At 46.5% G+C, this 144179-nt stretch overlaps 1 protein-coding gene and 1 long non-coding RNA gene across 2 annotated transcripts; one reads left to right on the plus strand and one right to left on the minus strand.

Moving 5' to 3' along the window:
• The first annotated feature begins 46618 nt into the window (after positions 1–46618).
• PNOC (prepronociceptin) lies at positions 46619–65403 on the plus strand. The gene is made up of 2 exons (XM_067569932.1): positions 46619–46744; positions 64837–65403. Exons 1-2 carry the CDS (start codon positions 46619–46621, stop codon positions 65401–65403), a joined length of 693 nt encoding a protein of 230 aa, XP_067426033.1.
• LOC137167685 (uncharacterized) lies at positions 54891–116559 on the minus strand. The gene is made up of 3 exons (XR_010924167.1): positions 116303–116559; positions 68222–68645; positions 54891–55032 (listed from the first exon to the last, which is right to left on the minus strand). It is a non-coding gene; the product is annotated as an uncharacterized lncRNA (long non-coding RNA).
• Between the last annotated feature and the right edge of the window lie 27620 nt (positions 116560–144179).

Genomic DNA, 144179 nt, shown 5'->3' on the forward strand with positions numbered 1-144179 from the left:
ACAGTCAGCTGGCTTAAACAGGAGAGGAGGCTGGCGGCAGAGTGTGCTTCGGGGGCATCCTGGAAAATTCAACTCACACTCTGCTCCCTTCTGACACGACCTGGCTTTGATGACCTCCAGCACATGTTTCCTAGGAGCTCTGTCCCTGCACCCAAGGTAGGAGCAGAGTGGGAAGGTTTTACTCCACCTTTGCCTCCCCACGTCAGTCCAGGCCCAGCGCTGCTCTGCTTCCCATGGTACTCCATGAGGAGCAGAGAATGGCTGCAGTGCAGCAGCACCCTGGTGATGACCCTCTCCTTCTCCCATCCCACTCCTGGCTTGCTCCTGACATACTTCTGCCCTGCTGTCCCTCCCCCCCGCCCCGCGCACAGCATGTTCCTTGCGCTGGGGGCTGGGAGGGGGCCTGTTATTGGGCTCTTCGATAGCTCTATGCTGGTGGGGGAACCCCCTTAACGCAGGAGGCCTCCAAGAGGCCTGCCTATTTTCCAAAGCTTGGGAGCTGGGCTGATGTTTTGGGGGATGCTGGACAAGTAGATGTGGGAGATGAATTATGTTCTTGTGCGTTCTGGGTATTGGGAAATGGGAAAGTGGTCCATTGCTTTACAAGATTGTACAGAATCCTAGCGCTAGGGAGAGGGGCTTTTTAAAAGGAAAGAAAGAAAGAAAGAAAGAAAGGGCTCTACTAGGGTGACTTTAAATAGCATTAGGCTGTGCTGGCCCTCTTAGGATATATCTACACTGCAGATAGGCACCTGTAGCTGGCCTGCGCCAGCTGACTCAGGCTCATGGGGCTTGGGCTAAGGGGCTGTCCGATTGCAGTGTAGATGTTCAGGCTCAGGCTGCAGCCTGAGCTCTGGGACCCTCCCACCTCACAGGGTCCTAGAGCCTGGGCCCCAGCTGAAACCCGAATATCTACACCACAGTTAAACAGCCCCTTAGCCCGAGCCCCATGAGCCACCAGCCGCAGGTTTTTAACTGCAGCATAGACATACCCTTCATGTATACTGCTGCTCTCCACTGTGCTGAAATGTGCTCTATGCTTCCCAACCCTGCAGTGGCTCTTTTACCTGTATCTGTGAGGATGGTACCTGGAGGGAAAGCTTCATTCCAGGGCATTCTTTAAGAGACTGTTTAGTATTGATCAGGCAGTGCATTCCACTTAATCTCAGCGTCACAGCAGGGTAGCTACAACTGATCACAATCTCAAAGAAAAGCGGATTGCTAATTATCTTTCTCTCCAGGAATGCCTGAGAAAGCCGGTCAATAGCAGGCCATTTTGCAGTGATCAGCACGGGAAATGTAATCAATTGAAGACAAATGGCATCACGACATAGAGGGGATGATAACAATCCTGGAGGGGGGGCCGAGCAACCCTCAGATTTCAGTAGCTTCACTGAGAGTTAGAGACGCTCTGGATTTAGCATGCCCAAGCCCAGAGAGCAAAAGGGGTGTGTGTGTAAGAGAGAGAGAAACTTTCTGTTAAAACCAAAATCATTCTTCCCCTAGACCTGCTGTAGGATGAGTTGACACAGAGGGTGTTAGAGACAGGCGACCAGGCCTTTCACACAGAGGCTGCAGGGTGGGATTGGCTGTAAGAACCTAGGGGCCTAGAACCCGGGACTGTGTGGTCTGAGGCAGATGTTGCTTCCTTGTCACCACCAGGACCTGGGCATGGCTGCTACCAAGAAGTACTGAGAGGCTAAGCCCTGCAGGAGGCACCGCCCTAAATGGCATGTGCAATAGCCTCCATTATACCCCTGATTGGCAGCCACTCTCCATATAAACCAAGACGCCAGTTCTGGGTGCAGTCTGAGCCACCTGCCTGGATCCCAGATTCTCGACCTTGGTTTACTATCTTTGGCTTAGGACTACGGTTGACCCTGGTTCAAGACCCTGGCCCGGCCTGACCCTGATTCTCACCTCGTGCTTTCAGCGTGGTAATGGACTCTGACTCTGCTGTCTAACTCGGCCTGACCCCAGCCTGATCTTTCACGCTTCAGCCCCAACACTGAGCAGTTCGTCTCATGCCCACAGGCCACCCTTAGCCCAGTCCTGTCGGTGGCTGAAATCCTTCCCCAGCCTATCCAGCAAGCATCCGTGCCACACACAATCTCCCTCCCCATCACCAGTGGCACGAATTGGCTGGCTTAGAAGATGGGGCTTTCCTGATCATCCTCAGAGGAGACCCCCTTATGGCACTGCCCCCACTTTTCTTGAGAACGAGCAGGCCTATCTCAGGGGCCTACCTCCAGGACAGGGTTCATAGCTGAGAATCCCAAATGAGGCCAGGCACCATCCTCTGACCTGGACCACAGCGCTTAACTCCCTTTGAGGCGCGGGGGTTAGGTCATTACCCTATCCTCGGCATTTCCTACCGGCTAGCTAAGACGGCTCCCCGCTCGGTGCACTGGCTTCTGTGAATCCCATTCTCTGGTGCCTAACTCTCCCTAAGGAGCATCTGGTCTCCTAACATAAGGCTGAGGAGCCCCTGAGGCAGCCACGTACCTAAAGTTAGATGCTGTGACGTTGAGCCTACATCCCCTTTGTGGATCTAGCCCTAAGTGGCACTTGCCCAATAACACACAGAGTCTGTGATAAAGCAAGACATTTAACCCAGACCTCTCAATTCCCAGGCTAGTGCCCTAACCAGTGAACCAGCCTTCTGACTGTTGCGGCTGCCTATGCTGTACCATTTCTGAGGCTAAATACCGGACTGCAGTCCCCAGGGCTGGCAGTCAGGTTCCCTTCACTAGCGCTACATTCAGGGAGGGAAGAACAGAGATGTTGTTCTCTCAGAAAAGCTCAGGTTGCTGTGTGAAGTGTAATAATGGAACACATGGCTCCAAAGCGGCTGAGTCCCAGATGTGTGAGGCTGCTCTTTGAAATGTGTGAGACAGAGCCAATGCCAGGAGAGACGCAACACCAAACAGCCAGGCAGGGAATCACCACTGCATTAACACGTGAAACCCTCAGTCTCATAATTCAGCTGTGAGAATAAACCCCCAGGATAGGAGAGAGGAGGGGTGAATTCTATCCTTATTCGGAGTAGTGTTCCGTCCCTTTTAATGAGGTACGGCCAAAAGCGCTGAGCTAGCATTTTCCATGGCAATTAACCACCCCTACACATTAACTAGCCAGTTAGAATTTTTAAAATGATGTTCCATGTGACATTATAGAAGCTGCACTGGTTTCTGGCCTGTGTTCATGATCTCCACCGCAATGCTCAGTTCATAGGGGCTGATGCAGCTTAGTGGGTTTTAGGCCTGATGTATGAAAGGCTGGGCTGACTGGAAACAAAGCCAGGTCTGTCCCTGTTAGTGCACAATGCTGCCCCATTAGAACATAAATTTGCATAGGCCATTGTCTTCTCTGCAGAGGATGTGAGGGAGGTTCCCAGACCTGAGCCATTCTTTTTAGGTGACTAATCTGAGGAACCATGTCAGATTGAAGTGTCAACAGAGGAAGTTTTGGAATAAATTAATAAATTATACAGTTGTGAGTCACCAGGACCAAATGGTACTCACCCAAGAGTTCTGAAGGAATTCAAATATGAAACTGCAGAACTACTAAGTGTGGTATGTAACCTATCATTTAAAACAGCTTCTGTACCAGATGACTGGAGGATATATAATGTAACACCAATCCAGAGGTGATCCTGGCAGTTACAGGCCGGTAAGCCTAACCTCAGTACCAAGCAAATTAGTTGAAACTACTGTGTAGTAAAGAACAGAATTATCAGATGTATAGATGAACACAAATGTTGGGGGAAAGTCAACACAACTTGTGTAACGGAAAATCATGCCTCATCAATCTATTAGAATTCTTTAAGAATGTCAACAAACATGTGGACAAGGGTGATCTAATGGATATAGTGTACTTGGACTTTCAGAAAGCCTTTCACAAGGTCCTTCACCAAAGGCTCGTAAGCAAAAAAACCAGTCATAGGATAGAAGGGAAGGTCCTCTCATGGATCAGTAACTGGTTAAAAGACAGGAAACAAAGAGTAGAAATAGTCAGTTTTCAGAATGGAGTGAAGTAAATAGTGGTGTCCCCCAAGGATCTGTACAGGGACCTGTGCTGGTCAACATGTTCATAAATGATATGGAAAAAGGAATAAACAGTGAGGTGGCAAAATTTGCAGACAATACAAAATTACTCAAGATAGTTAAATTCAAAGCAGACTGCGAAGAGTTAAAAGGAATATCACTAAACTGGGAGACTAGGCAACCAAATGGCAGATGAAATTCAATGTTGATAAATGCAACATAATGCACATTGGAAAACATAATTCCAACTATACACACAAAACGATGAGATCTAAATTAGCTGTTACCACTCAAGAAAGAGATCTTGGAGTCACTGTGGATAGTTCTCTAAAAACATCCACTCAATGTGCAGCAGCTGTCAAAAAAAAATGTTAGGAACCGTTAGGAAAGGGATTGATAATAAGACAGTAAATATCATACTTCCACTAAATTTCCATGGTATGCCCACACTTTGAATACCATGTGCAGTTCTGGTCACACCATCTCAAAAAAAAAAAGTCATATTAGAATTGAAAAAGGTACAGAGAAGGGCAACAAAACTGACAGGGTATGGAACAGCTTGCGTATGAGAAGAGCTTAAAAAGACTGGGACTTTTCAGCTTGGAAAAGATATGACAAGGGGAATATGACAGAGGTCTACAAAACCATGACCAGTGTGGAGAAAGTGAATAAGGAAGTGTTATTTACTCCTTCACATAACACAAGAACTAGGGGTCAGCTGATGAAATTAATAGGCAGCAGATTTAAAACAAACAAACAAACAAAAAAAAGGAAGTATTTCTTCACACAATGCACAGTCAACACATGGAACTCATTGCCAAGGGATGCTGTAAAGGCCAAAACTATAACAGGGTTCAAAAAAGATTTAGATAAGTTCATGGAACACAGACCCAGAAATGGCTATTAGCCATGATATTCAGAGATGCAACCCAATGCTCTGGGTGTCCCTAGCCTCTGGTTCCAGAAGTTGGGGGTGGAGGGCCAGGGATGGATCACTCAATAATTGCCTGTTCTGTTCATTCCCTCTGAAGCACCTGGCATTGGCCACTGTCAGAAGAGAGGATTCTGGGCTAGATGGACCATTCATCTGACCCGGTATGGCCGTTCTCATGCTTTGGCGAATCACTTAGTGTTGCTCTTTGAGCACAGTGAGAGGGAAGGCCCAAAATATGAGGGAGAGTGAGAAAGGTATATCCTCAAAATAGCAGGAATGGTAAAAAGTGTCTCCTAAAAGAGCGATAAGGGAAAACATGCCTGACCCTGAGAGAAAGGAGAGAAACAGCATCGCGCTACAGAGCAGCCTGTCGCCAGATCAGGAACAGATGGTGATGACAAACGGACCCAGGGGATCACACCCCAAACACAGTAAGTGACCTTGTCATAGCTGCCTTTGACACATACCGGAAGGGAATGGGGTTTTATTCTGCATTGGCAATGATCGTCATGCCAATATAGTCTCATTGAATTGATAGGGGCACTCTCCCGCTGGGGATGCCGCCTTTCAGATGACAGCTAAACCCAAGGTCATGACTAGCTGCAGTCATCAGCAATCCCACTGCACTTTTAGCCAGCGTCAGGGTGTTAACCTCAGCCCCTAGCCAAATTCAGGGTCAGTCAGAAATGTTATTCTCTGCTTCCCCCCCACTGAAAAGTGCTGTGTGGCATCACCGTATGGTGTTAAGCAGTTACTGTGTTCAACGCCGACTGTTACTGTATTTCATTGGCAGGTGAGTGACCTCACTATGGAACATGGCCCTGGCTGGGATGATTTAGTTGGGGTTGGTCCTGCTTTGAGCAGAGGATTGGACTAGATGACCTTCTGAGGTCCCTTCCATCCCTAATCTTCTATGATTCTATAAGTCTAGGGATGAAATTCACCGTTGTGCAGAGGGCTGGCACAAGGTCTAGACTCAGCTTAAGTCCCACTTTGGCACTGGCATGGTGCATGGCCCTTGTGCTGACTCTCGGCATAGGCATAAATTTCACTCCGTTCTTCAAAGGCCTTTGGGATGAAAGGCACTTTAAAAATATGAGCTATTATTATTCTGCGTCATCGTAGCACCTAGACGCCCTGTCACGGACCAGGCTCCCATTGTGCGAGGTGCTGTGCAAATGCAGAACAAAGGCACAGTCCAAAACACTTGCTTAGCAGATGTGATGGTATCTCCCCCCTAATGGCTGGCTCTGCAACTATAACAGTGTGCTGCTCCACGCAGCTAGAAAGGCAGTAGAGGTGCAGAGGTCATAGGGTCCGTCCCAGCGGACAAGCGTGCTGCCTGTCCGTACATGGGCACGCTTCAGATGCTGCTATTATTAGAGCACAGGGACATATCTCCCTTGTGTACTTTCTGCCAATGACCCTGCCTCCCTGCCCTGAGTCTGTGATTCAGACAGCACACTCTCATCACTGTTCTGAATCCATTTCCAGTCACTGTATGAGCCCAGCTGCATGAATTTTCGCTTGGCCATGGCCTGTTAAGTGCATTAGCCCAGGCGAGGTGAAGCAGCAGCTGTGGCCCCAGCCAGAGAAGAAAGGAACTGAAGCCAACAGAGGCCTAGACCTAGTTATTAAAATCCTCATTTAGATGGATGAGATTGCAGAGTCGCTGAGCTCAGGCATATGATTATGAAGCTTTCTCAGGAGATGAGGGCACAGCGTTGGGGCTGTCGATTGAGTCTCAGGCCATTTAAAGGGCTTGAATGTGACTTTGAAAGGAGGGAATCTGTACACGAGACAGAATGCGAAGTGCATGCTGGAAAACATGTCAACATTATTTGGAGCCTTGTATGAGTTACAGTCATAGTCCTCGTCCATCCCGTTGCCAGGGCCGGAGTCTTTCTCCTCTAACGTTGAGCTCACCACCATGTTATGAGTCTGTGGTTGTAGCCAAGTCTGAGAAATGATGGAGGAAGGATTCTTAAAGCAGAACTGAATGATCCCATGCTCTGGTAGAAAGTGGGTGTGACTCCAGGCAGTCGATGGAGCCTCACCCAAGGTAAATATTGCCCACTGTGCCTGTCAGCGCACCACACAGGCATTGGCATTCAATTCCATCTCCTGAGCTAGGCAGGGTTGGGCCAGGGGAGTTCCTGAATGGAAGGAAATCAGATGAAAGATGAATTCAAACTGGAACAGGTGCAGAGAAGGGCTACTAGGATGATCTGCAGAATGGAAAACCTGCTTCATGAGTGGAGACTCAAAGAGCTTGGCTTGTTTAGCCTAGCCAAAAGAAGGCTGCGGGGAGAAATGATTGCTCTCTATAAATATATCAGAGGGATAAATACCAGGGAAGGAGAGGAATTATTTAAGTTCAGCACCAATGTGGGCACAAGGACTAATGGATATAAACTGGCCATCAGGAAGTTTAGACTTGCAATTAGACACAAGTTTCTAACCATCAGAGGAGTGAAGTTCTGGAACAGCCTTCCAAGGGGAGCAGTGGAGGCAAAAAACCCTACCTGGCTTCAAAACTGAGCTTGATAAATGTATGGAGGGGATGGTATGATGGGACAGCCTAGTTTGGCAATTGACTGATCTTAGATTACTGGTGGTAGATATGCCAATGGCCTGTGACGGGATGTTAGATGGGGGGGGGGAGGGGTTCTGAGTTACTACAGAGAATTCTTTCTGGGTGTTTGGCTGGTGAGTCTTGCGCACATGCTCAGGGTTTAACTGATCACCATATTTAGGGTCAGGAAGGAATTTTCCCCCAGGGCAGATTGGCAAAGGCTCTGGTTTTTTTCACCTTCCTCTGTAGCCTGGGGCATGGGTCACTTGCTGGTGGATCCTCTGTACCTTAAAGTCTGTAAACCATGATTTGAGGACTTTAATAACTCTGCCCTAGGTCAGGGGTCTATTACAGGAGTGGGTGGGTGAGGTTCTGAGGCCTGTGTTGTGCAGGAGGTCAGACTAGAGGATCATATTGGTCCCTTCTGACCTTACTGTCTATGAGTCTGTGCTATAGGAGGTAATGCTGGCAAGTGAGGAGTTGGTGCTTTCACTCAAAGCGCAGTCCTGATCCCAACAGGCTGTTTGAAATTGCAGAGCTTTCTATCAGGTGAGATGTAAAACCAAAGTCCTGAGTTCCTTGTGTTAAAAGGCCCTACAGTACGTTGCACAAGGGCGGGAGCGTTAACCCTGATCAAATTCCAGCAGGGGGTAGTGGCTTAGTGAGTTACATTAGTATCTCCAGTGGTGGATTGTCTCAGTGACTGCGGGCCCGGATGCCGTCCCTGAAATTCTGAGCCAATTCGCCATTGTCCTGCATCTTGTGCAGTCATTTACACCAGTGCAAAGTGGGCGAAACATGCTGCCCTTGGGATACGGTAGCATTTCCCACTCGCTTCACACCAGTGTACACGACTGCCCAGCAAATCAAGCCTTTTCTTAGGCTTATTGATATCAACGCTGATAAGAACGAAGCAAATTCAGCTCTGGTGCAACTCCAGTTGATTTTGGTGCAGTTGCACATCTTTACACTGGGTCTGGACTTGGCCTTATGAGTCTAGCATACTGACCCTCAGCAAGTGAGGTCACGAGAGCAAAACTGCAGGAATCAGGAATTAGCTTGTGCACTGGGCCGGGCTAATCTAAAGAAGTGTTTGGACCAGCTTCATAATGCATGTCCCCTTTAAAGAAGATGCTGTCTTGGGTACAGTGGAAAGAGGAGACTCAGATTATGTTATTATTAGCTGGCATAAATGTGATCTGTGATCTCTTGTCAGATATGCAATACCGTAAGTGTCTGTTGTGGTACCTGATAGAGTCTTATGAAAGTGTCACTCAGTGGAAGGCTGCCGGGGGATTTCATTATCGGTCTCACAGCAGTTGGTGGTGAAATTTAATACCCTCATTCTCTAGCTTTGACTAAAAGTGTTAAGTGGCTTTTGCTGTCACTTTCTGATTCCTGCGTCTAGGTGAAAACAACGAGAGTTCTGTGGCACTTTAAAGACTAACAAATTTAATTTTTGTAGGCATAAGCTTTCGAAAGCTTTTGTTAGTCTTTAAAGTGCCACAGAACTCTAGTTGTTTTTGCTGTATACAGACTAACACGGCTACCCCCTCTGAAACCGTGTCGAGGTGATAGATGGCAAGGGACAAGGGACTGGAAGACAAGCACATATGGGGGAAGAGAACGCTACCACCACCTGCTGGTTTTAGTGGGGTCCCTCACTTCCATCCTTGTTTCTTTGCATTCTTCCTTCACATCCGGGCATAGACTTGACATTCTGAGAGGCAACACAGTAGCCGACTCAAAGTATTTACAAGAGAAACTTGCAAATGGAACAGACATGAACCATAAAACTTCAAGGAAATCTGGCTAGTGGTTAGATCAGGGAACTTCAAGGCTCGCCTCCTGCGGGCTAATTCTGACATTACTTATGCCTTATATCTATGTAGTTACTCCTGATTTACACCAGTCTAAGAGAAAAAGGGTCAGGGCACTTTTCTCTGACACTGACTTGCTATGTGACTGGGAAGAATTCACTTAACCAGTTGGTGCCTCAGTTTACCCATTGGTATAATGGGGATGCTGCCTCTCAAGAATGATGTCAGACGCAGTTAATTAATATTTCTAAGACACTCTGGGCTAGATTCACAAAAGGATTTAGGCACCCAGCTGCCACTTTAGGTGCCTAAATCCCAGAATCAGGCCTCATTGGGATTTACAGAGCCCCCGCTCAGCTGCCACTTAACACTGTAGGCACCTACACTCACTCAATGCCTAAATTTTTGCAATAAAAGATTCCTCAGTGCCTATGTTTCGGCCTATGTGCATGCACACTGCATCCCCACGCCAGGTGCCCAGACACCCGAACCCCAGAGCAATGCACAAACCAGGAGATGGGGCCTGAGCTACTAAGTGTGCTCCAGCTCTTTGCCTACCAGATCAGATCCCTATTGACAAGCTTACACAACAGGGGTGGAGGGAAGGTCTTCCCCTGTAACTTTTAGCTCAGTGGTTAGGTTATTCACCTGGGATGTGGGAGACCCCCCTTCAAATGCCCCCTCTGCCTGAGTGGAGAAAGGATTGAAACAGGGAACTGCCACCTTGCAGATGACTGCTCTGACCACTCTACTATGGGGCAGTTTGATCTGGGGCTGCCTCAGTCTCTCCTGTTGAAGCTGCACCACTGTGAATAAACAATGACAGAATCACTGGACCAAAGAGAGAGCGCATGAGCATCTATAACAACAACTCTATCGCCTGGTGGTTGGAGTCCCACCTCCCGAGTGAGTAAACCCAGGATCCAGTTCCCCTGCTCCAATTCATTGTTAAATAAATTTATCCACAGTGTCACAGCTGCAACAGCAGAGACTGAGGGAATCCCTACATCAGAATACCCCATAGCCTAGTTGGGCAACAAAAATGATTAGGGATATGGAACAGCTTCCATATGAGGAGAGATTACAAAGATTGGCACTCTTCAGCTTAGAAAAGAATGACCAAGGGGGGATACGATGGACCCCAATAAAATTATGCATGGGATGGTGAAAGTAAATAGGGAAGTGTTATTTACCCCTCCATGTAACACAAGAACCTGGGGTCACTCAACTAAATTAATAGGCAGCAGGTTTAAAACAAACAAAGGGTAGTATTCCTTCACACAACACAGTCAACCTGTGGAACTCATTGCCTGGAGATTTTGTGAACGCCAAAAGCATAACTAGGTTCAAAAAAGAATTAAATAACTGCATGGAGGATAGGTCCATCAATGGCTATTAGCCAAGGTGGTCAGGGATGCAACCCCATGCTCTGGCTGTCTCTAAACCTCCGAATGCCAGATGGCGATATCAGATGACAGGCAATGGGTCATGCGATATTGCCCTGTTCTGTTTATTCCTCTCAAACATCTGGCATTGGCCAGGGTCAGAAGACAGGACAATGGGCTGGATGGACCATTGGTCTGACCCAGTATGGCTGTTTTTATGTTCTTGTAGATTCTTAGAGCACTCACCTGAGAAGTGGCAGATCCCTGTTCAAATCTCTTCTCCCCCTCAGGTTGAGGGGGTACTTGAACTGGAGATCTCCTACATCCCAAGTGAGTGCCCTAATGGCTGGGCTAAAAGTCACAATGAAGGGCCTCCCCATTTTGTTCAATGTTTTCATTAATGATCGGGATGATTGGGTGGATTGCACCTTTAGCAAGGTCATGGATGACACTAAGCTGGGGGGAGTGGTAGATACGCTGGAGGGTAGAGATAGGATACTGAGTGACCTAGACAAACTGGAGGATTGGGCCAAAACAATCTCATGAGGTTCAGCAAGGACAAATGCTGAGTCCCGCATGCAGGATGGAAGAATCCCAAGCCCTGCTACAGACTGGGGACCGACTGGCTAGGCAGCAGTTCTGCGGAAGAGGACCTGGGGGATTACAGTGGACAAGAAACGGGAATGAGGGTACCGTGTGCTCTTGTTGCCAAGAAGGCTAACGGCATATTGGGCTGAATTAGTAGGAGCATTGCCAGCAGATCGAAGGAAGTGATTATTCCCCTCTATTCGGCACTCCTGAGGTCTCATTTGGAGTATTGTGTCCAGTTTTGGGGTCCCCACTACAGGAAAGATGTGGACAAATTGGAGAGAGTCCAGCGGAGGGCAAGGAAAATGATTAGGGGGCTGGAGCACATGACTTGTGAAGAGAGGCTGAGGGAACTAGGCTTATTTAGTCTGCAGAAGAGAAGAATGAGGGGGGATTTGATAGCAGCCTTTAACTACCTGAAGGGGATTCCAGGGAGGATGGAGCTAGGCTGGTCTCAGTGGTGGCAGGTGACAGAACAAGGAGCAGTGGTCTCAAGTTGCAGTGGGGGAGGTCTAGGTTGGACATTAGGAAAAACTTTTTCACTAGGAGGGTGGTGAAGCACTGGAATGGGTTCCCTGGGGAGGTGGTGGAATCTCCATCCTTAGAGGTTTTTAAGGCCCTTAGAGGTTTGACAAAGCCCTGGCTGGGATGATTTTGTTGGGGTTGGTCCTGCTTTGAGCAGGGGGTTGGACTAGATGACCTCCTGAGGTCCCTTCCAACCCTCATTTTCTATGATTCTATGATTCAAGCCAGACATAGCATCTTTTTGCTCTGTGTTTGCACAGCACCCAGCAAAATGGGGTCCTGGTCCATGAATGGTGCTCCTAGGTGCTACCACAATGCAAACAAATGACAACAGAGTCTGTGCAACCTTCCTAACTCACCACTTTACCTCTGTACTTCAGTCATTACCTGCAGCCCCTTGAACTAATCTCGTAGCGGGTCCCCACAAAAATGCTCCTCCATCCAGAACTGCTGGACTCCCTGCTCTGCCCTGCTGGGACCCCAACACAGAGTGCACCACAATGCAGACCTGCAGCCAGCCTACTGTTCCACTCCTGGCTCCTCATAGGGTACGTCTACACAGCCTGTAGAAACAAGCCCCCCAGTGCAGGTCGACAGACGTGGGCTTGCAGGGCGCACAACAGCACTCTAGAAATAGCTGCACAGACCGTGCTTTGATGTTGCAGCTCCGGCTCTGACACCCACTCCCTCCCTAGGCTTCATAACCTAACCTCCAGCCCAAGCTGCAGTGTCTACCTGGCTGTTTTTACAGTGGGAGTCCCACAAGCCTGGAGCTGTCGACCCGAGCTGGGAGGCTTGCTTCCATAGGTTGTGTAGATGTACCCAGAAAGCCCTGCCAATTCATCTCACTCCTGATTTGCAGCACACTCTGCTATTCTAGTCCTTACCGCTCCTAGTGGGGGTACCATTCCTGGCCAATTACATTTAATCTTGGAGAGGTATCGTAACATGGACAGGTATCCAAAGGGGGCTAGAAGGACGACCAGCAAACTCATTTCATTTATTATTTTCTACCATCATTTGAAACCAATCCAACCGCGGCGCCCAGCCTCTTTGTACTGCATCACTTTTAAAGGTTGCTGTAATTGTGTTGTTTCACAGCTGTGCTGCATTATGAAATTACTGGCCAAGGTTTTAACTGAGAAGCTCAATGAGTGTCACATGGTATGACAAAGAAAATTAGCTAGCAGTAATGTGAGAAGGGGAACGCTGAAGGGTTAAAAATATAAGTGTAAATGTTTTGCAGCTATTCTGCTTGTGAAGCCTACAAACTTTATTGGCTTAGGCTCCCATCTAATCATCAGATCTGCACGGGTGAATCCTTGCCACCACACAAAGACCCACTGGGTGTCACACCAGGACCTGCCTGTGCAGATATTATAGTAAGAATAGAGCCTTTAACAGTACAGCTTGTAAATTCTTTACTATGCACCTGGTCACCAGGGGAGCTTGTAAAAAGTTGCTTGAACCAACCAGTGCACAATTAAATTGACTGCTCACAGATATGCACAGCATCTATGTTTAAGTGCATACCTGATGCACAGCATCTATATTTAAGTGCATCCTGCAGGCAAGGATGTTTTTCTACTTCCCGTGCAACTTTCAAACGTTGGTATCTTTGTTTAAATCAAAGTTAATCTATTTTCATGCCAAGCAAGACAATGGAGCACTGCATCCTGACCAAGTTAGGTTTCAGATGCCAGCTTCTTTTTCACCATTTCATGTTTCCACAACAGAGACCAAGCATGGGAAATTTCAGCCTGAAAGGGAATGACTCAAAGTTACAAGCACATGAAAACAAAGGAGGTTAGAATGGAAACTGTTCTGCAGCCCTAACTCTAGTGATTGCTATAGGATACAATGTATCATATGTGAAATCTGCATTTGGTGTGTGCTTTATCGTCTCCATTTCTTTCTTAAACTCAGACATTTATACCCTTACAGCACCAGCCAGGCTAGCTTGGTATTGACGAGTTTAATTGACTAGTAAGAGGTCATTTGTGAAAGGACCCGTGATCTCCAGAAATATCGAAGATTGCTTCTTCTCATTGCACCGTTTCAATGCTAATAAGTGGCTGCAGCACCAGCTGAGTGACAGCTAAATGAGCGCAATTGTTCTTTCAGTAAAACTATAATTTGTAATAAGATGAGAGGAAAATCTTCACCGACTCAGAAGGTGCCCACCGCAAACTTCTGCCAGGAGTTCTATCTCCGAATGAACAGCAGTATTCTCATGGTGTTGGTGTTGTCACCTCACGCTGATTTTACTTTCTCTGGAACATATTAAGCACCCACATTGCAATCAAATACACCTGTGTCTGGGAGAGGTCACCGGGGATATGACTGTATATCACTGTTATGCTGAAGGCTGCCATCAGAGAAGTCTTGGATCCAAAGAAAATCACAGCACATGTTAAAGCCAATGGAGCTGCCAAACACACTCAGGCTCAATGGAAGCTGCAGTCAAGCCCTTTTATGTGGTAAAGACAGCTGCAGACAATAGTGGTGACCACTCATGGCAATCGGTGGCATGACAGGGAAGAGCTAACCCAGGTAGAATAACAGGGGCTTCCCTTGTTACAAACACAGGAGCTAAGAGGTTGGTTGCAGGTGGTGTGTGTTGGAGGCAGGAAAGCCATCAGGAGAAGTTGTGAGCATAACCCTGTGAGGAAGCAGAGAGACAGCTTCTTGAGCACAGAGTTCGCTGCAGTGGCAGATATGGGGATTCCTGAGCAAGGAATTTGCCTGCTGTTTGTTTCTACTGTGTTCAGGGAAACAGAACTTGGTGTTCATTTTTTATAAATATACCATTGCACCAGGAACATACCCGACTCCTGTCACCGATTTCTCAATCAAATGGAAACAGCCCTGTAAGGTACAAATTTTGCTATCCTCTTGGACCCTCCTCATTATTTTTATAACATGGTAGCCCCTGGGAAACCTAGTCAAGGATCAGCAACCTATTCTGCTAGGCCCTGTACAAGCAAGTAACAAAGACAGCCCCTGTTCCAGAGAGTTTACAGGCTAAGGGTAGGAGAAGGGGGGTTGAGAGACCTGGATTCAGGTGGGAGATGTACACAAGAGCCCAGGTAGAAGGGATAACATGCTCTGGGTATGTGTGGGGGCGCCAGGGGGTTTGGTGCCTGGTAGTTGATTGTTTCAGTAGAATGTAATGATTTTGTGAAGGAAAACCCCCACTAAACTATTTTCTAAAATGCAGGAGAATAGGCTGGGGCGGGGAGTGGAGTTCAGCATTTTCCACGAGAAGGGGCTCTAGCCTCTCTATTTCATTTGTTGCTTTTACCTCAATACAGAGATTTTCCATCCCGCTTAAGACTAAATGGTGGGTTGTATAGGAAAAAGGAGGAGGACTCCAGAGATGTATCTTCCCTTATGCAGGCTACATACAGACACATTTTCTCTTAGCTGGCTACAGACTGTCTCAGACATAAGACTTTTCAGACACAAGTTGTTATCTTATCCTCACTCTCTTCCACATGGTATGTCCCATCACCCAAAGCCAATACTACGCTGCATCCTTCCATGACCTCCAGACCCATCATGACAACCAACAGAACTGGCAAGTCCCCACTCCTGTTTTGTGCTATTTATCCCACTGGGTTCATAGGAGCTTTGGTGATGGAAGCTGAATCAGAGTTTCTCCTCTGGCTGCACAGGCCCTCTCCCAGCCAGCACCCCCACTTTCTGGGCTGCACTGTCACCCTTCAAGCCTCCTAATGACATGGAGGCTGAGACTATTTTGCATTGCTGCAGGCTCCCATCACAGCTAATGTCCTAGAATCGAGGCTCTGCTCCTGGCTTAGGGGGTTGAAACAGCTCCGTGTGTCCCTTTCTGAATCACTGCCCATTTCCAATCCCATGGATCAGGCTGATACATGCTGCATGGCCCTTTCGTTACAGCTCTCTCCCACAGTTCAGAGCTCATGGTCTCAGCATTTGCTTCGCTTTCCGCATGCTGTTCCATGGCGAAGGGGACGTCTCTCCATTTCAATTTCCCCTCTGCTTGGTTAATGACACAGCCAGGCTTCCATGGCTCTCCTGTATGATTTCCACCCTCTGCCCTCGATTTCAAAGTTGTGATCATCATGGAGCTTATGTTTTGCTAAGAATCAGTCAGTCTCCCTCTCTCTCTCTCTTTTTTTTTTTTTTTTTGCAGGAATCTATAGCAATCTGACTCGGAGCGTTTGTGTTTTAATTGCCTTTCACCATTACCTCTCAGAGCATCTGCTTCTCTCTCCTCCAGAGGAGGTCGGTTCCCAGGCAACCCAAAGCATCCTCAGCATGGTTCAATAATTTGTTTTGAATAAGTCCAGCTAATCTCCTAGGGCAAACGGAGGGGCATCCAGGCCCCAGTTACCTTTGCATGGACTTGAGTTAGATGTTTCAGTTAAGACTCATCAATATCAGAGGCAGGGGAGGTAACAAACAAAAACCAATCTGCTAAAGCTCTGCTCCTGCAAGTCCTTGCAGGTTGCTCAGCAGGGTGTGCAAAATTGTGGCACTCCAGCAAAAGTGCAAGTGGAGGCTACAATGTGGGTGCAGTCGTCATGCTATGCACTAGATTTGCAGCTGTCTGCAGTCACAGACCCTGCATGGCCACATACTTACTAGAGTTCGGTACAAAAAGGGGTTGGGTACCGGTGACAATATGTGGGTATATGCATCCATCATGCAAATGAGGTACAAGCTAAGTGATTTAGCTATCATACACTGCTCGCTAGGTCTGTACACTATCAGATTTCCACACTGTGCCCCTGCAGCAAATGGCGAAATTCTCATTGACTTCAGTGACACAGGACCAGAGAGAGTGAGAGAAAATCAAAGCCAACTGCAGTCTTCCGAGTGACATGCCAGAGACACACATGCTAGTGAGATACTGCAAGAAAAACATACCATGACACTGACCCTGTGACTAACTGGGATGCAGCAAATTAAAGGATGGCCTCATGTCTACAGCACAGCACCAGGAGCCAGGAGGTCTGGCATTGATGCATATTTCCACCACTCACTTTCTGCCACCTTGGGCAAACACTCGTAGAGTTATGTGTGGATATAAAATTTGTATCTGCATCCAATCTCCAGAAATGGTCCATGGATATAAAGCAGATATCCACAGATTTGTGGGGCTCTAGATATAAAATTTGGATCCGCAATCATCTGCGGTCCGCAAAAATGGTCCGCAGATATAAAGTGGATATCCGCAGATTTGCAGGGCTTTCAATACTTGGTTTATCTGCAGCTTGGTTTCTGTAAGATGGGGATGAGTCACTACAGCCCCACCTCTCAGGGCTGTTGAGGCTTAGTTCACTAGTGCATACAATGCACTTTGGAAGAGCTCCAAGTAGAAGAGTAAGATGATGCAGCTTGGGCTGGGATACCCATGCCAGCTTTAAACTTGCTAGCATGCCTACAAATAGTCGTGAAGATGAGGTGACATGGACCCCATCAGAGGTTAGCAAAAAAAGTACACACTCAGGGTCCTTGGTACCCTTGTATGGCCTGTGCTGAAGCCTGCACCATCACGTCTTCATTGCGATTTTTAGCCATGCTAACTAGATTAAAGCTAGCATGCGTATGCCAAGCTGTGCAGCAATCATACCTGAAGTTGCAGGGTAGACATACCTATAGAATCTGTTGCCTTCTGAAATCTCCAAGCTTGGAGCGACTCTGAAGAGAAATCAGGAAATCTACCAGTCACATTTTGCCTTGGTTACCTTCAAAGGCTCTGAGGTTTAATTTTAAAATAAGTTTTGTAGGTTCCATTTCTATCACTCCAAAGCGTCATCCACTTTTCCTGGTCAATGGGGTACCATGGCAAAGCCATATCCCTCAGCCAAATCACTGTATCACTTCCGCAATGTTTCTGATTCCTAGGAATGAGCGTAGGGCTAGGGACTCAACCTTGGATTCTCCAGATCAAATGGTAACATACTGCACTTCCAGACTGCATTGTAAAAGCCCTGTACGTTCACGAAAACAATGAACATCCTGCAGAAGGTCTGGCAAAAATCTGGCTCCTAAATATTGCCACTCAAAATAACTCAGCATTTCAATTTCTTCCCCAGCAACTCTGGATTGAAGAAATCCAATTTCTGCCTTCTGAGTTGGGTCACGTGTGGAGCCATGAGAATGTGTCACTAACCAATGCAAGGGATTTGTCCAGCTCTTTTGTCTGCTTTCTGAATGCAGAGCAACGCAAAGAGACAACGAAGTCAAATGATTTTCTTTATTTTTAAGAGTTTGCTGACCATTTTTGAGCCTCAAAAAGAGAGGTGGCATTTGGGTCAGCCCTTATTGCATCTGATCATGTCCATCCCTCTCTAGGCACCCACTGCACTTAGTTGAGAAACACACATAAAACACGAGACAGATTCCTCCGCGGTATGATGGGAGAACCATGCACAGCCGCCATCGCTCACAGACAAAACCTAGGTCATTTCCCAGCACTGGCCTTAAGAAATCTTATAAGGCTGCCTCTCAGAAGTGGCCCCCGTAGTGTAATGGTAAGTTAAGCAGGAGACGTTTCCTTCCCCATAAGACAGGTTGGCAGCTTCATCTTCCTGTGCAAGTTAAAAAATATAGTTCGGTCACTGGAAAGCTCAAGACTCGTCAGAAGTTCTGTGCAACAAGGGGCTCCTGTCAGGGCTAGAGGTAATAAAAGGGGCTGGATCCTTCCTGAGAGATTTTGGATGACAAACAGTGTCAGCTAAGGAAAAGGAAGGGAAACCCATAACACAGCAGCCACAAACCCCAAACTATCTCATTTATTCCCAGCCTGGGGCTTCAGGGTTGGCGGCATTCTGGGTGCCGCTTTCCAGGGTACTACTTCTCTCCTTGCTTGGCTAGGGCAGATTTGATGGGGGAATGAACTTTTTACCATCACAGGGTAGAATCTGAGCCTCCTGCAGCTGTCACTGCTCAGAGTTTCTTCATCAGACCCTTTGCTACTGACTGTGTGGTTGTGTCTTCACCTCCCAGTGCTACTTGCTGTTCTGTGTTCTCTTTGTGTTATGCAGATGTTAACAGGCCGCTGCAGACACGGCCAAGTGTCATCCAGCGGACCAAATTCCTCACTCAGCTACGCCACTGCAGCCTGTCACAGGGCCTTACCCAAGTGCTGGACCCGGCCGCTGCCTCAGTTTCCCCTGTTGGGGCTTCTCAAAAATTGCACCCAGACTCTTATGAGTCAATCACCACCACTTCTTAGGGGGATCTCTGTGATGCTCTAAGATTGAAATATGACCATGTATACCATTGTTGCTACCATGTTATACAATTGCAACAAATCTTATACAAAGCATGTCATGTAACACATCGAAGGAAAAGTTAAAAGCTATCAAATAGGATTATCCTGTTTATATTCATGTATCATCTTAGTATCTAAAGTTATGAATATTCACAATCTACCTGTATGTCAAATGTGTCAGTTCCTGGGGTAACACTCACCAGGTAAAATCTACATTGCAGCTTTGAATTGATGGCCCATCAAAGGCAATTGACTTTCACAGTGGGCCATAGAAGAAACTCATTCCACCCAGACGGTTCTTCCTGCAGATAGCTTAGCCTCCAAGTGGCCAACGGCTTGCTGCTGAGAGTCAGCAAGCCATGTGAGGGCATGTGACTTGCTCATGTGACCCTGGACTCCGTCTCGTGCCTGTACTTTTCCACAAACTGTGCTGTGGACTTTGTTTGGGACAGTTAAATTCCATCCTCATGGGCGAGGGTATAAAAACCCCTCGTAACAATCTCAATTTTGTCTTCTTTTCGTGCTTCAATTCTTTGGACTGGTTTTCTAACAAGGAAACTCTAAACAAGGACTGATGAACCCCAAATTGTGTGGGTAATTTCCATAGAGACTTTTGCAAACTAGCAGTTTATTCCATCACTGCTTCAAACCTGATATAGGAACTTTGCAATCACTTGTATGTCTGATTTCCTTAACCATTTTAACTCCACTCTTCTTTTCTCTTATGAATAAACCTTTAGATTTTAGTAAAGGATTGGCAGGAATGTGATTTTTGGGTGAGATCGGAGTTCTATATTGACCAGGTTATGTGGCTGAGCTCTTGGGATCAGAAAGAACCCTTTGTTTGAAGAAACTGGTTTTCAATAACCACTCATCATAAAGTCTAGTGTCTCAGTGGTGAAATAAAGGCTGGAATGCCTAAGGAGACTGCATTTTTGTGGTGAGACAGAAGTTTATTTTTGTTACTGGCTTGGTGTATCTAATGATGGAATAACCACCACTGTGGGGTGTCTGCCCCTATTTCTCAGCAGTTTGTCCTGAATCTGGTATTCTCAGCTGTGACCCACGGAGGCACAGTGACACCACCCCTTCTTGGGGGTGCGAGCAGGGCCCCCACATGGGGTGGAGGGGAGGGGTACATTTTACCAGGGCCTGGAGGCCCTAGGAGGTCCAGCTCAGGCTGCAACCCCCATGGGTATGTGTGTGGGAGGGGGCCCACGTTACAAGTTTATACTGGGCCCGAAAAAGTTCTGCTCGGGCCCTGGGTGGGAGAGAGGGAGATCTTTTATTAAAGCAACATCCTGGTTCGAATGTCAGCTGAAATCAAAACAAGCCTTTTCCCCACTCCACATTTTCCTCAGCCCCTGGGTTGGGCTCAACACTTCTTTCTGAAAACCCAGGTCCTACTGCCGGGTGTTTCCTCCAGCCTCCTTTTATGGCTCCAGACCCTCACTGCAGGTAGCTCCAGCTTTTCATCTGGCTGGAATAAAGGTTCTGGATCCCCACGGGTCTCTCTCCTCTGTTACTCTGGCTTCAGCTCCCAGCATTCTCGCCCCTATCTAAATCCTTCTGAGCAGGGGAGCTCTGCTAGGCCCACCCACAACCTGGGTTTCTCTACAGCAATCGCCCTAAGGTCTCTCTGAGACCCTGTCTCTTTCTTTGATGGAGCAAGCTCCCTCTTATAGGCCACCTCCATGTGATGCCTGGCCACTGGATCCAACCACCAGTCCAAACTCATTGCCTGGGATTGGGTACCAAGGTACAGATGCAGCTGAGCACATCTCTCTTAAAGGGCCAGCTCACCCTTACACAGAGACCAGTCAGTGAAGTTGCACCAGTTTCACTGTAAGTAGAATTTGACCCCCTGTCCAATCAGTTCTTGAAACGTTAATGTAAAAATCACCATCTCTAATAGGAACTGCTGTATTTTAACAGGTTATTCTGACCACATGCAGAGTCTAGGAGCAAGATTTATACAAACGATATTCATAGAGGAAAATCATTCTGGATAGACTAGAGAGGAGCAAACGATTGCAAGGAACGCTGCCCTGGAAATCTGAATGTCAATAAGCGGCAGACGGAGTTAATAGAATGAACTAACGTTCCAGATCAAGATATTCTTCCTTGGAAGGCACCTGGTCTTGTGTGTATTTTAAATTCCTCTGGTTTACACACCTACAAGACCAACAGTTCCAGCTGGAGCCTTAAGAACGGAACAACTTCATATATTTCACTTCATCAACTTCCTGCCCTTGCAGGGGCCTCGGACATCGGTGCACTTCAGTTCTTCCTGTTCTCTGCATAATAGCTTAGCTTAGCCACCCCGGAGCTGTAATACTTTGATCTAATTCTAATCGTTGGGTTCGTGTGCAGGTTCTGTGTGGTGCTGGTGGGCTGTCATGTACAGGAGGTCAGATGAGATTATCTGGGGGTCTCGGGTCAAACCAATGGTGCATCTAATCCAGTACCCTGTCTTCTGGCAGTAGCCAGTGCCAATGCTTCAGGGGGAATGAACAAAATAGGGCAATTTTGAGTGATCATCCCGTCCTGACATCCAGTCCAAGCTTCTGGCAGTTGCAGGTTTAGGCACATCTGCAGCATGGGGTTGTGTCCCTGACCATCTTGGCTAATAGACATTCAAGGACCTATCCTCTGTGAACTTATCTAATTCGTTTTTGAACACAGTTATACTTTTGGCCTTCACAACATCTCATGGCAACGAGTTCCACAGATTGACTGTGCATTGTGTGTTTGTTTTAAACCTCCTCCCTATTAATTTCATCAGGTGACCCCTAGTTTTTGTGTTATGTGAAGGGGTAAATAACACTTCCCTGTTCACCTTCTCCACACCTGTCATGACTTTCTAGACCTCTAGCATATCCACGCTTAGTTGTTTCTTTTCTAAGATGAACACTGCAAGTCTTTTTAATCTCTCCTTGTATGGAAGCTGTTTCATACTGTAGTCATTTTTGTTGCCATTTTCTGTACTTTTTCCAATTCTGATATTTATTTTTGAGATAGGGTGACCAGAACTGCATGCAGTATTCAAGGTGTGGGTGTACAATAGATTTATATTGTGGCATATGATATTTTCTGTATTATCTATCCCTTTCCTAATTGTTCCCAACATTCAGCTAGCTTTTTTGACTGCCACTGCACATTGAGTGGATGTTTTCAGAGAACCATCCACGATGACTCCAAGATCTCTTTCTTCAGTGGGAACAGCTAATTTAGACCCCATCCCTTTATATGTACAGTTGGGATTATATTTTCCAATGTGCGTTACTTTGCACTTATCAACACTGAATTTCATCTGCCATTTTCTTGCCCAGTCACTCAGTTTTGTGAGATCCCTTTAACTCTTTGCAGTCTGCTTTGGACTTAACTATCTTGAGTAATTTTGTATTGTCTGCAAACTTTACCAACTCACCGTTCACCCCCTTTTCCAGGTCACTGATTCTTTGATACTCTTAAACCAACTCAGGACACAGCATTGCCTCAGGTTGTTCCAATATCCACCTTCAAAAATTTCCAGTATTGAGAATTTTCAGTCTCTAGATTCTTCCAGCTCTCAGATCCTCCAGTCCTCCCTAGCACCAAACCCCACATCCTCTAAATAAAAAGGATGTGCATCATGTGGTTTTAATTAGCTGCTGACAACCCACTTTCATGTCCTCTCTCAGTTCATGCTGAGTTTCTTTCACCATTGAATGGCACAGAAAGCGCTCTCTATGTTACACAAACGTTTAAGCTGAACAAGATAAACAATGAAAACAAACCTTATAAAAATGATGTCAGATCACTCATATAACAGCCTTAAACCATTGTAATAGGCTCCTAATAAAACCACCTCAATGAGCGGCAGTGGCTGTGTCAGCAGGAGAAGTTATTTAGGGAGGAGCACCCTGACCCTCACTCTTAAGAGGCAATCTGTTACAAGTCTCCACAGAGAAGAATAAAGAAGAGATTACAACTGAAGCAGCCATTGTTTATGTTCTTTCTTTCTCTCTTTTTGTCATTGTTAATAATTGTGATTTTTTTTTGCTGGTCTCTCTTGTGCTTGTTCTTGGGCCTAGCAAAGAATCCCATGTGGCCAAAATAGCAGGAGTCACACCCCTGACATGGCATTAAGAGAGTTACTGAGATCTGGCCTCCTATTCCTTGGTTTTTTAGACTATACATTTAAGTAATTTGGGGGATAAAAAAACTTGGCATTCAACAACTTGAAACACCCGTTCCTACTCCACAGTCACCAACTGGTGTCGACAGGTGCACAGTACAGCAAAGCATCCAGACCTACCAGAGTTACACCATTACAGTACAGTCTTGGAGGGGTCTTGATAGATAGTCCTAATAAGATGCCATTAGCACACTGAGATTTGAACTGTCATTATAATCATAGTTTTTAAAAATATCCCTCTCCTATAGTCTTGCTTTAATAGATTAGCAGTGAAAAGGTTACCATTGTCATGCTTTAAAAAAACATTAATAAGCAATTACTTTTTTCATAGCTAGAGCAAATCCTAGCTTTCAGAGACTGAGGGAGGCAGCTTTCCAAGGACCTCTTTGTAAAACCTGGTGCAATGTACATGCCGGGGTGGGAATGAGGAAGGATGTTGGGGATAAGGCCAAGTGTTGCAGCCCCTAACCAGTTGTGAAGGCTTTCATAACTTAGACAGGTCTACAGAGATTTCTAAATTGTGCTGGGGGTCCTGAAGCAGCCCAGGATCAGGAGGGGGCAAAGGTGGCTTAAAACGACCTCAGCCCCCCACTTCACCTTAGGCTTCAAGTTCTGGGTTTCACCTTTGGGGTCATAGCACAGAACCTCACTCAATTATTTCAGTGGGACCATTCATGGGACAAGGCGCTACTCAACATGACTAAAGGCTGGTCTACACTAGAAAGTGAGAGATGTAGTTAAGCCAACCTAAGCCCCAGTGTAGACAGCACCAGGTCAATGGAAGAATTCTTCCTTTGGTCTAGCTACTGCTTTCAGGGAGGTGGATTTACTACAGCGATGGAAGAACTCCTCCCGTCGCTGCATGAAGTGTTCATACTGAAGTGCTACAGTGGCACAGCTGCAGCTGTGTTGGTGTAGCATTTCTAGTGTAGACATAGCCTAAGAGTGGCAGAATCTGACCCCAATGAGAAACCAATGAAGCCTGGGAAATAAATGTACTAGGCCTTGTCTACACTACAGGGAGTTGTCGACAAAAGCTGACTTTTGTTGACAACCAGTGGAGGTGTACACACTACAATGTTCCTTCCGCTGACAAAACTCTCCTGTTTTGCCGACAAAATAAAACCATCTCGATGAGAGGCACAGAGCTTTTTGTGGAAAAGTTAGATCGACAAAATGTCAGTGTAGACACTCTGCTTGGTTATGTCGCTGTGCGTGGACTCCAGGAGTTGTCCCATACTGCCCATCCTGACTGCTCTGGTCAGCAGTTTGAACTCCACTGCCCTGCACCCAGCTACACAGACATCGGCCCCTCCCGCCTTTAGAGGCCTGGGAATTTTTGAAATTCCACTTCCTCTTTGCTTGGCATGGAGAGCTCACATCACATCTTCCCAGTTGACCGAACGCTCTCCCGCTTGGAGCACACCTGAGTTAGATCTGTTGGCTCTGCGGGGAGATGAGGCTGTGCAGTTTGGTTTAGTTGGGATTGGTCCTGCTGTGAGTAGAGGGTTGGACTAGATGACCTCCTGAGGTCCCTTCCAACCCTAATATTCTATGATTCAGTCCCAGCTCCACTCCAGCTGTAGGAACTTTGATACCTACGGTCAGAGTTCTCATAGCATGTTCGATAAAGGCTACGAACAAGACACACATCAGTGCTGTGTGAAGACAAAGGAGCTGAGGCAGGCGTACCAGAAGGGAAGAGAGTCAAACCGTCGCTCTGGTGCTGCGCCTGAGACCTGCTGCTTCTATACGGAACTGGACGCCATCCTTGGCGGGGACCCCACCTCCCCCGCCAAGAGCCCCGTGGATACTTCGGGGGGCTGGAGACTGTGGACAGCAGAATCAACCTGGACACTGAAGTGGTGGATGAGGAGGTCAAGTTGGAGGATGAGATGGGACAAACAATAGGGTCATCCAAAAACACAGCAAGCCAGGACCTCTTCTCCACCCAGGAAGGTTTGAGTCCCAGTACTCCATCTCTGGGGTTCACGATGCAGGAGACGGGAGCCCCGATAAGAGATTTTGAGTGGATGCTGCTCGGTTATCTGAGGTAAAGCTGTCCTTTGATTTGTTATATGCTAGAAGTGGGTGAAGGGATAAAAACGTACAAGACTAGTTGTGTTTGTGTGTGCTTCATATTCCTCTGTGCAGCTAAGCAGTGCAGTGGAACCAAGTGTTAACACACATCGAGATTTCACAGGAATCCCCCAGAGAGATCTCTAGGAAATTTTCCTGGAGGTAACTCACCAATCCTCTGTCAAAGGTTCCTTGGCAGAGCTGCTTTGTTCCTTCCCCCTTTGTAGGAAACTTTTCTGTGCCAATCGGCAATCACTTGTGCAGGAACAAAAGCAGCACACAGGCGAGCAGCATAAGAACCTAGTCTGATGTCGCACACATGCAGGAGATGCACCCTTGCATCCTTGCTTACCCTCAGGAGTGAGATATCAGTTCGAATGACCCCGGCCTGTGGAAAATGGTGGAAGAATTTACAATTTTGTCCCTAGTTACTTGCAGTGATCCCCTTAGAAAACCGCCAAGATCCCTTTCCCCATCTTAAGTGCACCAGCCTCCCTCCTACCTCAGGCCAAATGTTTAGGGCATTCACCAAGTTGTGTGCTTGCCAAGGGACAGTGGGAAAGAGGTGTATTTTACTATAATGATTCGATGCTGTGAGTGCACAAACAATCATGCTTCTGTTTATTCTTTCTTGTGTTTCTGCAGATATGGCCTTCAGGGGAACCCCCTACACACTGGGGAGTGCCTCCCCCAGATAAGGACGCGACCAAGGAGGAGCAAGGAGAACATATTTTGAGAGGTGCTCCAACCCTCAGATACCAAACAATAAGAACAAAGGGTGTGGAGAGAGACTATATATGAAAATCATAAAATAGATAGGCAGGAGAGCCAGGACCAAATTTTAGCAGGCCAGGAGCGGATGATAAAAGTGATGGAGGAACAAACGAAGATGCTGAAGTCTCTAATTGCGCTGCAGGCAGAATACATGCGTGCTCGCTCCCTAACCCCCCTCTCCCCGCTGCACATACAGAACTGCTTTCCATGCCCTCCCCAAACTCCTCCCACACATTCCTTGCATCTTCCCGGCCCCTCGCAGTACCCCATTCACTCCACCCCTTCAGACAGCTGCCAAAATGAGAGCTGCAGTTACACACAGCTATGAGAGCGTCCATCAGGAGAGTACGCTTCAGTGTTATCTCCCTTTCAACCAAGTGTTTTCTCTGTGTTGTTTATTGGTATTTAATAAAAAAACCTCTCTGAAAGATAATCAATCTTTATTTGTCTCCTACACACGGTGGTTGCTAATGGAGTTAATACACCGTGGCAATTGGAATATTTGCAGACTGCAAACACAGTCAGGAATCAAATCATCAACATTTTCATGCAAGGCGGCAAGTTAACCAAGCATGGCAGAGTGCTGCATAGAAAGATCCATCGCTGGTGCTCATTGTCAGAATGGTGCCTCAGTGCCTCCCTGATTCAAACGGCCCCCAGTTGTGCCCCTTTAATAGCCCTGGTATCTGGCTGCTCAAAATCAGTCACCAAGTGATCCACCCCTGGACTCCAGCCTGTGGGAAACTTTTTGCCCTTGGCTTCACAAATATTATGGAGCACACGGCAGGCTGCTGTGACCATGGGAATATTTCCCTCATTTAGGTCTAACCTGCTGTAAAGGAAGCACCAGTGAGCTTTTAATCTGCCAAATGCATATTCAACTGTCATTCTACATCTGCTCAGCCTATTGTTGAAGTGCTCCTCGCTGCTGTCCAGATTTCCTATGCAAGACTTCATGAGCCATGGAAGCAAGGGCTACACTGGGTCTCCCAGGATCACTAAAGGCATTTTAACATCCCCCACTGGAATCTTCTGGTCTGGAAAGAATGTCCCTGTTTGCATTTTTCTGTACAGGCTGGTGTTCCTGAAGATGCGTGTGTCATGTGCCTTCCCTGATTAACCCGCGCTGATGTAAGTGAAATGACCACGGTGATCCACAAGCGCCTGCAAAACCACAAAGAAATACCCCTTTCTATTGATGTATTCCGCCGCAAGAAGGTCCAGGGCAAAAATTGGGATATGCATGCCATCTATCACCCTGCCACAGTTAGAGAATCCCATTGCCGCAAAGCCATCCACTATTTCATGCACATTTCAAAGAGTTACAGTCCTTCGTAGCAAGATGCGATTAATGGCCCTGCACACGTGCGTTAATGGGCTCTTCAATCTAGCAGAGAAAGGTATCACATGATCCAAGGACTGGAAGTTGAAGCTAGACAAATTCAGACCGGAAATGAGGCATACATTGTAATTAACCATTGGAACAATTTACCAGGGGCTGTGGTGGATTCTCCCTCACTGACAATTTTTAAACCCAGAGTGGATGTTTTTGTAGAAGCTCTGCTCTAGGAATTATTATGGGGAAGTTCTCTGACCTGGGCTATACAGGGGGTCAGACGAGACCATCCCAATGGTCCCTTCTGGCCTTGGAATCTCTGAATGGCCATCATAACAGAGGATCTGAGTTCAAGGGCCAAAAGGGGTGCAAAGGCAGACTGCTTAAGCAGGGGAAGGAAAGAAGGAGCACTTCGCACTGATCCCCATCCCGTGGATGCACGAAGTAACAAGAATTGACTCAGAAGGAAGCAGACTTTTGGTTCCTCTTTCCTGGAAGGAAGGTCACAGCATGGAGCCTTTTAAAGGGGAGGGGAGAGGAAGAAGGGGTAAAATGCTAAGATTTTCCAAACTCAAAGAGAGGCTTGGGGAAGCAGTGAACCCCCTGGAAAAAGGAGGCGCACAGAGCACTGGCTAGAGCCAGGCAAACTGCAGGCAAGGGCTGTGCAAGCTTCCCTCACACAGCAATGCCACTGCACCTCAATCCGAACCTGCAGCCCCCCTGCTATGTCAGTCCTGGATGCCCCAACCCCACCTCCCTGCACATGCACTTTTGCTGCAAGTCTGTCTGTTAAATCTTAATACAAAAGATTTGTTTGTGAGATATAACAAGGCAAAATCCAGTCATGTCACAGGAAAAGCAATGTGGAAGCAAAAAAGGTTTCACACAGACACACACATTTTTCTCGGGCTGATGTTCAGACCTTTCTGGGGCGTTGTTACAAGAAATTACACAGATAAAATCTCACCATCACTGAGCCGCTTGTTGTCTAATTTAAAACACTGAGCTGAGGAAGTCATTTCTCATCTCTCTGCTCCTCAGTTTGGGCCTGATTATGGTCCCGTTCTTGACACCTGCAGTTTTGCCATTGATTTCAGTAGGACCAAGGATTTGAGCCTTCCAGACCAGTTTGTTTAGTCTTCAGGAGAATCCTTTGCTGGTGTTGGGTTACTTGACAAGATTAATTCAGAAGGACCCATCCCTCCTTCCATAAAACCCCCCAAGCTGTCAGAACCATTGTACGTAGACAGAGTGGTCTGGTGGTTAGCTCGGGGCTAGGCAACAGCGCTCTTCGGTTCTCTTCCTGGCTCTGGGAGGGAATGTGTTCGGGTGGTTTGAGCAGGTCGCTAGAAGCATATTCCTAGATTTTATTCTTGACGCTACCACTGAGGTTAGCTGTGTGACCTCTTTGTGCCTCAATTTCCCTGCCTGTTATTGCCTGATCTATGGATTGTGTATTAATTATATTGATTGCTTAAGAATTCCCAGTTATCACGCTGAGGTTTGACAGGTCCTTGTCTCAAGATCAGGCTCTATGGGCTACACTGTAGAATGGGAATACTACTTCCCTACCTTACAGGAGTGTTATGTGGGTGAGCTAAGTCAGGGCTCAGGACTTCAGCCCTGCAGCTCCAGGCTTTAGCCCCGTGCGGGGCACCGGGGCTTGGGGCTCCAGGCTTCAGCTAGGTAATATTATTATAAAAGTGCTACTGCTCTAAGTCGGGGCCAGAGTACTTATGCTGCCAAAGGCGAGATCTAGTGCATACGTTTAAGGGGACACCCTGTACCCATCTGACTAAGACTGCAGACATCTGGCCATGGAGCTAAGTAGCATTTACTTAGTGGTGAGATTCACTCTACATTCCCCTCTTCTCAAGTTCAGCCCATTGCTCTGGCCCAAACCACACCCCTTCATCCCTGCTGTACTTGTCCCCAGACACATGTAGAAATCCCAGCCTGACCATCGGCACGGATGGCTGCACAGCGCCTGCAGACACACAGCCCAGCCAGAGCTCTTTGGATTTCATTGACCTTTGCTTGCGATATGCCCCAGCAGCCGCCTCCCTCCCTTGGTGCCATTAAACCTTCCACCGTAATTAAGAGGATCCTCCTCTCTCTGGCACTGAACAATTGATTCCCTCAGCTCTGAGGAGGAACTGATACCAATCGTATCCCCCTGAGAAGCAAATGATAGCAATCAGACAGATGAGCCATCCTCCACTTCCCTCCTCTCAGCCAGGAGAGAGCCAGTGCAACTGAGGCCTGACCTACACTACACAAACATAGGTCGACGGAAGCCGTCTTACGTCATCCTAATAACGTACAAGTCTACGCTATCCGATCCCTTCCGCCAACCTCAATCGCTTGTAATGTCAGCTTAATTACTCCACCTCCGCGAGACATGCAGCGCGCAAATCGATGTCGATCTGGGGTGTGCACTATTTTATTACACATGAGTAACTCGTTAATTAAGTCCAGGCTTGAGAATGCATGTTATGATTTTATTTTATATGTAACCATTTGTCTCCAATACTTCTACTTGCTATTGAATCTCTAGACTTTTTAAAATAAACTTATACTTGATTCCACCCTCAGTGCTGTGAGTTAAGCAGAAGGGTTATCTGACATAGAACAGGTGAGCTGAGAGGTGCTGTTTATTTGGAAGCAGCAAAACTGTGAATACTGGAATTACTCAGAGGGCCAGGTGGGAGTGACTCTGGTTACCTCCCAGGAAGTGTCACAGGGTGTGTAAGATTTTGTTAATAGAGAATAAGAACGGTCCTGTGGTTAGGGACCTTGCCTAGGACTCAGAAGAACCAGGTCCAGTTCAGTGCTCTGCCACAAACTCCGTGTGTGACCTTGGGCAAGTCACTTAGTCTCTCTCTGCATCACTTCCCCAGCTGTAGCATGGGGATAATAGCACTGCCTTTCCTCATAGGGGTGCTGTGAGGACACCTACATTAAAGAATGAGAGAAGCTCAGATGCTGCAGTAATGAGGGCCAGATAAATACCTAAGAATAATAGATGTTGAACTCTGTGTATAAGGAGCTACAGCAAATGCCTCCAGAGTGATCTGAAATAAATAGACCAGTGGTGCCAAAATCTTTCCTGTCCGGCCCTCACCCTTACCAGTAATGGAATCTGTCTGCGCACCCCCTCCATTACTACACAGTTGGCTCAGCAGAGGAGCTTGGGCTGAAGCTGGGGGAGAAGCTGGGGTTAGATGGGGAGCTGGTTTGGGGGCAGAGGGGAGCTGCAGCTGGGTGGCAGTCCCTCCCCACCCCCTATGGGGGCTGGCCCAGGCCCTGCCACACACCCCCTGAATGTTCCTTTGGGGCACACCCCACAGTTTGGGGAACCACTGAAATAGACTGCGATGCAGATAATCCTCCCCATAAGATTCTGAACTATTTTAAGAAGGTTAACGTTGGGGATGATGCTATTTGATAGTGACTCTCTACCCCCACGGTATGTGATCCTCCCTCTAGTTTGAGGTTCAGTAAGTACCTATTTAAATCATAATCGCTCCTATTTACTGCACCTTTCATCCGAAAGGAGCTCAACGTGCTTTCCAAACTTCCCACAAACAGTTCCTCGATCACCTCGTCAGCCTGTGATGCAGCCACCTCCAATACGGCGGTATGTGGCAGCTATTTCACAACAAAATAGCAACCCTTTTTAATAAAGGAACCACAGAAAAATCTTATTTCCGATGGAGCCTGCAGAGCGGCGGGTTGGGGAAAGCAGAATGAAAGTGCTGGAGTTGGAATTCAGCAGGGACATGGGACTAATGCTCCTGCTCTGGGCACCACTCCTACAGGGCCTCTGCTGGCCAGGAGTGGTTAGGTTCCTGTCTCATCCGACGCACCAGGTTGCCTTTCCTTGTCTAGCTCTTGCTGCTGTATGGGTTTTGTTTCCAGCACCATCACTCGGAGTGTTTCAGCCTGAGTGGCCAGTGACTCATGCTGATGCCTTTGCTCTCTGACTTTCAATTGTTTAGCACACACCGGTTCACAAGGCAGGGTGGCATACTTTCCAAAGGCCCTGTCTGGAGAGGATGCTCCCTGCCGTCTCTCATATCAGTGGTCAGCTGCCTTTGTATCTTCTTTGGGGAGAAAAGGATTTTAGTTGTGCCTCTGACACAGTGAATTGCTCAAATTCAGGTCTTGTTCAGAGCTGGGGCTCAAACTGAACTCACAGATCTGAAAACCTTCCCAGTATCAGAATGTCTAAATGCAACTTTGGGGCCTAAATTTTGAGGCTCAGAATCCATTCGGTGCTTTTGCACATGAAGTCGTGGCTGTCTGTTCGCAATCCATGGTGGTTATACTTGATTCAATAATCCAACGCAGGGATTTTCTGCAGGATACTGCAGGCTCTTATCAAGGTCAGCCAGAAAAACAAGAATCTGGTAACTGCTCCGAGGCCCCTTGTTAGCAGCTCAACACTTAGTGGCCCTCAGATGAGGGGCAAGGCCATGGGAGAGGCAAGGGGTGGCCACATCTCCCTTTAGAGCAAATCGGAGGCGGGGCCTCACACTCACTTGGTGCACTGCAGATGTAAGACCTGCACTTTTCCTCATGTGGCTAGTAGGCCCCATTCATTCACTCTCCCAGGAGGTCTGCACCATTCGGAGTGCTGCCACATGCTCACCTGTCCGCGTGGACACACCACCACATCAAACTTCAGAGATCTCCGAACTCCCGCTGCATTTCTACACGGCCACACTCCTGCCTATGCAGCTCCACTCCCTTCTCCTCCTCCACCAGAAGAGGCTGATCCTTTGCCTGCCGCTGTTCCAGCAGGATGAAATGGGGAACCAGACTCTCAGCCCTATTACTGAGCCCCATCGCTTCTCCGCTGTGGGCCAGTCCCCTTCACTGCACTGACTAGTACCACCTCTCTGCCTAATGTTCTCACTCACATTCACCCTCCTGCCCCCGGGGCGTCGTGTTTCAGCTGCTGTGATGACTCTACATTGTGAGAAAGCTTCATGAATGGCCTGTTATAGATATGACATGATGTTGCAGCAGGGTTGGGCATGGGCTAAGGGAGGTGGTGCTTGAGTCTTAGCGGACGGTGTGATGGGAGATCTTCAGAGAGCATCTAGAAGACGCAGGAAGTAGTGCTGGCAGTTCCATAGCTGGCACTCCTTCCTGAGTCAGTACTGAGCCAACAGCCCAGCAACTGGAGGGGTTGCTGTGCTGCAGGAGGCTTCATCTTTCAGAAGAGGTGGAAAACCCAGGGCCTGTCCATTTGGCATCTTTGATCTCCTGGTACTTTTCACATAAGAAGGTCCCCTAATCCCGATGTTCTGGCAAAATTCCAGCCCTGGTCTTTCTAAAATTCCCCTTTGTGCGTTCAGTGAGATGCAGAATTTTCCTTAGCACTTTGTCATATACTGTTGGGTAGGTTGACATATGCTTCTAAACAACTGCTGAATTCCATTCCAGAAGTGCCTGCATCTTTTTCCTACCTCACGGGGGGGGTCTTGTGAAGCTTAAATACATTTATAAAACAATTTGAGGTCCATGAATGAAAGGTGCCAGTAACTATATGAAGGCAAAGAATTAATAATACTCTCAAACTCTCTACAGTACCAAAAAAAAAAAAGAAGAAAAAAAAAATCACAAAGCTTTTATCTAGCATTGTTCATCCTTAGATCTCGAGGTGCTTTCAGTAAGCCCCCTTTCACGGGAAAGGGAAACTGAGGCACAGAGCAGTAAAGTGACTTGCCAAAGATCACCCAGCAGGTCAGTGGCAGAGCCAGACACAGAACTCCCGTCTCCTAGTCCAGCGTTCTCTCCACTTCAACACACAGCTTCCCTGTCTGGTTTTTTTTATATGCAATGATACAAGCACTGGAGGAAAGCAAGAGGAGCTGAACATTCACACCCCATCCTTCTGGCTTCAAGTGAAGTCCTTTGTGAGTGACGTGCAGGCCAGGGGCTCGGTACCTTCCCAACTTGAAACCCTTGGCTCTTGTCTGGGATGCCATGGCGCTGAGTGAGTTGCTTTGGGGTTCTGTGCTGCAGTTAGCTGGCAGCAGGAGGTCTGAGCCTTAGTTACTTAGTTAAGAGTGAGCAAATACCATGAGGCACTGCTTGTCCGCAGCAGGCTGGTGTCACGGTATGTACGTTAAAGGGTTCCGGCAAAGAGATTGCGAAGTGACACTGTTTCTGGAAAGGTTTTGGGGTGGGAGGGGGAGAATGCTAAGGGCACAGTGCTGCTCCCCAGCTGTGAGTCAGTGTGTCAGCCAGCCAGCATCCTGGGGGTGGGCTCATAGATGCACGTGGTGGTAGGCTGGGGCGGGAGATGCGTGGATGTGTGTATACTGTATATATACACACCACTGTGACAGAGACACTGTGGAAGAGTCACATATCAGAGGAAGCCTTGCTACTGACAACACACCCTCAGGTAGGCAATTGCTTGATAATACCAGCACTGCTTCTCTTTGTGTTGGTGGCTAACAGTGTGTGGGGAGCACAGGACCGCAAGGGCTCTCTCTCTGCATGCAGGTGCTTCACCAGATTGGACATCCTTTTAATATAAAGACAATGGGGGAGGCTTTTGGTTTTACTGAGATTTTTTCCCCCGGTCGAAGGGTTAAAATAAATATATTCTCTGAAAGGAGTTTTTCTGGCTGAACGGGACTGAAAAAATCAGACCTTGCTTAAGATGCTAGTTTGGGTGAATGGTTCAGAAAAAAAAAGTTTTGCCTTCACAATCCAGCTCTCTAAAAAATCTTTTTTGGACCTAATTACAAATGCAACAGGAGATGGAATTGCTCAGTGTATCGAGGCCACGGTGGAAAAACCTCATAATCTTCCCAGTAATGCGTCTATTGATTTCTCCCCTTCCTGTTATTTCCTGTTATTGATATTGATCAGACAGGTATAATTTACATTACTGCTCATTCTAGGCAATTATTTTGCAGGTGCCTGTTCCTGTGTTGAACAGAATGGGGTGGGTTTTTTTGTTTGTTATCTGTAGAAAAAAAATTGCTATGGGCTTTGTGCAGTTATTCACCGGAGAATTCCTTTGACCCAGGCTCACAATTCCCTCAGTCACTGCACCATTATTTTCCCCATTCAGTATTTCTACCTCATCTAATTTAAAGAAAGAACAAAAGAAATCACTAACTTTGGAACTTGACTGGAGGGTGTTCTCAAAGGCAGCTGAATTCAGAGCGGTGTCTTGTTCTTTTTGAAAACACACAGAAGGGTAAACAAAATATTCTTGCAGTCACCCAGACCGGACAAGGAGAGGAAGGAATTATTACGATTCCAACTGGGCTATGCTGGAAGGAGATAGGCAAGGTAACCTTTTCCCAACAATGCTCTGTCTCTAAATTGCATTTCTGAATCTATAGATTTCACATCTTTGTCTACACTTTCATTGTATCCTATAATTTGGCCAATTATGACCAATAGCACAATTTAGTGAATTAGCAAAAGGATGCACTTGCTTGTCTGCAAGCATCAAATAAACTAGAGGAATCTATAGCCAATAAAAGCCTTCACTGAAATCTCAGAAAAGGCAGAAATATTCTCGCAAAAGAGTGTGATGTCAATAATATTTGTCAACTGTTTTGAGACACTAAGTGTTAAATATTCTTATTGTTTTGTAAACATACATCTCTTAAAACAGCATTTTCTGGTTTTAGGACCAGATTCTTCCTTGCTTACAGGAAGGCTAATCATAATTTTATACCTAGCATTGGAAGAGAGATTGAGAGCAAAACTGCCAGTGTTTTAACTGTTGCCAGTGGGAGACACTGTTGGACAACGTTGTGGCTATTTGCTAAAATCAGCTGGCATCTGATAGCCAGGGTGTGTTCAGACCAGCACCTGATCCAAAGCCCATTGAAGACAATGGGAATCTTTCCAATTGGGCTTTCGCTCAGGCCCCACTATGGTGTGTGTGCGCATGAATGAATGAAAGAATGTTATGGCTGGATCAGCTCAATAAATGAAAACTTTAGAGCCATGGGTCTCAACCAGCCGTATGCATTCCCCTGGGGGTACACAGGGGTCTTCCAGGGGGTACATCAACTCATCTAGACATTTGCATAGTTTTACAACAAGCCACAGAAAAAGCATAAGTGAAGTCAGCGCAAACTAAAATTTCATACAGACCACAGTGACTTGTTTATGCTGCTCTATTTACTATATACTGAAATGTAAGTACAATGCTTATATTCCAGACTATTTATTTTATAATTATATGGTAAAAATGAGAAAGTAAGCAATTTTTCAGTTAATAGTGTGCTGTGACACAGGTATATTTATGTATATTTTTGTAAGCAAATAGTTTTTAAGTGAGGTGAAACTTGGGGGTACGCAAGACAAATCAGACTCCTGAAAGGGGTACAGTCATCCGGAAAGGTTGAGAACTACTGCTTTTGAGAATGCAGGGTACAATTCTTTGTCAGTCCCCAGTACGGAAACCACCCTTTTCATTACCGGCTAGCTCAGTAATAGTATGAATCAGTACCACTTCACTCACAGAGCAACGGCTCCATACGCACCAACAAAGCTACAGCAAACGGATTTTATTGTTACCGATCCTAACTTTTATGGCCATTGGATCTAGAGAAGGAACACTAGACCATCCATCCCATCCCCTCTCCGCCTGTGGGATGGTTCCCTACTAGACTGTGTGTGCAGCCTCATGTGTCAAGAAATGGGGCTTCTGTCACGTCCCTTAGGAGAGTGCTGAGCCGTCAGCTGGGGGGGAATTCATGATTCCCAGCCTGCTCTCACAAATGCTCAGTACAAAAGCGCAACGCCTTTTAAATTAATTTTCCCAAAGAGACAACTAGAGGGCAAAGACCCTGCCACTGGGTCTCTGCCTGGATAAAGTACACTAGTACAATAGTAAATACCTATGAGAGTAATTATTCCGTCTTTAGCATTGCCAAGCTCCAACATTATACTTCAAGCTGCAGATAAGCCTAACTCGTTCTGAGCTGAAGGGTTCCTGGCTGGCTTGGGTACAGTGGGTCACAGGAATAGGTTCAGTCTTGACTTCTTAAGTTGTTTCACAGCAGCATTACCAAATGGCAACACGTTTTGACCAACACCAGGTGCTTTTTGCAATGTTATCCCATGGGGAGAAATTTCTTCCTAGTATAAGAACATAAGAATGGCCTTACCGGGTCAGACCAATGGTCCATCTAGCCCAGCCTCCTGAAAGCGTCCAATGCCAGGTGTTTCAGAGGGAATGAATAGAACAGGTCATCATCACGTGATCCATCCTGTCAGCCATTCACAGCTTCTGGCAAAATAGTATCCTGCTACTAATCTGCCTGTGCTCTGATGTATGAGGACTGATGGGCCTCGTAGTTTTTTATTCTAACTGGCAGGTACTATTCTTAGTCATCTAAATGTCTAATCCATTTTTGGATCTTACTAACCTTATTTACCTCAACATTCAACATCCACAGTTACGGTAATCATACGCTGCTTTTAAAAAATAGCACATTCTTTTATACGTTTTCCTTCCCACTTGTGTTATATGGGAGAAGTGTACTAATGGATGTGTGTGACAGCTCTAGCACAGCCAGTACAACTGGCCTCTGTATTATTCTTTTTATATATATATATATATATATACACACACACATACACACACACACACATACATACACACACACACACACACCTCCAAGATACTCCTTTTTGGAACCAGAGATATGCTGGACTCCTAATATCTGATCTGGTAGGCTAGATTTCCATAGTGCTTTACAGCTTGGCTACTTCACAATAGAAATTGAGCACAACTAAGGTACATTGCGTGATGATCATTAAAAATACTTTGTGCATCCCTAGAACATTCCATGCAGGGATCCCAAAACACTTTACAAAAAATGAATGAATCTGAGCACACACAGCCCCCACCAGACAGGGGGAAAACTGAAGTATGCCAGAGATCACCCCAAAGCAGGAAGCCTTTAAAACCAGCCATTTCTCCGGGGCTCATAAAGAGGGGGGATAACTCAGTTTTGGCAGCTTAGCCATAGGTAAGGCTACGAGTCGGTCATGGAGGTCACAGATTCTGTGGTTTTGGGGGGCCAGTAGGACTCCAGGCTTCAGTCCCAGGCAGCGATGCTCCAGGCTTCTGTGATTTAAAGTTTATTGCCTGTGTCCTGTCCATGACTTTCAATAAAAATATCCATGACAAAATCTTAGCCTTAATGATAGGCTCTTAACCTGGGTTGCTTAGCAACGCTGATGAGTGTGAAGAATTTTGGGAGGTCAGTGGCTATGTAACTGCCCTGTATCTCGCTGCCTGCACCCGGGGCGGGGAGGGGAGAAATATCTACCATGTGGAGAGAGACTTCCCTTCCTGTCAGGTTGGAAGGAAGAGATGTCTTGGTTTTTTCCCCCCCTGGGAAGCTACATTAGTACCCCTCTATTCTAGGCAGGGATTTCTGCTGAGCAAGTATTTGTTCTGGGAAGAAAATCTTTCAGCTTCATTCATACTTTTGCTAATTCCATACATAAGGGTACATTCTCCTCTTGGCACCCTGTGCATGGAGATGAGCGTATTACCCCATAGTCATCACGAGTGTCTTACTCCACCATTTGTGTGACTGGGTGCAGAAGCTATCAGCATCTCTTTGGATTTCCTGCCTTCACACTTCCCAATGCATTCTTCCTCCCGCACTCCCTGCAGTTTATAAAGCCTCACAGTTGTGACCCTAGATTTCAAAAGAAGGAAGGGCTACAGGGCCTGGCCCTGTGTCACGGAGCATTCAGAAGACCAATTCAAATCCTTTTTTGTACCATGGTACCTTAAATACTAGTCCTATTGCAGAGGGCGGTCAGGAAGCCGATGATGCCCAGTGAGGGATATCTAGAGAGAAATTCTCCTTTGCTCACCACTAGACTTAGACTGACATATTTTTGGCTACATTTAATGTTACAAAATCCAAATTTGGTGCCAAGTCTATGGGTCTCACCTATGTCCAGCAGAAGGGTGGGGTGGGGTGGCAATAAGGAGCTGGCTATGGCTTCCCAATCCTGGGACGGTGCAAGTCCCACCAACCCTGGTGTAACTTAAGTCAACCTAAAGGCTGCTCTAAATTACGCTGGCTGGCTCTGGCCCCAAAGGCTGTCCACCAGCCAAGGATTGCCAGAGGGCTCTGGCCATGCCCCCTACACTAGGGACTGTGTAGGGTAGGAACTGGCGGTTATGCTGGCTCTACATTCACTAGTTGAGGAGTTGTAGCTGCTTCTTGACCATATCTCAGTCCTCTGTATCCTTCTTTACTTTATAATTTTTAAATTAAAATCCCCAAAGCCAGCTGAATTTGCCCTCTGAAGAAATGACTGTCTTTGAGGAGATCTCTGCCCTCTATCCTTGGGACTCCCCTCACTTTCTGACAGGGCTGATTTTGGGAGGTTCATGAGAGCAGGAAGGTTCGTAGCTGCTGTTCTTACCCCACCTCGTTGCTGATCTCCAGGGAGCTGTGAGCAATTGTGCCAGGATTGCACATTGCACCACGGTACAAATCAACTGCTTTGCTTATCGCTCTAACCAGAACATGTCTGTCCCAGCCAATTCTCTGTGGTGCATTTCATTCACCGGGTGATTATTGCTAGTGCCTGGAGAGACCTTGCTGATAAGATCTTTCAATTAGCAGGAAAGAAAAGACTGGATGGTAATCGGAGTGTCTCCCCCAGCCACTGTGTGAAAGGCAGTTGCAACATGCCTTTCTAGGGCACAGTGAACTTGAAACCTCTTTTGGGGACAAAAGGAGTGTGGTAAACTGCCTGGAGGGCCTGATCCTGATCCCGGTTACTCTGGTCTAAATCAGGAATAATTGTGTTGTAGGTACTTGGGTTACACTCTGTGAGTGAGGTCAGAATCAGGCCCAGTGGAGTTTTGCCCTTCGTAGAGATTGCTGAGCCAGGCCAGGACTTGGGGAGAACAAAGCCTTTGCCTGGTTAGTCCGGGAGCTAGAGAGAACTATAGGGTCTTGTCTGTGTCCAACAGCCCCCACAAAAGAATCCCCTTCATATTAATTACAGCCAATTCCTGCCTCTTCCCCATCCTGAGAAACAATGAACCACTGGCACGGGAGCAGGATTGAAGCCACGCTCTCTCATTGATGTCCGTGAGTGGAATGCAGCCCGTTCTGGGCTGAGACCAAAATGAATAAACTCAAGGGAGAGAAGAGGTCTTAAAAATTAGACACCAAAAAAGGCTCCTAAATGAATAACTATTGGTAGGGCATCGTTCCTTTATCCTAGCTTAATTCTAAGATAACCACTGTACATTTCAAGGACAGAAGATGCCATTAAGATAGCCTGGCCTGAATGGCCGGTGTAAGAGCATCGTAGCACTTCCTACCTCTTCAGCACTTTCCATTCAAGGATCTCTGGGTGCTGCCCAAAATGTAAGAGGTGAAAAATAAGCAAAGAGAAGAGAGGCCGGTGATCCCGCAGGCAGGGAGAGACCCTGGATAGTAACAGTTAGCACTTCTGTAGAGTTTTTCCCATCTCCAAGATGTTCTGTGCACTTCAGTAATTAATCCTCTCAACGCAGTGTGAGACAGGTCAGCCAATCAATACCCCCCATTTTACAGATGGGGAAACCGAGGCACAAAGGGGTGACAACTTGCACAAGGACACCCAGGGAATCAGTGGCAGCACTGGGTTAGGACACAGCTGTGCCTGGCCCACTATACCATGCTCAGCCTCTTAGGTCACTGCATACTGAGAGAGGAGATTAATCCAAATGACTTTTAGGCATGAGTTGAAAGGGTGATTGCCATTCCCAGCCCCTCTCCTAGAAGCTTTTGCCAATCCTCTGACTCATTCTGCAGTCCATCTTTAATGAGACTCAGCAAAGATTAAGGCCTAATTCCAAACCTTATCAGCTCTCTTCCTTGTACAGTGGGCAAACAAAGAGAAGCAATAAACAAGCTTTACTGAGATTAACTCTTCCATGCCCTCAGTTTACTCTATTCCAGCCAGAGAGAACCTGTGTGTGACCATGATACCAAAGTGCTATGAATCTGATTCCCCAGACTTTATGGAAATCTGGGTAACATTCTCACGCTGATGGTAACACTGAATTAAGGAAACTTTGTATGAGCCATTTATTTCCTTCATAGCATCACTTTCATACAGAAAAAAAAAGCCCAGCTTTCATTTCTTTACTGCCTTATGTGTTCCCTCTACTCAGTATGGTAAAAGAATCATGGTTTGAGGATCTCAAGGGCAGCTTTTTCATCTCTACATTTGCCATTATCACAAGCACCAGAGAACTTAACTAGAACAGACTAGATCAGATTGGAATCAGCTCGTTTGCCCCAAGTTAGAACTGACCCCGGCTCAAACTGAGCCTTTGATCAGAAGTTTGGACAAACTAGGTTTTTCATGGCACCACAACCTTGATTCTCTACTAATAGATGAATGTTCACTTCTATGGCTGTCCAATCCCCTAGCTTCAGCCTGTTTACACTCACCTTCCTTCCTCTGCCTCCCAAGTCCCCTTTTTCCTCACTCACTGGTCTCTGATCAACCAATGAAATGAGCATTTCCAATAGGACTAGAGTCACAGGACCACATTCAACACAAAGGCAACCTGGAATGAGTACGTGTAACATCCATAGATCTCTCTAAACCAAGTTCAGCAGTGACATACACAGAGGTGTACCCCGATGCCATGGCGATGGGTGGCAGTAGAAACCTCTCAGACAGATAAACTACATGTTAGTCCCGAATCTCAGAGCTGCTCCGGTTGCTTTGCCTGGTCCTGTACACAAGACGGCATGTTCATGCCCTGTACAGTGACTGTGCCTGTTTCCTCCTAGAACTGCTGGGAAAACACGTCATGGTCCCACACCATCCAGCAGAATTAGCCGGAGACATCGGGGCTGGCCATGCTGTACCACCCTAATGTGCAGCAGACGTCCAAGGAGCCACAATCCTTCTGCAGCTCCTTCTGGAGTAGTGCCAAGACCCCAGCTCAGGGCAGTGCTTACCAGGGATGCTTGGGTCCTAATGGATTCAGCATCCTGACACCCATCTGAGGAAGGTGAATGATCCCCATTTTGCAGATGGGATAAATGAGTCACAGAGGGCGAAGTGACTTTCCCAAGACCACGCAATGGCAGAGCTGGGAAATGATCCCAGGTCTGTTAATTTCACCACAGAACAATGGTTTGTTTCTCCCTTTTAGGTAGATAACTTAGTCCATCCTTCAGATGCCAGTATAAGTTGATTCCCTATGGTATATACTCCAGTGCGTTATCCCGCCTAGTTTTCCCTTTGGCCGACTTTTCCACAGTCTGCGTGCATATGTTCATGGATGAGCTTCAAACTGCAAAGGTACCGCCTGAGGTGAATGAGACAGCGCCAGATATGGGCACCCCCCCAACCTCAGATCTCTGCTAGGTGAGGCAGCTCTCACAGAGCTCTGATCGCTTATTTTCGGTAAATGGACGCAGCAGCAGGAAGGTAACGCTGTCCTGTGACCACCTTCCAACCCAATGACAGTATTGCTGCAGTAAACTGTCCCAAGGGAAATGATTATAAAGAGGCTTCACAAGGTAACATGCTACCCTTCAGTTTTGCAGGTGGACTCGTATAAAACTCCACGTAACTAAGCCCCTTTTAAATCCCTTCCAGTGAGGCACCAGGGGCCCAGTCCTATAAACTCTTTGCATTCGGAGCTCCCTTGACTTCAGTGAAAACTCTATGCATGAGGGAGTGATGGCCATTCTCTTGGCATGAGCTAGGCACCTGGATTCTCATCCCTGCCTGGAACGAGACAGCTGGCACAAAGGGGACAGAACCAGGAGGCCAGGATCAGGCCTTAAGTCTTAAAGTGCTTTGTCCTCCAGCCTTCTGTTTTACCACCTCCTCTCTCCCCTTAAAAATGTTTAGGGGGTTCAACTAGTTCCCGTTTCACACACAACCCAGCAACGACAAGATGAAGCAAAAAGAGATGTTTTGGTCCAAATCCTGGTCTTACTGAGGTCAACAGACCCAGTTCTGATCTCACACCAATTTGACACCAGCTGAACTCTACTGGCTTCGACCAGGTTTACACTTCGACCTCGATTTACAATGGTGTGAGCAAGGTCAGACTCAGGCCCAACTGGCATTGTGTCACTGACTTCAATTGCAACAGGATTTGGCCGTGGTTTATTAGCTCTGTATTAAACATCTCATTTGCGTGTTTGTCCAAAGGCAATTACAAGCTGAAGAGCAGACCGCATAATAAATGCTGCAATCACAAGCATTATACCTGATTGCTCATTGCAACAAGGAATTGGTAAAAAGCATACCCCAGTGCTTAGCTAACCTTGTCGCTTCCCAAATCATCCCAATTATATGGTATGTTTCCTCTTAGAATCTGTTCATCCCTCACTACTGTCACCAGAAAACGCCTTAAAAAAAACAAAACAATGCACAATGATTATCCAGGTGAATGGCAAATTCAGCTCTGAGCTGCTAATCCTTCGAAAAAAGCTGTTATCCTCATTGTGCAGAATGACACTTTGACAAATAAAACCAGTGTGGAGGGAATTATCTTTTTTTCACATAAAACGATCCATTATTTGTGTTTTTAAATGGCGACGTGCGCTAAGGTTAAAGACCTTGCTCAAGCTATTCACCTAGCAGTGTAAGATTGACAAATGAGCCTCCGGAAGAAGAGTCACATCTGCCTCTTCTAAGCTAAGTTTATTCACAGTGGGAAAAAATGGTTGTCTTAAGACACAGGTTACAAAAGCAGGGAATGAGACAAGCAGCCTCATTAAACGCTACAGGCATATCTCAGATCTGTTGTGGTATTTGTGCCTGTCCAATCCTTCAGCTGGCAGCCTGGGGCCAGTTCAGCCCCAGGTGTAGTTCAGGGAAGCCTTGGCTAGTCTAACCAACACCCAGATGGCTATGATCCCAAGAAACCATCTGCTTGCTGGAACACAGCGTCTTCTGGCTATGCCATCTTCCCCGAGAAGTGACTTGACATGCCCACTACGCTATGGGCTGCGGAAGGTGGTGATGTAGGAGTCAGTAAACCTGACGATGTCAGGGGAGAACTTCTTCATGCGGGGGGATTCCCCAGCTGGGGAGATCTGGCTGCTTTCTAACCTCTTTGCACCAGGGCCAAGGCCCAACAGGATCAGAGGGGGGGTCAGGATCGAACCTCACCATTCTTCTGTTCATCCCCATTTACGGATGTGTGAGTGAGTAGAATTTGCATCGCTCTACACATCACCTCTTGATCCGGTCCTCGGTCTCTGATCAGCAGGAGCTCGTGGTCCTCAGTGTATTGCCCAGGGAGGACAGTGCCAGGGAAAGGAGTGGCCCCTGCTGTCCCAGCTCATGTCCAGTTCACAGGGCAGACCCCCATTCATGGATTGTCACCACTGAGCATCATCTTACGGTGTCAGGGAAGGAAACAAAAGTCACACTGCAGGGAGGGGGCCTTCCAAAGCCTGCCAGCTTTGTGCCACGTGTGCAGAGATTGCTTGACACCGAGGACAGGAATGCGACGCACAAACAGAACATCCCATTAGACAAGAGACATAATGCACAACATCTGTCATGCTACTGAGCATTGTGGGAGTCATTGCTCCATGCAGCCAGAGATGCAGATCAGGGCTTTTCACACGACGCAGAGAGACTGGCACCCCCACTGTGTTCAATATAAATCACTCGCGTGACAGGCACCCTGCCTGCAACGCAGCGCAGCTCCTGGACACCGTTCATGAGTAATTGTGTCTCATGTCTCCTCTCTCGCTGTCATGCAGAGAAGAAAACCTGCTTCTTCTGTGTGCCAGGACCCAAGCCCTTGTTCGACTTCCCCCAGCCCAGCTCAAGAGGGAACTTTCAGATAGGTCAGACCTCTGCATACGTGTACTCGTACAGCCCCTAGCAGAGTGATTCCCAGATCTGTGACAGGGGCGCCTACATACTACCACAGTACAAACAACAACCAATAATATAGCTGGTGCTGGAATGTCAGTTGTTAGAACTTGGGGGGCTCTGGGAACAGACAGTGGGCCACCTACTCACTTTTGTTTAAGTTAGTATCTCATTATGAGATGTACCAAGTCTTCTTAACAAGGGGAGGAAGGATGGTTAAAAGGACGTGCCATTGGCAGGAGTCTTGGGTACCACTTCTTCAGCTCTGATTCCCTGCTGGACCTTGCTTGAGTCATTTCATCACTAATGTGCCTCAGTTTCCCCCTCTGTAACATGGCAAACAACCCGCGTCTCGCAGAAGTCTGAGTAATTGTTTCAGCTCTTCAGAGGAAAGGTCTTGAAAAGGGTATTGGTCCGTTAATTGGTTTTGGCACTTGTGGAGTTTGTAGTAAGACAGGAAACTAGGGTCTGAGGTACAAAGATCCTACAGGTTGAGCTCTGGAGCCAGCCAAAGCTGGGGAGAAGGCTTGGGGTGGGATTCATATTGTCAATGATAAGGGCAATGGAAGCACTTTGATAGAAGAGTAACGTGTATTCTAGTTGTGTTGGAGACAGAGAGAAAGACTTGGTAGACAGAGAAGCAAAGTGAATACAACAAACAAGCTGAAGCTGGGGAAGTGGATGGCCCTCAGGACTGGGAATGAAAAACAAACACCTTCACTTCTAGAGTAGCAGCTCACAAGGAAAGTGATCTCTGCCCAGCCTCTCCCAGACAGCATCCACATCCCACAAGCCACCTCCATAATTGGCTTTAAATCAGAAGCCTCGGTGGCAGGCTCAGCTCAGAAACTACAATGGGTCACAAAACCTGATTTCCTCTCTCACCCCCCATGTGATCACTCCAAGGTGGAGGTAAGCTTCAGTTCTGGATACATTTGTTGTCTAGACAAGTTCAATCTCCAGCAGCTGATCCTTCATCAGCATGGAATTAACTTTAAAAACATGTTTCAGTTACACTGAAGCTTAACTGACCTTGCTTTGGGTTTGAAGAGAGCCTCAAGGAAGGGCAGTCTCACCCCCGTGCAGCCCCGTTGATTTTAATGAGCTATCCCTGTAGGAGTGACAGCACAACATGGCCCATTATATCTCACTGATACGGAGTTTTCCTCCAGCACCATACCAAGCACAAAATTAATGTACCAGACAAGCACATCTATTACTGAAGACTGTGTGAATTGCATGAACATGTCTGACAGCAGAATTTGGTCCCAGATCTTTGACAATATCTTCCTTACATATGTCACTAAGAGCTGATGGAGTGTTATGAACAATGCTGTTTGTTATGGATTTAGCTGCTCTTTAAATTAGCAAATTGTTTGGATGCCAAACTTGATCGCCTATAAGTGTATTCATTACTCATGTTTGCGGAATAGTTTCGACAGATACATTTTTAAACCAGAGGTTCTTCATCCAGTTTGCTTTGGTTATTTGCACCTTTTGTTCCAGGATCTTAAAGTTCCTTAGAAACAATTAAGGCCATATCTACACTATCACTTATGTCAGCAAAATTTAAGTCACTCAGTGGTGTGAAACACACACCCTTGAGGGACAGCTTCGCTGACATACATGGTAATGTACACAGTGCCATGTCGGCGGGAGAGCTTCTCCCACTGACATAGCTACCACCGCTCAGGGAGGTGGTTTTATTATGTCAGCAGGAGAGGTTACAGCAGCGCAGCTGCATCAGTACAGTTGTGCCGCTGTAAGCTCGCTAGTGTAGACATGGCTGGAGTCTCACAACACCCCTGTGGAAAGACAGGATCCTCAATTTAATTATGGGAACCTGAGCTGGAGATGTTAAATGACTCACCCAAGGGTAACGCAGGGAATCAGTGGCAGATTTGGTAATAGACCAGTGGAGTCCTGACCATAAGTATTGTAAAATCATGGACAGCTTGGGGAAGCACTGACTGATGGCCAAAAGCAAATGCAGTATCTGTTTCCAAAATGAAAGAGTGATCCTGGCAGTTACTGTCCAGTCAGACCACATGCTCCTTGTTATTGTACTGGGAAAATAATCTGGTTTCTTAAAAGGTTTTGCAACTGTGGTGACCCAGCAATGGGAGAAGTTCTCTTTCTAATAGACTGGAGTGATCTCTTCATTGAGCTACTTGTCTTTATTTCTCTGTTCCCTAGGTCTTGCGACTGCCACCATGAGGGCTCTGCTGTGGGATCTCTTGCTGCTGTGCTTGTTTGCCCACGTGCTTGGTGACTGCCAGAGGGACTGTCTGAGCTGCAACAGACACTTGTACAACCACCAGGACAACTTCAATGTTCTCGTAAGTCAGTCAGCGTCACAGCCTCACTCACGCTCCAGTGACTGGCATGCAGATGTCCCCAGGTGCATCAGTAATGCTGCTCTGTCCTGATGTCGACAGCATTAGGAATAGATACCACAGGCCACATCAGGAGGTGGGGGGCAGCAGAGCTGGTAAAGTGCTTCACTGGGATAAAAGAGCTTTTCTATCCCTCCTTCGTTTTGTTTTAAATATACCAGGGTCATCTTGTATCCCATAGTGAGATCCCCACTGCACCCATCCAATCTGGAATCCTTTTTCCTTTGCATTAGCAGCCTGGGCAGCCCCACGCAAAGGATTCTCAGGAGCATTTGGAAGTAAGATCAGATCTGTCTATCACCTAGTGCTTCCAGGAACTGACCTGGGGACGCTTTGCAGGAGAGCTGTATTATAGCATATTGGGCTGCATTAGGAGGAGCATTGCCAGCAGGTCACGGGAAGTGATTATTTCCCTCTATTCAGCATTGGTGAGGCCGCATTTAGAGTATTGTGTCCAGTTTTGGGCCCCCCACTACAAAAAGGATGTAGACAAGTTGGAGAGAGTCCAGCGGAGGGCAACAAAAAAGATTAGGGGACTGGAGCACAAGACTTATGAGGAGAGGCTAAGGAAACTGGGCTTGTTTAGTCTGCAAAAGAGAAGAATGAGGGGGGATTTGATGGCAGCCTTTAACTACCTGAAAGGGGGTTCCAAGGAGGATGGGGCTAGACTGTTCTCGGTGGTGGCAGATGACAGAACAAGGAGCAATGGTCTCAAGTTGCAGTGGGGGAGGTCTAGGTTGGACATTAGGAAAAAGTTTTTCACTAGGAGGGTGGTGAAGCACTGGAATGGGTTACCTAGGGAGGTGGTGGAATCTCCATCCTTAGAGGTTTTTAAGCTGAGGTTTGACAAAGCCCTGGCTGGGATGATATAGCTGAAGTTAGTCCTACTTTGAGCAGGGGGTTGGACTAGATGACCTCTGAGGTCCCTTCCAACTCTAATATTCTATGATTCTATCTATGAACATGCCAGACACCCAACTTTATTTTTATGGCTGCAGATTAAGATGATCAATGACTAGAGGGACAGTCAAGTAAATACAAAGCATAGAAACAAGGGGCCTGATTCCGAGCTAGCTGGCCCTGGCATAAATCAGGAGTAATCCTATTGACATGAATGGAGTTACACCAATGTAAGGCTGGAAGGCATCGCATAAAGCTGGATTGTTCTGTGTGGGATCCATACGTTGGGCACAATGGATCTATTACACAGCACCATGTGTAGCTAATGGCATTATATACATGGCTAGCAATAGTAAAGGGCTGTGTTTTAGGAGCAGCATGTCATGAGTTCTCACACAGATGTCGCCTGTGTGCAGGTCAATTGTACACAGAGAGGTCTTATTTCCAGCCACAATCCTAGAATTTCCGAGATCAATTACACTAGAACACTTGCTTCTTGGACTCTCGACACTACAGCGATGTGTGCATTACAAATAACACAGAGAGACAGGCTTGCTGGGGCTGTGTGTGGACACACACGCGTGGGCCGTTTCAATCTGATGTGTTGAGGGCCCTCATGGTAATCAGAAAGCTGAGATCTTGGCATTGTCAGCTTCCAACCCCAAAACAATCTCTAGGCTCAAGCCTCTCCGAGATACAATCTGAGCCATTTCCTGATGTCACAAGATGTGGCGTTGTCCTGAGGACAAAAGAGTTTTTAAAAAAGGGTCAACCCTTGAGTCATCCCAGACAGAGACAAGACTGCTGGGAGTGATAGGGACTCTTTAATTACAACACCTGGATCGAACCAAACATTCCACGGCTACCCTCCTATTCTACCCATAAGGGAGAGTGGTCCTGTTTTTTTTTTTTTTTCTTCTTCACACCTCTCTCTCTCTCTCTCTCCCTCCCTCCCTCCCTCTCACAGCGTTTGTTAGGTACTGAGTCCTGACCAGTTTTACAGGCAAGAATGTGTTTGAAATACCTCCTCTTGCTCTATAAATTTCTGCTGAAGTTTATGACTCATGAGCGGTACTACACAATGAACCAGCAAAGGAGTGGAAAAGCCCAGCTCATAAAAAACAAGTCTCAGTAACTGCACCCAGGAGAAGGGCTCCTGCAGCTGGGTTCAAGGAGAGTAATGTAGCAGGATTTGATTCCCATTCGCTGCATGTTAAGCAATGGGAAGTGGCTGATACAATGCCCATCTGTGTGGGTCATGGTAGCTTCTACTACTTGGCTGTCCTCTGCAGAGGAAGAATTCTGAAGGATTTGTATTTACACTGGAGGAGGTGGATAAAAGGCATGTAGTCAACCTCCACCCCATCACAGGGTTTAGGTGGCAGAGCCGTGGGACTCTAATGCACTAGCTTTACCACATCTCTGACTTCAGACTGTCAGTCTGCTAGGAAATCTGCTGCCCTGGGAGTCCTGATGCACAAAGGATCACATTCAGGGCTGGCTTTAGCTACCTCCTGGTGTTAACTGATTGAAGTGTCAGAAAAAGGATTTACAAAGTTGGTAACACTAATCTGGACACATGATGCTAACAGATTAGGCTGAATGAATGCTGCCACTGAATTGCAGATCGGCTGTCCCAGGCTCCTAGCGATTAGTGCTCCTATCTGTACAACTGTTTTGATTCCATCCCAGTCTCCTGCTCTCTGTGTCAATGGCAGTAAGGGGCTGAGCAGGAAGCCTACTCAGCAGCTCCCATTGCTAAACAGCGACAACGCTGGGGGGTTGGGTTCTGAAGAGCCAATTAATTATTCAGATGGATTTTAGAGTGATATATCCTCTCTGCCTTCCCACTCCAAGCAAGGGATGGACAAAGGTTACAATAAACGAGGAACGGGGGCACACAACTAAAAGCAGAGGGAGAAATTTCCCTTTTCTACCAGGCTCCAGGGAGCAGAAGTCCCCACAGGTCCATCTCAGTTCCAGTTGGGTTTGGGTGAACTTTCCCATCCCCATTCTGTTTCTTTCATACAACCTAGAAGTGGAAGTACTAAATACGAAGAAAGTAGCTGTTCTTGCGTGATTTCCACCTTCAGCTGTGTAAACCCAAAATATCTGGATTGTTCTTCATTATTTGGAAGCCCCAATCACAAACCAGGACTTGTTGGCTAGGCGTGGCAGAAACCCAGAATAAAGAGATAGCGCCTGCTGCAAGGAGTTTACAATCTCAGTCGTGTAATCCCAACTTTTGGAGGCTCATCTGAACCTCTGATCCCTTTTGGAAGCTCAACCACTGCTATTGCAACTCACGACTTAGACAAAGGGTGTAGGCCACATGACAGTTTCATGCATGAACATTACTCTGAACAATGTTAAGACACAACCTCTCTTTTACATGTAAATCAGTGCACTGTCGACACAAAACAAAACAAGAAAAACAAAACACCCACTTTGGCTAGAATCCAGCCTGGGTTGGTAATGATCAAAAACAGCTTTACCCCCATTCCCAGCACCCAGATATCCCCAACATAATGGACAATAGCTGGTCCCCTTTCTCAGCATTCTCAACAGAGACCAACAACCGAAAGGTCCACGGAGGGTGCATGGCCATCTGATCGCTAGAGATGGTCTCTCTTGGGCAGGACTGAGGCATGGCGATGGAGGAAGCTAGTCCAACCGCTGCCCCTGCTGTAAATGTTCCAGGGATAACTAGAGGACTTCAGATCCCAGGGCTGTCAAGCGAGCACTAAGTGCATTCAGAATGGAAACTTTTAATTGGAAGGAATGAATCAGTATGTCAGACCTGACTCCCTACCCCCAACAGACATGAGCCTGGGGAGCTGGTGCGTAGCTTTATAATCTAGTCTATAGACACATTTTCAGAAACAATGCTAAGCTTTGCTAATCTCCTGAGTCGCGCCCAAGCCGGCTTGTCTCAACAGCTCATCCCTCTTGCCAGCTGTTCATCTCTCAGGACTCAGCCTTACGCGTACAAATGAAAACTGTCTTTGTTAAGACCAGTGAAGCTCACTGTGCCGACACAAGGCGACATTCTGATCTGATTCGACATGTAAACTGATTAATGAGCGTAACTTAGTTCTGAGCCTCTCCTGATGCAGATCACACATGTGGAGATGGGCAGAGCAGGATGGGAAAGAGGACATTTCTAGCCTCCCCTATCCTAGGAGGGAAATGAAGGGCTGAGAGGTGAGGAGTCATTAGAAGCTGTATTTGCTTACCACTTTCCGGATCAGGCCCTAGCTTCCCTAAGAAAGTGTGCATGTCTAAATCAGTGTCTTCTCATTCCCTGGTTATCACTGCTCCGATCTTTCTAGCCTGTGGTGCAGCAAAACAAGACTTGCCGTCAGCGCTTGATTAAAGAGCACACAGGCATGAGAGCCATTAAAGACTCTGGCCAGTACTTTTTCCACAGTTCATAATGCTTTCTTTTCCTCTCTATTGATCCTCTGACACAGCCTTGGTAGAAGCATTTCTTTCCCTATCGTTCCTTCCACTTGGCATGTATTGATTTCCCCTCCCCCTTTCTATTTCTTATCGAGCCCAAGCCAGTACATCACGGCAGTGTTTCAGTTGTGTTTGTTACGGTGACAGGTCCTGTGTCACTTGGGTACATTTCACAGGATGCATCTCCTGCACTGAATGCCCTGCAGGATCCATCATCCGGCAGCCAATGTGCCGGGTTTGCCCTGTAGGAGGCACCTTCTGCATCAGCAAACCTCCTAAAAATGTTCTACAGAAGTTAATTCCTATTGTGGGTCCTTCTAGGAACCCTCAGTGCACCCTTTAGCTGCAGGAGGGGAAGCAGCATGTCCCAATGGTTAGTGCACTACACTAGGACTCAAGAGACTTGCTCTCACATCCTGGCTCTACCATTACCTTGCCAAGTGACCTTGGGCAAATCCCTTCTCTGTGCCCACGTTTCCCCAACTGCAGAATGAGGATAATAATTCTTAGATAATCATCACCAGATGTTATGGTGATCAGCATAGTGTAACTGCCTAGCTACAGCCCACCAAGACATCAGCTGATCATGGTGCCTCCACATCACCCAGCCCAGTGATTTTGGAACCCAGCCTGGATCTTCCAAACTAATGAGGCTCCTTTCAAATCTTTGCATTAGGTTTATGCTCTGTAAGTGTAATTCTGGCCAATGCAGACCTGGAAATGCAGGGGGAGGTGGAGGAGATGATTGGGGTGGTGGGGAAAGCACTGCACTTCTCTGGGTATGTCTACCCTGCAAAGAAAAACCCATGACACCGAGTCTCAGAGCCCAGGTCAATTGACTTGGGCTGATGCTTCAGGGCTAAAAATAACTGTGTAGATATTCCGCTCTGGCTGGAGCCTGGGCTCTGAAATGGCATCACCAAGTGGGAAGGTTACAAAAAAAAAAAAACCTGGACAATGGAACAACAGATGATTCTTTCAGTCTATGCTTGTCTTTTAAAATGTGTGGATTTTACAGTTCTCTAAATGAAAGAATTATTATGTTTTATACCGGGACAGCAGCAACAGAGTATTTAATACCTCACAGCTTAGCAGATCCTCAGTCACAGCGCAGAGCAGACTCAACCCACATCTCCCAAACTCACACACAAGTCTCCCTCTCTAATTCCCCACCTTGAAGAAAGAGAGCTGACACATGGAAGGGGCTCAGATAATACAGTGATAAGTGCGGCCTAAGAACCTATATAGACTACAACAGACCAGTGTACCTGCAATAGGGTAAAACCTTGCACGCAGGAGTCAGGCTCAGTGCTTTGAGCAACTACATGAGCACTCAGCTCAGTCTGAATCGGCTGCTCAGGCTTCTGAAGACATCAAGTTTGCACAGGGCATGCTCAGAGGCTTAACATGGGTATTAGCACAGTCACTCCCCTCCAAAGCTCATATCAGTTGCATGCTCAGTCCTGTACTGGCAACTGATCCCTCTCCTTAGTAATGACCCACTGATGCCAATGGAGTTACTCCAGTTTGTCATGAAGTATTGTCAAATGGAGAATTTGGCTTACTTGCATTTGTAGCTCTTCACTGGTTGTTACTAATCCTATTGCTCAATCTACTAGAGCGGGGGTCCTTAATCTTTTCTGAATCACACCCCACCGTAGACATTGTTTTTAACTGAGAGCCACATCCCCTTTTACAATAGCAAAAAAGATACTGCTACCTTACCATGTACACCTTAGACAAGACACCCCAACTACCCTAACTCTGCCCCCAGAGAGATGCCAGCCTATCTTCTTCACATGTCGAGTCTTGAAATGGTCATTGCAGAACATTAGCTTTCTAACTTCTCACACATGGTTCTGGTATGTGCTGCTTGGGCACCATGGAAACCTTTTCCTTTTTCATACAAGTGCTCTTCCTTCATGATCTGACCAAAAACGTTTGCATACAGAGACACGCTAGCCATGTGTCTAACACTTGAAGAGCAGGCCATTTGATTCAGCAAGTTATGCTGAGCACCAGCTGCAACATACTAAGTATCCTCAGCACCTTGAGGGATCAGGCTCTTAATAAAGGGTGGGGAATGACTGCCTTCTGTGTCTAACTAGGAATTTGTCAAATGTTTTGGTGAGTACTGGATGTGACCTCACAGAAGGTTGTGAAGTAGCTCAGCTGCTATATGACTAGGATTGAGATAGTCTAGTTTTTTGTCACTGATAAATGAAACTCTGTTGTGGATGGATAAGGTGGTCTGAGCTCCCTACACTCAGGGCATAGGTGCAGGGGTACAGCTAAAGTAACTAGAGTGCCTAGTTTGACAAATGAGACCTTAATTCTGTGCCAGGTCTCAACACCACTAACTTAAATTTGGTCTTGCTCACTGCACTCCCCTAGAAAGTTTAACGCCCTTCCCGGTTGAGAACCTAGAGCACAACAGTCCCCCAGTTACAGTTACCTCCTCCTGTACACTCTACTCTCTAACCACGCACAGGACATGCAGTGCAAAGCACTCATCCCAGAAAGGAACTGGTTTCTATTCTATGCCAAGCCCTTGATTCACTCTGAGTGCATGTCTACACTTAAAATGCTGCATCAGCACAGCTGCATCGCTGTGGTGTTTTAATGAAGAGACTCTACACCGATGGGAGAAAGCTCTCTCCGCGGCGTAGTGAATCCACCCTCCTGAGAGGCAGTAGCTGTGTCGACAGAAGAAGCTCTCCCGCTGACATAGCGCTGTCTACATGGGGGGTGTGAAAAATCCACCTAGTTATACTGACCTAACCCCCACAGCGCCATAGTTATAAGTCGCTAGTGGAGACCAGACCTGAGCACGACTCTGGGCACCTCATGTTAACTCCCCTGAGATTCTCCCAAAGCAGCTGGATGATTAAGTTTATGAAAGAAATGAAAAAAAGGCAAACAGCTCCTGCTGGCTGACCTGATCTCTGAGATGGATCTTCAGAACCTCTACAGCTCTTAAATCCCCGCCCCTATTTCCCTATAAAGGAGAGCAGATAGCTCACACAGTTGATGCATCATTACGGTTAGTTTTGAATGCCCATCATTATCCCATGCTGCGCTCTCCCATGGTCTTTGTGCTTCAGCACTCTGACTAATCCCTGCCATAACAGGCTGCACCTTCAGGAGCCCTTCAAGGGCATCGCAGAAGGGATAGGACTTCTGTGAGCTCATTGCTGCCGCTATGCTTGGGAGCAGCAAAGTGATGGCCTCCCAGCGAGGGATCGGGCAGATGGTCACTTTCTGGCTCAGTAGCCCAGGCGATTACTAGGGATGATTGATGAATGAATGCACGCACGGGAAGAATCCGAGTTAGCAGCTGGCGTTGTCAGTGGGCCCCTGGGAGGCAGCTAAACTAACAGGCATTTGGAGTAGGAAGGTGGGAGGCAAATGAGTACAAAGGAATGGAAGTGGATGGAGGAGAACTAGAAGGTGATAAAGCAAGTCTGTTCCTCTGATCCTGTAGCTCACTTACCATGGTAACTGAAAAAGGACCAGCGACTTCAATGGGAACAGGATCTGAACCATAGCCTGCCCAGGACATTGCTCTCTCTTTCTGTATTAATAGCAATAATTTGCAAACCAGCTACTATCATCCCCTATTTCCACATGCTCAGCTTTCTTGCAAGTACCCAGCTCAGGCTAAGGTTCAAGACTCTGCTCAAAGGTCATTTTTTTCCATTTTGAAGTTAAAGCAAAGTCCCTTCAGTGCCTTTTTTATTTTGAAAAATGAATTTCCCATAGCTGATTCTAGCTGTTCAGTCTAGCTCACTCCAAGTCAGATCCATGGCTGGTGTACAGCAATGTAGCACCATTCATTGCCAAAGATCTACCACGATGGCTCTGAGAAACTAAAAACAAAGGGGTGTTAGAAACTGGGAGTAGGGAAGTGGATTTGGCATGCATCATTCATTGGGACAGTCCCAATCCTTATCTCCCACTCCCATTCCAACCCCTGGCAGCATCACTGTGTCTACCTTAATCAATAGGTGTCTGAGTGCCCTGGAAGGCAGCACCAAGAATCAGTTAAAGAGGGAGACGGAGACAAGAAAACCACTCCAATACAGCTCCACTGAACCTTCCTGAGGAAGCCATGTGTAGCATGTAATGTTCCTAATGTCTACACAGATCAGTGCCTAAATGGCTAGTGGAAACCCCTTTTCAAGTACGCTTGAGTGGCAACAAAGGAGTTTCATTATCTTTTATTGGAAATGAAGCATTAAAAATTGCACCTGCTCTCACTCTGAGAGAGAAGAGTCTGGGGGCAGCCGGGTGGGGGGAAGAAGAGACAGATATCAACCCCCCCCTACACACACACACACACACACACACACGCATCAGCTAAATCAATAGCATTCAGGACCTGTATTCCTGCTCACTGGCTTGGAAGTGAAGCTGCGGCACAGTCCTGGGAAGCACAGTTGATAGTGTCTTTTGGCTGATTTGCTAAACCCTGACAGTTAACATGATTTTTGTGGGGAAATGATGCTCTACCCGCTGTCCTCGGTGTGTGTGCTGAACGTTCAGGTTTAAAGAAAGTCCCCCCTGCAAAAGGCAGGGACAGGCTGCAGCTTTAGGCTCCAGTGGGATAACTTCATGTGGCCATAACATCTTGGGCTGTGAGCTGGCCAGACAGTATAAGCTAAGACAGGGGTTCTCAAACTGGGGGTCGGACCCATCAGGAGATCATGAGGTTATTGGGAGGGAGGGTGTCATGACAAACCTCAGCTATATAACCTCAGTTATCCCCAGGTGCTTACCGGTGAGGATAGCATGGCATGGGTGGGGTCATCACTTTTGTGGAGGGGATCATCACAGCCTGAAATATTTTTAAAGGAGCTCCCAGCAAATAAAAGTTTGAAGAACCCCTGGGCTAAGAGGTGCTAGCAAAGACCTCCACAGGAAATCTCTCTGCTATAGGAAGTGGAGATGCTGATGCTCTTTCCTTTGAGTCAGTGCTATGTTAATGCCTCTGCATGATAAGAGGCACTAAATAGCTAGCAGCTGACTTATGGATGAGTTACAGAACAAAGGTCAGGCCACTTGTCATTAAAAAAAAGTCCATCACAAAAGCAGGGGGCATTAAACTAGCTTCCCAGTGTGCAACTACATTCTGCCTACCTAAAATTCCCCCATAGCTCTAACTGGATAAGGAACTCAGTTTCTAACCTGAAATGTTGTGTAATGTTACAGTCTGCTGTGTAAGACCTTCCACCCTGTAGGTGGCTGCAATGCAATCACAGGTGAGCTTTCCTCTTACCTATTGTCTGTCAAGTGCTTTGAGATCCTTTGGTATAGAAGTATCAGCTCAGTGCAGACGAAGCCCATGGTGCTAAACTGAATTAACCAGTTTAGGACTAGATCCACCACACAGTTTGAGTGTTTGGGAGCAGGTGAAGAAACAAAGTAACAGTTGTATGTGGTAGGAAAGAGAGCAGGGGTGTGGTCCAGCAGGTAGTCCAGTGGAAAATGCAGGGGAAAGCATGACCACATCTCAAGAGTTTTCCTTTGACTTGTGAGATGTAACCTGGTCTGAACTAAACTATTCTCCCCTTGCCATGTTTTTTCTGGCAGCTTCCTTGAGGGCAATTCAGGTGTAGTCTTTGAATAATGGCAGTTTACTATTTGTGCCCTTGACACAGCCAGTGTGTCAGAGTCTACCACAGTTCAAAGCATGGTGCAATGTGATTTCAGTGAGTAGAGAGAGAGTAGAAATGTTAAACACTTCCCAAACATTTCCCCCCTAATCATATTTACTCCAACTGAAATGGCTAGGACCCATTTTATTGTTAATGGGAACTAACATTAACCATTTGAAAGCATGAAAATTTACTTTTTTTGTAATTACAAGAGGGAAAAATCAAACTCAGCCTTATGCTACCTTTACTATTAAGTAGTAACCACTTTTTTCTAAACCAGACGTACAAGAGGAGTGGGGAAAAGAGCCCTATGCTTACAGCATCAAAAGACACAGCTTCTTCCCAAATTGCAGCCAGCCAATAGACAGCAACATGCACCCAAACTTAGGGACCAATTTCCAAAAGAACTCAGCAGCCACAGTCAGGGCCAGAGTTTCCAGACAGCTCAGCTCCCGTCAGGCATCAAAATAATGGCCAGAATTGCCGAAGAGCCAAGTATGTTAGATGTTGCACTCCTCTGAAAGTCTGACCGTAAGTGTCACAAGAGGAGCTCGGCACTTTCAGAAATCTGGCCCATGGTTCCAAATCCTACTATCAATGAAATGAGTTTGCATTCATGTCAAGGGAGTTGGGTTTTTTTGGTTTTTTTTTTTTTTGCAAGAGGACTGAGCCCCAAACTATCCCTCACAAAAACACTGGAAGGAAGCAAATCTATTAACCATCCATTTTCTTCAAACTCAGCTAGTGCATGGGCTTGCAAGGAGATGTGACTACCTAAAAAGTTTGAAGGGGCAGTGTACTAATAACCAGTCTGCACTAGAGGGAGACAAAGGAATGTTAGACAAACATTTTCAAATCTAAGTATTTACTGACCAGTAACTCAGTTTGACTGATTTTCTTCAAACATTGCAGAAACAGTCCTCCTTTAAATAAGAATATAAGAACAATCATACTGGGTCTGACCAATGGTCCATCTAGCCCACTATCCTGTCTTCCAACAATGGCCAATACCAGGTGCTTCAAAGAGAATGAACAGAACCGGTAATCATTAACTGATCCATCCAGGCAGCCATTCCCAGCCTCTGGCAAACAGCAATCCCTGCCTATCTGGCTAATAGCCATTGATGGACCTGTCCTCCATGAACTTATCTAGTTCTTTTTAACTCTGTTATAGTCTTGGCCTTCACAACATCCTCTGGCAAGGAGCTCCATAGGTTGACTGTGTGTTGTGTGAACAGATACTTCCTTTTGTTGGTTTTAAACCTACTGCCTATTAATTTCATTTGGTGTCTCCTAATTCTTGTGTTATGAGAAGGAGTAAATAACACTTCCTTATTTCCTTTCTACACACCAGTCATGATTTTATAGACCTCTATCACATCCCCCCTTAGTAATATCTCTTTCAAGCTGTTACTAGGCTGTCCTCTCCGATCCGGCCGCTGGGGCCCTCCCTCGGGTCCAGACTCCAGGGGAGGCCACAGCGCCTTCCAAACAGGGGGAACAGTTAGCTCTCGGAGGGGGCCTAGCCCAGCCCTCCGGCAGGGCGGGCGAGCCAGCGGTCTAGTGCTCTAACCTTTAGGCAGGGTGGGCAAGCAGTCTATTGCCCTGGCCCTCGGGCCGGGTGGGCAAGCAGGCAGTCAATTGCTCTAACCCTTAGGCAGGACGAGCAAGCAGTGGGTCCACTCTCGGGAGCAGTTGGGAGGAGGAGGCTCTCCTGGGGTGGCTAGGGAAGGGGTGAGGGGGACGCAGGCCCACCTGTCTCCACTGTGTCCCAGCCCAGGGCCCTAGCAGTGGCAAAGGCATTGCCACTCAGTCGGCGGGGCTCCTGCCGCAACCTGCCAATGGGGCTTGCCCCTGTCCCAGTCACTGACTATGGCTGTCCCTGGATCACTTCCTCCCCGTACCCCCTGGTACCTGACTCCTCCCGGTCACTGGGGCACTCCGTCCAGGGTAGGCCCGTCAGTCCCTCCTCGTCCACGGGCGGCAATGCGGGGAGCTCCTCTTCGAGGGGCAGCTCCTCCAGGTCATTGGGCTCGGGGAATGGCTCAGTTTCTGGCAGCTCCTCCAGGTCCTGTCCGGCCTCAGGGGGTATCTTCCACCCGGGTTGCTTCAGGGGCTCTGCGATGCTTAGTCCTGTCCCGGGGTTCAGCCCAGTCTCTCTGGCTGGGTTGCCTGGTCCAGCTCCTTGAAGGCCCTACCCAGTCTCCAGACCCGGGTGTGGTCAGAGGCTCTGCTCCGGCCTAGGCCTCCGCCGGCAGGGCAGCACGTCTGTCTCCGGCAGCGGTCTCTCTCTGACTGAGCTCTGGGGCCTGTCTTTTATACCACCCCTTCCTGTAGGGGCTCCGCCCCGCTGCCACTGGTTGGGCTGGCCGGGCGGTCCTATCACGGCCCGGTCCCTCGGTTGCTGGGCAGACTTGTCTGCTGGGCCTGGTTTGGTCCACTCAGGCTGCTGGGGCCCTCCCTCGGGTTCTGCCTCCAGGGGAGGCCACAGCGCCTTCCTACACAAGTTGAAAAGGCCCTGTCTTATTAATCTCTCCTCATATGGAAGCTTTTCCATACCCCTCGTAATTTTTGTTGCCCTTTTCTGTACCTTTTCCAACATATCTTTTTTGAGATAGGATGACCAGATCTGCACTGAGTATTCAAGATGTGGGCATATCATGTGTTTATACAGAGGCAATACGATATTTTCTGTCTTATTATCTATCCTTTTCCTAATGATTTCCAACGTTTGGTTAGCCTTTTTGACTGCTGCTGTATATTGAGTGGATGTTTTCAGAGAACTATCCTCAATGACTCCAAGATCTTTCTTGAGTGGTTACAGCTAATTTAGACCCCAGCATTTTATATGTATACTTAGGATTATGTTTTCCAGTGTGTTGTCCAGTCACCCAGTTTTGTGAGATCCTTTTGTGACTCTTCACAGTCTGCTATCTTGAGTAGTTTCATATCTGCAAATTTTGCCATTGCACTGTTTACCCCTTTTTCCAGATCATTTATGAATATGTTGAACATTACTGGTCCCAGTACAGACCCCTATGGGCACCACTCCCATTTTGAAAACTGACCATTTATTCCTATCCTTCATTTCCTATCTTTTAACCAGTTACTGATCCAAGAGAGGACCTTCCCTCTTATCCCATGACAGCTTACTTTGCTTAAGAGCCTTTGGTGAGGGACCTTTTCAAAGGCTTTCTGAAAATCTAAGTACACTACATCCACTGGATCATCCTTATTCACATTCTTGTTGACCCCCTCAAAGTATTCTAGTAGATTGGTGAGGCGTGATTTCCCTTTACAAAAACCAGGTTGACTCATCCCCAACAAATTGTATTTGTGTATCTGTTGGATAATTCTGTTCTTTACTGTATTTTCAACCAATTTGCCTGGTACTGAAGTTAGGCTTAGTGGTCTGTAATTGCCAGGAGCACCTCTGGAGCTTTTTTTAAAAACTGGTGTCACATTAACTATACTCCAGTCACCTTTGTTTTCAGATTAACTGTGGCACTTTTCAGAGTAAAGGAATTTTCCAAGCCAAAGCTGTAGTGTGTTAAATAGGATTTTATAACAGAAGCTGGCTGCAACGAACTATTGTATGGACAGGCTGCCATGATAATACCCATATAACTAAGGTGTCAGGAGCCTTTTTCATGTTTGTAAAGCACTTCAGGTTTCTCAGAAGCAAGATTCTATAGAAATGTCAGACTGACCAGAGTACAACTATACTACCACATAGGAGTTACAATGAAAGAGCTCCCTCAAATAGGGTACAGTTCAGGACTAAACTTACCTCTGAAAAGAATATTCATAATTCAGTTTAAACACTAGGATAAATCTGAACAGGAGTGCTGAACCTCGCATTCCATACTCCCAGAGCCCTCTGTTTTAATGTAGGGTTTTCTCTCCATTATTAGATATACAAAAGAGATGGTCACAACTAAGACTCTAGGTCCAAACACCCCTGGACTTTGGGAAGACAGGCCCCTGAGCTATATATTTAATAAATGAACAGATTTATACAGGTAGTCCCTTTCTGGAGTGCCCTGGATCTGCAAAGGTGGTGGAGTCCCTGACTCCGCTCTCCTTGGGTACTCTCTGACCCCCTCTTCTCCTTAGGACCAGTGGGCTCTGGGTTCCAGGTGACGGGTGCCCCCACCTAAAGGCAGGTGTACAAAGGGCTACCATCCCTATGACCTCAAAGATAAAACTAACATAGCAAATCCAAATAACATCAAAAACAACACCAGTTTATGCCCTGAAAGAGGAAAGGAGGTAACTAACGGAAGAGAGCGGAAAGAGGATATGGATTTAGAGATGGTGACTAAAAGCTGCAAGCAATATTACAAACATCAAGTGAAAACCCACCCCGATACCAGTATTAGGAGAGAACCTCCACCACTCCCAAAGGCTGTCCCCGGCCTGATCAGGATAGCTGTTTGAGGGGCAGGTTGGTATCACTGTCTGGGCTGCAGGCAGCTTCCACATGCAGCTGGTTGATGTCCCAGGAGAATCAAGTCCTGGCTGACCCTTGACTTCCACGGCAGAGAGTGGCCTTCTGGCTCTCTGGAGTGGAGCTGAGGCTCTGAAGCAGCCTCAGGCCCTCTGACCGGGAGGGTCAGAAAACGGCTCCTTCTCTATGCAATGGTGGAGGTTAACAATCACCCCTGCTTTCCCCTCAGGGTCTCTCTCGCTCTGGTCACACAGTCCCTCAGATAGAACCTCCCAGGGGCAGCCCAGGTTACCAATCACGCTTCTGTGTGTGTCCCTCCAGCTTGGGTAAGTAGCCTCTGTGGGGCCTGGCTACATCTCTGGAGCCTCCAAGCTGGCATGAATTACATACATTAGTTTGATCAGATCTATTGCTGCAACTAGTGCGTCATTTGGGCCTGGCCTGCATCATACAAACAACTTTGGTGAGGACTGAATCGGTTTCTCTCTGGAGATTAAAAAAAACAAACCCGTGGACCAGTTTCCGCCGTTGGCTGCTTTTAAGTTATCAACACGAGACTTGCTAACCATGACTAACAGCAAAAGCAATGGTCGCATGTCCTGTCGTTTCATCTGCATCCTAGCCTAGGGAGGACTGGGTCTGATAAAAGGAGCGAGGAAGTGGATGATACCTGGATTAAGGACAGAGCGGTAATAAGCAGAGAGAGAGTGGAACAGGAGCAAACTTCAAAGGGAAATGTGAATCATTTTCACCAATGAGTGGATATTGGTTTTTGAAGCAGTTGCTGTCTGTTTCCCCAAATAATCACACTGAGGCTCCACAGATAAGTCCTTGTGAAAGGTGGACGAAGTGAACAGTCTTGAGGATCAATTTGGATAATTAATACATTTTGCACTTTGATAAGGCGTTGCATTTTTGTGGCTCTTTTCAATCAAGGGGTTTTACAAGCATTAACTGCCCCCGGATAGGAAAGTATCATCATTCCAAACTGATGGATGAGGAAACGGAGACAGGGCGAAGTGACATGCCCAAGGTCACACAGTGAGACAGTGTCTGAGAACCCAGATGTTCAGATGCTTATGTGACCTATTGGAATCTCTCAAGACTGCTAAATTTGGGATGGAAGCCTCACAGGGTCCGACTTGTAAAGATAACAAGTATGTTAGATAAGACATATGGCGAGCAGCCCTTCTGTGTATTTCAGCATCTTCGATAGCAGGGGATGCTAGAACCAGAGAGCAGAAGCATTTTAAACAAATGAAAGCTAAGAGGGAGGGAGTAGTTCAAAGCAAAGAAAAGGACTGGCTTGGCTTAGTTCTGATTGTGGATTAATTCACTCAATGCAAGTCAATAGAATTACTCTGTCTTTGTGCCAGCATAACTGAGAAGAAAATTTAGCCCTGTGTCTACAGTGTGTAAAGGGATGCCTGTTGAGCTGTAATAGGTGCCCAGATACTATTACAGTGGGTGCAGTATGATAATTCCGAAGTTAGATTTGAATGTTGTCTGACTCCTCTGCACAGATGGTAACTGCTAAGCAGCTGAAGCAGAGAAAGGAAGGAAAAATCTGAAGGGTGTTAACTATACAATTTCCAAACATGCTTCAGTGACAGGATTACTGGGCTGGCTAGATAGCCCCATTGCGAACTCAACTGCTTTCCCCTCAGATCTTATAGCCAGTTATATGTGGCTAATTACATGCCATTCTGCAGGTCAGAGGGGATGTTGGGCGGTATTATAATCTCAGCGTTACACAGTCCCAGGCATTTAACAGGCTGCTATAACGGGACAGTTGGGATGAGCATGAATGGGATCTAATCCTCTCAGCAGGGCAACTCTGCACAACCTTTCATAGCTGTGGCTGATGAGAATTCATTTTGCCACAGGGCTGAAACGAAAGATTAATTTCAAAATGTCCTCCAGTGGAGGGTGCATTTAACACACACACTCTATTTTAATTGCTGCAGTTATTAGCTGGATTAAACCTTGTGATGGGTGAAATTAAAACCTCATTGTAATTGATGTGTGAATTCACTCTTCACTTAAAATAGCTGTGGCCCCTTAAATTAAGGTCTAAGAGTCCATCCAGGAGTTCTGGGATTGAGGGGGCAGAGGGCTTTTGCTGAGTATAGTTTGTAGGGGATGTGGGGGAGGGGAGGGGGCCAGCAACTGAGTACAGAGAAAGAGAGGCAGAGGCAAAAAAGCAAGAAAGCCCAGCAGGAGTTAGTGAGCACAGTGTGATCCTGGAGAAAGCTAGAGCGCACGCTTGTGGGTCTGCTGGCTGTAAACTCCTTTTCATCTTGGTTCCTCCTGCATTTGAGGAAGCAGGACTTTGTACATTCCTTGTAAATAAAAAAGATTGCGTCAAAGATAAATACCAGACTCCATCAATTTCTACTTCCAACTAGAACATCCCCATGGCCTAGGGCAGGGGTGTCAAACATATGGCCCGTGGGCCTGATATGGCCTGTGAACTTTTTTGGTCCAGCCTGCGGGTGGCCGGATACGGCCCGTGATCATTTTTGTTCCGGCCCCTGGCGGCCGGATAGTGCCCGCAAACTGTTTTTGTTCCAGCCCCTGGCGGCTGCCACCGAAGGGTAAGACATCGTGACCCACCGCCGAAAGGAGGATGCAGTGAGTTTTTTCGGTAGCGGGTAAGACGCCACGACCTGCCTTCAGCTGCCGCCGACAGGGAGGATGCTGCAAGCTGTCTTGGCGGAGGATCAGTATGGCCCACTTGGAATACATTTTATTACAATCTGGCCCAGCCTAGAAAGTGACTTGGACACCCCTGGCCTAGGGTGACCAGATAGCAAGTGTGAAAAATTGGGACGGGGCTGGGGGATAATAGGCACCTATATAAGACAAAGCCCTGAATATTGGGATGGTCCCTATAAAATCGGGACATCTTGTCACCTTACCATGGCCCCAAAATGTAACTAGCCGCTCAGGTAAAAAAAGAAGCAACACTATATTTCAAGGGCCTCTCCAGCTAGCAGGGCAAAGTCATGCCATTGAGCTCTGATGTGCAGAGCTCCATGCGTACCAAAGACAGCTCTGCCTACAGGATGCAGAGTTAGCATACTTACTTGCTTGAGTTCATCCTTATTCTGTACTACCTGTTTCAAACCTCTTGGGATTATTGATTCCCTACCTGCTTAGGCAGAGTCCTGGCAAGGCTGACATTTGTGTTCTTTGACACTCTGTACAATGATCTAGGGCAGTGTTTCTCAATGACCAGTCCATGGACCGGCACCGGTCCGAGATCACCCTGCCACAATATAGGAAGCCCAAGATCTCCCTGACACAGTATCGGAAGCCGGTCCCTGGTGTCAAAAAAGGTGAGAAACACTGATCTAGGGCTATTAATTATCAGCCAGGTTGGGAAACCCATGCACACATTGGTGAGCAATTGCTCATGTGAGTTCTCCCACTTATTGGGCCCTCAGAGATTAAGTAGGGCTTGCACAGGCCTTGTACTTCTCCTACAGGAGGTTACTCCCACTTGCTGGAGAAAAGGTTGGATGAACAATTGAAAGACCCTTTATTTTTTCCCCTTTCTGCAGATCTGCATCATGGAGTGCGAAGGGAAGGCCTTTTCGAGTAGCACCTGGGAGCTTTGCACCAAAGTGGCTGGTAAGTCGACTGTATGGCTGAGTTCTGACAGCTTGAAAGACGATGCCTACCAGCCCTTGGAGATGGAGGATAGTGGCCTGTTTGGAGCCGGCCTGAAGCACCTCAATGACCTCACCAAAGTAGTGGATCTTAGCAAAGTGGAAGGTGAGAAGAGAGTCTCCAAGGTGAGCAGCCTGATCCGCCAGCGGGAGGTGGAAGAGGACGTCAGTCAAGGGAGTGAGACTCCACTGGGTGACTTCCAAGAACAGCCCAAGGATATATCCAAGAGGCTCGGTGACTTCCTGAAAGGAAAGTACAGTTACAGGCAGCTGCTGGAGCCTGCCGTGCAGGGAGTGCAGAAGCGGTACGGAGGCTTCATCGGGGTCAGGAAGTCGGCCCGGAAGTGGAACAACCAGAAGAGGTTTAGCGAGTTCTTGAAGCAGTACCTGGGCATGTCACCACGCTCCAGCGAGTATGACAGCGTAACCAATGACCTGAATGAACAGAACGAGATCTAACCGGAAAGTCTATTTCATGTCACTGACACATAGTGAATCGGTTTAGATCTGCCATGGCCAAAAAAGTCAACCCCTTCCCTGATCCCAAAGAGCCTGTGTTAGGAATGGTTCACCAGACAACTGGATTCATTGCTGCTCAGAATGAAGGTGGGGGGGTGGGAAGCCGCGTCGGTGGTTGTTTCTGAATCATCCAATGTATTTATTAATTCTTCTAGATTTACATGGCATGTATTTGCCTTTCGAAAGTAAATACAAGACAATTATCCCTGCCCTGAGCTGACAGTCTGGGTTTCCTAAAATGAGAGTTTACTTGTGAGGGGAGAGAGAATCAGTCATGTTTCTTTTGTCAGATTCAAAACTGATTTCTAATGTTTTGGTCCCTTAATGTATGTTTACACTGCAGACACATATGGCTGCCCCCTGCCAGCTGACTCCGGCTCCTGGGGCTTGGACTAAGGGGCTGTTTACTTGACGCAGCCTGAGCTCTGGGACCCTCCCACCTCACAGGGTCCTAAAGCCTGGGCTCCAGCACGAACTTGAACGTCTACACCACAGTTAAACGGACCATTAGCTTGAGCCCCACAAACCCGAGTCAGCTGGCGTAGACCAGCAGCAGGTTTTTAATTGCAGTGTAGACATACTCAAAGTCACTACATGGGCAACTCAACACTCCACTAACGAGAGAATCCACAAACTCAGGCTGTGGTGACTGACTTCCCGGGGCAGCGCTGATCCCCATTCCTACCAAGGAAGTCTCCCTCCAAAGCAGCCAAGGGACATCCCCATGGCCGTCCCTCACTATCTGGTACCAGCGTGCCATGGGGGAATACAATTTCTAGCCCAGCGAGACTGAGTTGTTAAAATCAGTCATGTCGCTCTCTCCTTCTTTAACTTGGGCTTTTGCTTTCCAACCGTAGCTCTTCCAAACCTAACAAACACCCAGGCTGCTCTCTCTGCTCCAAACGGGGAGCTTCATTTGTTTATTTTAAATGCATTTTCTCCAGGTAAAAGGTACTGGATGAACATGCCTGGAGACTAATCAACTACAAAACAGGTATGCCATGGCCAGGAAGAGTGCAAGTCTGATTCCACAGATTGAATCAGGGACCTGAAAGTAAAATCATGAGCTGCTCCAGCATGAGCTAAAGAGCTGTAAAGCCATGGCTGTAATAGACTCATGTTGTCTGCAGCCCAGGCACAAACAGGGACCTGTAACCGCATTCCCCAGTGATTGCAGAAGCTTCACCTATACACTGCCCCACCACCATGCCTGAGCCCTGAGCAGAGAGGGGAGTTGATTTCCAATGCCCATTCATTTCTTGAGCTCTCTTCTGAGACCGAACCCACTCCAGGAGGCTCCATGGACACGCCAGCTGTAACCTTGGTGTAACCTAACTCATTTAGGACAATCGTCCCTAGCACAGTTTCAACATGGATAAAGCTAGTGTGTAGGTGGGACCTATGTGTGTCCCCACACCAGGTTAACACCTTGGACTGGTCAAGAGTTTAGCCCAGCGACAGGGATACAGTTACTAATATTTGTCTGTGTTGTAACCACAGCCCCTGACTTGATTACAGCTGTAATGTAGATGCACTCAGTTCCATCAGGAAGCACAGAAAACCTTTCCTCTCTGCATGAGTTCACCTCATTACTGCTCACTGCCCTCCTTCCTCACTCTGGCTGGCAACCACCACTTTGACTTTTCCTAAGTGACATTGTGGCTTCTGGATAACACACCACCGTGCTCAGAGCTGGAGAGGAAAGAGAACTCTGACAGCAGAATCGACGTGGGCTGAGGACTATTCTGGGGTTAGAGGATTGATTACATCCCTATACCACCATGCAGGAGACTTAGGGCATATCTACACAACAGCTGTAGCACCATAGTGTAGACACATTCTACATCGACAGAAGGGGATCCCCCCCCGTCACTGGAGGTGATCCACTTCTGAGCGGCAGAGGCTTGGTAGATGGAAGAATTCTCTCTTCAACATAGCTGCATCTACACTGGGGGTTAGGTTGATCTAACTATGGCACTCAGGGAGCAACATTTTTTTTTACAGCCTTGAGCAACGTAGATAGGTCAATCTAATTTTTAAGTGTAGACCAGACCTATGCCACAGACATGGGGGTCCCCAGAGATTAATGCGTAGGCAGTCTCACTCCAGTAAGAACATAATTAGTCCCTTGTGGGGGGCTGATTTGGTTTGATCACTCGTGTACCCCCATCACCAAGGGTGAAGCTGTGTTGAAAGACTCTTACAGAGTCCCACCCAGTTGTTCTTCACTGTAAAGGTGCTTGACAGAGCACTCAAGAGTCAAAAGAGGGCCTCTGCACAGCTGGAGGCCAAAGAGCCATGGTAAGGCAGGAGGAGGGGACCAGAGGAGACAGGTGGGGGGAGGCATGTCTGTTCATGTGCCAGCCCCCCAGGATTGCTGCTTGGCTTGCACTGAGCATGCTCAGTAACACTGCTGAAGCCGGCTGCCTGGCCCCTCCGTCCCCCACTATCAGCAGGCACAGGTCTCTGGAAGGAACTGGGTGTGCACTATTAGAGATTCCAAAATACTCAGCTCACATGAAACAAACGAGAGCTGTCCTCCCCTTCTCTCTCTCTCTCTCTCTCTCACACACACACACACACACACACCCGGAGAGCCACTAGCTGGCAACCTCAGCAGAGATCCAGGGCTGATTGGTCCGTGGGAAATGAGCTGTACCACAAGAAATGTCCTTTCCAGGACAGGAGTGAGGCACTTTGGAAGTAGTGGGTAATGTGTGTTCAAAGACCGTGGGCATTGCCACTGCCTGTGCTCTACCTGCTCTGTGATTAAAGAAGACTATAGTCTCCAGGAGTGCTGATCCAGCACCAAATTCACTGACTTCTATGAAAAAAATGAACAAAGAAGTTTAGTGATGCCTTCACTGTGTTTAAACACAGACTCATTCACGAGAACATTGCTTCATTTTGTCCTTACAAGTCCTTTGGATGAAATCTCTAATATACATCCAGAAAGCATCCATCTCATTCTGGTGGATCCCAATGCAGTTCAGACTCTTACTTATTCAGGAATCACATTACCTACTACTGCAATGCAGCCACCTCTGGGGTGGAACATGACAGCTGTTCAACATCACAGTTGAACAGCACCGTTAACAGTTAAAGACAGGATGTAAAGAATGGAGCATCCATCTGCGACTGGAGTGTGTATTCACTGTGGCAAAGGACTGTGGGCAGTACACCTGGGGGAGGAAATAGATTTTACAAGAGTTAAAATCTGATTGGCCACTGAAAATCCCAAACTAGATCTGGGGGCCTAGAATTTCAACAGAAATTTTTTCCATTCCCCTGTAAAAAAAAAACCAACCAACCAAACAAAAAAACACCTTATAGTTGCAATAAGCCATTCCAAGTGATCATACTATGTAAAGATGTTTACAACGATACTCCTGTTATGGCCTCTGTCTCTAATACATGCTGGTTCTATATCCAGCTCTACCACTGACTCGCTGGAGACCATGGGCCATCACGTCACTGCTCTGTGCCTCAGTTTCCCCATCTGTATAATGGAGGTAAGGATAATACTTATGGAAAACCCTTACTACTCTGGAGAGTGCACTGAGTTTCTTAGAGCAAAGTAGTATTGTCTCCCTGTCTGAGAGTCATGCACTCCCAGGAAACGTCTGGCTAGGAGATCAATGTTGCTATTAGAAACCATGGAAATATAAGAGTGTAAATGAAACCTGAGGGGCCTTCTGCTTCCCTCACTGACGTTAAATAATGCCTTACTGCATGAGAGGACCCACATATGGAGTAAATTGCTACTCTGTATGAATAATGGCATCGGAATTTGGTCCTACTGTAATTTTAATGCCTTGCACGTCTCTAGCATCTTCCACCCAGGGGCCATAAAACAATTTTGATTGAATTAAGCCTCACATCATTCTTGGGTTGTTATAGCTCATTTTACAAATAGGGAAATGAAGGCACAGAGAGGTCACATGACTTGACCAAAGTGATCCAGTGAGCCCAGAGGAGTGCTGGGAACAGAACCCAGGTGTCCCGGCTCCTAGTCCCCAGTTTAAGTACTTCTCCTTCCATCCCAAGTAAGGATTGAACTGTTTACTGCCATGAACACAGGGATCCATTTACAATTCAATTCCAGTAAGGCACACAAAGGTTGTCAGAGTCCTCAGTCAAAGGCCGACAGAGGAAGCAGCAGGAAAGCAAGGTTTCCTGGTCAGCATTCCTTAAGGTTTTATAATCATTCCGGGGTTGACTTCTTTGCTCAGTGACACAGCAACGTCTGTGTTTTCGTTATGTCTCTTTCCCATGGCATGTATCTTGTCCTAGCTGCTGTCTCAGTGCTGTCACATTAGAGGGTGTGTTTTTGTAACTCCCAGGATGACCAGCGGAGCGGTGCCAGCTGCTCTGCCCGACCCTGCCTAATTCACAGACGAAAGCATGACCGATCTACGATGAGCCTTGGTTTTACCTGCATCACTGCCATTACTGTTTGTAAAAAGAACTCGTTCTTTTTAACTGTTTCATACAAATATTTCTCCATTAAACTTGTACATAGCAAAAATGATTAATAAATTAGTTTACTATTTCTACAGTATCATTGTGATTGACACAATCACTGTATCTGGCTTCCTGGGCACCCCCCCCCCCCCCACAAACCTCCACATAATACCACCTCCACAGCTAGGGCCCCACATGGGCAGTATATCCAACCCCAAACTGTTCAAAAGTCACCAGTCAGACCTCAACATAATTATGAGACTGGTTTAAAATCATGACATTTTTTAATAAAATAAAGCATTTGGGGTTATTTTCCTCAGAGCCTTTTGATTGCACTTGGGTTCAGGTTTTGGAACTTTTCTCTGCAGCCACAAGGGCTAGAAGTTTACAATTTTTTAAAAAGAAGGCTAAGATCCTCATATCACCTGACTCCAGGAGTAGGGACATTATGAAAAATATTGGAGACTCATGATAAACTTGAGGGAGCTGGCAACGCTGCATGAAGGAAAGCTGGCTTCCCTTGGATGTGGAAGGAAGAAGAGATCAGGACCATGTGTTAGTTCCTTCCCACTCTGTTCTGGCTCCTGGGGAGGAGATAGAGAGGGAACCTATGTGGACCGAACTCTGATCCTGCCTCTGGAGGAGGATCAAAAGATAGTAGGCAACAGGCATCACCTCCCACTAGCCTGATACCCACAAGGAGAGACAGGACCAAGTCATAGAATCATAGAAGATTAGGGTTGGAAGGGACCTGAGGAGGTCATTTAGTCCAACACCCTGCTCAAAACAGGACCAACCCCAACTAAATCATCCCAGCCAGGGCTTTGTTAAGCTGCATCTTAAAAACCTCTAAAGATGGAGATTCCACCACCTCCCTAGGTAACCCATTCCAGTGCTTCACCACCCTCCTACTAAAAAAGGTTTCCTAATATCCAACTTAGATCTCCCCCACAGCAATTTGAGACCATTGCTCCTAGTTCTGCCATTTTCTACCACTGAGAACAGCCTAGCTCCATCCTCCACGGAACCCCCCTTCAGGTAATTAAAGGCTGCTATCAAATCCGCCCCCCATCATTCTTCTCTTCTGCAGGCTAAACAAGCCTAGTTCCCTCAGCCTCTCCACATAAAAATGATTAGGAGGCTGGAGCACATGACTTGTTGCCCTCCGCTGGACTCTCTCCAATTTGTCCACATCCTTTCAGTAGTGGGGGGCCCCAAAACTGGACACAATACTCCAAATGAGGCCTCCCCAGTGCCAAATGCTCCTATTAATGCAGCCCAATGTGCCATTAGCCTTCTTGGCAATAAGGGCATGCTGTTGACTCATATCCAGCTTTTTGTCCACTGTAACCCCCCAGGTCCTTTTCTGCTGAACTGCTGCCTAGCCCGTCTTCACAGAACTGTGGAATTCCAAGAAGTCATTTGTGCCTAAGGCACCCACCTCTCCTGGATCTTATCCAGCTCCTTATCAATCATTCATTTGTCTGTCTAGACCAGCGTTTCTCCATTAAATTTCCCCACGGAACCCTTTAGGCTCCGCGGGGAAATTACACTCATACTCGATACACTCTGCCGAAAAATCCGGGACATCTTCCCTTTTTCGGCGGCACGGAGAACAGCTGCTCTTGGAACCCTAACAGTGTTCCCTCGGAACCCCAATTGAGAAACACTGGACTAGACACTTATACCTTCCAGGCCATGAAGGAGGTGATTGTTGCTGGCTGACATGCATCTCGCAAGTGGGGCCAATGTATACGTCAGCTTAGCAAAATTCAATATATTTTTTTTAATTTCAGGTTTTTTTAAAGTATCTGTTTAGATTTTTATCTATTTAAATTTTCATACTTGAGCAGAATTATGGGGGTGTCACGCAAACAGGATGAGAATGACAGTTGACATTGAAGTTCAAATAGTTAAAGCTTTATAACCATTAAAACACAAATTTTAAGATCACATCAAAATATACAAAGTAAATATCCTTAAATCAAACTAGACATTTCAATTATCAATGGAAATTTTTTTTGCTGGTTTGTAGGAGTACGGTGAAATCAATATTGACTGATAAAATTCCAAACCTGTGTATATAAATCTACAAGCCTGCATGCTTTTAGTTTGCTGGTAAATGCATACAGTGTCACTCAGAATACTATCTCCAACCCATACGGAAAGATACAGTTTAGGCAACAACCACAAAAATAAAAATCTTTGTAAGTAGCAAAATGGGAGGGGGGGAGGGGTTCATTTAGAGTAGCAAAACCTGGTAAATCCAATAATTAGATTGGGGGAGAAGGGTTGTCTTGACTCTAGATCCTAGTGTCCACATCTCAGACTAGCCTGTACCCACTGGAAACCACAGAATCAGAGTTGGAAGGGACCTCAGGAGGTCATCTGGTCCAACCCCGTCAAAGCAGGACTAACCTCAGCTAAATAATCCCAGCTAGGGTTTTGTCAAACTGCAGCTTAAAAACCAGGCCAAGCCTGTTGGATATGAAGACTGAATTCCTGTCTCACCCTGGACTAGGAAGCAGATACCTGTGTAATGACCCCTCCATATACACTTCATCAGCAGCGTGCTTTCCTCGATTCACATGCTAAGGGAACCCTATCAGTCCCACAACGCAGACCTCTACCCCTTGCGCTAAAGGATTAACTTGATTAGATGGTAGCAGCAGTAGGCTGTTTCCCTTCAGCCAAGGACACTACATACGCTTTGCCAGTGTGTTCATCTGCACTACCCATTGCCCTCATTATACCTGTCCTGTCATACCGGTCCTGTGGCTAAATAGGGGGTTCTCATCTTCCAGCGCCATCAACCCAGTGCCTTTAGTCAGCTTCCAAATTCATTGGAAGAGACATTTTAACATTCAGCTGACACCATGAACTGTTTGGGTGGGGCGATAACAGTTCATTTGCAGCCAGCTAGGACTTCACAGTAGCAACTGTGCTGCAGGCCATGGCTACTGGAATGTCATGGGTGCAGATCACAAAGACAGAGCTCCAAAAGTGCTAGGAATATCTTCCCCAGGCAGATGGATCTCCACTCCCACACCTTTCCCCTCTTTATTCTTTTGGGCCCAGAAGGATACATACTTGGCTCCCGAGAAATCTCTGTTGCAAAAGGCAAGCAGCGCAAAACAAAATTAGAGTAGTGATGTAAAAAGTAGTTGATGCCATCAGGGCTCATCTCCAGTGTTTATTAGAAATCGCCGCCTCCAGGCTGAGTATTGGGATAACGATAAAGAGCAGAACCAAATGTGTGTCTGCCTCCCATCCTGCCTCTGCGCATTTCCTGAACACATGGTAATTTGTTTCACTAGCTACTGGACATTTTTAATCCACCACAGGATACTGACATCCTCCTGCCTCTCTCTCTCAAGTCACGGACATTCCTGTTTGAATGTCAAGCCTGGATTAGAGAGATAGATGGTTAAATTCATGAGAAACCTACGTCATTGTGAACATCACCTTTAACATTAGAGCAGCGATACTCTGAGGCTTTCAAGCCGCAAGTGGCTCTTTAATGTGTCTCCTGCGGCTCTCTGCAGCAAGTGTTATTAAAACACTGATTTAATTAACAACCAATCAGGATGCTTTTACTACGTTATTAGCCAATTGTAGTTGATCAAATAATACTCGGCCAGTCATTTGGCTCCTGAACCATTGAGGTCTGAGTATCACTGCATTAGAGGTTGCATCTTTCTCCTGGAAGAGACACTGAAGATAGATTGGGCTTGCCCAGAGCAAGGAGACACCCAGGACTGAGGGAGAAGACAAATGATAGAGTGAGCAGAAGTGAGTTTGGACTGAGTGCGAGTTCCTACATGGTTGTCTTAGCTTTAACTTGAACCCTTGCATCTCATTTGGAGATCAGAGCCACAATCTTATCTATATACAACAGTGAAATGCAGCCACCTCTGGAGTGGAAAATGGCAGATATTTTGAGCCAGGAATACGTCCCAACAGTTTATAGCGAAACAGCGGTGTGTGTTATAAAACAGGGCTGCAGATTTGTCACTGCATTTAAAAATAAATAAATAAATAAAATAAAAATCACAGAACAGTCGTGATAAATTTAGTAAAAGTTGTGGGTTTAGAGGGAAATGGTGTGTAAAATCACAAGTATGAAAATTAAACTATACCTCTTTAAATACAATTCCATAAATCTCTCCTCCTCCGCCGCCACTGCTTCCTCCTGGCCACGCCAAAGGGGCACTGACCACCTGCATCACCACCCTTCACCCTGGCACTGCAACCCTAATCCTGGCCCAGTCAGCAAGGTGGAGTGGGAGGGGGTGGCTGGAAAGCAAGCCCATCCTGAAGCAGCAGCTCCTTTCCCATAGCGCTGGGCCCAGTTCCCCGCTCTGGGCTTTGCAGGCTGGTACACAGATCACAGCGCTGCTCTGGTTTGGCCGAGCCCGCCACCTTACCCGCTATCATGAGACGGATGACCAGGCAAAACCGGCGTGGTGTTGCAACACCTGGAGGAGGGAGGTGGGCCCAGCCCCATGGGACAGGAGCCACCACTGCAGGGTGAGTGTGGAGCAGCCTCACCCTCTAACCTCTCTCCCCCAGAGCCTACCCTACGCATGAGGCCACCAAGGCACCTAGAATCTCCCTGCAATCTGACCCACTGTTGGGGAACCACACCTGTATTAAAATCATGGACAAACAGAAAAATCATAGTATCCATGACATTTTTACCACCATAAGAAACCTACAACTCTAGTTATAGATAAGCATGATTACGTAATTACTGAGGTTGAGATTTAACCAGAATGCTGGTTTAAACACCACTCCAGCTTCAGGATCTTTAATGGCCAACGACAAGCGGTCAAGACTTCAGTTTTAGGTCTCATCCAAAACGAGAACCTACCCTTTCTGTAGCAACACAGCACTCCCTAACACTATGGGGCATTGGCTCAGTCGAGACTCGGTCCAGTGTTGTTCCGTTCTCTCAGCCAATACCACTTCTTGTGTCACCTATGAGTTCCTTAGGCCTGGTCTACGCTACAATCACCTTTTGTCAATCTATCTGTGCCTGTGTCTGTGTCTACACTCAAAACTTGTCTCCTGCCGATGTAAATGCCCCATTACAGCTATGCAGTTAAATCACCTCCCTGAATGACGCTGAGCCATGATTGATCTACTGAAGACAATGCAGTGCGTGTGTAGACACTGCGTGACCTATGTCGACCCTAACAATCCTCCAGCAGCTGTCCCACAATGCCCAGCACTGACCACTCTGGTCACAATTGCATGCTCCACTGCCCAGGGGTCATGGAGGCAGGAAGCCACAACACAACAAAGGCGTAAGAGAGATCAGCACCTTTGCCACATGAAAGCAAAGCAACTGTGACAGGCATCTCACAAGGCCAGGGAGGCCAACAGTCAACCTGGTGCTGAGTTGCAGGCCCTGCTTTTACAAGCCGCATGCTGTACTTGGCGCAGATCCCACCAGCCCCCCAGAGATCATCATGGACCTGTCAGTGGCGCCCACGACAGACCCTTGCTGTGATCAGTGGAGGTATGCGCCGGGGGGGGGAAGGGGGCAGCTATGCCAGTGGTTCTCAACCTTTTTTCATTTGCAGACCCCTAAAAAATTTCAGATAGAGGTGCAGACCTCTGTGGAAATCTTAGACATCGTCTGTGGACCCCCAGGGGTCTGTGGACCACAGCTTGAGAATCAATGAGCTATGCCACAAGCCAGGACCTGTTTGAGACTTCGCTGCAGTCTTGCCTGTGCTTGCCTGCTGGGACCAGCTAGTCACATGCAGGGAATGCTACTACGTGCATGCATTTTCCCTTACGATGTTTAAATGTGAAGATAGCGCCCGGCCCATCCCAAGTTACTAAAGACACACATGACAGACTGACAATATCTTGTAATATCCTGAACAAACCTCAGGGAATTAAGATAAAGTTCACTGAATTAAGTTAAACCATATTGAATTAGGTTTAACATCTTTGGAGTTCATTGTATTACAAATGCAAATGTTTATGTGCTATTGTGAGATTGTATGAAATTTCTTTAGCAGGAAGAAAAGATTAATGCAATCTCTGGAAGTTCTGAGAGGAACTTCAGAAGTCTTTTTAGAACAATACGTGTGAATGGATTTCCTAGGAATACTCAGATACAAATGCTCCCCTCCCAAGTCAACCTTTTGAAGATACACCCTGGGGAGAGAGACCAATTATGTACTAATTACTTACTTCTGGAGATTCCAGCTCAAAGAACCCTGTACTGTGTAAAGAGTGAACTGAACTTGTTGTGACTGCTTGTTCTGAGCTGAAGCTGTGGTAAACTGGTAGTTACAAGGAAACCCCTAGGCTGGGGTGGACAACTGAAAGACTTACCCATTAGAGAGAAAATATGCTAAACCTATGCAGTGAACTTATTAACATGCATGTAGGTTCCTGCATAGGTTTAGCATATTTTCTCTCTAATGGGTCTTACCTGAAAAAAAATAGCTCGCAGAGAAAGAACTGTGTGTACTTATAACTGTAGCAATTACACCTGTTACCATTGCTGAAGAGAAAGCCAGCAGGTGTCTTTGGGGAACCTGTCTGCACTGGGAAAGACAGTGAAAGCACGCAACTGTGCAGCCTGGAAATTCTCTGGTCAGAAGAGAGAGGAACATGTCTCCACCCAACAGAGGCAATAGCTGGGGAGTTAGGAGCCTAAGAATGGATGCCCTAGCTGGATCGCTAAGGGGAAATACAGGTGCAGTTGCCCTGAACTGTAAGAACATGTTTTTCATTGTTCACTTTTCATTGTTCTACTCGTACAAGAAGAGGTGGCGGTACAAACAAACAGAAGCAGAGTTATTATCTGCTTTTCATTCATTCCTATAGGAAAATGCAAAGGGGTGTGTGTGGCATGCAGAGCAGTTTATTGATGTACACATGGCTATATATCCCTTGTATCCGCCTGAGAGATGGGTGAAACTTTCATGGAGATACTCTGCAGTCCTCTCCGGACAGATACTAGAGCTGGCAGCCTTATTCCTTCCTTCATGTTAGGATACTTTCCCACACCACTTTGCAAAAAGCTTGGCTGACACCATTTCAGTAAACAGACTAAGCAGCATACAGGCCCAGCAGGCGTTGGGATGCCAGCAGAAGCTGTTTTCTCTGTGCCCTTGTTGCCCTCAAGAATGAGATATCAGCTAAAGTCACCACCTCCTGTGGAAAACAGTGCAGGTTTTCAATACCATTGCCTTATGCTTGTACCCATGGAAATAGGGACCAAATTGTTTCATATAGCGGAGAATGTCGAGGGAGATGCACCAAGACACAATGGGGCTTCTCAGGCAACAAACAAATGCTGCAGATTCTAGGTTGACCTACAGGTCCAACAATCATGGACTCAGCACCCTTTGCAATTCCTGGTGAACTCCATGATGGCAGCTCTCTACACCCGTCCAACAATCTACCTGGCACCAGAGATCACATCTCTACCACAGCACACTGGCGGACAGCAAGTACAACCACAGCTTCACATTCACCAACCGTGCCTCTCAGGTCAGTGTATGTGTAGCCAAACTGGAGTGTATTTCTGCACAGAAATGGACAGAGTGGTTTCCTGCCTGTCTGCATTTAAACTTCTATTTGGTTAATTTATGTTTGAAGTTTGTGTTGTATTGTCTTTTTATTTGCACTTTTTCCTCACTGTTTTTGTCAGTCAATAAAATTTTATTTTTTTAAAATAGATTCATTTTCATTAGCTCACTGCACATACTGCAGAAACCACCTAGTCACATATAATGTACAGCAAGCACCAATGCACAGCAAAACAGAATAATTCCTAGGTTCATTATAAAACACAGGGTTATACGTATAAACATACACCATGCACTACACCGTTTCTAACAGCCCACAAACCGTTAGGGCCAGAAAGAGCAGAATCAGGCACAGCACATTACTGTGGCTGATTGCTAAAATGTTTTTTCAAAGTCTCCCGTAACCACATAGCTCCACATTGGGCTCTGGTAAAAGCCCTTGTGTCTAGCTGTACAAACTCAGTAGACAGCCACTCCACCTCCATCCTCCACTCCTGCAGCAACTTTTCCCTCTTTGCCTCACATATGTTATGCAGCATTTCCCACTCCAAAATCATTTCCCACTGACTGGTAGCAATCCAGCATCGCCAGTTTCCACAATACAATTACCACTCGCTTTTCCACTGTCCGTGCATCTCTCATTCTGGTGTCCATGCACTGACAGGCTAGAGTGTGCTGTGCACACAGACCCAGGAATGTGGCCTTTTGCATCTGAAAGTCCTGCAGACACTGCTCATCATCTCATCCCCACCTTACAATGCGATCCCACCAGTCAGTGCTCATTTCTCAACTCCAGGAGAAGTGTGCCATCATCTGCAGCTGCTCCATGAATGCCTGTAAGAACCTTGAATTGTTTTTCACTATGCCCCTCAGCAAACTGCCTTCAAAGAAATCATCCTGTCCACCACGCTATAGTGTGAAAGTGTCCCAGAAGGCATTGCACCAGGTGGTGGCATGTGGCACTCTACCTACGGTGCACTGCATTTTGCATCGAGACTCAAGCACTCCTAGTGAGTATGTGAAGTGCCAATGCAAACGGGCAGGTATGCATTCACATGAGCAATATACTAATTTCTGCAGCCGAATGCCAACGTAACTTGCATCAACCAACAATTGTAGTATAGACATGACCTCTCATCTAAGAACTGATCCAGCCATACAGGCCGATAACATGCAGGGAGGAAACAAATGAGCTTCCCAACAAGCTGCATTTAATAAAATCTACACAACAGCATAAGAGAAAAGAACCCACTGGGACTTTTCAACTATCCTGATATTGGTTAGGAACAGATTGCGCTAAATGCAGACCAACTTGCAATCATTTATTCTCTCAAGAGACATCAATATACACAACGCAATGATTCACACAGGGAAATGTGATTTTTTTCAGTTGTGTTTGAGGAACCTGAGATATCAAAGCAAGTTCCTCCAGGCCCATAGCTGGTCTCTGTTCAGGGGGAAGTTACAAATGCCATGGCCCTACTCAATAAGGGTGCGGAATGACTTTGTCCCAGATAACCTTCGCAATCTCCATAAAACAGCTGCAAACACCCAGAGCTGCACATGAGCTACTGCTGAGTGCAGGAGGACTGACGCTTTTACCTGCAACAGTTATAGCACAGCAAAGAACTAGCACATTTCTTTGGTAAGTGCCTAGAGTATGAAAAACGGTAGCTAATAAAATTACATTCTATTCAAACAGTAATAATGGTCTTGGCTTACAGCATTTCTTGTAAGTTAATAGTCCACAGCAATCAGCTCTCCTGGCAGGGTATTCATTTACCTGGAAATGCCACACACTGTACTTATAGCCTTTTTTTCTGAATGGAAAGAAAGGCTGCTCATGTGAGTAAAGAGTCAGAACCCAGCTCTACAGCCAAGAATTTCCTAAATGACTTTGGGAAAGTCACCAGCTCTGTGACTTAGCTTCCCCGTCTATAAAACATGGATCAAATCTCTTTGCTTCATTGGGATATTGTTGCTGCAAGCCAAGGGGTTCATCAGCTGCAGAAGTCAGGGAAACACTGGTGCTTCTCTCCCCACCCCCTTCTCCTGCACTGGTGAGCTGCTCCTCAGCTTCCTTACCTAGCCCTTGCTAATCCTGCAGCTCCCCCAAGGGAAGCCTCTTCCTCTAAGTCCTCAGGGCATGTGATGGGCCCATAGGAATAGGGCACTGGGATGGGAGTCTGGAGTTATCTACGCCCTCCTAAAGCTCACAAGGACTGTGGGATCCTGGCAAGTCTCATCAGCTTTGCCAAGGGGGAGATGCAATTGTCTGAATACAGCCCTATTCCTGTGGAGCCCCTATGGTCAGCAGAAAATGGGCTCCTCTCCTAGAGAACATGTATTAATGTGGCTCCCATCCTTCAAGGAAGCCAGGAGGAATGGAGCCCAACCCAAAAGCTTCCATCATTCACCAGTATCATGTTATGCCTGTTTTAAATCTACAGAAACATCTAACAAACAAGCTTTATTACAATGAAGTTAAGACTGCAGGCACAGATCACTGGTTGGAGTGCTTATAACTTTCCTTTAATGTAGGAGTTTAAAAAAAAAAACCACTCAAGCATTAGACACCCAGGAAATGCAGAGAGGAAGATTTATTACTCCAACAAGATACTCAACTCACCTGACACTGCCTATGTATTGTAGTAGAAAGTAAGAGCCTGAGACATGAGGCCTAGCCTAGCAGGCTAGATATGAGGCCTGAACTAAAGCAATGGCGTAAAGCAAAGAGAGCAGAAGTCATGCTGTGAACGCTGGCAGGCTCACAGTAACTGGCAAGAACAGAGCTGGTATAACAAACACACATTCCAAAAAGTGTTAGGCACCAGAAAGGTACTAGGACATCCTAAAACCCCAGAGCTAACGAGGGCTCACTGACCTCTCCAAGTGACACTAGAATGGATAGAAATGTCTTGTTAATATGATGAAGAGAGATGTTTTGACAGAACCATTCGGTATAAGGTAATGGGGTGGAGTCTTACCACATCAAAGGGTGGTACCTTGCCACATCAGGAGGTGGCAGCTACACACGTCAGAGGGGCAATACATAATTTGTTTGTATCAATGTATAAAAGAGGGTCTCAGAGGAAACATCTTTGGCTGGCCAAGGGGAAAATGGAAAGTCCCGCTGTTTACTGTGCTGGTCCATTGTAACAAGCACACATGTGTTAGTGGTCCTGCAGAGTCTGCGGGGATACCAGTACCATGCTTGCCCACAATAAACTTGGCCGGGTGCCTTCATTGCTAAAAGGATCTGTGGTCTTATTGAATAATCCAGTCGTGGAGTGGTGTCTCGTTTGCCTACGCAGAACTGGGACAGCATACACACGGGGAGCACACTCACACAGCCAACAACTGACAACATGTATCAGTGCCGTTAAAATAAAATAAAAGCCTGCTATTGTTCCTCAGTCATCCATAACACCAACAGACTATCTTATAATGGAAGACCTAACAAATTCTGTGAGAAAAGTGCCAAACAAATAAACAACAAAATGGTTAAAAGTAATAATATATCTTGCCCAGGAAAGTAATAAAATAAAAATACTGAAATCATCGAGATGCTTTGATACAGACACGGTAATCCTACTCTGATAGGATAGTCAAGAAGGATATAAACAGAGGATAATAACTGAATTATATCCCCCTTCCTCCTTTAGCTTTCCTTTCTTTCTGTTCTCCTGAGACACTTTCCCCACCAGGAAACATTCAGCTTCCCCTCCACCCCCAAAGAAGTTAATATAAATGGTTAATATACATAGATAGCATGTTAAGGTTGTTTATAAATAACTGGGGGGAGGGAGATGCTATAACTACATAGGGTCAATACACAATATGTTACTTAGTATTGGTAATTCTATAATAATAAAAATACTTAGATGTGTCTAGACAATGTAAAGGACCCAGATGATCCTTTGGTAATCCTTCTGGGCCCCAGCACACAAACACATACAAGATTTTTACAGAACCCCATTGCCTTCAGCCTTCTATTATTGTTCTCTCTTCTTTCAGGGGCCTGAGCCTGCAGAAGAGGGCAAGAAGGGGTCAGAACAGAAAGCAAACACTCTGGAAAGGCTTTATTCAGCCACAGGATGAACACAGATAGCCTCTGATGACATCATAATGTAGGCATCATGTCTAAGGTTACAGGGAGCTAGCATCAAGCCTGCTTTCCAGCTGGCTGAGGATGTGCTCCTACGGACACCACCCAGACATTATTAACTTACCGAATGTAGGCTTGGAAAAGAATGTAATAATATTGCCTTGCCAATAAGGAGGGAATCATAAAGAGGGGATTTCCAAAGAGGGTCTCTGAGAATCAGCTTGTACCTGTAGACTCCAGGTAAGTGATGGACCTGTAAGCCTCCACATTAAATCAAATGACTCAGCTCTGCTTATCTTCTGAACCCCACCCCTTTATGTTATTACACTGTATTCCACATTTGTTGTTACATGGTAATCTTGCCTACAGTATAAAAGGCATCCGTGTTCTCCCTGATCAAATTGTCCCACATTCTGCTAGATAGTTCAGCACAAAAAGAGATGAAATTCTCCGTGCACTCTCTCCTGCCTCCCAAGGTATATGTCTACACTGCATTGTGAACCTGGGTCTGCAGGACCCATGCTTGCGGACTCAGTGTTTCCAAGCCCACGCTAGAGCATCCATACCGCTTTGCACACCTGGGCTTACATTTGCTGGACCCGGATCTCTCAGCTGTGCTGACGCCTCCATCACAGCACAGACCTTCTGACTTGGATTTGTGGCTTGAGCTGTGTACACACTGCAAAATGAGATGGTTTAGACCTAAGTCAGAGTGGGATTCAGGCTTTGACCCATCCCTTTAGCGGGGTCCTAGCACCTTGGTCCTGAGTACTTGCTGACTCAGGGTCAGACTGATTTGCATGTGGACAGAAGGGAGGCTTTGGTTTAAACCTGAGTCAGAGTCCGGGCTTAGTGTGCAGTGTAGACATATCCCCCCTCGAGGGATGTCTGCTCTCGTCCCAATGCCCTGTGTTTGTCAAGCAGGAGCCAGGCCTTTTTGACTATCTACTCTCTTTACTCTGCACTCTCCTATAAAGCTCCTGCCATCTGCAAGAGCTTACTTATATTTCTCCACCTGACTGACTCCAGTTTCAAATTTTATCTTCAAGCCTTAGGCCAGAGTCTCCTGTTTGTTATGACAGCAAACCTGCCTTAAAGCTGGTACATCCAGCTATCAGGCAGGATCACTGGAGTGTAGAGGAATCGTCTGATGCCATCCAGATGCTGTATAGCTTCATGCTGACTGTATCACAAAATCCTTTATAAAGGACACATATATGACAATACTGATCATGGGCATCAGTCAATTTGTCAATGATCATGGACAAGCAACCAGACAGCTTTATCAATGCCATAATCTCATGCTTGTGACACTTGGCAACTTTAGGTATATATTCACATCTCATCTAGGCTGATGAAGAAATCGATCCACCATTTGCTACACTGCATCTGAAGAATTCCCAGTTTTTGGTTGTCCAGTTTTTCAAGAGGCATATTTGTGCAAAGAAACCCTTGTGTAAGGTTAAAGTTTAGGGAGTAACGTACTTTACTATTTTCCATAGAATTTTGAAACAAGGAATTTTTGTTCTTTCACAAGTAAAGCAGTTGCCATACTTTGAATTTCCACCTCTTTTTGGTGAATATCCAAATCCAGCTGCCTGTCAACAGACCCTTTTGGGTAGTGATCTACAGTAGCACTGCAGGCAGTACAGAAGAGCTTGCCTCCATCTCTGTGTAAAACGTCTTGGTGGATATTGGTGAATGGTAATTTACAACATCTGCGTCAGACACCTTTTTAGTGACATCCATTTTCTTGTTTCAGTGTTTCCCACCTAGACGGCATTTAGATCTTCACAACATGGCACTCTGTGTTGCGCATACAGAAGAACATATACACGGGCATGTAACAGCTGGGCTGTATAGTTTGCTACGCTGATTTTTTGTATAAAAAATCCTTTATATTATACACTTGAGAATACTGAAAAAAATTATGATATTGAAGCATTTTCATGATTTCCACGCACTCCATGAAATCCTGATTTACACACGGCCTTAGTTATTAGTACAGAACTAACCAGACCAGAACTCTGGAAAAAGCTGAATTTGTATGTCCAGGCTCAGGGCCATCTCTAGTTAGCATCTGAATGTTTTCATTTACTTTTCATACGATTGCCCAGATGCGCCACTACTTTGCATTTTTGGACATTTACAGGAGTTTCCAGTTAGTGTAAAATGTGGCCTCCAGATGAGTGATAGAGACCCTTGAGAGAGTTCCATGTTGAAAGTAAGAAAGGGTTTGATTCTTTACATGGGTGTTTGCACATGCATGTATGCTTGCGTGCGTGCTTGTCTGTTTGGGAGTGTGGCATGCAGCTAGAGAGAGAACCTGCCACAAGGTGAGTTAGTAGAGCCCTTGGGCCTCCTGCATTCGGTTCATTCATTCATCATCATGGTCTCTGGGTTTCTGGTGCCAGTCTTGAAGCTGCAGGATTTTGTTTGCAGGCACTGCAATGTGGATGAACTCCACTATCAGCCAGTCAGAGAGCGAGGTCTCTTCTGTGGTCCGGATCCCTCACAGGGAAGACCTTCAAAGATACCTGGGTGAAGGGGAATATCCTCCCTTTCAGTCTGTTGCAATGTTTGAGAGCAACTTCATCCAGGTAAATGAGGACTGGACATTGAAGTGGGAGGGTTGGACCACAAGGCCTAGGAGTCCTGAGTATTCCAATCACGTCACCAATCTGCAGCTCAGTTTCTCCCATCCGCAAAACGGAAATGGGGCAGGAAGGGATATTAACATCATGCTTGTTCAACAGGCATGAGATTTAACAGCTGTTTGAACCAGAGGTCAGCAGAAGCAGCTCCTTGGCAGTTTTAGGCAGCTCTCTCCCATACGTAACCCATGCTGGACGGCACTGTCCCTCTCTAGTGGTGGGGGCTGGGCCACACGTAGGCATTGATGAGCCTGCTACAGCATTAACTAGCTGAGTTGGCTCTTTTGGCTCAAGCAATAGCGTTCATATGTTAAGACCCCGAGTTCCCAGGTTCGATCCCTGCTGCAGACAACTCACCCAGGTGTGCAAGCGTTACAGACGCAGTGAGTGGCCAGATAGAATGAGGGATGTGCACCCATGCCTCCTCCTGGGTCACATGATAAGTTCAAGGGTTTATCAGTCTAAAGCAGAACAGGACCCCATGGGTGGGAAGGGAAGATGCCCCAAAGGGGAACATAATCCTGAAGAGTTTGATAGAAAATGATCCCTGGATGTAACCCCCCCTTCTCAACATGCTGGTATTTATACTGGCGCAGTACGTAGGGGCACCAGAGCTCCATCATGCCAGGCACTGTTACAGACATGCCAGAGAAAGACAGTTCCCGTTACACAGAGCTCACGGAATAGATTAGGACGAGACGCAGCAGATGGATGAAGCAAACAAACCAGATGAGGATTTGAGGGGGAAGTAGCAATGAAGCGAGCAAGTTATTGTACAGCAAGCAGCCGTATCCGTTCCCCCTGCTTAGCTATTGCCATGACACCGCAGCCTTTCTGTGCAGATCTCTAGGAGGGGCAAGAACGTGGATATCCATCGTGGTCTGACCGAGGCCACCATCGGCATCACCTCCACCAGCAACCAGCTGCCCCTGCCCAACATAATGCTCATAGCTCGCCCGGCGCCCACGCAGAACACCCAGCTCTCTTCAGGGAGCCGTGCTGAGCAGCTGGTGCTCACCAGGTGGGTTCATGAAGGTCCTGCCTTACGCAGGCTGGCTTTGGGAGGTGGCGTGGGTGACAATCTCTGCTCACTCTTGTGGAGCCTCCTGGGGTATGTCTACGCTGCACCTAGAGGGGTGTCTACCCAAGCTAGAAATTTCACAAGTGCTAACTTCGACTGAGCAAGCACACCAACAATAGCAATGTTGCCACGACTGTGCAGGTGCCGGCGTGAGCTAGCCACCTGAGTATCATCCTGTCCAGAGCCTTACGTACTTCGGTAGCTAGCCTGTGCCACCGCAGCCACACTATTATTTTCAGCGCACCACCTCAATCAAAGCTAGCATAGGTAGGTCTACCACGCTGGAAATCATACCTCCAGCTGCAGTGTAGGGGTAAACTGTAAGGCCAGCCCTGGAGCAGGGTGTCCGTGGGAGTGTTCTGCTGTTCAAAAAAGCATCCTCCAGATGGGATAACTCAGCTGAACTCTCCCCCAGCTCTAGGGGTTGTCCAAATGGATGGTCAAGACCACTTTGTTCCTGCTCTCACAGAGAAGAGATCTAACCCAGACATCCTGGCCAGCAACCTCATCTGTTTATAAAACTGAGGTGCACAGAACGGCTGCTGCACTAGCCTGGGTGGCCCCAGTAACTGGTGTGCAGAGTGCTTTGCGATGCATTAACTCCCTGTCTGTTGCCCAGTGTACTGGGTAACCCTAGACAGAACCTCCAGACGGTATCCCCAAAATAGGATTGATTCCCTGTGGTTATCCCAGCTTCTTTTCCTCCCTATCTCCTAGAGTCTCCTAGGGCTCTGCTGCCTGTCTGCAACTGGAGGAGCTCACTAGGAAATAGAGCTCGAGGTTTCCCCTGACCTCATCTCCTGGAGTCTCTTCCTAAGCCAACAGCACAGTACCAGCACAGACCCCATGCATTTCCACGCAGGCTCTGCCCTCTGCAGTCTGAGTCCTCCAGACTGCAATGGGAGCAGAGGGTCAGCAAAGAGGCACCATCTGATCTCACACTGGGGTTTCCTTGCAGGCTCCTGCCTTTGAAGTTTGTGCGCATCTCCGTTCACGATCCTGACAGGCAGCGCATCAAGCTCAAGCTGATCAATGGGCGCTCCTACTACCTGCAGCTTTATGCCTCCCCGGAGGAGCAGGAGCCCCTCTTTGATCGCTGGCTGTCACTCATCTACCTGCTGCACCACCCCCCAGGCTACTACCTGCACCCCAATTCCTGCATGCCCAGAGACAACCTCAGTGTGCAAATCCTAGCGAGCGAGGAGGAGGAGGAGGAGGAAGGAAAGGAGGTGGTGGTGGCGGTGAGTCCATGGTGGGCACAAGCCTCACCTTCATTATATGCAAATAAGCAGCTCAAACACAATCTTCCTGAGGTGTCCATCCCACCATCCCCTGTGGCCTTTCCCCTGAACACCCCTTCCATATGGCTTTTCCACGGTCTCTCTTGCACTATATGTTCTCCCTATACTCTATGGTGCTGTAGCTTCTCCATTGTCTCTGCACTGCCTCAGCTCTCTGCCCCCACCACCACACTGACTGTAGTCTTCCTGCTGTAACCCTTGTATTGTTGCCATACCTAATTTGCTACTGTACTTAACTCCCTAAAGCCAGGAAGCCAGGATGAGGGTCAGGAGGATGTAGATCCAGAAGAGAGGGGAAAGGAGCAGGTGGGCGATGCTCAAAGTCCTCTTGGTGAGGCCAGCAGCAGACTGAGTAACACCCCAGGGCCAAGCGCCGAGAACAAGCGGGAGCCAAACTCCGAGCCCAAAGCGCACGAGAGTCTCACACAGTCAGACGCGGTGAAAAATGATGGGGATCTGGGGAAAAGGGCCAACAGCCGCTCGCTGCATTCCAGCACAGCATTAGATCAGGCCAGGTACGTAGGTGGCAAGGGAGCGTAGTGATTCTGACACAGGGGTCTGCCATGCACCACTCTCAGAGGATACCACAGGGCACAGACCTGAGATGCAGAGGATCTCTTAGTTCAGAATTGATTGGTACATGAAATTACTCCTAAGAACCATTCCTAGTGTTAGTAAACTTACAGACATTGAATGGGACACAGACCTTGCCCTGAGGAGCGTCCAATTTAAGCCAGCAAAGAAAAGAAATGAGGCAACAGGCCAAGGATGGGGGTATGAGGAGAAGGGAAGATTGGATTTTCAGGAGAGATCTGATGGTCAGAGGATGCTTAACCAAAAGAGAGTGGGAGACTGTTTCAAGCGTAGGAGGAAATATGAGTGAAAGTGAGAAGAGCAGGAGGAGTGTCGAGTGCAGGGAAGGTGGCTGGAGATTATGTAAAACCCTGGATGTTCTGCTCAGATCAATAGGAAGCAGGGCATGCTGAGACCAGTAGTCGCCATGGCCGTAACTCTGTAATGAAGATCTGGGTGGCTACAGTCTACTTCCTTTCATCTAAATTGCCTGCAGCCTCAGACAAATCAAACTACAGACCTTAACTGGGGAAAACGTAGGCAGCCCTGAATGCACCTGTCATAAGAACATAAGAATGGCCATACTGGGTCAGACCAATGGTCCATCTAGCCCAGTACCCTGTCCTCTGACAGTGGACAATGCCAGGTGCTTCAGAGGGAATGAACAGAACAGGTAATCAGTGAGTGATCCATCCCATCAGCCCTTCCCAGGCTTTGGCAAACAGTAATCCCTGCCCATCTAGCTAATAGCCATTTATGGACCTATTCTCCATGAACTTATCTAGTCCTTTTTTGAACCCCATTATAGTCTTGGCCTTCACAACATCCTCCCACAAATTGACTGTGTGCTGTGTGAAGAAATACTTCCTTTTGTTTGTTTTAAACTTGCTGCCTCTTCATTTCATTGGGTGATCCCTAGTTTGTATGCTATGGGGAGTTAACACTTCCTTATTTACTTTCTCCATACCAGACATGATTTTATAGACCTCTATCATATCCCCCCTTAATCGTGTCTTTTGCAAGCTGAAAAGTCTTATTAATCTCTCTTCATATGGAAGCTTTTCCATACCCCAAATCATCTTTGTTGCCCTTTTCTGTACCTTTTCCAATTCCAATATATCTTTTTTTTACATCAGGCAACCAGATCTGTATGCAGTATTCAAGATTTCGGCGTACCATGTATTTATAAAGAGGCAAAATGATATTTTCTGTCTTATCTCTCTCTTTCCTAATGATTCCCAGCATTCGGTTAGCTTTTTTGACTGCTGCTTCACATTGAGTGGATGTTTTCAGAGAACTATCTACAATGACTCTAAGATCTCTTTCTTGAGTGGTAACAGCTAATTTAAACCCCCTCATTTATATGTATAGTTGAGATTATGTTTTCAAATGTGCATTACTTTGCATTTATCAATATTGAATTTCATCTGCCATTTTGTTGCCCAATCACCCCATTTTGTGAGATCCCTTTGTAACTCTTCAGAGTCTACTTTGGACTTAACTGTGTTGAGTAGTTTTGTATCATCTGCGTATTTTGCCACCTCACTGTTTACCTCTTTTTCCAGATCGTTTATGAATATGTTGAACAATATTGGTCCCAATACAGTCCCCTGGGGGATACCACTATTTACCTCTCTCCATTCTGAAAACTGACCATTTATTCCTACCCTTTGTTTCCTATCTTTTAATCAGTCACTGATCCATGAGAGGACCTTCCCTCTTATCCCATGACAGCTTACTTTACTTAAGAGCCTTTGGTGAGGGATTTTGTCGAAGGATTTCTGAAAATCTAAGTACACTATATTCACTGGATCACTCTTATCCACATGCCTGTTGATCCCCTGAAACAATTCTAGTAGATGGGTGAGGCATGATTTCCCTTTACAAAACCATGTTAACTCTTCCCCCAACAAATCATATTCATCTCTATGTCTGATAATTCTATTCTTTACTATAGATTCAACCAATTTGCCTGATACTAAAGCTAGGCTTACCTGTAATTGCCAGGATCACCTCTGGAGCCTTTTTTAAAAATTGGCGTCACATTAGCTATCCTCCAGTCGTCTGGTACAGAAGCGGATTTAAATGATAGGTTACATACCACAGTTAGTAGTTCTGAAGGAACTCAAATGTGAAATTGCAGAACTCTTGGGTGAACATCATCTGGTTCTAGTGACTTATTATTGAAGAATTTGTTCCAAAACCTCCTCTAATGCCACCTCAATCTGGGACAGTTCCTCAGATTTGTCACCTAAAAAGACTGGCTCAAGTTTGGAAATCTCCCTCACATCCTCAGCCATGAAGACCGATGCAAAAAAATTCATTTAGTTTTTCTGCAATAGCCTTATCTTCCTTGTGTGCTCTTTTAGCATATCAATTGTCCAGTAGCCCCACTGGTTGTTTGTTTAGCAGGCTTCCTGTTTCTCATGTACTTACTTCTTGAGTAAGAGCAAAATTTTTTTTCTTTGGCTAACTGTTCTTCAAATTCTTTTTTGGCCATCCTAATTATAGTTTTACACTTCACTTGCCAGAGTTTACACTCCTTTCTATTTTCCTCAATACAATTTAACTTCCACTTTTTAAAGGATGCCCTTTTGCCTCTAACTGCTTCTTATACTTTGTTGGTTAGCCATGGTGGCACCTTCTTGGTCCTCTTACTATCCTTTTTAAATTGGGGATACATTTACATTGAGCCTCTATTATGATGTCTTTAAAAAGTTTCCATGCAGTTTGCAGAGATTTCACTTTTGGCACCGCACCTTTTAATTTCTGTTTAACTAATTTTCTAATTTTTGTGTAGTTCCCCTTTCTGAAATTAAATGCTACTGTGATGGGCTGCTTTGGTGTTTTCCCTCCCACAGGGATGTTAAATTTTATTATGTTATGGTCACTATTACCAAGCAGTTCAGCTATATTCACCTCTTGGACCAGATCCTGTGCTCCATTTAGGACAAAATCAAGAATTGCCTCTCCTCTTGTGAGTTCCAGGAACAGCTGCTCCAAGCAGCAGTCATTTAAGGTGTTCAGAAACTTTCTCTGCATCTCATCCTGAGGTGACGTGTACCTGTCAGTATGGGGATAGTTGAAATCCCCCATTATTATTATTATTATTAGAGGTTTTTATTTTCATAGCCTCTCTAATTCTCCTTTAGCATTTCACAGTCACTATCACCATTCTGGTCAGTTTGTCGGTAGTATATCCCTACTGCTATGTTGTTATTATTCAAGCATGGAATTACTATCCATAGAGATTGTACGGTACAGTTTGGTTCATTTAAGATTTTTACTTCATTTGACTTTATGCTTTCTTTCACATACCGTGCCACTCCCCCACCAGTACGACTTATTCTGTCCTTCCAATATATTTTATACCCTGGTATAACTGTCCCATTTATCATCATTCCACCAAGTTTCTGTGATGCCTGTTATATTAATATCATAATTTAATGAGCCACTCAAGTTCACCCATGTTAATATTTAGACTTCTAGCATTTGTATACAAGCACTTAAAAATATTGTCACTTTTTAGCTGTCTCCCATTATGTGATGTAATTGAATGGGACTCTTTCATTTGACATGCCCATTGCTCAATGTAGATGTGGAGACCAGACTTGCCCACATACTGAGAGTTAGTTTTTGTCCTTGGTCCATAACTGGCTCCTGCTCGTGCCAGTAAGAGCTGTTGCATCCAGGGACATAACCAACTCCAGGGGAGGTCACGAGACACTTCCACTGCTGTCCTTCCTTGGGGTTCATGCAGCTTTCAATTCCATAGCCCCGTGACAGGCATTGCCGAGAGGAAACTGAATCAGTTCACCCCCCAGATGATCTAGTCACATCCCTTGTCTGGCTAGCACAAGCCATCTCAATGGACGGAAGCTTGCAGCACTTTGTTCTGCAGCAGCCTCTGTTCCCAGTGGAGCTTTCTGCCACTGGGGCCTTTTTTTCCTGAATCTAGACTGAAGGAAGACTGTGCAGACCATGAAATGAATGTGGCCCCAAGGTGATAAATCCAGGCATTTGAGGATAAAATAGCAACTCTCCTTTGACTGCACTGAACTCCACAGGGGCTGGAACAGATTCCAGAGGGAAGGAGCATCTGGATTATATTTTAGCTATATTTATTAGGCACCCACCAACACAGGATCCTGCTCACGGCTCTGTCAGTCCCAAGTAGCTCTGGGGGCCCTAGTTCCTAACCAGTGGGATAGAGGAGAGACAGGAGTTCATGGTGTAGTGAGAGGATGGATATCCTAGCAACACTTTTGCTGCAATCATATCTGCACCAAGATGGCCAGGTGAATGACAGTTCAGTGCCTACTGGTAAGTATTTTTGATCGAGCTGTCTGTGTTAATCTGGACTCTTTGCTTCCAGGAAAAGTTCAGTAGTGTCTGCCAGTACAGCCACAACAGCGAAGGATACAAACACATCATCACAGGCTTCAGGTATGAAACACCCAGTTACATTTTTACATATTCATCCCCTTCATCTACTGCTCCTGCAACAGTTCTCTTCTAACAGGAGATTCTGCAGAGGAAGTCAAGACTTAAGAAGCTAGGCACTCCTCAAATAACCATCCTACACCACTCCCTTCCACACACTCCTGCTCGAAGAAGGGGGATTTCAATAGCTGGGGGTCCCCGCACTGCCAGCACTCATCCCCTTCTAGGAGAGACTGGAATTGCAGGAATCCCCAACAGATGGTGCTCCTTCATTATTTGCTAATGAGATTCCTTGTATTTCAGGCTTCAGGCCAACTCGAGTAATGGTCTCTTACAATAGGTGTTAAATACTTATCCTAAACAATCTCTTCCACCTTGTACTTAGCTGTGACAGCCGGTGCACATCTACACTGCAACAAAAGACCTGCAACATGGTCACAGCTGGCTGAGATCAGCTGACTCAGGCTTGGGCTCTGGGGCTGTAAAATTGCAATGTAGATGTTTGGGCTCAGGGTGGAGCGCAGGCTTTGAAACCCAAACTGGGGGGAGAGTCTCAGAGTCTGGGCTCCAGCCCGAGTGTCTACATTGCAATTTTTAGCCCCGCAAACCAAGCTCTGGAAGCCCACTCTGAGACTAAGTGCCACGGGTTTTTTTTTTAATCACAGTGTGACATACTCAGCGGACTATACACCCAGGCCCTCAGGCGGGGCAGGGCAAGCAAGCAGTCTGGAGCCCAATGAGGCTTCACAGACCGGGTGAGACTGTCACCCAGGATTGGGGTGGCAAGGTGGGGGAGGAGATGCAGGCCCTCCCGACTCCATCGCATCCCACCCCAGGGCCCTCCTAACAGTGGCAGAGCGTTCCACCACGGGGACAGCGGGGCTCCCGCCGAAACTCCCTGAGAAGTGCTCGGGCACAGCCGGACTGTACCAAATATCCCAAGACTCATGCTGAAAATGGCAAGAGTTGACAGCACTTCAATCCCCCTCTTCGTTTGGTTGCAGTGAAGGGCAGATGCAGCAGCCTTAAGATTGTGACGCTCTTTAGTGCCATTTCCAAAATCCTTCTGCGGAAGGGGAGTGAAGAAGAGAAGCCTGAAGCTGACCATGGATGAGGGAGGATCAGAGACCAATCAGCGCAGATGAAAGAGAACGGAGACCCTGAGCATGGGAGGAGAAGGTAATTTACAAGAGACGGCTTCTGCCAAAGCCATTCTTTGCCACTAAAAATGGGGCATTCCCAGGGTCTTTCCTATTCAGACCCTGCGGGCCCTCATCCCACATGTGCCCCCCACCACCCCCTTCAAGGCACACATCACAACTCCCGGCCTTCTGAAAAGCACTAGATAAGAGAACCTCAGCACTTGTGGGCACAGCCACGTAAGGCCAGGGGAGTCATGACTGAACAGTGTTTGGCCCTCGCACAGAGGTGAGCACACTCCACACAGTGCTGCGTGGGATTACCTGGGCTCTGTCCATGGCAGTGTAGAATACCAAGGCCTGGCCGGTGTGCTTCATTCTCTGAGCCTGAAATCAGAGTGACCGGTGCTGGAGACAGCAATATCCCTGCACTGCAGGAATCACTGGGAGCGATTCTAACGCCTGTGCTATGCAGAAGGTCAGACAAGAATCACAATGGTCCCTTCTGTCCTTAAACTCTATGAATCTATTAGTCACAAGATCCTAGCAAATGAAACGGGACAAAGTAAGGTTAAACACAGTGTTCTATATAGGATTAGCTACCTCAGATCAGACCAGGTGTCCCTTTGGTACCTGCCTCTACAAGGGACCAGAGCCAATACCTTGGAGGAAGGCAAATGTCTCAGAAGACCCATTTGAGGAAGAGTGGTATTCCTTACTGACCCTGAATCATGAGATTAAATTTCCCTCATCTTAGCAGATATAATTATAAATAGCCTTACAGGGGTATGTGACTCTTATCTGATCTCCTTTGCAGGGATCATGTGAACATCCTTCACTTTTGTTCCTCCCTGGGGCTTGCAACTCCAAGTTTGTTTTGCTCAAATAAGTTTAAAATCTCAAAGCAAAGCTCAGTGAGAGATGCTGAGTTGTCTCTCTCTCTCTTTTAGTTTTGGGGCAAACCCATAAATCAAGCCCAATTCATTCCTAACTCTGCCCAGGGTCAGAACTGAACCCAGCTTATAGATTCCTAAACTCTAAGACCTGAAGGGACCATTATGATCATCTAGTCTGACCTCCTGCTTAACACTGGCCAGAGAACCTCACCCAGTAACTTCTGAACCATGATTTCTGGTTAAGCTACGGTGTCTCTTAAAAAAGACATCCAGACCTAATTTAAATATTTCAAATAATGGAGGACCCACCACATCCCTGGGTAAGTTGCACCAATGGTTTGGATTTGAGATTCAAGTCTACGGCTCTGACTATTACAGATTATAATATTACCCAGACTCTTTAGAGCTAGCCACCGTATTTGACTTTGTCTTTCTGAAGCTATGATTTCCATAGGGCAACTATACTCTGCACGAAGGACTCTCTCTTAATTATACGTTTACCTCAGTGGTTCCCACCCAGGCTTTTTGGCTTGAGGGCCACAAATATCATTTTTACAACCCTGAAGGGCCACCAGTCTCCGCCAGCAGCTGCTCCCCTACCCCCACTCTCCACTGCAGCCAGACAGAAGGAGTCCCTCGCTGATCTCCCGTCCCCCTGGCTGCAGCAGAGAAACCACACTGTAGCCCTGTGCGCTCCACCTGGGTCCCTAGGCAGTGGCTCCCTTCTGCAGCCAGGGAGACGGGAGATCAGTGCTCCCCTTCCTCTGGCTCCAGCAGGGACCCCAGCATCTAGGGACCCAGACAGAGCGCTTTGCCGCATGAGGTCCCTGTTACAGCCGGGGGGGAGGAGAGCGCTGATCTCCTGTCCCCTTGGCTGCAGCAAGGAGCTTGCACTGGTCTTGTAGTCGCATGGCAACGCGCTCCATCTGGGCACTGCAGCCAGTGGGAGGGGAGCAGCAGCCACTTTGAAAGACTCCACAGGCCACGTGTGGCCCACAGGCCACAGGTTGGGAACCACTAGTTTACCTCTTTCTAACTGAGCATTCAAACTTGACCATCGCCTCCTACGTCACTGTCCCTTGCAGTTACATTATGGGCCAGTGTATACAACAGGGACTGATCAGTTTTACCAGACCTGCCATAATCAGAAATACCTGACTAAAGTCTCCTCTACTTAGTCACCTTTTCTAGTCTATGGAATCATTCTCTGCCATTTGTTCATGTATGTAAGTCCATCCGGACGTCTTCCTTGATCTAGCTATTTTCATTGCCCTTTTCACTCTACACTGCATCTGAGACTCAGACTGCATACAGTATTCCATGCAAGAGTGCCCAGCGTTTAACAGGTCCTCATTGAGATCTGTTAGCCCCCTACACGTTCTGATCCTTTTTCTCTTCTCGTTTGTTTGCAGGAAAGCAGAAAGGCAGTGCCAGGCTGGGATGGTCCAAAACTGCTTCCCTATAAATATGAAGGGAAAGAAACAGAAGAGAAATGGATGGAGAATGGGGAGAAAAGTTCACCACCGAAAATACTTACCTATTTCCTCCTTCCCACGCCTTTTAATCCTTTAAAATTAAATACTCCTCTACACATCACTGTGCTGGAAAAGCCAGTGTCCAGGCTAGAGAGAAGGCTGCTCTGGGACCTCTGAGGGTATAACCGCACTGCAATGTACATGTTCCAGCTCAGGCTGCAGCCTGAGTTCTGGGACTCGCAGGGTCCCAGAGCCCGGTCCGTGCTGCAGCCCAAGACTCTACATTGCAATTAAACAGCCCCTTAGCCTGAGTGAGATGGCACAGGCCAGCTGCAGGTTTTTAATTGCAGTGTAGACATGGCCTCAACGCCCAGGTGAAAGATGATATTGTGGCTCTGCACGACAATTACAACCATCAGCAAGAGGATCAGAAGGAACACATTTTAAATAGTCTAGCTTCTGTCTAGATTTTTGCTGGGCATCTCTCGCTGCAGTATCTTTCACGCTTGTCTACTGCATGCAATGCTCCAATGGTCAGCTCTCAGAGAGCTGGTCATAATGGGGAACAAATAAGGAGTTCTAGTTCAATCACAAGAAGCAGTTGCTACCTGAATGTATTGGAGCCGAATTCATCGCACACATCCACAGAGAACTCAGCTGCTGAGCAGCTATGTTGTCAGGCAGGCTCAAGAAGAACTCACCTGCGCTGTTGCTAATGTATTAGTTACATAATGTAGTCTCTGCTCAAGAGAGATCTGTGCCTGCAATAGCAGGCGCTGTTGCAGGTCTGGACTGGTGCATTGGCAGAGCTGTGAGAGGGGTCCAGAAGTATAATAAGAAGGGGCTCTTCTATAGGCTATTTTTACTACCCTACAACAAGTAACGAGCACAGTCCCTGCTCCACAGAACTTACAGTCAAACTTTAGATCTGACACAATGAGTAAGACGGGTTTCCCAGCCTTTCCGAGTGAAAGCCCCACTAGTTAACAGTAGGTAAAACACGCCCTCCCCCACCGCCTCCCCAGCTATGAACACACATAACCCCTATAAACACATGTAATGATAACAACACTCAATTACATAAACAATAATTAATAATCAATTACTCTCATCTGAGTAAGAAGCGAAGCCTTCCCTGGCACAGTCGCCACCGCATGCCTCATGTGGCCCCGCCTCCTCCCATACCTCATGGATGGATGGTAGGGATGCCCCATGGTAATGAAGGCGGCAGGTGCTGGCAAGCTGGCCAGGGCTGCTCCCCTCCAGCTGGCGCACCACTCAAGGGACTAAATGACCTCAATATTACTGAAGCCTCACGGACCCCCTGCAATCTTTGGCACCCTCCACTCCAGGTTGGGAACCTGGGGTAGAGCAACGAAGAGTGGGGAGGGAAAAGCAGTCATACAGCAATAATCTCCATGGTTACTCAGTCATGGCACATGCACGCAGGTTCATAGATTAAGGCCAGAAGGGACCATTATGATGAAATCAACATGTTCAACAGCCTAAAGGTTACCAGAAAGGGTTTAATTATTTTTAAACATAACCCACTGGACCCAAGAGCTTAACACCTACAAGGTGCTGAGTGAGAAAAGGCTAAATCCCAGTTTATCAGCCACAAGAGAAAGAAACAAACATGACACATGCCTCCAAACTGGGGTTCTTTACTGCCGGGCGGGATGCTGAACTTTCCTTTACTAGAGACTGTCCCAGAATGACTCCTCTCTGGTAACTCTTATTTTATAGCCTAGCCAGGGTTCCCAGCCTGCCCTGCTCTTAAAGGGAAAGCACTCTTTTTTTTTTAGGAGGGATTTGAATGAGAGCATAACGGTTTGGTGAACCAGTCTAAATTGAGCTTGGCTGCACTGGCAGAGCTGTAGGAGGAGTGTTTGGCCAGCAGCTCTCTGCAGTTTTCCCCCCGAGGCCAGAGACTCCAGCCAATAAGAGAAGCCACAGCCAAGCAGGGACTGCTGCATTTGGGAAGAGGAGGTTAAATCCGCTGTCCCTGTCTTCTTCTCTCCGGCTGAGCAGGGACTTTTCGTTGCCCTCCGCTGGACTCTCTCCAACTTGTCCACATCCTTCCTGTAGTGGGGGGCCCAAAACTGGACACAATACTCCAGATGCGGCCTCACCAGTGCCGAATAGCGGGGAATAGTCACTTCCCTCGATCTGCTGGCAATGCTCTTACTAATGCAGCCCAATATGCCGTTAGCCTTCTTGGCAACCAGGGCACACTGCTGACTCATATCCAGCTTCTTATCCACTGTAACCCCCAAGTCCTTTTCTGCAGAACTGCTGCCTAGCCCGTCGGTCCCCAGTCTGTAGCAGTGCATGGTTCTTCTGTCTCGCACTGCAGTCTTTCTCCCCTCTGCTTTGTGTGTTTTCCTCCCCCCATACTGTTTTCCCTCCCAGCTCAGTGAGAAAGTGATTACTGCTATGTAAATCAACCTGAAGGGATCACAACATGCCCTGGGTTCTACAGGTTGACTATGCATTGGGTGAAAAAGTACTTCCTTTTGGTTTTTTTTTAAAACATGGGACTCTTGAGTAAGAGCAGAGAGGTTATTTTATCTTTGTATTTGGCACTAGTATGACTTCTGCTGTGAATATTGTGCCCAGTTCTAGTGCCTACAGTTCATGAAGGATGTCGATAAATTGGAGAGGGTTCAAGAATGATTAAATGATTAGAAAACATCATTTATAGTAAGACCCAGGGAGCTCAACCTATTTAACTTAACAAAGAGGAGGTTAAAGGGTGACTTGATTACAGTATATAAGTACCTATATGGGGAACAAAGATTTAATCATGGGCTCTTCAATTTAGCAGAGAAAAGTAAACTACAATCCAATGGTTGGAACAAAGTAAGATGGGAAATAAAGCGTCAATTTTTAACAGTGAGAGTAATTCACAATTGGAACACTTCACCAAGGGTCATGATGGATTCTCCATGACTGAATTTTTAAATCAAGACTGGATATTTTTAAAAAAGATCTGCTCTAATAATTACTTTGGGGATGTGCTTTGGCCTGTTATACAGGAGCTCAGACTAGATGATCACATGGGTCGCTTATAACCTTGGAATCTATTAATTATATTCGCAAAGCTAAACTGACACACAAAACGTTATGGGAGAAAAATATGATGAAAGTGTCAAACCCTAAATGCCACCCTTACAGGATCTTCCAACACTGGTGCCTTTAAGACAAGGGTTGCTCTTGTCTTGAGTCAGCAAATGCCCATGCAACTCTCTCCCAAGAGATTACAGAACAATTACAGCTAGCTGGAGAACAAACAACAAGTGAACAAAGAGACATTTGAAGGTGGCCTGTCACACAGACTCGGCTCAGTACGGAGGGACTGCAAGGATATAATTACCTTCTGAAGTCTTTACAGACTTTAGAGCAGTGATGTGGCACCTGGTAACACTCTAATACCATGTTTACATGGGCTTGGTTCAGAGAGGGCGGGCAAAGACCAAAACTTAGCATTGTTTTATCTGGCATCTGTCAACATGAGTGTGAAGTTAAGTGATTTATTTGGATCCAGTGATGGAAACCAGGGTGTCTGTGATGGACTCACAACACTCACCGCTGGACTGGCACCTCCTGCTGGTGGTCTGGGAATTAGCTCAAGCAGCCGCCCCATCCCCGTCCGCAGCCTGTGCTGTAACTCTCCCCAAAGTTCCCTGGTATTCCTTCTCGCGGCCAACAGGATCCACAGCATCTTCTTCCGGACTCAGCCCTCCACCAGCTGAGCCACAACCCGTGTTCCCCTCCTTCCGAGGGATTCGACAGTCCTGGCTCCGCCACTTACTTCAGTGGCTGCCGCAGTCCACCTCTACTCCGCTGGCGGTCTGGGGGAGGCAGGGAGGGACCCAGGCCCGCCCACTTCTCCAGGGACCCTGTGTGCAGTCACCTTGCACCGCCTCTTCCCCCAACTCCTTAACAGACTTCCCTGGGCCACTTCCCCGCAGCCCCAGTACCTCTTCTGCCTTTGTATCAGGGCCTCCGGCTCACCCAGAGCCCCGGCAGTCAACCACTGCGCTATCCAGGGTGCTGCCTTCCTTTAGCCTGCAGGACAGCCAGCCCTCCCTCCCTCCCTGAGCTCTGGGAGTGACTGCCTCTGCTCTGCCTGGGTCTGCAACTCCCTTTTACATCAGGTTCCTGGGCCCTGATTGGTTATCCCATGGCTCCTTCCCATCAGCTGCTTCTCCCCCGCCCTCTTAACCCCTTCCTGGCAGGTGCGGGGTAAGCACCCCGCCACACTGTCATTTGGGAGTAGAGATTGGTGCTCAGATACCACAGGGATAGGAGAATTAGGAGAAGACGGTATAATAGAAAAGTGGAAGAAATCACTCTTTTTGTTAGGGAAATCAGGGCTGGAACAAACACAGCCTCATTAATACAGCCCATAGAACGTTTCATTCCTAAGTCACTGAGTGGCTCGAGGGAGAATTTTAATATTTGGTCTCTGGTTCAAATCTACCCCATTTCAGTAGCCCAAAAAACTGTCACCATCTCACAGCTATTTAATGGCCCTGTCTGAAATGACTTGAGTGGATCTCACTCCAGTTTCATGCAGGCATCACTAAAAATACTAATGGGTCCCCTCATTTGATAATGTCAGAGGAACCAAAGGGTTATTGACCCATGGAAATTAAATGTCTCTCACCCCTTTAGAGGGTCCCTCCAGGGCAGGGGATGTGGAGAGCTGAGAATGGCAGTCTACAGGTCTGTCAGTCCAACATACCCTCTGCATCATCCTGGCATTTATCATTGCAAACCATGTGCTATGGAGGAAGAGGGGATGGCTGTTGTCTTTCAAAGGAGTGACTCATTTTAGTAAGTTCCCTTCCCTCTTCAAAATCAGACTGTTGCGGATGCACTCTTCCTACAGAGCTGAGTCATGATAAATAACCACTTCACCTCAGTATGCATCTGGGATGGGAAAGAAGTTGGGGTGGGGGGGGGTTACCTCAGGATTTGGGGAGACAAACAAATAGCTGCTGAGAACCTCAGAGCTATTTTTAGCATTTCTATAGAAACCTCAGTGTCTTGTGGCAACAGTTCAAATATACCCAAAACGCATTGGAGGGTGGGGGTGGGGTGGGGTGGGGTGGGGGGGGAAGATGGGGTAGAAGGTCAAATATCCCTCAATTCTCTATAGATACAAAGTTCCCATAACATTTTAAATTAAAGATGGGCTTGAACAAAAACCTGTGCACAAACACACACTCCCTGAACTCTGCAAAAGGATAGTTCAAAACCAAACTCCTGCTTTTTCTTAATTCTCTGCTATTCACACTACTAACTAAACCATTTTCCTTCCTCCCATCCCATTTCCAGTCCCCATAAAACACAGATTAGCACAGGTTTCACCTCTCTGTAAACTGTTATCTCTGTGATAACCTCAGTAATGATGAAATCAGCTAAATAAGAAAGTCACAGTTTAATTTCAGAGAAACAAAACCCCATTTACATTTTCTAGAGCATTGAACATAAAGAAATATGAAGAAATTCCCACTGGATTCAAGTATATTTCAGTAGCAAGATCAGCATCAGCACCGTAAACTTGTCCAGAGGGAAATTCCACCAATTAATATTTCTATCCATTCAGCATTAGCTGATTAGCGCCCTGTGCCACCGTGACAGTTCCCAACTGCAAAGAGACCAGCCTGGCAGGAAGTGTCACTCTCTTCAGTTCTTACTGTCAACCACATTAGATTGTTTGCTACACAATGCACCTTCTCTTTTGGGTCGAGGGGGGAGGCGGGGAAGCATAATACACAGCATATCCTTTGCAGAGCGCCCCCTCGCAGCACTGTGCAGTGTAGCCGTCAATCAGATGCATTTTCCCTGTTGATCTTCCATGGCTTTGCCCAGCCTCCAACACCTTCCAGGCTGCATTGACTTAGCCTTATGGCCTGGTCACTTACAGATCTACCCCTTTGGGGCACCCAAAGTCCAAAACAAATACAAAAAACCAAACATCTTTCCCTCAGGAGTCCTGATCAGTCTTGCCCAAGCCAACCTTCTTCCCCATAGCGAGAGCTCCACATCCGCTGTCCCTATCTTCTTCTCTCCAACTGAGCAGGGACTTTTAACTCGTCCTTGGTAGCCTGAGTCCTGCCCCAGATATCACAGGATGGGCTGATTGGGCATCCAGTAGCCCAATAACCCTCTCCTGCCTTTTGTTGGGTTTATATGCCCCAACACAGGAAGCATCAGATCTGACTCCCTAGAAGCTAGACATGGGCCACAAACCATAACCCCAGATTCAGGTGCTGGGAGAACTTTGACTCTTTGTTGTCAACTTGTTATTTTAGATAGAGTCAGAGACTCATAGGATGGAAGGGACATCGCATGGTCATCTAGTCCAGTCCCCTGCATTCAAGGCAGGATTAAGCATTATCTAGACCATACCTGACAGGTGTTTGTCTAAGCTGATCTTAAAAATCTCCAATAATAGAGATCCACAAACTCCCTACGCAATTTATTCCAGTGCTTAACTACCCTGACAGTTAGGAAGCTTTTCCTAATTTCCAGCCTAAACTGTTATCATCATCTCCAGACTAAACAAACCCAGTTTTTTCAATGTTCCCTCATAAGTCATGTTTTCTAGATCTTTAATCATTTTTGTTGCTCTTCTTTGGACTTTCTCCAATTTGTCCACATCTTTCCTGAAATGTGCCACCCAGAAGTAGACACAATACTCCAGTTGAGGTCTAATCAGTGCAGAATAGAGTGGAAGAATCACTTCTCGTGTCTTGCTTACAACAGTCCTGCTAATACATCCCAGAATGAGGTTTGGGTTGTTTGTAACAGTGTGACACTGTTGATTCATATTCATCTTGTGATCTACTATGACCCCCAGATCCCTTTCTGCAGTACTCTTTCCTAGGCAGTCATTTCCCGTTTTGTATATGTGCAACTGATTGTTCCTTCCTAAATGGAGTACTTGCATTTGTCCTTATTGAATTTCATCCTATTTACTTCAGGCCATTTCTCCAGTTTGTCCAGATCACTTTGAATTTTAATCCTATTTTCTCAAGCACTTGCAACCCCACCCAGCTTGGTATCATCCACCAAATTTATAAGTGTACTTGTACTTATATGATCCCCATTACCAAAGGAGCTGTGCACCTCAGTGTCTTTTAATGTATCCTCACAACACCCCCGTCACGCTGGCTGGATCGGGGGAGGGGGCATTTAGTATATTGTTTGACATCAATATGTCGAACTCATAATAATTCATGGGAGATATGCCATGTCAGGTACGGTTAGAAAGGCTATAATGTGCTAAGTAAGATGATGTTTATGTTCATGTGTTATGTGTGAGATGGAAGTTATGGATATGTTTGATATATCAGCATTTCAAATTGTGCTGTCTGGGTAACTACTCAGACAGGATGGCTGCAGCACTAGCCTGCTTAATGGCCCATTAAGACATTCCCAGGTGCAAGGGGCCCAGGGGGAGAAGCCAGGGATATACCTGATAAGTCACCAGGACTTGCCCATGTGACTCTAGACTCCATTTTAGTGCCTGTAAAACTCCACAAACAGCATGGCCAGGAGGTATATAAGGCAGAGCCTGGGGAATCCATTTTGTCTTTTGTTCCTGTTCAGCTACAGACACATACCTGCCTCTGGATCAATTCACCTGCAACTGAACTGAAGGGTTAAGACCCATCCAGATACTGGATGTACGCCAGAGGAACTGTACAAGCATACAAACTCCACAATTCTTCTAGAAACCTGATGTGCATGGACTTTTAATCATTTGTATGTATCTGATTACTTTAAGCCTTTAACATTTCTCTTATGGTTTGTTTCTTTCTTTTATAATACACCTTTAGTTTTAGTTACTAAAGGATTGGCTGGCAGCGTGGTATTTTGGGTAAGATCCAAACTTATATTGATCTGGTGCTGTGGCTGACCCTTTGGGGTCAGAGGGAACCTTTTTAGTAAAGAGCAGAGTTTAAATAACTGGTCTCTTTACTGGACCTAGTGGCTGATTGGGAGCCGGAGACTGGAATGCAGTAAAGGGGGTTGTGTGTATTTGTGGACTGGCTTCTTGATAACCAGTGTGGGGAATCAGAAGCACAGTTTGTGGCTGGTTGGGAAGTCTGGCTTCAGTGCCACCCACCAGTGCTGGAAGAATCTGCTCTCCTTTTGCAGCCTGCCCTGACCTTGGCATTCGCAGGTGGCTGCCCTGGGCACAGAAGGGTCACAACCCCCATGAGGTAAGAAAGTACTATTATTCCCATTATACAGGTGGAGAACTGAGGTACTGAAAGGCCATATCCACAATATTACAGTGCCTAACCACTAGGCAGTGGAATCCTCAGCCCTGAGTTAGGCACCCAGGTGTCCCATACAATGCATGGGGCAAGTTCGGTGCCTAAGGAAGAGATTCTCAAGAGAGCACACTGAGCAAGGAGACATTAAGTGAGCCTGGAGTGAAATGCAGAGGAATGGAGCGGGGACATGAGAGGGGGCTTCAGTGTCTGGCTGAGATAGGCATCTCCTTCTGGTCTGGATCTTCAGTCATGACCCCTCTCCTGTAGTTAGCCAAGTCAGCCACTTAGGTAGCTCACGCCCCAGCAACCAAAGTCATCTGAATGAAATACAGACCTGTCTCACAAAAATCCCTCCACAGCAGACAATAGATTGATGATTAGGCATTTCTCAAATGCAGCCATCAGTGGATTTTTTGTGGCCATAACTGCCTCCAAAGCATGGGTAGAAAGTGGGAGGGGCAAAGCAGTGGCTCTTCTCTGCAGTTCCCAGCTGTTGCTCCTGAATAGCTGTTACCAAGGGCAGTGAGATGCACCACCTCGGTGTTTGCACTGAAGCCACCAGAAGGGATCGGCACCCTGCACCACGCAGCCTCCTCGGGGGCTCTGGGCAGTGCCTCTAGAGACATGTGAGGTCAGTGTGTGTGGTGGCAGTGCTGTCACCCAGGGTCCCCAATACTGGAATAGAAGGGGTGCTTCAGACGAGGTCTTCAGTGCATTGGCAGTAGCTGCCTGCACTATTAGGCAGATGCTTCTTCTAATGTTGCAGCATTTTTATCATCCTGAAGTTGAAATTAATCCACAAGTCTTAAGAATTGTTTCCCGTTGCCTAAATGAGAATGGAAATAAAGCAGCCACCAAGCAGGTTGGCAACATAAGAGCACCTCATTATCAGAAGGGCTCAATGATTCAGAACGGGTTTATTTTGCATAACCAGCAGCTCTTGTCGTCATCATTCATAAAACAAGCCCCTGGAAGTAGTTAGTTTTGAATGACGTTCCAGCCTTTTGTCAAACTGCAATTCTTCGTCACACGTGGGAGCTTGAGTGACTATCATAAACCCAGCGCAATGGAGAAAGACATGAAAATTAAGTGGCTTTGGTGTAGTTTGGCATAATTTATGTTCGACAAAGTGAGGGGGTGAAAACAGCTGCCAACTTCAAAGATATTCATTTTCTAAAAGGATGTTAGTTTTATTTGTATAACTGCCTATGACACTTCAGAACAGAGCTGCAGGACTTCCACACCACCTTGGGCAGTGATCTCATCTGATCTCACAAGATTAGGGAGGTGGTATTTAGAAGGCAAACTCAGGCACTGCAGGAAGTGGTGATGATGATGCTTCAGTCAGTGGCATTTAAAGTCGGTCAAAAGTTTTCTGATGGAACAGTTTTCCCCACCAGAAAAGGCTGATTTGGCAAAACAAACATTCCGCAGGAACATGCTGATTCTGCCAAAACATTTGACAGAAACCAAGCAACCCAGGCTAGGCCATCCTGCCTGTTTTCCTGGCAGGTTGCCCTCCCGCCTTCCGAGATTCCCCAGAAGACCACCTAGGGGGCTGCCTGGGTTCACAGGCTCTTAATCAGCTACTCAGCTGCCCAACAGGAACCGGCAGTAAGCCAGGAATCAGGCAGCCCGCCCATCCACCAAGTGGATTGCCATCAGCCAGTGAACTTGCCCACCCCACAGATGGGCGGCTTGCAAGCCAAAATGTGCCATTTCAGCTCTGCCAAAACAGAATTTTTCTCCCCTTTCGTTCCTATGAAAAGTTTCCAAAAAAAATTCTGGTTCTGATTCGGAACAAGAAATTTTTCAAAATCTCAATTTTTCCACAGAAAGGAAAATTCCATGCTTGTACTATTCTTGTGGCATTGTTCCTTCTGTGGCAGTACTGCCCCCACCATGACGACAGGGGACTGTGTAGCTGTCACACACAGGAGCTGTAAAACCATTTGCAATCATCAATCAAGCCTAGTCTGCAAGCTAAATATCAGTTGGGGGTAATTACATTCTGCTTCTCTACGTTCTCGAGGTATCAAATGCTAACTGAATTGACCAGAAGTGCATAGATGCAATACACATGTGAGGACACTAAAGAGCATGGAAGAGTCCAGATTCCTCCCACAGTGGAGACTGCTTAAATGTTTGTAAATTTGCTTGAATAACGAATCCTGATTAACTTTACTAACTGCTTGCTTTCCTCAATCAAAACACAATTCCCTCTGCAGTTTCTTTTTTATCTTGCTTTATCTTTTTTGAGATGGGACAGCCAGGTCTGCACGCAGTATTCAATATGTGGGTGCTGGCAGCAGGCGGGAGGCATCTGTCTCCGCCTCATCTGAGGCACAGCCGGGCAGGGTCCGCCTTTTGTACTTCCGGTTCCTATCCCGCACTTTGCTTCTGGTCTGGAAGGCACGCACTTCCCGGTTCCGCCCACCAGGGAATGGTGGCCCTCCCTCACTATCAATCTCTGTGGGAGGCCACATGTGGCAACAGCTAAGTTAGACCCCCTGGTTCAGAGAAACATTAATTCAGTGTTCTGGATTTGGTTTGTGGTTGGGTCCTTGGAGTCAGATGACATAGTTACAGTGCTTTGATTGACTAATCTTTGCAATCTTTCATTGACTAATCTTTGCAAACAGAAGCAGCACCTGAAGAAACCACTGGTAAATTGACTCTCAAGAAAAGGGTGGAAAAAGATATAGGAAGAAATGAGCAGACCTAGCAAATCTTAAGACATTTTACATCTTCATGTTCTCTTTTGGTTACATACATGGACTTAAAAATTGCAGGCAGAGATGGGCGGCAGGGGACACAGGCAATACATATGGGCTATTAACTAGCATACTTTGCATTCTTTTTCTCTGAAACACTGACACCAAGTAACCATGTCTATACATTCCATTTGTGAAGAATGCAGCCAAATTCTGGTCTGACTCTCATAATTCCCAGAGTGCCAGGGCTCTGGCCAAGGAGTCTCAGGGAACTGCTGTTTATTTCCACACACAATCTGCCAAGAGCATGGATTGAATCCATGGGGGTTCATTTTATTCCATGCTAACATTCTCTTCCTACAGTCACTAACTGCATTTCAATGTGAAGTGGTTTTTTTTTTTTACAAGTGTGTACTGTGTCTCTCTCATTTGACTGACTGCCAGGGCTCTGCTCAGGAGGGTGGGGAACTGCCATGTTTTAAATGTGACCTGAAATCGAAGAAAATAATTGGCCTTCTGCACTTTTTTCCTTCTTTTTGGAGGTGTAAAGATGGCTTGAAAGGCATTTTTAAAATTTGTCTGCCTTTACATTAGAAATTCAGGACCGGTCAACCCTAGAGGACTCTATAAACAAAAATGGAAAACATCTCTGGCCCCCCACTTCTCCTGCCCCCAAAATCCCTCTTTCCCTTTTTCACCCACAGATATGAATTAAGGGGCAGCTCTCTGAATAGTATAAAAAAAATAAAAGACAGAGCGACAAATCCCTAATGATGCTAACTTACTAGTTTCATTTGCCCAAGTATTAGTGAAAAACACACAAAAATAATTATTTGATGAACACTAAAGATCAGACAAGTTCTGGGAAAAATTCCACACTTAAAATTCAATTGTAAACCTAGATGTCATGTTCTGTAAATTTGTATTAATGTTACTTTTACAAGGATGATGACTACTATCCAGGAAAAGTGGTCACTGATGAAGGGGGATTTGCTTTAATTTGTTTGAAATCCTAGGTTTTTAAGGTCTCAGTGAAAAACAATTTTGATGTGTGATCTAGGGTCTAGATCCTCAAAGGTATTTAGGTTCCTAAACTTCATTTTTCCCATTACCTTTGACGATCTCAGCCTAGGAGACTATTATTGTGTGACTTGATCCTTCATTCCTTGGGCACCCCAAGTGTTCAAAAGGAATGGAGACAGGCACACAGAATCATAAGGTTAACCAAATATATGTTTGCTGCCTGCCTTCTGATTTTTGAGCCTTCAGAGGGAGCTTTCCATCCCCAATGTGTGCGTGATCATTTTCAGGTTCAAAATTCAACCTTAAAAGTACACACAAAATGTGAGCCTTCATTCCATCTGTTTTTGATAGGGGCTCCACTTACCCGTTAACCTTTGAGATGGTGGAGCTGCCATTTTTATCCCTTCCCACTTCCTCTACCCCCGCCATCAAGCCAGTCCCTTCCCTTCCTGTCTCATTCCCCATCCCACCCAGTCTCCTACCCAGCTGCAGCAGTACCACCACTACTAGCGTCATCAATGGTTCCCACCATTCTGGGACCAAACCTGAGCCATTCTTTTTGTGTGACAAATCTGAGGAAGTGTCCCAGATTGGGGAGGCATTAGAGGAGGTTTTGGAACAAACTGATAATTTTAACAGTAATAAGTCATCAGGACCAGATGGTATTAACCCAAGAGGTCTGAAGGAACTCAAATGTGAAATGGTAGAACTACTTACTGTGGTATGTAAACTATCATTTAAATCAGCTTCTGTATCAGATGACTGGAGGACAGCTAACGTGACGCCAATTTTTTTTTAAGGCTCCAGAAGCGATCCTGGAAATTACAAGCCGGTAAGACTAACTGCAGTACCAGGCAAATTGATTGAAACTATAGTAAAGAATAGAATATCCGAGACATACATTAATATGATTTGTTGGGGGAAGAGTCAACATCTTTTGTATCATCTGCAAATTTTGCCATCTCACTGTTTACCCCTTTTTCCAGATCATTTTGTAAAAGGAAATCATGCCTCATCAATCTACTACAATTCTTTGAGGGGTTCAACAAGCATGTGGACATGGCTGATCCAATAGTGTACTTATATTTTCAAAAAGCCTTTGACAAAGTCCCTCACCAAAGGCTTTTAAGCAAAGTAAACAATCATGGGATAAGAGGGAAGGTTCTCTCCTGGATCAGTAACTGGTTACAAGATAAGCAACAAAGAGTAGGAATAAATGGTCAGTTTTCAGAATGGAGAGAGGTAAATAGTGGTATCCCCCAGGGGACTGCATTGGGACAAATATTGTTCAACATATTCATAAATGGTCTGGAAAAAGAGGTAAACAATGAGGTGGCAAAATACGCAGATGATACAAAACTACTCAACACAGTTAAGTCCAAAGTAGACGCCGAAGAGTTACAAAGGGATCTCACAAAATGGGGTGATTGGGCAACAAAATGGCAGATGAAATTCAGTGTTGATAAATGCAAAGTAATGCACATTGGAAAACATAATCCCAATTATACATATAAATGAGGGGGTCTAAATTAACTTTTCCCAACCAAGAAAGATCTTGGAGTCATTGTAGATAGTTCTCTGAAAACATCTACTCAATGTGCAGCGGCAGTCAAAAAAGCTAATAAAATGTTGGGAATCATTAGGAAAGGGATAGATAATAAAACAGAAAATATCGTATTGCTTCTTTATAAATCCATGGTACTCCTACATCTTGGATACTGCATGCAGATCTGGTCACCCAATCTCAAAAAAACATATACTGGAATTGGAAAAAGTATAGAAAAGGGTAACTAAAATGATTAGGGGTATGGAAAAGCTTCCATATGAGGAGAGATTAAGAAGACTGGGACTTTTCAGCTTGCAAAAGAAATGACTAATGGGGGAATGATAGATATCTATAAAGTCATGACTGGTGTGGAGAAAGTAAAAAAGGAAGTGCTATTTACTCCTTCTCACAACACAAGAACTAGGGGTCACCAAATGTAATTAATAGTCAGCAGTTTAAAACAAACAAAAGGAAGTACTTCAACAGTCAAAAGGAAGTACAGTCAACCTGTGAATGCCTTGCCAAAGGATGTTGTGAAGGCCAAGACTATAACGGGTTCAAATAAGACCTAGATAAGGTCCATCAGTGGCTATTAGCCAGGACAGGCAGGGATTGCTGTTTACCAGAAGCTGGGAATGGTTGACAAGATGGATCACTTGATGATTACCTGTTTTATTCATTCCCTCTAAAGCACTTGGTATTGGCCACTGTCAGAAGACAGGATACTGGGCTAGATGGACCATTGGTCTGACACAGAATGGCCGTTCTTATGTTCTTATGACAAAATCCTCCCTTTCTCCAATTCTGCATTGATCTGTCTCCCATGATAGAAAACTTGAATAGCACCTGCCTCTCCTAGCTCCTCCACTCCTAGCCTCTGCAGCAGGAGCCATCCAAACAGGTGGCAAGCATAGGGCCATGGCAGGACAAAGCCACACTTTAGTATTAGGGTTTATTCATGCAAAGCATAGTGATATTCACGTTGACCAGAGAAGCAGGTCTAACACAGGGGTACAGTGAGTGTTTTGGTCAAAGGGCAAGTTAAAATGGGAGGTACAGTTCTAGAATATGCCATAAGGAGGCGCTGCTGACCAGGATCTCCATCTGGTGTGTAGGAGAGTGGGGTGGGCAGTGCTTAATTCATGCCAGGGCTTAGCTCCAGCACCTTACGAAGCTTGCCACGTCAGCTATGAAAGCGAAAAAAGTGCTTGAGCCCTGGCACCTAATTGCTTTAGCCCCAGAATCTCTTTCATCACAGATTAAGCACTGGAGTTGGGGGACAGGAAAGCCAACCCAGGAAGGGAAAAAACCAGACACAATGCACCCAGCCCCTCCCACTTTTGTCGGGCTGTCAGAGAAGCCCAATCCAGAGTGGGTTCAGGAAGAGCTCTTCACAGAAAGGAGGTGGAGGGAAGGAAGCAGCAGGAACAGTGACTGACCACAAGAATTACCGTCTTGTCACTGTCAAAACGCTGTGTCCAGCTTCCTAGCCCTCCCTTCCATTCAGAGCCCGGCACTGGGAAGGGACGGAGGTTGGACATTGGTGTAGCACACCCAGTCACACCAGCACAGCTAGAGCAATCGGTATGCCTGTAAGAGCTAGTCTGCTGCTGTGTATCACCACCGTGTAGCTTGTAAAAAAATCAATCAGCTATTGGGCTTGTGGGCATGATGTGTAGATTACACACATGATTTTTCACTCGAAACATTGTGCTCTCCACCACCCATTCTCCACACTCCCTTGCTCTCCAAGGTCACAGTAGTAAATCCGTTCCTCGCTGATGTTAGGTAATTAGCTCCATGCCAACTTCTGGCCGCTATTGCGTCAGAGGCATCCAAGTGAGCAAGATAACTAATGTGCACTAGCAGCTTCTCTTTCATCCTGATGCTGCATTGGGGAGGGTTCCCTGCAGAACAGGAAAGAGAAGGCACATTTTGCACCTTCTTGTTAACACTTATTTTAAATTTTTTCCATCATTTTGTGTTTCTGTAAGGCCGTAGAAAACCCCTAAGGGAGATCAGCACCCCTCTCCCCCTGTTCGTAGCAGGGAGCATGGCAAAGTGCTTTGCCTGAGTCCCAAGGTGCTGGGGTCCCTGCTGGAGCCAGAGGGAGGGCAGCACTGATCTCCCGTCTCCCTGGCTGCAGAAGGGAGCCACTGCCTAGGGACCCAGGTGGAGTGCATGGGGCTACAGGACATGTTCGGTTTCCCTGCTGCAGCCAGGGGGACGGGAGATCAGTGAGGAGGGAAGCAGCCTCCTCGCTATACTCCTTCTGTCTGGCTGCATTGGGGGGACAGGAGAAGGGCTGCTGGCAGAGACTGGTGGCCTTTCAGGGTTCTAATAATATCTGTGGCCCTCGAGCCAAAAAGGTTGGGAACCACTGCTCCAGGACTCACTGCCATGGGCTGTCATTTGCTGTGTAGAGACATACCTTGGATGCAGCTCCTCAGTCCCTTCCTGTAGAGCAAAACTTGTGAAAGGGATCACTGCCCCCCTGCTCTTGCACGCTTCAGAGCACTGCTCCATGGGATCACTGTCCCCCCCCATCTCACACTTTTAGTCCCTCCTTTCTTTTCCATTGTAGTTTCTTTCCTCTTCATTTCTTTCTTTTCCCACCTGGTTTCATCCCTCAATGTCTTACTCTGTCCCTTTCACCTCTTCTCCCTCCCAGTTTAACCTCATTAGACTCTCCCCACTTTCCATAGATGACAGAGATTTTTACCACTATTTTCTTATCTAGAGCCAGCTTGTATATCCAAACATTGAAACGGTGATTTTCCAGATGATACAGACTTAACAATTGTGGACAAGTCTTTCAAGAAAGGAACAGGAGGTTGGAAATCTAGATCTGGCATGGGATGTGGTACAGAGAGTTCTCTAGAAATGTAAGACATTGCTCACTTTCCTCTAATGACACAGATTCAGATTTTAAAAGGCAGAAGGGGCCATTATGCTCATCTAGACTCTTCTCCTGTGTAAAACAGGCCATAGAATTTCATCCAGTTACTTCTTCACTGGGCTTAGCCAAAGCAACTCTTCCACAAAGGGACCAAATCTTGATCTGAAGACACCAAGAGATGGAGAATCCACCACTTCTTTTGGTAGTTCGTATGATGCTGGCAGGTGCCAGCTCTTGCCAAGGTTTTAGGCCTCAGCTGAGCACTAACAAATTCATTGATGAAACCAGTCTGTTTCACCTGTGTGTTAATATGGTTAAGAGGAGTATTGGACTTCTAACAATGTGTTTAGACTTTCAGAAATGTTTGTAAGTTGCCGCATGGATTAATCCCACTTACAATTTCTTTATCACATGCCATACAGTAATATTTAAGTTTTTGCTTTTGAACTGTAAAAAATGTTTGCTCTAAAACTATGAACTCAGTCAAGAGGGATTATCTCCAGCCCATAAAAAAGGCCTATCAAAACTAAATGGGCCATTGCGGGACATTACAATACAAAGACTTCATTAATTAGACATGTGCAAAAGGGCTTATCCCATCAGCTTGAATTCTGGAAGAAGGAAATAAAAATGGCTAACATGAAAGCTTTTCATCTCTTTTACTGTTTGGACTCAGAGCTACAAAACAGAAGCAGAGATCCCCAGGGTCAACTTGGGTTAGTCCTAAAAGACATTCAAAGCTAACAGACAAAACTTTGTCACATATACACAAATGAGTTAGTCTGTAGGTTCAAAGGGTTGACAGAGTTTTGTCTGTTGGCTTTGAATGTCTTTTAGGCTGGCACTCACAATCGTGTGCCACTCCAGACAGCATAATAGTTTGTTCTGGTGGTTAATCAGCCTTGCTGTTAGAAGTTTGACACGGATGGCACCCAGTTTCAGAGTGCAGGACTAGAGACTTTTGTGTTTTATTAAAATCTCTGTGGTTTTAGGTTATTCAGGAGTTTCACATAGATTATTCTGTAAAAGGAGGTAGTGAAAGGAGGATGCCTGGGGACTACATTGCTGTGAATTGAGGGTCAAAGAGTACAAGCTAAGGGATCCAGTACTGTCCAGTGTGTGACTGTCAGGACTAGGATTCTAATAATACATGGGAAATGCCCAATGGCCACACATGAGAACCTCTATGACTTACCTCTGAGACACCTGAGGAACTGGTCACTTTTAGTCTTTAGCAACACATATAGTTTAGTAAACACACAAAATATTTTTGCTCCTTGGAATGAGCAGTTAGCCAACATTCAGGGCCTTGCTGGGTTGTTTCCAATAGGAAGAGAAATTGATTATATGATTCTTTGAGCCAATCCTATTTGTTCACAATGAATGTATAGAGAATCCTGTTTCCCAGAACACTATCATACTTATATGGTGCCCCTTACTGCATTGTCTGAGCACCTCAGTCTTTAATGTATTTATCCTCACAACACCCCTGCGGGTAGGATAGTGCTATTACTCCTACTTCGCAGATGGAGAACTGAGGCAAAGACAGGCTAAGTGACATATCCAAGGTCACACAGAGGGTATCTGGAGGAGCATGGACTTGAACCCAAGTCTCTTAAGTCCTAGGATATTGCCCTAACCACTGGACCCTCCTTCCTCAAGAAAGAACAATCAGCAGGCAGTTTCCTTGCTCACAATTTCCAAGTCTGCCTTTCCAGCCAGTCCTGTGCCCCAAGGAACTCCTTCTCAGGGCCACACTCAACTGCTTCTGTGGCTTTCTGTTCACTTTCTCCTGGCTTTCCAGATGCTTTCTGCTTCTGACACCCACAGACAAACAGCTGCAATCAGTGCCTCAGACCCTGTGTTTGTAATCAATCCCCAGGAAACCCTTCTTATTCTTCACAAGTTAGTTCTTGCTCAGGCCTTCCCATATGGCCCAGTGCCTTGGGGGATGGGGCTTTTGTTGTTTCAGCTATCTTACTCCACAAAGGAGTGTAATTGCCTCTCCTATTTAGCCTGAATGAGGGGTGGCTAGCATGACCATCTGCTTTAATGGCAGCTTTATTTCCCATAGATCAAAGACAAGATGGCAGCCATTAACCCACTCCAGCATAACAGTATAATAATGGAACTGAAGGGACTACTCCTGAAACTACCAGAAATAATTATGCTTCCCTACCAGTGTCTCATCTAAAGGTGTTCTGGCCTGTCTCATGCAGAGAGATCATTCAATTTGCTAATGTCAGGTACAGTATTACTTTCCTATTCCTGAAACTCCGCTGTGGTACTAAGCAGAGCTTGGTCTTCTCAGGACTTGGCAGAAGGGAAGTAGAAAACATACAGAGTTAAATCTCTGATAGAAGGAGTGTGACAAAATCCTTAACGGAAAATGTTTCCTGAAGCTATAGATGAATGACTACATGATAGTTTACTTGTAACCCTTGAAACAAATGGGAGTATTGTCAATAACAGCTCTTGAAAGAGAATATTTTCAGGGGGTTCCCCACAAGATTGTGACTGCTCTAGCAAGGCTTTGCATTCAAACCAAGAGCATTTCTCAGTTTGTAACATGATCACTTCTGAACACTGCATCCACTTAATGCCAAGATTTCAGGGAAAGTGGTTGGCATAAATGGCCAGAATCCTATTGATTTGGGGGACAATCAGAAAATTGAAAGAGGGAAAGGACTACCCGTGGAGCCGCTGTCATCTATTGATAGCGCTCATTAACGCTTGCAGGGAACACCACCCAGCTCATTCTCCCAATAGAGTGTAACATGTTGAAATCCTAAACCACAAGTGAAATAATTTCTCTCCCAAATACTCAGCCAGAGGGAGAAAAGAAGCAGCAAGCTTCTTTCGTTCCTTCTTAACACACTACCTTCTTGAAGTGGGGGAGGAGAGGGCACCAGCTGTATGCTCCTCTCTTCCGATCTGGAAGGAAGAAATATGGGAGGGATGAAGGGGGAGAGAAGAATGACACCCAGGCCCCTGGGAGGTATGGTGTACATCATGGGGGCCATGGTCAGGGGCACCCAGAACCCCTGGTAAGGGAGATTGGGGGACCCTGCCCTGGGGGAAAGGAGGGGCACACAAAGTCCCTATCATTGGAGAAAGGGATATGAGGGCACCCTGCCACTGGAGGAAAAGGAGAGAATGGGGGAGTGGGAATGAGGGTGCACACAGAATGGCTGGCATGGGAGATACACTGGATACCCCGGTAAGGGAGGCACACAGAAACGTGGCAGGGGACTTTGAGGAGAATTGCAGGGACTCCCTGAAATAGAGGAGGATGAGAGGCGGCACACAGGGAGCTTGTGCAGGGGAAAGGAGGGAGGCAAGAAGCCCCTGGTATGTGTAATGAACTCAGCTGACACAAGCTACAAAGCATGTATCCCCCTAGTAATACCTGTTACACTGTCAAGTTCAAATGCAAAATATCTTTACATGTGTAAGCAGGGTCTGAATGAGTTCTGCTCTGCAGAGTGAACTGGGGGGAGGCTGCAGAACCAAACTGTATTTACATGAACACACCCCCTCTCTACAAGCATACAGCAGACAAAGCTGATGTCAAAGTGATCGACTTTGGCTCGTGTTGGGTTACAAATCACTTTACAAATTCATTTCACTTGAATGCAGGGATAATGAACTGTTGTTATCCTTACTGGATGAGCGAAGGGCAGCAGAACTATGCTCAGTCTGTCCTGATTGAGCAGGTCACCATCACCTGAACTGAACTCAATAAGCAGGGGGATCAGACACCAGAACCAGACTTCTGTGAAAGACAGAGAGAATGAAAAGAAGTGTGTTCCTGCTGGGAGGTGGGGTTCTGCCTAAAAGTTCCAGGTAGGGTTTAACCTGCTCCTCTCTCTTGTTCAAAGATACAACTAATGAACAACCCAGCAGGAATCTTGTTTTGTTCCAGTGACCATTAGAGCTGAAATCACTTGTGGGACTGTGTTCCTGCCCAGCTTCAGCACTGAGGTTCACCCACTAAGAATTGACAGTCACCATTAGAGCTGAAATCACAGAGTTGAGATCACAGAGCTGGGCAGTACCTTCAGAGAACAACCCGCAGAGGTGACAGTAGAGAACCAGGGCGGCTGGCAGAGCAACTGGACAGCAGGGCGAGCGGCAAGATGCCTTTTCTTCCCCTCTCCCCCAACCAGGGTGGGAGGTGAACTCTGCAGCTGCATGTGTGAACTCTGGGTCTGCACTGACTAAGGACAACAACGGTGAGCAGGGTGCTGTGAAGGGAAGAGCACATCAAAGGAACTTCTGGTTGCTAGATGTAAGAACCTGAGGCAAAGGACACTACCCAATGTACTCTGCGGTGAGTGTTTTGCTCATGGTTTTATGCATCTGACCCCTGCTTGCAGCATTTTCCCAAGTTAACACTGGGTTACTTTCCCCCTTTTATTAAAAGTTTCTTTCCTACACGCAGTCTCTGTGCTTGCGAGAGGGGAAGTATTGCTCCTAGAGGCGCCTAAGGGGTGATGTGTAATTGTCACAGGTTACTGGGTGGGGCCTTGAGCCACTTGTGTTGTATTGTTGAAAAGGAACCCCTCGATATTGAACACAGCCCTTGCTGCTGCCAACTCCAACTGGCAGAAGGGTTACTCGTGCATGCACATATAAATGCTGCCTTCTCGGGGCAGACTTACCTGTCTCAGTTGCTGTGGAATGTTGTCGGTAGTGCACACCAGCTCCTTCAAGTTGAGAAATAAGCAATAGTTCCACCAACGCCTTCACACTCCTTGTGAGTCTCTACCGCTATAGCCTGCAGTTTGTTCAGCCTGCAGCAATTCTAGTCCTCTTTCTTCCTCAGTGGGCTAATGGAACATGCTGTCTAAACCCAAACTGGCAAAGGCCTTGAATATAGTCTTTTCACTTACAGCAAATCCTGCTGGTCCTTGTACTGCTCCACACAACTGAGTCCTCCCTTCAGTCTGGCTTCCCCTCTTCTTTATAAACGCCTCCTCCTGCCCCTGAGCTCCCATTGGTTCCAGCTCTGGGTGTGTCCTGCCAGGCTGCTTGCCCACAATGGAAGTTACCTAAATAGCTTCAAATAGCTAATGAGCATGCCCCATGCCTGCCGCTTCCAGTTTCTGGGTCATTTTGGCCCAACCAGAAGTCTCGCTATCCAGCTTCCGCAAATTTATGGGCACACAGCATTCCTCAAAACAAAAACAAGGCTATATGTCTCTTCCCCTCTTTCTCTTTCCTTATTAACACCACTAAATGCTGCAATACAAGTATGAGGACCTTGCATGTGGTAGTAATTCCCATAGGGTGGTAGGGCTGCCAGGTGTCAGGCAGCTGCTTGCAGCTCCATCTGAATTGCGAACGCCCAGCTGAGCTATGAGCAGAAATTCTCTGAGCTGCTGGAGGTCTCTAGCAAACCCGGCTTCAGACAGCCAGATTATCTTTCCTCTGGCCGCTCTACCTGCTAGATCTCAGGAGGGAAGGAGGCAATGGCAACAGCCAGTTGGCTTGTCAGGATACAAAGTGAGGGGACTCAATACTAGTCCAAGGCTCCTCCAGCCAGACCCCACACTGGCCCCCCCTTCTCCTACCAAACTTAAGGAAGAGCCCTTGTCTCCCAGACAGACCAACACCTTGCTCACGAGGAGACCTCTACCACACAGGCGCACCCCAGACACCCAGAGAAGCCCCTGCCATATCCCATTCCCCTGCCTTCCAGAGACACCCCAGCTACCAGCCCCACAGACAGATTTCAACTCCCCTTAACCCAGCACTCCCAGATATCCTAGCACCCACCCCCACCCTGACAGCACCCATCCAAACACCAATGACTACCCTTAGGCAGCACCCAGACACCCCAGCCCTCCAGCACCCATCTAACCAAGCAATTCCGGACTTCTACCAGCACTCCCCCATTCAGACACTCCAGCATCTCTAGACTGTATTTTGCACAGTTCCATGTCCTACCCAAATCACTACTAGAGAAAGGGTGTAGTGACCATAAACTTCTCTTTCAAGTTGCAAGTCATGTGCAAATTGTTTGCAAATATGCAGGCTAGTTCACTAATATTTTGCAATCAATGTAATTGCAATGCAGTCAATGTGTGTGTTGATGAAACTAACACATGGAGTTGCCCAAAACTTGGCAGCAGTCTATCTGATTTCAGTCTATCCGATCAGGTGTCTTTGCAGAACTGTTACTGCCATCTGGTGGTTGGGAAAGGACATGATAAATAAATGGGAAAGATGAAAACCTTGGTGGCTGGCGCTATCTAGTGGTATTATCATAAAAGTACCCAGAGTGTAAGAATACTTAGAGGCTCAAATGAGATTGGTTATGTTAGGTTAAAGTTTACAAGTCACCATCAGAGCTTTGCATATTCTGGCTCATTCATTCATTTAAAGAGAGTGTGATTAACGATATAACCAAGACAAGGTGTCTATCAGAGTGGCCTGGAGACAGGCTGAATGCTTAGTACGCATGAGATATCTCCCAGGGTGGGTTGTTTGGGAGGTTCATGTTGTTTAAATTAACTGAACTAGTGGAGTTGGATGTGACTCATGTGCTACCAGCACAATTTGGATTGTGCTGGCTAGAGTATTGGTGTATCCTTTCATTTTGATTTTATGGCCACTTGAGTGAAATTACTAGGCTTCTTCCCTCTCTTTACTGGTGTCTGCTCAGCCTTTCTCCCCCTCCTCTAAGAAGACCTGGCTCAGAGTGAGCAGGAACAGGCAGAAAGGCAGTTCTAACACCTCCCTGGAAGCTCCCCTGGTTTCTGTAACATCTATGATTTCACCTGAAGAGTTACGTTCCTACACTTTCTGATTGTGAAGGAAAACCTTTCAAATGTGAACCCATCATAAACTAATGCACTGTTACCTACCTGGGCAGACAGCTTAAAAAATAGCTCTGAGAGGTGCAAACAGCCTCCATAAATAATAAATTATTGTTTCCCTGAAGCCTAATGATGTTATGCTGACCCTGAAAGCTCACACTGCTGATCCTTTAAGCCAAATCATCACGCTAATATGCTTAGCCAGAGTGGTTGGATGGCATAGAAAGAAGAAAAGGAAGAGGTCTTTTATTCATCTGGTGATCTGGAATTAACTATAAAAATAACTACCGATAAAATTTGCAAATGACACAAAGATTGGCACAGTGGTAAGTAATGAAGAGGATGAGGGCAGTCATACAGAGCAAGCTGGATCTCTTGGTAAGCTGGGCCCTTTCAAAGAGAATATGCTTTTATACAGCCAAATGCAAAGTTATATACATCTAGGAACAATAAATGCAGGGCATATCTACAGAATGGGGGGCTGTATCCTGGAAAGCAGTGCCTCTGGGAAGGATTTAGTGGTCACAGTGAACAAGCAACTCAGCATGATCTCTCAGAGTACTGCTTGGCAAAGAGGACTAATGCAATACTTGGCTGTATAAACAGGGAAGTAGTGAGCTGATTTTACTTCTGTGTACTGCATTGGTGAGACCAGTACTGGAAGACTGAAAGCAGTTCTAGTACCTATATTTTAAAAAGGGTATAGAAAAATTGGCCAGGATGCAGAAAAGAGCCACAGAAATGATTTGAGGGCTGGAGAAAAAATAATTACTAACCTTTAGTAAATGTTGTTCTTCGAGATGTGTTGCTCATGTCCATGCCAATGTAGGTGTGCATGCGCCATGTGAACTGCTGTCAGAAAGCATTTTCCCTCAGTGGTATCAGTCAGGTCGGCTCTGGTGCCTCCTGGAGTTGCACCCTCGTAGCGCCTGTATATAGGGCCCTGCCATCACCTCAGTTCCTGAGGCCAATGGTGGGGTTTTGGAATGGACATAGGCGACACATCTCAAAGAAAAACACTTATGAAAGGTTAGTAACTGTTTTTTCTTCTCTGAGTGCTTGCTCATGTCCATTTCAATGTAGGTAACTCCCAAGAAGGTGTAGGAAGAGGGTTTGGAGTTCATTGATGCACAGACTGTAGCACTGCTCTGCCAAATGCAGCATCATTTCTGGCTTGCTGAGGGATGCGAAGGCGTGGATTGAAGACCACATTGCTGCTCTACAGATTTCCTGGATTGGGACCTGTACCAGGAATGCCATTGAAAATGCTTGTGCCCTTGAGGAATGGGCCATCAGGGCTGGAGCAGGGACCTTCACCAAACCGTAGCATGTGCGGATAAAGGATATGATCGATGATGACATTCTTTGGGCTGAAACTGGAAAACCTTTCATCCTCTCTGCTACCGCCCAAAGAGTTGAGTAGTCTTCCAAAATGATTTAGTCCTTTCTATGTAAAAGGCAAATGGATGCCTGACGTCTACTGAGTTAAGTCTCCAGAAGGAATATGTCCTGGTTCGTATGGAATTCTGAAACCATCTTCAAGAGGAAGACTGGGTGAGGAGGCAGCTGGACCTTGTCCCTGAAGAACACTGTGTATGGAGGTTCTGAAGTAAGGGCCCTAATCTCTGAGACCCTTCTGTCTGAAGTAATGGCCACCAGAAAGGCCACCTTCTAGGACAAGTACAGCAGAGAACACATTGCCAGGGGCTCAAATATGGGGCCCATGAGCCTTGACAAAACCAGATTGAGATCCCCGGTTGGGACTGGTTGAGTGTATTTGAGGGTACAGTCTGTCCAGACCTTTGAGGAAGTGACTGCAGACTGAGTTTGCGAAGGTAGATCAGCTATTAAACCACGGGTGAAACGCCAAGATCGCAGCCAGGTGAACTCTGATTGATGACACCGATAGCCCTTGCTGTTTTTTAGGTGTAATAAGCAGTCCAGAATGAATGGCATTGATGACTGTGTGGGTGAAAAATCTTTCTGCACAGACCAGATTGAGAACCTCTTCCACTTTGCAAGGTACGCCGCTCTAGTGGATGGTTTCCTATTCCCTAGAAGGACCTCTCTAACTGGTTCAGATCATGTTAACTCCAAGGAGCTCAGCCATGGAGCTTCCAGGCTGTGAGATGAAGGGACTCGAGGTTTGGATGACATAAATGGCCATGGTCCTGGGAGATCAGATCTGGGACTGGGGGTAGGCTGTTTGGATTTGCCACCGAAGGATCCAGAAGGGTGGTGAACCAAAGTTAACATGGTCAGGCTGAGGCTATCAGGATCATGGAAGTTCCTTCCTTTCTGACCTTTAGCAGAACCCTGTGAATGAGTGGAATGGGAGGGAACACATAAAAGAGATGGTCCTTCCAAAGGAGAAGGAATGCATCTATAAGCGAGCCTGGGCTGTGATTCAGGAAGGAGCAGAACTGCAGACACTTCTTGTTGTGTCTCATCACAAACAAGTCTATGTGGGGAGCTCCCCACCACTGGAAAATGTCCTTCAGGATATCTGGGCAGATGGACCACTTGTGATTGGAGAAGGATCTGCTGAGATAATCCACTCTGTGGATAGTTCATTCTGTGTCTCAGGAAGATAGGAAGCTTCGAGGTGGATTGAGTGAGTTATGCAAAATTCCAACAGGTGAAGGGCTTCCTGGCAAAGAGGAGAGGAGCATGCTACACCCTGTCTGTTTATATAGAACATGGCTGTTGTGTTGTCTGTAAGAACCGACATTCATTTGCCCTTCAGGTGGGCCTGGAATGCTTGGCAGGCAAGCCATACCACTCTGAGCTCTCTGACATTGATGTGTAGCAAGAGCTCCATCTGGGACCAGAGGCCCTGCATTCTGAGTCCCCCCAGATGAGCCCCCCAACCCAGCACCAATGCATCTGTAACTAGAGACGTTGATGGATTTGGTCTCAAAAATGGGTCCCCTGCTAACAACTTCAGGTCCAACCATTAAAGGAGGGTGGCGATCACTAAAGGGGGAAGTATGACAGCCATGTCCAAGTGATCTCAGCCAGTTCAGTGCACTGACGCTAGCCAGGACTGGAGAGATCTGAGTTGCAATCTCACATGTTGCACTAGGTAGGTGCATGAGGCCATGTGCCCCAGGAGTTTCAGGCAATTTCTTGCTGTGGTGGTGGAGACAGGATAGATTCTGAGGCTCTCTATAATCGTGCCCACGGTCCAGAGCTGGGTCTCCAGAACAATGGCTCTGGCCTGGACCAAGTTGAGGATTGCCTCTATAAATTCTATTCTCTTAACTGGTGAGAGTGTTGATTTCTGCATGTTTGTTAACAGGCCTGACTTCTCGATGGTTGACCGTATGAATCTTACATTCGACTCCACCTGTGCCCTGCTGTGGCCCTTGATCAGCTAGTCATAAAGGTAAGGGTAAACCTGTACCCTTTGCTTCCTCAAGAAGGCCACAATGACTGCCATGCACTTCATGAATACCCGAAGGGCTGCTGACAAGCCAAAGGGGAGCATGGTAAACTGGTAGTGTACCTGGTTCACTATGAATCTGAGGAACTGTCTGTGGCCTTGAAAGACTGAAACGTAAAAGTAAGCGTCCTTCAAGTTGAAGGCAGCATACCAGTCCCCTGGATCCAAGGGAAGGATAATGGAGGCCAAGGAAACCAGGCAGAACTTGAGTTTCTTCATGAATCTGTTGATATTTCGCAGGTTCAGGATGGGTCTGAGAACACCATTGGCCTTCGGAATTAGGAAATAATGGGAGTAGAACCTTTTGTTTTGCCCCTTAGCTCCAGTGGAACCTCCTCTACTGCTCCCACTTGCAGGAGCGTTCACACCTTCTGGATTAGATGTTGCTCGTGAGAAGGGTCCCTAAAGAGGGACATGGAAGGAAGATAGGAAGGAGAGGAAGAACTGAACTGCAGGAAGTAACCCAGTCCTATCATGCGTAGCACTCAACGGTCTGATGTGACATGAGTCCATGCCCAAAAGAAGTGGGAGAACTGGTCCACAAAAATTGGGGAAAATGGATCCGGACAGTGTCCTGGTAATCCACCCTCGGGCCTACCCTCAAAATGCTTGTTCAGGCCCCAACAATTGTCTGTTGGGGCCAGGCACCAGGGCAGATGAAAATTGGGGAGGAGTCTCCTGCTATAGCTTCTACCCCGCCTCCTACTGTAGTCCTGCCTAGACTGAGGTGGGTAGAAGCGTGGCAATGGCTGAGGCTTAAAATGTTTTCTAGACAGAGCCGATGTGTGTAGCCCTAGCGATTTCTGGATAGCCCAGGAATCCTTCAGGCTGTGCAACTTGGAGTCTGTTTGCTCCGAAAAGAGCGAGAAGCCCTTAAAGGGGAGGTCCTGCACCGTTTGCTGTATCTTGTGAGGAAGGCGAGGCCTGATGGTTGTAGCCACGAGCTCTTCTTCATAACCATTGCTGAAGCCATGGTACGTGCTGTGGAGTCCACCACATCCAAAGCCGACTGGAGTGATACTTTTGACACCACTCTTCCTTCTTTGACCAACGCCAAGAACTTGGCTCTGGATTCCTGAGGTAACAGCTCAATGAATTTAGACATTGATCTCCAGGAATTAAAATCATACTGACTCAGGAGCACTTGCTGACTGGTGATTCTGAGTTGGAGACCACTCATGGAATACACCTTCCTGCCAAAGAGGTCTAGTTTTTTGGTATCCTTTGGTGTATGGGGTTGGTCCTTGTTGCCTCTGTCATTCTCATTCATTCTCTGCTGCCACTACTAGTAAACTGGGAGGAGGATTGGTATAAAGGAACTTGAATTCCTTAGGTGGGATGAAGTATTTCCTTTCCATCCTCTTTACCGTGGGTTGTAGGGATGCTGGAGTTTGCCACAGCACTTTTATGGGGTGTAAGAAGGCATCATTAAGAGGCAAAACTACTCAGGATGACCACATGGGGCCAGTATATCCACCAGGATGTGGGAGGGCTCTGAAATCTCTTCCACCTGGATCCCCAGGTTTTGGGCTACTCTCCGGAGCAGTTCTTGGTGTGCTTGATAGTCACCTTGGCAAGGGGCTATAAATGTACCCACCACCACTTCAGCATCATCAGCATCATCAGAAGAAGAAGCAGCAGCAGCTTACAATGGCTCTAGGCACTGTTCTTCTCCTTTGGCACCAGAAGGATCTTGCAGTACTGTGACCTGGGGGTCAGTGCCATGCTTGGTAACAGAATGTAATTCCTGCACCATAGGGAGTGATGGGGGAGCTCTATACTCCAATGTCAGGGAGTATGATCTCCTGGACTTGGATTCTTGGGCTGGTAGAAACACCCAGGGAGTCCAGAAAGGCCACTGCATGGGCATCTCCCACTGTGCAGGGGGCCAGGCAGTTGGTGGAATACCCTGGCACAAATCAACCACTGGGTAGTGCTGAGTGCAGCTGTGTCGGCTCCTATGGGAGGTGTAAGACTCCACTTCCAAGTCCGATTGAGAGGAGCCACTTCTTGGTGACCAAGGCAGAGCAGAACCAACTGGTGCCGGAGAGTGGTGCCGGGAAGGGGAAGAGCAGTGCTGAGCCATCATAGCTGGCTTCCCTTTTGACGGCTCTTAAGGTCTCAGTGCCGTAGCTGTTTTCGCCTCTGGTGCCGCCATAGACGGTTCCCGAACAGCAGGGGATGGCGGTACCAGGAGTGACATCAGTTCTCTCACCACCTCAAAAGCCTCTGGTATTGATGGAATTGCCAGGGCCGTGCTCTCTCTGTGGAGAGTCCAGTGGTGCTGGACTCAATGGATTCCTTTCCTGGGCTGGAGTCAATGGTGAGGCACAGGCAGCTGGTGTATCTGAGTGGCCCAGCCTGGGTCTCATTCTCTCTGGCTCTCTGCAACAGGCAGACCTTCGGTTCGGGGAGCACCCTGGTCTGTCTTCTTCTGCCTCTTTCTTGGCACCAATGATGAAGAGCTTATCAAAATGATTGAGAAGCAACTTCATGGGGGAGAAAATACTGGGTATTAAAGGGCTCTTTAATCTAGTGGAGAAAGGCATAACAAGAACCATTGGCTAGAAGCTGAAGTCAAACAACGTCAAGTTAGAAATTATGCACAAGTTTGTAATAGTGGGGGTGGTTAACCATTGAAACTAACCACCACAGGAAGTGGTGGATTCTCAATCTCTTGATGTCTTCAGATCAAGATTGGATGTTTTTTGGAAGAGATGCTTCAGCTAAACACAAGTTATTAGATTCAATACAGGGATAACTAGGTGAAATTTAGTGTCCTGTGACATACAGGAGATCAGACTAGATGATCTAATGGTCTTAGTCATGTAGCATGTCTTCCATTTTACTTTCCCCACTGCCCAGCTCTGAGAGTTATAATCTGAAATCCACACCTTTACTCCCAATATTTTGAGAAGAAACTTCTTCACCTGGCAGAGATGCTTAGGAAGAGGAATTTGATAGATTTTTTTACTCCTTTCTGTATTTTTAATACTTTCAGACAGAAAGCCTCCTTGTTCTACCTGCTATTAAAGCCGCATGGAGCAGATGGGAACTAATGTTTTAAACTGTTCAGAATTTGGTCAGTGAGTTAAGAATTAATTAGTTGCTTATATATGAGTAGATGAAATGCAGGAACAGTGTTACCTGTCAGCTCTGTGTTCTTGGGGAACCAGGGCGCAAAACCCCTACTGTCTGACTCGCCTGAAACCCACCTTGCTCCTCCAGCCTCTGCTTGAACCAGAACCGATCAGAGATGGATGTACAAAAAGCAATAAAAAGGCTATGGGAGACACACCTAAACCCCTCCGGACAAGGGTGACAGGGTTAAGGCAATTTCCCTAGCCTCATCTACATGGAAGATGTGAGAAGGAGGCATCTCCATTAGCACACCAAATGGAAAACAGAGAACTTCATTTGCATCAAAGATGGAACAAGGAAACATCTCTATTAGCATACCAAATGGAGAACAAGCTCCAAGGCAGGAACTGCACTGAACTCTGGGATCAGCGAAGCAGGGAAGCACGGCATGATGAGAGATCTCTGCTCCAGATGTTAATGAACCCACTCCTGCACACACTCAGCTCAGCAGTTATCAGAGCAATTCTCATCATAGAGCCTTTATTGATATCCAGAAGACTGAATCTGCCTGATTGCATTGTGAGCTCCCTCAAAGGAACGCTGCCCACAGCCAGGAATGATCAGTTCCTATTGTCCAGCCTAAACAAAACAACTCTGGTTTACTCCCTTGAGTCATCATTTACCCATAAACAAATCTAGTGTTCTCCCTTGAACCATTGTTTCTTCCCTACAAAATCCCCTATCCAAGTTCAAAACTCTGTTCTGATGCCTGGTTCTAAAAGCTGCATCAGTTCCACTGAGACTTCACCTTTCCTGATTTATCGTGTTGGGGGCTCTGCTTGTTTCAAGCGCTCCGGACCCTAAGCTGAACAGCCTAGCTCATGGGAACCTTTGACCATTTCAAACTGCGCTGAGTGGTGAGACCCCAACTCTCTCTCTCTCTCTTCTCTGGTTAAGCCCACTTTTTCCCCTCAGACCTAATTTGATCTCTCTCTCTTAAACGAGGTATAGCTTTCTAAACCTGACTTTTGTAATCAAACTTGGGCTAGATTTCCCCAATATCCCAAGAGAAGTCATGTAATATTGAAACTGTTTGGTTGTTTTTCTCTCCTTGTATGGCTATTACTATTAGTATCATAAGTTTTATATACCTGGCAATAAAATAACGTTTGTAATCAAGTTGGTTGCCAGACTCTCTCCAAACTTCATTTACTCTTGCATGTTTTTGGCTTCCCTAGTTTGCTCTGCAGCAATGCGCCTCTTACCTAAGCTAAAGATCCCTGTAACGCCCAAAAATCCTGGGGGGTTTGCTCATCAAGGGGGTTACTACCAGAACAATTGTAGAGTGAAAATGGGGATAACGACGTGCTGAACCTGCAGCATATAATGGTGGCAGCTCAGAAGTGCTGTTAAACCCAGCCGGCTGAGTCCAGGGACACATAAGGGGTGAGCTTGAGAGTGCTGATAGACCCGGTCTGCTCAGACGTGCTCTGTTAATCTGTGAATGTGTGTGTATATGTGGGTGTTCAGTTGAGTCTGGGACTGGAGGAACCCAGCTGTGAGAAACTTAGATCCTGCAGGGTAGTTCCATTGGGAGGGGACATGCAGAAGGGAGAAGTAAAGCTCCATATGAAAACACAAGTGACACAAGCAGTACATTGATAGAATTACAACCCCTCTACCCACAAGGAAAGTAACCCTAATAAATGAGCATACCCCAAGGTGACAGGCAAATCTGGTAACATTAGGGAGTTGGGTTATTTATTTGTCCTAAAGAATGAGTGGTGGGAAGGGGAAATATAATGACCAGTTTATGCTCCAATGCCCATAACTGTAGATATTGTAGAATTCCAGAAGAAAATAAACCTTGGGTATCAAACTCTTGGTAAAATGCACATCATGGCTCAATAGATGCCTAAATATTAGAATGACTATAACTAACAAGGCTCACTGTTTTATATACTTTCAGTCTGCTCAAAATTTATTCTGGTCTCTTGTCATTTTCTTCGTATGATGGACTACAAATTCAGTGTCTTTGAACTCTGCAATAGCTTCATGTATCTCATAATCACAGTGCCGGAGGAAAGTTTGGTCTGCACACAGGCACTGGGGAAAGATGGATCCTCAAGCCCTATTAGAACGGTTAAGTCAAGTATGAAACATTGCTGAACAGTACAAATTTTTTTCAGGCAGACTAAATGATCTGGTCTCTTCTGGCCTTAATCTCTGTAACTCTAGAAACAAAATAGGATTATAGTTGCCATTAGCAGATTATTAAAGGAGTTGTAAATCTCATCCCCAATACCTCCTTTCTCAAGGATTGTACACAACACCCCCATCCTGCCTGTCACTCAGGCTTGTAACCTGGGTGTCACCTGTGACATGGACCTCTCTCTAGGTCCTTACATCAACGCTATAGTTAAGAATTGCAGATTCTTTCCGTATAATATCTCTAAGATATGGCCTTTCTGATCCATCCACACAGCTAACACTCTCCTCCATCTCACTCCTTGTTTACTGCAAGAACTTCCTCTCTGGCCTTTTAAAATGCACGCTTGCCCACGCAGATCCATTCAGAATGCTGTGTAAAGAGCATTTTCCTAGCCCACCACTTTGACCATGCGACTCCTCTCTTTGCATCCCTTCATTGGCTCCCTCTTCACTTTCGTATCAAATGTAAGTTACTTGTCTTCTCTTTCAAGGCCCTTCATGAGCTATCCCTATCCTACCCTGTAAACATCTGCAAAACTAACTTCTTATCCTCTTTCAAATCCATCCTTAAATGAGGCTTCTGCCATGAAGCCTACCATAAAACTTGACAGTGGTTAGGCTGTTGGTGTGCTGCGACCACTGTCTGTCATGCTGACCAATATCATCTCATTGTTTCCTTGTACTCCCCCGTCTGTATCTATCTGTTGTCTCATCTTATACTTGGACTGTAGAGCTCTTTGTGGCAGGGACCAGCTTTTTCTTCTGTATTAGTACAGCACCTGGCACAATGAGGTCCTGATCCATGATTGGGGTTCCTTGGAGCTACAATAATACAAATAAATAATAAAACACATTGAAAAACTGCTGCTGTTTAAGTGTGAGGCTTTATTACTAGGAATTTCAGAGGAGGATCAGACAAGACTTAGACCCAGATTTTTAAAAGATATTTAGAAGTTACTCCACTCAACTTTGCAATACCTAACTGATTTAGGAGCCTCAGTCTCCTTTTCAAAAGTTCCATAAGCTCTTAAAACAATTCGTGTTGCAATGCTGATTGGAGCAACTTCTAAATACCTTTAAAAATCTGGGCTCTACTCTTGTTAAATAAATGATTGTTACCCTTTTCCCTCCACTAAACTGTCCCTTTACTTGTTGATTGCAGGCCGATAACTGTACCCTGCTGATGACAGAGAAGGAACCCTTGCTGAAGTGGTGCTGCAGGGAATGGTAAATTTTGTCTCCTGTTACTGCTGAACAAAAGTGGTCTTGGGAGCAGGAATATCATGTGATAGTGGTAAAGAATCACAGGAATTACCTTTAAACACCAAAGAAGTAACTTCAGAGATAATACTATTTTCCTTATTCTAATAAACTATTGTTTCTAGTCCAGACCCCCAAAGATATTTAGGCACCTAATTCCCATTGATTTCAATGGCAGTTAGATGCCTATATACCTTTGAGGATCTGGGCCTCTCTGCTGCACTTATGGGTTTTTTGGGGAGGTCCTGCTATCCCTCATGTAACCTTACCAACATTTAATTCTGCAAGAAATGGGGGCTGCAGGACGATTGCCATAAGTAATCAGTCCTTCAGCTTTGGAGAGCTCTCCTTTTTCCATAGGAGTCGCAGGTTGGATGTGGGACCCCTCATGACTAGCTGAGCCAACCATATCTCAAATTTGAATACAGTTTGTGGTTGGGTATCAACCCTTGTGGTTATTTTAATTGGTTCTAATTTGAATTGTGAGGTTGGCAGGCCACCAGTGCCCCTTTTTATAGCATTCCAAACCTCTGGAGAAGCTGACTGATCAATAGCAAGGCTTGCAAACAGCTGGTTCATGCCATCCTAGCACATGTCTGAGCTACTATCTCATTCTCCAGAATGTCAGCTCTCATGGTTGTGAAGAAAACTTCAGAACTGTGAACAAAGTGTAACTGATGCAGTGAGTCTGCAGAGTTTGGAACAATAGCTCTGAGAGGTGTGAACTGCTAGGTGTTTACTCAGATGCTGGGTGGTAATTTTGACAGCAACATTGTTAACTATTTCATTCCACTTGTAAGAAAGGCAAAGAAGGATGACAACTGCATGTTTACCGTGAACGATTTCTTATTTTGGTATCACAAATGGGTGGTATTCCCACTCCCCTCAAGAAGGAGCCATAGCCAAGGAGACTAGTAGGGGCATATTCAAGCCCCATTGAGGGGGCGCCAAACAGCACACACAATCATGTTTTGAATATCAGCACAATCTACATGTCTATTTTTGATGACTCCCCGGGTAAAGCTTGGAAAAGTATCACCACTAATTGTTTTCCCCTCACATCTACCCCAGATCAATAAGGCTCCTCAATAAGGGATCAGTCTCCACTAGGAACTTCCTAGTTCATACTCTACAAAAGGTTAATTATCATCAAATGTATGGGCAATCTCTGGCATCTAAGATTTGCCTCTAGAGTCTTAAAGTCAACTTTCACCTGCCGATTTTTAGACGTCGCTGGATCGTGTCCACACCATGCTCCTTGCGCTGGGCTCATGCGTCCACACTTGCCACGATTGTGTTGGCAGTCAAAGCAGTGCACTGTGGGTAGATATCCCACAGTGCAACTAGCCATAGTGGCTGTTGGGATGAGATTCATCGTCCCTTGATGCAACGCTCCTTCCCCCTCCCTTCTTCCCCCAAACAGGAAATCGATTTTCGCACCGTTTGTTTATGCTGTGCACTCGCCATTGCTGCCGAGACATGGAGCCAGCTCAGCTCTGCACTATTATTGTGAACATCACTAATACATTTCGACCTATCATTGCGTATTTTCAAAGAAGAGCGAGAAGCAGCAGCACAGGCAATCACTATGCCACCGAGGCTGCCCTCCGACAAGTCATCGAGCGAAACAATTCCTGATTGCTGCAGGCCGTAATGCATCATCTGCAGTCCATGGAGTGCCGGTTCTGGTCCCGGGAAACAAGCACAGACTGGTGGGACCGCATCGTTATGCAGCTGTGGGATGATGACCAGTGGCTGCAAAACTTTCGTATGCGAAAGGCCGCTTTCCTTGAACTTTGCTCAGAGCTGGCCCCGTCCCTGAAGCGCGTGAATACTTGCCTGAGACAAGCTTTGACGGTGGAGAAGAGAGTCGCCATTGCTCTGTGGAAACTGGCAACCCCTAATTGTTACTGATCGGTTGGGAATCACTTCGGCATTGGTAAATCTACAGTGGGAGCTGCCATGATTCAAGTGTGCAAGACCATTAATAGACTTCTGCTACGAAGGCTAGTGACTTTGGAAAACGTGCAGGACATAGTGGACAGGTTTGCCGCGATGGGCTTCCCAAACTGCAGGAGAGCCATTGATGGCATGCACATCCCTATCTTAGCACCTGCCCACCTCTCGATCGAGTACATAAACTGCAAGGGGTACGTTTCCATGGTCCTGCAGGCCCTTGTGGATCACAGGGGTCGTTTTACAGCTATCTGTGTAGGGTGGTCTGGAAAGGTGCATGACGCACGCGTATTTTGGAACTCGGGCTGTTCTCTAACATGCAGATGGGCACTTTCTTCCCAGACCAAAAAATTCACATTGGGGGTGTGGAAATGCCAATAGTGATCCTGGGGGATCCTGCTCACCCATTGCTCGCTTGGCTAATGAAGCCGTACACCAGGCACCTTGACAGTGACAAGGAGCGTTTTAATAACAGGCTAAGCACTTGCAGAATGGTTGTGGAATGTGCATTTGGGCGTTTAAAGGCCAGATGGAGAAGTCTGCTCACTAGGCTGGACATGAGTGAAAAGAACATCCCCTCAGTGATATTTGTGTGCTGTGTTCTTCATAATGTGTGTGAAGTGAAGTGTGAGCGGTTCCCCCAGGGTTGAGCTGTGGAGGCAGAATGACTGGCTGCCATTTATGAGCAGCCAGATGCCAGCAGTATGCGTAGTGCTTTGCATTAGGGAAGCATTGAAAACCAGGTTCTGCAATGAGATGCAGTCATGATTTCTATTCCTGTATGTTATGTGCCTTTGCTTTAAATCCCCCCTACCATGAACGTCAGTACCCTCCAAATCCCTCCCAAGCAAGATATGAATTAATAAAGAAACATGTTTCAAAACGATGCAAACTTTTATTTATGAACATTCAAGTTGGTGGGGTTAGGGGGCTAGTGTTCATTCACAGTCTCCAATGGTAGTGTGGTTGTTTGCAGGCCAGCTTTTAGCGTGTCCACCACTGCTTTCTGCTCACCTCCACTGGGGTGGAGTGCACCACATACTGCAGCCTGGTCATTCTCCTCCGAGACCACTTGGGGGTGGGGGAGGCGGAAGGCAGCAAAGCCATAGACTGAGGAGCATTATGGAGGGGCTGCAGCGGGACTCTGTCTGACCGCCACTCCTTCTGAAGTTCCACAAGCCGCCGGAGCATGTCTGATTGGTCGCGCATGATTCGCAGCATCTCATGCGTGGTGGTGCAATCATGCTCCAGCATTGTTCTTCGACTCTCCCTGTTCATGTCCATGTCCAGGGACAAGGTCATCTGCCACACTTGGAGCTCTGTCTCCGTGGCTGCGAAGGCATTCATGAGCTCGCCAAACATGTCTCTTGATTTTTTTTCCTCTTCTTAATCTGCGAAAGGCTCTCTGCAGCAGTTCGAGCAGGCTGGGCCAAGGCGTAGGTAGGTGTCTACAGAACTAAAAGAAAGGCACAACACTGCCATTGTTAGCATAGACAGGGAAATGAATGAAATGCAACAATGTATAAAAAACTCTCCTTACTGTGCACAAGGGTTGGACAGACCCTCAATCCATTCCGCACATCCCAGAAGGGTTGGCTTGCTGTGCCGTTGCAGAGATGGTAAGCTAGAGGCACTTTACTCTGCTTTAGAGAGGATTAAAAAAGCTCATTTCAAAAGCCCTGTATGAGAGGGGTGCCTGGGCGCCACGGTTTAATTAAGGTGACCATTTTGTCATGAGATGGACACAGGGGATCTGGGGGCACCGTGGGGGGACCACAGGGGGTTAATAGCGTCGTTTGAAACCATAGCCAAATTATTAAAGTGACTTTAGTGGGAAAAAACAATGGGGAATAAACATGCGCTGTCTTCCCTAGGTGACCATGAGCGATATCGGTCTCCTGAGGGTAACGCACGAGGAAAGGGAAGATTTGCTGCATGCAGCGGGGTACCGGCCTGGCCTTTATGCCGCTATGCTGTGTTCCACCATGATTCCGGCTCCCTTGATTGCAGCGTGGTGCGGCAAAGTATCCTACCGGGGAAGAAGGAACAAGGCTGCCCTGCCCCAAAACCTTTTGAAAAGGATAACAGATTACCTAAATGAAAGTTTCCTTGAGATATCAACTCATGATTCTCAGAGCATATCTCCACATAAATAATCTGTTCTGGGAGTAGTCGCCCAAGATAGTACACTAAAGCCCTGAAATCCCCTTTTTCTGCTCCCCCTTCTCCCCCCCATTCAAAAAAGAACATAACTGCTAAGAAGGAAAAAAAAACTCACCAGATGTGCCTTCCTCGGGATCATTAGTGCTGTCTTGCGTGCTGCTGAACTGCTCTGGGGTCAGGAATAGGTCCTGACTTGTCTGGGAGAAGAGACACCCCGGTCTCCTGCACCCTGGTCTCAGCCTCTTCCTCCTCCTTGTCCACGAAGTCCTCATCACTGTCCCTGGAGTGGAGGTATTGATGCTGCGTGGCGGCACCGTGTGGGGTCCCCGCCGAGAATAGCATGCAGCTCCTCGTAGAAGCAGCATTTTTTGGGCGAGGAGCCAGAACGGCTGTTAGCTTCCCTGGCCTTTTGATGTGCCTGCCGCAGCTCCTTGATCTTCACACAGTTGTGCCCCTTCTCCAACATGCTCTGGGATATCTTGCTGTAAATGTCCAAATGTCTTTTGCTGGCTCTGAGCTGAGCCATAACGGACTCCTCGCCCCAAAGACCGATGAGATCTAAGACTTCTGGTTGGGTGCGTTTGAGCCTTGCAGTAGCCATGAGGAGTTCAGCTACAAAACTCTCTCCATGCTGGCAGCACAGGAAATGAAAATTCAAATGTTCCCGGTGCAGGGGGGGAGGGACTTTTCCGGTAGCGTGACCACGTAACAACAGCGCGCGAATGTCCACAGCAGTCACAATGGGGCATTCTGGGATACCTCCCGGAGGCCAGGAACTTCGAATTACGTTACGCTCTGTCTACACCGACGCAAAATCCAACCAATAAAATCGAATTAGGCGCTACACCACTTGCGGAGGTGGTTTTATTATGTTGACTTTTTACGCATGTTAAGTCGACGGCACTGCCGTGACAGTGTAGACGTAGGCTTTCAGAGATCAACGTAAGTGACGTTACGTCGACCTCCGTCGCCAGTGTAGACCAGGCCTTATTGTGTATTGATTGTATAAAGAAGCTTGTGGTCTGTCATGAACTTGAAACGATCAGGAATATGTGAATGTTGTGTGAACCTTTCCATCTGCTTCTCTGCTCACCTTGCTATGTATGTGATAATACTTAAACTTGGCAGCTGAAAGTTGTGTGGAACATTATGCTTCTGGCTTCAAAATCATCATCATCTCCATGTAATGAAATAACACCCTGTAACAGGGACATACCCAGTCTGGCTTTGGACCTGTCCACTACCTCAGTTTCCCCTCTCAGCAGTCATCCCCTGGTTCCTAGAGTGGCTAGGTTGCTCAGGTGACTTGGTCCTGTGGCTTAGTCCCCCCTTTTCCATATATAGTCGAAGTCCAAAAAAGAAACAAAACCAAATCTTCTACCTCAGGCTCTTGCCTGACAAAGCCTTTCTTCTCAGGGTCTGCCCTGTTCCACCACCATTGTTAGCCCTTCTCTCCATACAGCCTTCCTGAGCTCTTCCAATCAGTCCCTTCTGCCCATTGTTGACAGAAGTGGCTGCACCCTCTGGGTGGCACCATAGGACCCCCTCCCCCCCTTTACTCTGCTACCACATTTGGGACCCTAAACAATTGGGCTTTCTACCCCTGTAACACTATCTGCCCTGTCTTTCCTTCCCAGGATCTCTTCCTATGCAGTCTGCCTCGCTGGTCTCCTGCTTTTTAATGGAGCATCCCCTCCCAAAACACTTCTCCCCTTACTAAACACAGGCTGTCCTCATATCTCCCAGCAGGCATGGTTCCTAGGCACATGCCCCTCCGCTCTTTCTCTTTGCCTGTGGAGGTGGATAAGCCTGGCACAGGAGAGGCTGTTCACCAACCCTTGTAAAGAGCCAGATAACCCTGTGACACATCCCCACACGCTGTAACTACATGGGTGACATTTACTGAAATGACTAGATTTGTAAACATCATACAAATGCCAGTGATTGTGGATGTAGACAGCAGATTCCTTATTTGACAGTCCAACAAACTAAATGAATACATTTTACCTGTCTGTTAACATTACCAGTTAGATATACCCTCAGCTTTAACACATTGCTTCTCATATTTTAAAGAGCACACAAACTCACAACTTCATTACAACTGTTTTTAACTAACCCACATGGGCAGGACTCTTTACTGTTATTTTCTCCAGTAACCATACACCCATGGCAGCTATAGCTTTATGCACAATATTTATACGTCTATTGGTTGAGGTACCAGGAAGGTCATACGTAAGCCTTACTGCCAGCTTCACCTCTCTCCCAGTTTTATTCATTGTAATATGCACTTACCCTGGAGTGGGCTATAATTCTGCATCAGGTTCTGCATCCAGCACAGGAAGGCTTCCGATTTATGGTACATCCCCTTCTTTGGGTGTCACCAAGGACACTTCACCCTTTGCAGTCATATTCACCATTGGGAGCTGTAGTGCAGGACCCATAGTCACTGGGGCCTCACAAGCCATCGTGAGTGTAGGGGCTGACAAAATTAGTTAAACCCCAACCATCAGATTCCTGGACAGAGATACTCTCATCTTCATGTTGCTGTTCAGTCACAACCAGACTATTCTAGTTATGTGGAACAGCCTGACTTCTAGTAGTAGACTTAGTCACCATCTCTCTCCAAGGCTCACTTTCAGGGAATCGCAACTGCCCAATAGATGACAAGTGATTCCTGGGAAGAGTTCTGACAAATCTTCTTCCTTCTTCTCTTTGGAGCTGATATATGGGATTCCAAATACTTTCTGAATAACCTGATAGAGTTCTGATTTCCATCTGTCCATCAGCTTGTTCTTCCCTTTTATTCCCAATTTCCTTATCGCCTGGGTGTAGTTCTTGCTTCTTTATGCATCGGTCATGTCGGGTCTTATTCTGAGATGCGGTAATAGGTAATATGGAGAGTTCAGGGATTTCTTTACCCCAATTATTCGTAGTAATTCTTTGATAAGTCTACTTTCAAAGTCACAGCCCTGATCAGAGTGAATTCTGGCAGGCCAATTATAATGCACAAAGTACTAGTCCCATAATATCTTGGCTACAGTGGTAGTATGATGATCTTTTGTGGGGAATGCTTGTGCGTATCAAGTGAAATGATCTGCTACCATCTATACGTTAGCGTTCCCTTTGCTGTCAGGAACTAAAAGACAGAAAGTCAATACACACAAGGTCCATGGATCCCTTGCTTTGGATGTTAAGTAACTGAGTAGATGGTGTAGGTAACATCTTCCAAGCTAAACATATAGCACAATTCTTACAATATTCCTCTATATCCCTCGCTAATCTGGGCCAATCTTCTCACCATCTTAAGTGTCCAGTCTACCCCAAAATGCCCTCTTTGATTATGCAAGGACTCATAGGTAGTGCCCATCTTCAGAGGGCTATCTTCAAAGTACACACTCTCATTTCAGTCCCTTGAAAAAGATTATCTCCAGAGTCCCAAGTTTCTCAGTCACAAGCCAATTTTAATGCTAAGAATTCTTGTGTGGATATTCTTGGCAGAGGACTCCTCCAAGTCCTTCCGTACTAGCATCAACGTGTAGTAAATCCTTTTTTTAGCATCAGTGAAAGTTAATAAATGCGTTGGTGCATCTATTAACAGCTGAAAAACACTCTCACAATCGGGAATCCAGCAGTCTCCAAAGGGTTCTTTGACTCTGCCTAACCTTTTCCTGTGTGGGAATACCCCTTGGTGAGTTTATTTAAGGGTCAACAAAGGACAGAAAATCTCTCCACAAATCACTTATAATAATTGCAGAATCCCAAGAAACTCTGCAATTCTTTCAAGGTTCTGGGTCTTGGCCATGTCCTCAGGGCTTCCAGCTTGTCTGGATCTGCAGCAACTCCATCTCCAGAGATGACATTCCTCACATACTTTACTTTTTCCTGCAGAACTGGCATTTGTCTAGAGATAATTTCAACTTTTGTTGAAAGTGCTGGATTGCCAGGAGGTAACAAGCATTCTTCATGCTCCTCCAAAGTGTGACCGAACACTGTCAAGTCATCCAGATACTCCAGGACTTCCAGAAGGTTCATGTTGCCAACCATCCACTCCATTAATCTCTGGAACATGGCCAGGGTCTCATATATTCCTTGGGACATCTTCAGAAATTCATAGAATCCGAGTGGACTTTTTCATATCAGCTGGTCCCATGGGTATCTGATAGTATCCACTTCTCAGATCCAAAAGAGAAAACCAACAGCTTCCTGTTAGGCAGTCTAAGGCATCATGCATTCTTGGGGTGGCATACTGGTCAGGGATTATATGGCTATTCAAAGTACAATAATCCATGTACATGTGTACATTCCCATTCTTTTTTCTGGCCACAACAGTTGGGAGGTATAAGGCCTTCTAGAGTTCCTGATGGTTCCTGCGGTCTTCAGCTCCTGCATATGTTTCTGAACATATTTGATATCTGCAGGTGCTACCCTCCTTGATCTTTCACAGAAAGACCTATCATCATTCAGCCAAATGTAACGTTCAACTTTCTTGAACAATCCACATCCCACTCACAAGTGGAGAACACTTGGACTCTTGGTGCTAGTTTCCATTTCAATTTTTTATTTCACAATGGAGGAATCAGGGAGTTCCCAAGTTCAACTTCTCTGGGTCATATACAGGTATAATCTTTCTGTTGGTTGGGGGAAGTCTGGGCCACAGTTGCAGCAAAGTATACCTGTTCTAACACAGTTCCTCGAAGGATAGTGATTGGGCGCTCAGTTTTGTTAGCCACTGGTAGCCACTTCTTTTGTATGTGATGAGGTTTTGGTTGCACCTGTCTTCACCATTGATCAACCTGCAGTGCACTGTATCTGGGGCTTCACCCAGGATTAACTGATAGATTGTCTTCTGATCTATTTGAGTAATTCCATCAACTAGATGGTTTATCCTAGCAAGAATAGTAACTGGAGGCCCATATCTTAGTTTGACCATTTCCAATAGTCCTCCAAGTCCACTCTGGTTGGGCTTGCTCTCCTTCTTTAGCTTGATATGCTTCCAAACACAGTGCATGGATCTTCAGGCTTTGCGTGTACTTAGGTTCAGCAAACTCTTTGCATAGCTGAGCCAAAGCTCCAAACAAGCCTGCATTTTTTCCTACAATACAAAGCACCTGGTTTAGATATATCTGGTGGACAGACAGATCAAAGCAAGAGTGTCTATCTCTTTCTCAGTTCCAACCACATCTCTTAGGAATTTTAATTTCACTAGCACGTATTCCAGGTATGCGTACTGGTCATCTCCTAACCCCCATACGGCCAACCTAGTTAGAGGTTGCAGGGGCAGATGTTGCCAGAAAAAAGGTTTGCAGATGATAGTGACCTAAGAGCCACTATCTAGAACAGCTGTACATTCTATTCCCTCAATAGTCACTCCAACCTCAGACTTTGATCTGCACAGGCCTATAGGCAAGCCTGCCGTAGCTAGAGGAAAAGACTCAGCCTTCACATTTTTGAGTTGGGGGGAAGGTGGTTATGGGACCCAGTGTGCTCCCTCACTGGGTCCCTCTTAAGTTTCCCGCTATCTTACTGATATAGAGGGCCTTAAATCATTCCTCAGCTCTCCTGGGGTTTACAGGATTCGGACATCTATGTAGGTAGTGCCCATCTTCTCCACATCAATAACAGAAACACATGGGCTCCAAGGCCAGGCCCTATCATTTTCCTGACCCCTGCCTCTCTGGTACAGCTGTCCATCTTGCACTTGCTCTGGGATTTAAGATACTTGACCCTTGTCATTAGTTGGGGAGACACTACAGAGTGCTGTTTCACTGTCAGGACAGCTACTTTCTCTTGCAACTCAATTATCTGTTTCATCATATGGTCACTTTCTGGAGAGGGGTTATACTGAGTGGCTTCCAAAGTACAGACTCTCGCTGCAGTCCCTCAGGAAGGGTTCTCTTCAGAGTCCCAAGTTTCCCACTCCCTGATCCCTCTCATCAATGTGGCGAAAGATGGTGAATTCCCCTTATTGTCCTTTCATTGCAACTGGAGTAACATCAATCCATCTTGTCCAGCAACCTTTAACACTTGCTCCAGCCTGAGACTATCCAGATCACTCCCCACAACTCCCTTCTTATAGTGGCCCCTCTTCAAGAGTTGCTCCATCCATGCCAGATACTGGGATAGCTTCTCTCTGGGTTTCTGATGGGTAGTCCGGAATTTTAATATAACATCCTCTCCACTTTCAGTGCATCCAAACACACCCTCCAAGGTTGAGAGGAATTCAGCTGCAGTTGCCTCTGGGTTACTGGCCCTCAGTGACCTGATAGATTAAGCAGCAGGTCGTTGCAGACTTTCCACTAATTTATTTCTTTTTTCCCTTTCAGAGTATGTTCATTTCTGTTCCATCTGAATAGCATGATCCAATGAGGCCTCAAGTTCTTCCTCATTCCCAGGGGGAGGTTTTATCCCTGAAAAGGTTTTAATCTTTGATAACTGCCAGTTCCAGCTTCTAGGCCTACCATTTGTCCCATGGCCTGGATAATGGCCTTCAGGAATGAATCTTCTGTCAGAGGGGGAGAAGATGGGCAGGACTACATAACGCCCTCAAATCACAGAATCAAGAAATCTTGAGTTGGAAGGGGTCTTCAGGAATCATCAAGTCCAGCCCCCTGTGCACAGACAGAACCAAGTTATCCTAGACCATCCCTGACAGGGGTTTGTCCAACCTGTTCTTAAAAACCTCCAGTGATGGAGATTCCACAGCCTCCCTTGGAAGCCTATTCCAGAGTTTTACTACCCTTTGAGTTAAAAAGTTTTTTTTGTAATATAACCTATATCTCCTTTGCTGCATATTAAGCCCATTATGTCTTATCATACCTTCAGTGGACATGGAGAACAACTGATCCCCATCCTTTTTATAACAGCCCTTCACTTATTTGCACACACTCAGGTCCCCCCTCATTCTTCTTTTCTCAAGATTTAAACATATCCAGTTTTTTTAACCTTTGCTCATAGGTTAGGTTTTCTAAACCTTTGTCATTTTTGTTGATCTCCTCTGGACTTTTGCCAATTTGTCCACATCATTCCTAAAGACAGTACTCCACTTAAGGCCTCAGCAATGCTAAACAGAGAGGGACAATTACCTCCCGTGACTTACATATGGCACTCCTGTTAATACACCCCAGAATGATATTAGCCTTTTTTGCAACTGCATCACATTGTAGATTCACATTTAATTTGTGATCCACTCATATCCCCGGATCCTTTTCAGCAGTACTAACCGCTAAATCTTCTTCCCTCTTTCCCATTCTCTGGAGCTAACATTGAATTTCTCCTTGAAAGTCAAATGTTTCATCCCATAGATTAAGGGGCATAATGCCCATTGTGAGTCTACTGCATCCCCTTGATACCACTCTAAGACCTGTCCTCTCTCCAAGCTGACTAACAGAGGGATAATAGGGAGGGTTTTGGGGTTTTTTTTCCTCTTCACAGGCCCAGAGATTCCTCTAAGAATATAAGAGGATTTTATGGGTCACCATAGCCCTACGGGCAGCTAATCATCAACAGGAGTCCTTAACTGGTGTAACTCTGCTTTGGCCACAGTAGGTTTCAACAGTTTGGGTTCTCAGTTGCTACTGGGGGTGCCTCCACCTGTTTCAGGGAGTCAGGAACCTTACCGTACCTCCCTACATGGTTTTAACTAACCCTGACCCAGTACTTATCCGTAGGACTAGCCTGAGACCTCAGACATCTACTCTTCTGACACCTCCATATTGTATGAACCAACAATCCAGGTACATTTTACTTACAAGGCGAAATATAAAGGACGCATGTAAAGGGATGGGGAAGATGAATTTGGCGTGGGTATATCAGTAACACCACACAACCCACAAGTAACAAAACCTCCAGCTGGATTTCCCTGGATTCACCAGTACAGTTCATGCCACACTAGTGGACCCGGTAACGTGGAGGAACCCATGTACCTTGATGAGGCGTCGCAGGTCTGAAGGTGAGGTGATGAGGGTGCCGATTTGACCCGAGGGCTAAACTCTCTATAGCAGCAACAAGTGTTACTCACAGGGGGAAAAGTCTCCACAGCACATAGGGGGCCTCCTCAGCATTTCCCAGATCAGTTGCTGTCTCCCACAGGAGTTCGGCAAATCTGTTCAGAGCAAAACCCCAGGCAGGGGGAGACAGTCGGAGCTCGCCCACGCCCCTCTCAGGCAGGGACAGTCAGGGGATTGCCCGGTCCCCCCGCCCCCCAGGCTAGGAGACAGTCAGGGGATTGCCCACGCACCCCCCCCCTCTGGTGGGGGGGAGACAGTCATGGGATCCCCGAGCTCCCCTCAGGCAAGCAGAGACACTCCCTCAGGCAGAGCTCTTCTCCTCCCCTCCCTGGCTTCCTCTGCCTTCCATCCCTCAGGCTTCTCTCACTCACAGGCTCAGCCCCCTTGGTGGGGGGAGCACGCTGCAGTCTGCCCCATCTCTCACCTACCTGGCAACATGCTTGGCTTCCTTTTTTTTAAACAGACCCATTAACCCGGCTTGCACTTAGATTGTAAAAAAAGTGCGATCCTATGTGTTACCTCATAATTAGCGAGAGAGAGAGAGAGAGAGAGTCGTTTTTAAGCAGTTCATTTAGAGCGTGGCTTTTTGAGGACGTTAGACATGAATTTGCTCCAAAATTTTGATCAAACCCAGGAACCATATTCATTTCCATCTAGGTGCCTGACGTACGGGCACTCTTTCTGAGGTCCTGCTGCTACTGTGGCCCTCGAGCCTTAGGAAATGTGTGCCCTCGCTAGCTATGGATTTGTACTAAAATTTACCTCTACAATCTGGAACTCTGGAAAGATCTGCAAAGATCCTTCCTCTATTAAGTGAGAGTGCTACCCTGTTAAATTAACAGCTGTTCAGAGCTCATAGAATTGGGAAGAGGGTACATTTATTTTATTTTGATTGCTCTGTTCTGATAGGGGCCAGTCTCTGATAGGCTGTCTCTCCAGTATTAGAATAACCACTACGGACAGCACACAGTTTGCGTTCTCTGGAGTCTAGAAGAAAGCCTGGAGACAGCCATTCAGGCCCATATTTAAAACATATTTATACATATTTATACAGCAGAAGAGCGTGAAGAAATCAAGTAGTTGGATGGATGAGCTAAGGATTGTTCCTTACACTTGTGGTCTCCCCCAAAGTCTCACACCCCATGACATAAATGTCAGGAGTGCTATTAGTAGCATCTCAAATGTATTTACTCTGCACTAGAAGGAATCAGCGTCACAGAGACTAGAACACACTCCATGGAAGGAAATGCAGTGTAATGATTCAGTTATAAACAAAAATCAAATTGCATTTGTGATTCACACTTCTCCAACCTAGATCGTTGGTGCAGAGTGAAAGAATCAGCAGCAGCACATTTATCATTTCAGTGGCTGCCCATTTCTCCTGTTTTCTGTTGGCCCCTTCTATTATTACTTTCTCCCTTTCCCTTCCTTCAGTGCATTGCCATTTCCCTCACCCTACCCCGCTCATACACTTACCCCTCTTTCCTCACTGCCTGGTTTCTGGGTTTCCCTGTCTCCTCATCCATTCCCCCTCTACTCTCTTCCCCTTTCTAAACACCTGCCCTTTTCTGCCTGTCATTCCCACACCTACCACTAACAACAGATCTGGAGTCTTCTAATTCCAACACACTATCGCTTCTCTTAAAGGAACATCACCTAAGCCCTGCCAGAGTTTCAATAGCAATAGAGAGGAAAAGATTCATATGTTGCATCCCATTGCACATCCTCATATTCACATAATACGATCTCCAGTACTTGGGCATTATGGTCTGATCCAAAGGCCACAGAAGACATTGGCAGTCTTTCCACTGACTTTAGTGAGCTGTGGATCAGGCCCTATGGTAATGGTAGTGGTTGCTTTTGTCCATGCCCTTTGGAAAATCACTGCACCTGACATGATATAAAAGCATCCTGTACAATTTATGTCATCTTTGTCTCAGTCTCATACTGACTTCCCAACAGCAGCATGCCCCCTTGCAACCGCAAGTCTTGGTCATTGCAAACCTCTCTCTGGAGGGCTGTTCCACTGCCAGAATGCAGCAGCAGCATAGTCATTGTTCTAAGTTATGATGATTTTTCTTATGCTCACCCTGCATTCTTTACCGGGGATGTCTGCCAACTGGCAGACAGAAACCAGTAGTGCCAACTGAAATTCAAAAACCTATAGGTGTGTTGGTCTGGGCTATATTCCAGATCTGTTCTTGAACTTTCTACTGATAAGTCTCTATACTCACGTATCACTCACACCATAAAGGGACATTATCATCTTGAAATCTAGTTTAACAAAAAAAGTTTAGAGTTTCAGGTGCTCCACCTGCCCCTAATGTCCCCTGCCAAAGTTTGTGGTTTTACAATCACATTTTCCTATTTTTAAATGTTTTCTCTCCCTGGTTGCGGTGTGAAAGATCCACTCAAACCACAGGGGAAACTGCCAATACAACAAAAACACTGAACCTCACTGAACATAAAGTGCTGTCAAATGAACTAAGTAAACAAATGGGGCAGCAGAGATCTTTCAGTTGTAGACATTTTACATGTGACTTGTCACAACAGTAAGCAAAAAAAAAAAAAAAAAAAAATCAGACAAAAGTGTGATTCCTTGGAAAGCTTCCCCCCCCCCCCTTAAATAAGCAACACCAGCTAGGAGCCACCTCCTACAAATAGTGGAACATCCCAACTGCCTCCATTCCGGAGAGGGAATAAATGCATCACGAACAGGATCACATATATGCCTGGCCTCTGTAGGGCAGCATGGCCTAAAGAAGGGTTGGGCAGCTGGCAGCCCCAGGGGCTGTATCTCACCCACCACATCATTTATATGGCCCCACCACCAGTTAGCTGATTTATTTTGCTGTGATATTTTTCTATTTCTCAAGCTTCCCGTCCCCATGGTAAACATACCGCACGTACGAAGTGCTTGTTTCAGTGTGGAAGATCACCCAGGGTTGTGGGTTTGCTGAACCCAAGGAAATTCAATACCCTGAAACGTCAGGTCTAGGTCTGCTGCACTGCGAGTGAGGCAGGAAGTGGTGCATTGACAAACCGGGGGCAGATTCTTCTGCCTTTACAGTTTAAACATGAATTAAAAAACAGAGAAAAACTGCCTCCTTCATGCAGGGTGGGAGCGTGAATATCTTTTTAGTGAAAATGGAAGTAAGCCCCACTGCCTCATATGTTTGCAAGCCATGGCTGCACCAAAGAAATGTCCCTTGAATCGCCATTGCAGGATCCATCGGAAAGCAAAAGATTGACAAATAGGCTGGCAATGGCAGGGATACCATTAGAGCTCATCTAAATGAGAAACTTTTAAGGCAGCAGAGCTGGTGTGTCAGAGCTACCACAGCACAAACTTCAAGTCTTACTGCACCAGACCTTGCTGCTCTCAAGCCAGCACAGGCTAGAAAGCCACTGAGTGTTGGCAAAACAGTGAAACAATGTTCAATGCAAATGGCACAGACATTTGGTGATGGCAAAAATGGCAAAAAAAAAAAATCTCAAAACAGTAGCTCTTTCTTGATGTACAGGTTTGCAAAGAGTTTCAGATACGATTGGATGTGTGAAAGGAAAGTTAAAAGATGTTATGTGCGATTGTTCT

This window comes from Emydura macquarii, unplaced genomic scaffold (genome assembly GCF_026122565.2).
Source record: "Emydura macquarii macquarii isolate MOO-44397 ecotype Brisbane River unplaced genomic scaffold, CSIRO-AGI_Emac_v2 contig_2960, whole genome shotgun sequence".
Lineage (NCBI taxonomy): Eukaryota > Metazoa > Chordata > Testudines > Chelidae > Emydura > Emydura macquarii.

What these genes read in the sequence shown, in the direction of transcription:
- PNOC (XM_067569932.1), top strand. Translation starts at nt 46,619, where the DNA reads ATGAGGGCTCTGCTGTGGGATCTCTTGCTGCTGTGCTTGTTTGCCCAC. An exon ending in AGGACAACTTCAATGTTCTC is followed by an intron (nt 46,745 to 64,836) that starts GTAAGTCAGTCA and finishes CCCTTTCTGCAG; the next exon opens with ATCTGCATCATGGAGTGCGA.